A 144,179-nucleotide genomic window follows, 5' to 3' on the forward strand; every position below is an offset into this window, starting at 1 on the left:
TTATTACTTTTTTCCATCCCAAAACAGCATCATTATCTCTGGAATAACTTTGCAACAGAATAAGCAATTCGTAGAGTAGCATCAGAATTCAGAACCCACACTTCTATATTCCCTTATATGATATTCAAGTGCATTAAATCAAGCTCTGGGAAGAACTTTTTTCATCTTTAATATCTCATCAAGCCCTTTTATACCAATGGGGACTATATTAAATCATGACAGGGAGGTAAAGGTGTTGAGATTGGAATGGTGGCAAATTTGATGTAGACTGCCATAAGAAGGTGCAAACTCAGTGAGTTGTATACAGTTATACCTTTTGGAGGTCTTCAGTATTGCTCCAAAAAGTGTTTATCATAGAAATGTAGTGGGATTGTCATTCTTCATGCTTCTTATTACAGCTTTATACCACTTCTGATACGATAAGAGGAAGGGTATCCCCATGACTGAATTTATATTATTCAGTTCTGTATGATAATAAAATGTTTTGTTTTAGATTAACATACACTTCTTCCATAAAACTGATGGTAGTTTGGCTTTAAATATCACATTCTGTAATCGGGTATTGTCTTGAAATTCAGTGGTTCATCTTGGACATTTCTCTTTTTCTTCCTGTGTTTTATGTGGTCATCAGATATACACTGAAACCGGTTTTAGAACTTTTTTTTTTTGTTGTCATTTTGATTTGATATTGCTAGAGTAATTGTTTCATATTTCCTCACTTACAAAATAATATTGTTTGGTAGGTATCTGAACTCTTTTTCTTATTTGCAGCTAATCTGCGACGTGTATCCAGCTTTGAAGCTCTTCAGTCAGCAACAAAGTAGGACTTTTTCTGCCTTGAAACATTTCTTTCTAAACTTTGAGTTATTTTTCTTTTGGATCTTCAGGAATTACGTGATATCAGTCACAAATAGTTACTCCATTACTTGGTAATTTGCGTTATACAAAGGTGCCAGCTTAGCAAGTCAGTACTCTGTGTGGTAAAACCTTTAGTAATTGGAACCATCATTATAGGGTGGCAGTCCTATCAAACCTCTATTCCACGATCTGAGTGCAGACCTATCCCAGGCTGTGCTCCCACTAATTTTGGGTTGCACCCCAGCTTTTGAAGAAGATGCAGTGTGTAAATGAACAACCGAAGCCCAAGTTTGAAAACTTTTGCAAATGGGGATTTAAAGCCCTACAAACCAGATAGCTCAAGAATGAGAGAAAAATACAAAAAATAAAAAAATAAAAAAATAAAAAAAATAGTTAAAACTGTTTAAATTGAATCTCCTATTTTTTATTTTTTATTTTTTACTTGGCAAATTGGATCTCCATATTTTTTATTTTGGAATTTTTTCTCTGTTTTTATTTGGCAGTATTTTCGAAGAACTGTTTTCTTTATTTCTATGTTTTTTTGCTTCTTGTTAACTTCTATGTTGACATATGTTGCTTCAACAGGACACTTCCATCAGATTTTGTAAGATTGGATCAAGATATCTTATCACCTCTTGCTGGGAAGAAGCAGCTTTATACTTATACGACACTAGATTTCTGGGAACAGATCAAAACTCCAGGGTAGACCAATTCAATTCTTTATTTTCTGTCTGTTTTTTCTTTGTCCCTACATGAACTTTGGACCATAAAATGACCCATTTATATTTGTGTTTGAATGTGCAGAATGTCTTTGAAATGTTCTGCATTGTATCTCTCCCAATTCCGATTCACCTCTCCTCATCTTTTGGTAAATGGGGATGGCACAAAGAGTGCTACCATTACTGGTGATGTTTATGTTCATCCATCTGCAAAAGTACATCCAACTGCAAAGGTAGTCCGGTTTTATTTTGCCTCAACTTTAGTATGTGCATTTCATGGAAACGTAGTAGCTCACATGAATCCATTTTATTTCATCTGTGACAATGGCACATGTATTGTTAAAGAAATCCCACCTCCCTAGGCAATAGCCTCGTGCACCTCAAGGAGAAATTAGGGCTGTCAATGGACCAGGCTGGGCCGGGTTCAAACAGGGCTTTAAATGGGCTGGGCCTTTAAGGTCAAAAACTTGACCCGAACCCTACCCATTTAAATATTGGGCCGGGCTTAAGTAATAAAACCTTAGCCCAAGCCTGGTCTACCTATAACCCACCCACCTATATTCGGGCCACTGGTGGGCCAGATCCATTTTTAATTATTTTTTATTCTATCAAAAGCCTATCAAATAACAATAAGATAATTAAAATAACATTTTATTAGCGTATTTGACAAAATTAATTGCATTCTATACAATAAAATTTTATGGGAGTCATTATTAATTCATAAAAAAAAAAAAATTAGTATACAATACATTTTAATATAATATGGTAATGGAGCGGGCTTAGCCCGACCCAATAACCAAATGGGCTAAATTGCTACCCTCAAACTCAGTCCACGGCAAGCCAGATCAGGCAAATACCCAGCCCATTGACAGCCCTAGGCGAGATGCAGGTTTCAGCCTTTAGTCCTAAACTTAAATTGATCCAAATGAAGCTTATGCCTCACTCTATTCTTGTTGAGCCTTGAGGCGTGAGGGATTGACTTGAGCTAGTAATTAAGTGTTCTAAAAATCCGTCCTCTAATTAAGTGTTCTTTTAAAATAAAAAATTGGAAGTATAAATTTTATTGAAAAGAAAAGAAAAAGAGCCAGAGGAGTAGAAATCCTCCGGGATGCAAAGAACTAAACCAAGAAAAAACAGGTCAAGAGAGCTCTTAACTTCTTTTCTTATTTATTTCTTTATTTATATAGGTTGTTCATTTATTTAAGTTTTATACATTTTTTTTAGTCTATTTGTATCTTCCTCTGGAAAACTTTCATGCTTACGCTTTGTGCCGCTGCATGGGTTACACCTTGCCTCATTAAGGCAAAATGCCTCATTTACACCTTGCATTTTTATAGTATTACTGATACTTTTGATTGTATCTAACAAATGTGTTTTAAACATGTATTGCTATGTAATGTTTTGATCATATCTAAGATCAGATCAAAGTTATTTTTGTTACGAAAGGAAAGTGAGTGAAAATCTTGAAAGAAAATAAAATACATGTGTAATAGTGCATAAAGGTATACTCGATCACGTGAGTATATTCACACACATGAAAAGAAGAAATACTACATAGATTGCATATACTTTGACCAATCCCGGTATGGATGCAGGGTCAACAATCCTTTGATCCTGTTTATTTTTTCCCTCAACTGATCTCGTGCATTGGGTACAGATTGGTCCCAATGTCTCAATTTCTGCAAATGCTCGTATAGGTGCTGGTGCAAGGCTCATTAGTTGCATCATCCTAGATGATGTCGAGATTAAGGTATGGTACTGAGTCAAAGATTTGAAATTCATGAAGGTTTGTATGCTGACCTTGATATGAACACTGTTTTATTATCTACTGACAGGAAAATGCAGTTGTTATACATTCAATTGTTGGATGGAAATCATCAATTGGCAAATGGTCTCGAGTTCAGGCAAGTCTCTTCCTTTTTCTTCTTTTTTTTCTTTTCATTGCCACTGTTTGAGTAAAATTGGAAACAAAAAGTTTGAAGATAGCCAAAAGATCGTTTTTTATAGATAAGGGAATTAAGCTAACCAACTTAATTTTCTTTGAAACACTTTGATGCACCAATTATCCACTAAGTAATGCAATGGAGTGGCCAATCTTTCAGCTGTTCTTTTTAAGTTCATTTATAGTTTTATACTGCTATGTACATCGAAGCTGGGTTCTACTGCCTTGGCAGAACACCCCATAGGAATATCTTTCTTACTTTCAAGTGACATGTGTGAGCATTAATGCGTGCAAGGATATAATTGTTGGATTTAAAGGTGCCCGGTTACAGAAAACTTGATGTACAAGTGGATTTTTTTTTCCTTGCCTTAGCTGTGACCCACACATGACAGGGCTAGAGACTCGTCTGACTGGCAAGGCTCCCAAAGATATATTTTGTTCATCCATGGCTCAAATAATTTCAGGAGAGAATGTACCAATAAATTTCAGGAGCCTTTCTTGAGATTTATCGACCCCATTTACCCTATTAGTTTGAAATGACTAAAATGTTCAGCTTGTTAAATTGGTGAAATCTGAGTGTTGATATCATAGACCAGATTCAAAACTTGCCATCCACCTAAGTTTTTTTCTCATTAAAAATGGGCTTACCCATTGGTTAAGAGTCAGACTAGCCTGACTAACTTGGTAAAATGGTCAGGAACTCACATCTTGGCATCCAAAAATATGATCCAATGCGACAGGCTTGTAGAGGATGAGATTCTAACAAGTTTGATTTTTTATTTTGAAAATTCATTATTTTTCAGCATTTAATTTTAAGTTTTGTGAGTTTGGTAGCCATCCAATTTCAACACCCTGGATCAAGATCAAAATAAATAAATAATTGAAATTTTTTTTTTTTTTTTCTGAATCTGAGTTTTTCCATGAAATCTAGAAGTCTGTTGTGTTGGATTGCCAATGTGATTTTCTGTGTGGATCAACGATCTTACTAAGGAAAGTGTTTTTTTGGTTGGTAACACCATTTGTTTTTTGTTGGATTGCCAATGTGGTAATCCGTGTGGGCCAACGACCAACCTTACTAAGGAAATTGTTTTTTGGTTGGTAACACCATTTGGAAGGTTCGTCGTGCCTACTCGGTGAATTGGTGGTAGTCTGATTAGTAATTGTGGGGGTGTAAGAAGTCTGAAATTATGGACACCAGCATCATGTCTCTGCTAATCTCTCTGCTTTTTTTGTTTAAAAAAAAAAAACTTTTCTGCTCTGAGGCCATTACTTGTTGAAAGAAAATGCTGTGTTCTCGCTGAAGGATGTATCTTGTTTTCCGATATCCTTTCCAATTGATGGCAATTAACTTAACTGGCTCATTTTGCTCAACTGTTTCAGGCTGAAGGAGACTACAATGCAAAACTTGGGATTACTATACTCGGTCGGTACTTCACCGCTTTTTCTCATTTCTTTTTTCTACCATTTCACTTTACTTCTGGTTTAAAGAAAAATTCAATACCAACGCTCGCTAACAGTGCATAATATTTATTGGTATGTTTGGATGCAGGGGAAGCTGTGACTGTTGAAGATGAAGTGGTGGTTATTAACTGCATTATTCTTCCAAATAAGACCCTCAATGTCAGTGTACAAGATGAAATCATTCTATAATAAACCGAATGAGATCCCAGACAATGCCTACTTGTACAGAGTGCCGTCTTTTTCCCTCGTGTGTTCATTGTTCTCTCTAAATTAACAAAAGAAGAATGGGTTTCTTCTCATTTGTTCCTTTCTTGTGCATTTAGCAATGTTATATCGAACCCTTTAACATCAGATCAGTACCCCGTTGTGTAATCATATTTTGAATACGAGGGTTATGCTACTGAGTTTTGTTTAGTTCAATCTGGTAATGCAACATTAGCTTGAACGATCATGCTCTCACACCATATTTTGTACAGTATCAAATAATCTAATAAATAACCAATCAGACTTTCCAGGTAACCACAAGATTTTATTAAAAAAAGAACAAAACTGATGTCCAAAACTATCAAACCCCATGGACAGATTTTTCAATAGTTTTTCAACCAAATTTGTCAAAACCTGATTTTGAGTTTTCCATGCATTTTTTTGAGCAACCAGATTACAACTGTAAAACAGTTTCCTTCACGACCAAATCCAAATCGCAAAACCATTACAACCACCGTCCTGTAAATTCTAGACACAAGCAATAGCAACAACATTGACAAAAATTCTATCAACCCTTTGTCCCTTTTAAATTAGTTTTTTCATCCAAAATTTACACTTTCATCAGTTCACAATTTAATTTCATTTCAGAATTTCAAACGACTTTAACCTGTTAAATACCCAGTACATATGCAAAACCAAAGCATTATTAGAGGATCATAGCTATCAATAGAGGTGAAGGATCCATTTCAAACGGTTTAATCCATTTCACCTACTTTTACTAGTTCATTCATTCGGTACTACATATGAAAGGATAAAATTTTATCCAGATTGGCATACCCCATGGTACTAAAACAATACCAAGATACTAATTTTATTTATTTTTTCATTTTTCTTTAATCATAAGGTGAGACGAAAAAAATTTATGATTTAATCGAAACTTTTTGAATAAGTAAGCAAATTTGGTGAATACGTTCCCAGCACAATGACCTGTCCAAGGGGTAGAGATTTTATAATATGCATGGAGATTGATCACAACCATTGAAGTTTTAAACTTCCCGAGGAAATAGTAAAGATTGTCCCTGTTAACTAGGTCAGGAAGGATAAACTTCATAAATGCGAAGCTGTCCACTAAAATCACTAGTTTCAGCCTTAGATAACAATAAAGAAAAATTACGTAGTCCAATAATAAGAGTCCCCAGCTATATATGAATTTAATTATGATCCCGTTCAACAACAAACATTTTGACAAACATTTTGGTAAAACATTTTTCAAAACATGGGTTAGAGGTTTTGGAATGGGCTGAATTTTGGTGAGGATGATCTCTACGGTGAGGAGATCATCCTCACCAAAAATCAGCCCATTCCAAAACTTCTAGCCCCAGTTTACAAGTTGAAAAATCGTGGACCGTCCATTTTTTGTAAACCATTTTTTATGGGGTTAGACGTTTTGGAATGGGCTGATTTTTGGTGATGATGATCTTCTCACCGATCATCCTCACCAAAAATCAGCCCATTCCAAAACCTCTAACCCATGTTTTGAAAAATGTTTTGCCAAAATGTTTGTTGCTGAACATTTCCCTTCAATTATATGCATAATGGTGAAGTAAAACATAATAATCTTTAAAAAAATGAAAGAAGGCAACAATATCCACCAACTTACTGCTATTCTTAACACAAAACACACCCATTAATTATTTCACATTGCTTTGTTCAAGTTTGGGTTATTATCCAAAGAGTTTACTTTTGAGTTCAATCACAGCCACACAGTACAACTTCACAGTTTCTCTCAGATAGAAATTGAGACAAGATGAGAAGTTCAACCTGGAATATCGAGAAGACTTAAGAACTGCTAATTTAAAAAGGGTAACTTCATTTAGGGTCAGTGAAGAAACCATTGATGGATGGCATGATCTCGGGGCTTTTGTTGCGGACAAACTTCCTGAGCCTATGTTCAGCGTATTTCTCACCCTCTGAGAAGTTCTCCAACACTCCCGCAGCTCTACCCTCCTTGTTCACCCTAGAGTTTTAAGGTAAACACAAAGGGGGATAAATTGTCCGCAAGTGAACCAGGAGAGTTTTATCTCACATTCAGATTAAAATAAATTAAAAAAAGAGAGGCAACAATACCATTCATGAATGAACTTAAATTGTAGTTCTTGATAATTATATTAACAAATGAAATCAATTTTTGTAGGAAACCACATTTGGTCTCCTTAATAACAAGTAAAGCATCTAATGGAAAATGTGCTTTCCATCTCTGCTATCAGAATAGAAGAGTACGACTTTGATGCGAGCTCCTCTGATAAGAAGCTATGCAAAACGTGCAGATTCCTAAATAAAAAAGACAATTACTTCCAACTTGATTCCCCTTAGTTATAAGTATCCAAAGAAATGAATAAATAAATAAAAAAAATTCAACAAGATTAATGATAAAAACGAGATGATCTTCAACTTCAAACCATTAAGATTAACATTAGAGTTCACCAACCAATCAAAATTTCATTTGATTTCTAGCGGATGCCAAATATTTGATGTATTTAACCAATAATATAAGTCTAATAACATGGTTAACCAATCGCATTCAAGGGAATCTAGCAATTATCCTGATATGAGCACTATATCGAAAGTTGAAGGCTCGGAAAAAAAAAATTATGGAGATACTGCAGTAGATGCAGTTGAATACAAGGTTTCAAAACTTAATTGACTCATATTTTAATGAACCAAACCACATCATAACAGGATGACCATAGCCCATGACTAGGCCAGTCCCACTCGAGCAGCACAGATCCATGGTGATGGCCGGTTTAACAGAAGCCAATTACATCCCCATAGTCACTAAATTTACTAAATTTTTTCAGAAGATCGTAAAATTCTCCAAATAAGGGACTAGCCAATTAAATCAGCCTTATCAATCAATCATCGAATATAATAATGTTCTCATCCTTCACCCTCAAAATTATTTTTTTTTTTCAATATTTAAATCTCAAGAAAAAGATTCAGTTTTTTGGGAGATTAAAGATATGGGTTTTGGTAAGAAACCCAAAAAAACATCATCCATATATTCCTAAAATTTCCCCAATTTTTTTCGTTACTAAACTTTCCTGAACTAATCCATATTAACCCTAATCTGAATAATTCCCGAATTCGAACTTTGTTACAATGTATAGCCCCAATTAGATGAAATATTCAAGTTGAAGATCCTAAAAGAACATGAGTAAGATCCGAAAGAACCTAACTACGGATCGAAAAAGTGAAGCAGATATGAACTCACTTTCAATAACAAAAGACTTAGGCTCAGGACAGAACCCCAAATCTTTTCAGATAAAGGGTTTGTTTTCCTTTCATATCTAAATCAGTTATGCAGATATGGAGGTTTAATTTAATAGATTTAAACCGGTTTGGGAGAGTTTCACTTGACCGGTTCAAACAGGTTCCGACCGGTTCATCATCCAAATATGATTTACAGTAAACGAGAGAAGAAGAAAAGAGAAACAACCTGACTTCAGGGTTGAAGCAGATGTTGCGCACCAACTGGAATCCGCAAATTCCTATAGCCACCCCAACGGCCGCGAAAAGTGGATAAACCTACACACGTACACAGTATCAGAACTCATTCTTTGATCTCCCCCAAAAACAAACCCTAAATTAATCAAATTAGAAATAGTTTTGAAATCTCAAAAAAAAAAAAAGAAATTTTAAAGAAAAAAAATCTAGATCTATTTATTTTATATACCTCAGGCCTTAACCATCGACTGGCAGTGGAGGAAGCCATCGCATCGAGAAAGAAGAAACAGCGAGAAAAATAAGGTACACCGAGAAAGAGAGAACAGATGAGTAAACGAGTGGCCGACCCGTAATTTCAACTCTTCAAACTATCTAGTACTCCTACTAGTTGAATAACTAATCGAGTACCCGAAATTTTTGATACGCCACGTGGGGTACCCTGAATGTTTGGTTCAAAAGGGTTGGGATGGAGTGCCGCGTGGCTTCATATCAATGGAAGGAGTTTGGTAGCTCTCCAACACCTCGCTGAGGGTGACCCTTACCCTAAATTATATATCATACCCTAATTAAATATTAAAGCAAACCCATTCATATTGCAATTATATTTTATAATAATAAAATATAAAAGAAAAATGGCTTATATGTATAATTTTTATCCAACCCTATCTTTTTTAAGTGAAAATTACTTTATAGACCCTGTGGGTGAGGTTTCTTTCCAACCAATCCCTAACTTTTGCGCGGTAGCTTAATAGTCCATTTTGCAAAAAAATTATATAGATATGTTCCTCAACTTTATAATAGTTTTGAAATATCCAAATTACCTTCGTCTTCATTTTTATGATAGGGGTTCTAAACTTATAGGCCCGACTAGTATAAGTGAGGCAATTGATCTCTTAAAGTACCATATCTCTCGAGCACATGCAATATCCTACAAACCACACATATCAAGTAAGCAAGGAAAAATTCCTGTGAGTGGCCAAACTTTCTTTTTCCTCATCTTTTTCGCATAGGGTTTTTAGTGTGGATTGTACTCACTTTAGACATTTTTATCGTGAATGTTTTTTAATTTATTTTAAAGATTTATAATCAAAAATGACAAATGGGATTTTAAATTTTTTAAATATTTCGTTGCGCCCCTTTGAATCTTCTATCCCTTTTTTCAATTATAATATACATTTTGGATATTTGAAAAAAAGTATCCAATGCTAAAGTTAAACACAAAAAAAAAAAAAAAATTAAATCACATTTACAATGTCGAATTCAAGCCTTTTAATTGTCAAATTCATTATTTTTATTTTTATCATTCAGAATAAAAATGGTCAAACTAAAAATAAAAAATGTTGAACTGAACTCAACAATAAAAATTGCCATAAATTTAAAAACTTTATCAAACTAAATAATAAAAATATTGAACTCAACAATTAAAATATGATTAAAATTTATTTTGTTTTAGGGCTTTCATACTAAATAGGTCTTCTCAAAATACCCAAAATGCTTATATTATAATTGCAAAAAGGACATTTGAACCAAAAGTTATGACAAAATCTTCAAAAAAATTAAAATCCCAACTTCCTTCATTTTTTTGTTGTAAATTATCGAAATATATCTAAAATGTTCAAAATTATGAGTTTATCATTCTCCATTCACGACAAAAAAAAAATCTTCGAAAATTATTGAAATTGTTATTGAAAAACCTAACTATGAGAAGAAGAAAAAAAAGTGAAAAATGTAGTTTGCATACTCCAAATATATTATAAGGACAAATGAGATTGAGGGACCATTTAGATTTATTTTTATAAAAATATTTACTACATGGACTATAAAGTAGGGCTTAAAATGAGTCGGACATGAATATGTTCATATCTACATTCGAATTTTTTATCCAGATCTTGATCTAACTCAGATCCTAATAACTAAAATCATGTCTGAACCATTTTACTTTCATTAAATCCATATCTGGATTATATTCGATCCGACTAAATCAATTGATTTGGGTTGAATAATTTTAAATTGTTCAAAGTTATTTCAAATAAATTGTTAAATGGTAACTTAAACTCAATACCTCTCCATTTTTTTAAAGAGGCCTTGATCACTACATTGAACTATTGTTAGTTAATGAAAAATAACTTTAAAATTATATAAAAACACAACTTGCAAAGTAATATATCATTCGGATCTTGGCGGATATGGGGATGGATCTATATTTGACTCGAATCTTACTTTGGTCAAAGGACATCAACCAATATTTGAATCATATTTTAATTCGGATGTATTTGCAACAATCAAACTCGTTAAATTCAATTTTAGATCTCTCAGGTTTTAGATAAAATCCATCCCATTTTAAGTCCTATTATTAAACCACCATCCTAAAGTTAGGAACTATTTATAAAAAATAAAATAAAAAACCCAAAAACTTCCCACAAGATTTATCAAGTAATTTTCCCAATTTTTAATTTTTATTCTTCTTATTTTATTTTTAAAGGCATGCAACAAGGTAAAACTAATTACTCACTCCTAAACTCGTATCTCGATAATGATCTTCTTTCTGATCCATAGAAAATTCTTAGATTTAGGAGGGGTTCCTAGTCTAAATCCTCTTATGCTTAAGTTAGCCTAAATAAATAAATAAAATTGATTAAGAAAATAAAAAAAGATTAAAAAATTCAAAAAATTAGAGAACGGAGATTATCCAAATATTTCTTTACCCTTCTCAATTAGGACACCTTCTAATCTTGTCTCTTAACTTCAATATTCCTCCTAACTTTTTTCTTTTTCTATATTCTTCTTAGTTAGACTTTCTTGTAATTATACTCATAACGATCTTGTGAAGATCTTTTGTCTTTTATTTGTATCGATCTAATTAAGAGTCTCTGTGCTCTTTCTTTTACAAGGAATATCACTCGACAAATATTATCTTCAGTTTATCTTCACTTTTTAGTTAACTTAATTCTCATACATGGATAAGCCAACACGTGTATGTCGTGATTCAGTTTATTCATGCAGTCATGGCCACATGGAAGCTTCTTATCGGTCAATGTGAGTAGATGTAATATTGTACTTTTTAAAAAGTACAATATTATTTATCTAAAATAAAAAAACTAATTTTATTCAATTTCTAATTATAATCATGTTTGTAAACTATATTTTATTTTTAACCATATTCTTTTGCAGGTCTTTTTCAAATTAAAATTAAAAATTATTTGCTAAAATATAATTTAAATGTAATACAAATAAAGTTGGTGAAATAGGATCTGGGGGCATATGGATTCACTTGAGTAAATGTGGTTTATAGATGGCATATTTTTAGTCATTTTCATTAAATATAATTAAAGTAAGAAATTGAAAATATGAATCTCATGCTAGAGACCAAAATATAGGATGCATTGATCACATAGGAATTAAAAAAAATGAATAAATATTTTTTTATTTGAAACGATTAGAGTCAGATCTCTTCGAATCATAACCAATAAGGAATCGAATGGAATCGAGAACTAGAATTGTTTAAGAATTTTTTTTTGTACAATTCTCATTAATTTGAGAATCAAAATCTTAATGATTTTGATTCTGAATCCTTTAAGATTCGAATCGGAACTAAGTCATTGACACCCCAAACATCAACAATACTTCTCTCATTGTAATATTAAAGAATGCTTCCAATAAGGACTCTTTTTCTATATTTTTAATGGATTAATTCAGGAATCAAGATTACCTAAAAAGTACATGAATTTAAAAGTATATATATAGACATAGTTTAATACAAATTGATCGAGGCCACTTACTGAAGATAATGTGTGTTTTTAGGACTTATTGATGATGTTTTGGTGCGCCAACGATAATATATTTTGATAAAGAAATCCCTAACTTTTTCTAAGAAAAAAATATAGGCTATCTCATCAAAACTGTCTTGGAAAATTAATTGCTCAAGCTTTACAATTTACCCACCTATACCAAGAAATTACAATTATACTTTTTTTTTTTTTTCTACAGTTGTATCCCCGTTGACACAAGGTCCGGGGAATCGTATCTGATCTTACGTCCAATCCATAGGCCCATGGACCATGTCCGTCGGGATTAAATCCATCAAGTAGATGTAGCCAACCAGTATATCTTGATTATCATTTCATCTCTTCTCGATTCTTACCATAGTTTTCTATTATTTCTATTAATTTTTTAATTTTACTTTTTGATGCAACGAATATGATACGAACTTCGTACAAATTATAGAATTGAGTATGAAAAAATATATAAAATTATTAAAGTGCTGAATTCGATGTTTTTAATAACAGGAAAATCCAACACTAAAGAATAAGTGTCGATTGATCCAGACCCGATCCATTGACAACCCTAATCCCACCATGAACAAGTAGCATCTCATGAATGTGCCAATTGATATTGATTATACAAGGGCCCACAACATCCTAATAAAATCAATTAGATTGATGTTGACTTTGTAACCACACGCACCATAAAAGAACATTAACTCAAAATCCAACCAAACACCATAGAAGTAAGAATCATATATTGAGAGCTCATATTCCCACTTTCACAACTATCCAAAATATTCGACCTCTACATTCCACAATAAATTATTTTTATTCCACCATAATCTTTCATCCTTTCTCCCCCAAATCTTGGAGGTTTTTAAAAGATTATTTTTTAGGAATCTTGATCTCCACACTACATCAAGAATTTGCAAATCTTACTTTATTTATTTCTCTTTTTTTTTTTTTTTAAAGCTTTTTAAGGGAAGATAAAAGATGTTGACGCACACGCACCCAAATTCAACTGGTGGGCCATGGTTGATCACAAATGAACCATCTAGAGGAAATAACTCAAAAAGGACGGTTAAGATGAATGATATTGTGGGACCACATTTATATGATATATTCCAAGTCAATGATCTTTGGAGATAGAGATCATATTTTAAAACAACAATAATCTCCATCGACTTTGAAGGAATCTACAAGAGATTTTGTTACATACTTTATTAAAAGAAATTTGTCAAGCACTTTAAATATATATCATAAAGAGAATCCAAGGCATCCTTAGGGATCTATGAGGATTTGAGTCCTTTTTAAGGGTCCGATCCTATAATTGGGAAATAACTGCTTTGGGATCTAAAACAAGCAAGAAACACCACACTATTTTTATTTTTAATCCTTTAACTTGTGAGGGTAAATTCCTTTGTCATCAAACTTTTTACACTTAAATAATATTTATTAATCATAGAAAATAAGAAAAGAGAAGGCACGAAAGATATATATTTTTAGAATCAAGGTGTCTCAGCCTCTTAAAGCACCCCCACCCTCCCTCGTAATTTCTAGGGTTAGCAACAGGTGTGGGTTGGATGAAACATATATCCAGATCTTTATCCAACTCTGTATTTGAACGAACATCCATATTCAATATTTTCGATTATTTATCTAATTTTTTGAAGTATACATGTATACTACTTGTACCCAAATTTCATGCAGGTTATACGTATATTTTATTATGAATTTGTTGTACTAAACTTGAATAAATGGATATTCGGATTGGATATAATGCATATATTTGTGCTTATAGTAGGTACTCCACTCTTCAAGTGAAGATTAATCCCACAATCACATGCACCAACACCTTGAAAAGTCAGTCCTAGGTGCAATTGATTGAGTCGAGAGTCAACAAACTCTAAAGGGTAGCCCCAAGGAATTCATTGCTTCGAGACGTTTCAAGCATTTGACCTACCCTTTCTGGGGAGTTTATCAAGGCTCAACTTGCCACTAGGCCAACCCCTTAGAGTTGACGCATACTCATATTTGATCCACAAAAATTATGATAAAATAATTATAGATAAATTTACATGAATTTTTAATTGGATAAAAGAATGTACACATAACTGAATAACTCGAGTCGAATGAGTTAGGGTAAGTGGATATAATCCGATCCATTGTCAGCACTAGTAATTTTTGAATAAATCCATGAGGGTGACCCAAGACCTCTACTTTAGTCTTGATCATCTCACCAATCCTTAAGATGATTAAGACACAAAAGATTTATTAACCAGATTCATTACAATAGTGGTCTTTAGGTCATTTTGTTTTTTCTCTTTTTCTTTTAGAAGAGTATCTCTTTAAATAGAACAAAATCCACCAATCTCACAAAAGTTAAAAAAAAAAAAAAAAAAATCCCAATAACCTCTTAATTAGGATATCTTTCTATTGGAGGATAGGATTTTCTTTCAAACAAACATGACCTAATCCAAATCATAGCCTTAAAATCTATCCTTGATCTGATTTTTAAAATATGTACCAATCAACTCCTTGAGATGTGCCTTGGATAAATCAATGACTCTAAAAGTATCAATCAATTCTTTGAGATTTTAATTGAATTAAATCCAAAATATGTCATTGATGAGATACATGCTATAAGTGCCACGCGTCTGATAATTTTTTTATTTTCTACATTATCACTTATTATTAAAGTAAGATCGTGTAATCCATAGGTTGTTGAGTTCCATCTCATCTTTTAAGGCCAATTGTTAGACTCATTCACGCCCTAATCGATCCATAAATGGAAATTTTAGCCCTTAGATTTGAGGACATCATAATCCATGATAGTACTTGTGCATAAATCTCATGATGAAAAATGTCTTGGTGCGTAGTATCGTATATCCATCAAAGTGAAGGCTCAACCAACATTCATGATTCAGTGATGCCACGTGGCTAATGTCAACATCAAAGCGTGGATATCTAAATCCAATCCACCCAGTTAGAAGATATTCGTAGGGCCATCTTAATGTCGTATCCCATGCTGTACAGTATCAAATGAGAGAGAGAGAGGGGCGAATTCACATCAAAGAGACGAAATAATAAAGAAAGAAAGTTGAGATGTCGAAGTTGATGTGGTCCCAAATCTCGTCTTAAAATCCCTTCAAAGAAAGACAAAATCTCGTTTTGACGAGATCTATCGATTGTACGTTTATATCCAATCAAACCAATCGAGTGAAGATTCTCAAAGATCAAGAAAATCGAAGCAAAGTCCAAGAAAGATGGGCCCACTCAAGATTTTCTAGGGACTCCAAATCTCAATCTCTTTCTTCTCTCACTTTCTCAATTAAATTTATTTTAGAAGACTTGTTTTATATTTCCCGACAACCGGGCAAGCACTGATCGTACAGACTCGTAAAGTTGTTGTTAGAGGGATGGCTGTCACCGGCAAAAGCCGGTTTCGCTTTCTTAACCCTTGAAACACGCCGACGACTCGGCTGGCGTGTCGGTCTCTGATTACGAGTATACGAGGTCACGTCAACCTGGATTCAACGTCATGTTCTCCAATTTCTCGCGAAAAGATACGATGGATTGTAGTGGCTTAGTGGTGTATCGAAGACAAATAAAATCAAATATCGGATACGGAAACTTGGCAGATATGAAATGAGCATGTATGACGTCAGAGTATATATATTATTTTAGGGTAAATTACATTTTGACCCCGAAACATTCTGACTAAACGATGGTAAAGTTCTGACATTAATTTTACTATTTTACACTCTCAATTTATCTTATTTATTAAGAAAAATTAAAATTATAAAAATATACCTATCTAACCAATCACAAGTAACCAATTTTTCACAAGGGTTTTTTTTTTTTTTTTTTTTATAAAAATGAATAATATTTTTAAAAAATGATCTTTATAAAAATAACATTCATTTATCAATCAAAAGAATTTTCTTTTTAAGTATTTGATTAACAATTGTTGTTAGAGAAGGACAAATCCCTATGGATTACTGTTTTATATTTTTGGGTGAGGTAATCTTTTTTATTGAGGAGCCCTGCAAATGGGTTACCTATTAATAAGAAAAATCTCTCATCGTTCTCTCATGCGGTAGGTCTCTAAGTCGAACCTTGCATATCTTTGATTCTATGTGATATTTTCTGTGTTTTCACTGGCAAATAGAGAGAAAAAGAACTCGTTAGGTAATAATAAGAGAGATAAGTGATATTATCGAAACGTTTGGGTGGGGGTGTTGACGTGAAATTATACCAAATCGTAGATGGTGAAAGTTTAACTTACCCAATATTTTAACATAAATCTTACTAACAAACCAAGGCATTACGGATGAAAATACAAGACCCATAAAACATATATAAATAATTTAAAAACCATCATTTGATGTACCAATAGTGGGCCAAATAACTGTGGGTCAGTGTTTAAAAAATGAGACAAAAACGATTATTATTAGTATTTTTGATAACGAGTGTATCTAAACTTATGTTGATGAGGGGGATTGGATGAGTTAGGGCTAGAGCCAAGGTATATGGGTCCCTCCCCCGGGCATGTGCAATGCTTGCACATCACATGCACCCGGTAGATGGAAAAGATTATCACACTATAATTTATCAAATTTTATAAATAAATAAAAAAAAACTAGTGGATTCTCATGCCTACAACATAGATCATCCACTTTCATGCATGTGTTCATTCTGGAGGTGTAATATTGCCCATCTCATCAATTGAATTAGTGGTCCAACAAACTTGACATTTTCAACCTTATAATTGATTCTAACATTAAAATTTCATGTGTAACACGTTTCTTTCAAATTCACATATAAATTAATAATAGGACAATTTTTAGCTACAAATTATTTGATAATGAATCAACTAGTCAATTTTCTTATTAGTACAAATCGTGAGGTAGAAACATAATAACCACATGAACAAAGAAGTTGCTAGTTAGCTTAGTTGGTAAAATCTTTGGGTAATGATAACAAATACCTAGATTCAAATCTCACCAGCACTGAGTTACAAAACTCATTAAAAATGAGCTTATTGATAATAATAATAATAAAAATAATGAAAATTGAAATTTGAAATTAAGGTTTTAATTGATGAACCCAAAATACACCTTTACTTTAGACTCTATGTGTTCTAATGCTTGTTAGAGAAAAAAAAAAATCTCACGCATCCAATTCAAAGCTAGAAGATGTTACTCAAATTGAAAGTTAGTTTTGATTATTTATGTATCCTGAGCATAAAGTCTATAGTTCTAGCACATGAAAGTATTTTGAGTATGCCATGTTGGGGAGTAAGATTATAATGACTCTTAGAAAAATACAAATTGACTTTGGTCAAGGATTGAAGAAACCCTATCCCTTGAATTACCTTGGCATTTCCAAGGAACCAATCCAAATTTTGGCGAAAATGTAGGGTTGTGAAATAAATTTAAAATGGCATTATCTTATAACGAGGAGGGTTTATTCAAATCTGACTCCTTATATCTTTGTTTTAGTCTTCATCATTTACTCCCCCTTATTTTAGTAGGCGTTGGTCTTCTTCATCTGGCCACATTGCATCAATATGGATCAATTATTGTACTTATAACATTATCTGATGCGGCTTGAGCAGCAAATGGTGTCCTTTTTCTTTGCCTTTGAATTCACAAGTACTGGTGGAGGACCAAGAAAGCACCCAACCCCATACATCTGTAATCATCACAGATTCACAATGGTCTTGTTGCTTAAATAATCAACCCCTCTCACGATGAAATATCAAATAGTGATTATTTATACCAAAACAAATGGATATCTTGATTCGTTAAAAAATGGACAGGTAAGGAAATTTCTCATTCAATAATGTACCTACTTAAAAAACAAATCTGTAGAAGAGCTCAACGAGAATACTTCACTTCGGCTTTCAATCTAACACCTATAGACGTCAAGACTTGACGTAACAGGGCAAAGCTGTGGAACTGGAAGGGACGATGGGCTGGGAAGTCAATTGTCTTTGATGCGTGCTCTGCGTATGGCACCAGACCCGGGTCTTGAACTGACAAGGATACAGGCTTTGGTATCCGAAGTGACGAGGATATTTGTTTACGTCATGAATGATAACACTTTGATGCTGTATTCACAGGCGTTATTTTCAAATTGAATGGTTATGCTTTTTTTCCTTGTATTTCTCCTCGAAATTCCTCAATTTTATAAGTTTATTTTTCCTTTATATATCTATATATATATAAGGTTTCATTTTAAGATTATTGCAATCTCTCTCATTCCCTCTAGGTCTATCAGGCAGGAGATGAAAAAGAAGATACAAAATTTTGTGAATAATGCAAAATCAAATTTGTTGTTTCTTGGATACTAAAATATCAAATGGGATACATCAAACTTATATGTCGGTATTTGAATCGGGTTCTTATTTATATTGTGAATCTTTTAGATAAATCTCTTGAAGAATTAGAGGGTCTTGTATATTGGGATGTGTGATTTGATTAATCAATGTAATTTGTTGAAAGAGCGACTTGACCTTGAGTAATTATTCCAATCAAAATCGTTAATATTATAATAGATTAAGAAAGCGTCGGTGAAGGGAGACACAATTAGAAAAATATATAATATTTTACAATTATATTTTTATTTTATTTTTTCAATAACTTAATCATTAAATTGTCTAACAATATTTGAAAAAAGTTTTAGACCAAAAGACCAGGTTAGTGGAATCGTTAGGAATTGTGAGCGAAATCCCTCAATGAACATAATTAAGGGAGATTTTTTTTGCTCACAAACCTTTTCCTCACAAATTTCACGAACTTTCTGTTGCCTGACACGTCAAATCCAATGATGTTAGTTTTATAAATTGGGGATGCATTTCAGTACAAGTGGGTCCATGTGATTTGTCGATTCTGAATCATGTAAGATATCTGACGAAAGAAGTACGTAAGAAAAAACAAATTCTCATCATGAAAGCTGACTAAACAAGTTACACATCTGATTGGTGATTTACGGACATCACATAAATTACATCATAAATATAAAGCTGATTAAGCAGGATCGACGGTCTTGCACAGTCGACATCGTTTTATTAGGTAACTCGAGAGATATTGGTTCCGACAATTTAACCAATATATCGCGATAATTTAACGAGTTGATTCAATTATTTTTAAATAAAAAAAAAAGAATTTTTCAAATAGTATTTATTATTTTAAAATACAAGAGATGACAAGAACGAGAAATACGAGTGGATTTGCAGATCGAAAGAAAGTGGATTTCAGAATCTTGCCTTGTTTAAAAAAAGTAGATTTCGACAGAGAAATAAGATTGAGATTTGAAAGAGACAGATGGACTAAACTTCGTATTTATATATAAGGAGACCAAATCGCTCTACCAAGAAACGCAGAAAAGGATTCTTCGCCTAGATTCGATCAGAGTTTAATCGAAAAATGGCTGAAAATAGCTTTATTTCTCTACAAGAGAGGTTGGAGAGGGTTGAAGGTTTCAATTCTGATTCTTCTATTGTGGATTCTCAAGAACTCCATGTTCTTGCTGTTGATGATAGTCTCGTAGATCGAAAAGTTATAGAGCGATTGCTTAAGATCTCTTCTTGTAAAGGTTTGTTTGATAATTTTTTTTTTTTCTTCGTTTTTTGCACTTTTGTTTTGTTTTTTTTCTGAATCGATTTGGTTCAATTTTCAGTTACTGCTGTGGATAGTGGAAGAAGAGCTCTTCAATATCTCGGACTTGATGGAGAGAAAAGCTCTGTTGGATTCGATGTAAGAGAAATCGCCAAAGTTATTATTCCAGATCGATTTCCAATTAGTTGTTTTTGTTTTTCAAAACTGATCATTTTGGGGGAAATTTTAGGCTTTGAAGGTCAATATGATCATCACGGACTATTGGATGCCTGGAATGACAGGATATGAGCTTCTCAAGAAAATAAAGGTTAGAATTTTTTTTCCCCCTTCTTTTAAATAGGACTTAATTTTACAGATTTAGGAGAAAAAGGAAATAAAAAGATTAAAATTTTATTTTTTTGAACAGGAATCCTCAACATTCAGAGAGATACCAGTCGTGATCATGTCCTCTGAAAACGTATTAACTCGGATCAATAGGTACTCTTTCATGTTTCGTCTCAATTTACTTATTTTTCGTCCTCAAAACCTAATTTTGAATTTTAGTTTTAATAATTAAAATAACTGAATTAAATAAAATTAACAGGTGTTTGGAGGAAGGGGCGGAGGAATTTATAGTGAAACCAGTGAAGTTGTCTGATGTGAAACGTTTGAAAGATTCTATAACGAGAGAAGAGGGAGATTATGAACATGTTGAGAAAGGGACTCACAAGAGGAAGTTTCAAGATACAAGTGATGAACCACTCTTATCACCACCGTTGTCACCATTAAACTCTCCATCAAGAAGGCTTAAAACAATGGACGGCAGTGATTTAACCACGTTGTAGTACTTTTTTTTTTTTTTTTTCTTTCCCTGAAGTGGGCGTTTGATGCCCACTGATGATAGGCATATATTTGTTTTTCCCTTGTTGTTAACAATATACATGGCGATTGGATACTGTTCTGATCTAATTGGATGGATTCTCAACAACTTTCCCTTTATATGAATGTATGCACCAACATGATCGTTAATTTGATGGGTTAAACATCATTTTAACACCATTTGAAATATTTACAAATCCCAAGTGTTGAGAAAAACATTGATGGACACACTTGACAGATGCATCAAATTTTTTTTCTTAGATGAACACAATCCCTTTATGATTTGTGTAGCAACACATTGGATCAACTTAATCGCTTAAAATAATTATTTGAATCGAAAAACTACAACTATTTGAATTGATGGGGGGCAAGGGATTCACCATTTTTTAAGGGTTGGAATGCTACACGATTTAATCAGACAACGGGGCTGAGAGAGAAATTGTTCTTTGCATTTTTTTCCTTTGAAAATGTGGTTGTCCTAGTCTCCTCTGAATACAAATCCTTTTGTAGACAAAAAAAAAAAAAAAAAAAAAAAAAAATTGAGAGGGGGGTGGGTATTAAGTAATTGAACCTGATAGTTATGGATTGAGAGATTAGAAGGGGTTTGTTTGTTTATTTGAATTTGAATTTGAATTAAAATTTTGATTTTGATTTGATTTATGTTTGAATTTGGATTTTGGATTTGGGTGTCCATATAATTTTTGAATGTGTATAAGAAAAAGAAGATGAAAGTTATCCTTATAATTTGTAATGAAATTAAATCTTAATTGAGTATTTTACTATAACAATTACAACACTTCTGCAAAGATTTGTGAAAATTCTTTCTATGTGGTGGGGTGGATTTATATTTGTTATCAAGTTTTTAAAATCTTGCTTCAATTATGTGCTTTAATTTTTTCTAAAATTGTTTCAATTATGTGCTTTGATTTTTTCTAAAATTGAAACGATACCGAAACATTCTCAAAGCATTATATTATATATTAATATTTATAGTAGTCCTTAGATGAGACCAAAGTAAAAAGGCATGTCATTACTTAGAAAATAAGGGAAACTGAAATATTTAATCAAACTATACTCATGTTCTTAAAATGACTTTCCTCCCAAACCAAACACAGATGAGAAGAAGGAAGGAAGGAAGAAGATAGTTACGTCGTATCTCAAACTTCCGACACCCTAACCACCCATGTTTCTCTCTCTCTCTCTCTCTTCCTCTCTATGTCTCTCTTTTGCTCTAAATCTGTGGAAAAATCACCGAAAATCCTGGTAAATTATCAAAAATGTTGAGGTTTGATCAAGGTTTGGGGCTTGGGTTCCAAATGCCACAATAATGGCTTGATCTATAATGTTTTGTGTCTATTGTTATTGATGTTATTTTGAAAATGACATCTTTTTAATCAATCATGAATGGCTCCAAGGGCCTACTGATGTTTTCTCAGAGTACTGGAATTATTTTTTTAATGATGAACACTCATCCTCTTTATTTGTCCCTATCCTTGGTTTTAATCGAGTAAGACTGAAAAACCAAGTTTTTATTATTGGAATTTAGAATCCCCAAAAATTCATTTAATTTGATTATTTTGAGGTGTCGTAGAAACAAAATTGGTGTGAATGATAAATTATGTTACTTGTCCTAGGAGTCAGAGCTCTGGGATTCAAAGATTGGTCCACTGAGCTTGGCCCACGAGTCTTGGGAAGGAATTAGGGGTAGTTTGTAAAACATAGTTTTTAAACTGTTGAGTTATTCGACTCAGTTGGATTTTGAGTGACTCGCTTCGACTTGATGGAACCATCTCTCTGAGTCAAGTTGACAAATCATCAAATCAATTTATCAACTTGTCCCGGGTCGTCATGTTTAGGGCTGGCAATGGGTCCGGTAAGGCCTCTACTGACTCCATACCCGAATTTAAATACACACACTCATACCTTATTCGGGTAGTTTTAGATAGATGGCCATACCTGATTCTTGGGTCACCTAAAATTTTACCTTCTGATTTTTTTTTTTTTTTTTTAAATTTTAATAATAAAAATTATATGATTAAAACTCTAATTATTTACATATAAGATATGAAATTATAATTTTGTCCTTGGGTAAATGGGTAATCAAATAAGATATGACATATTCATATTTGACCCTACAAAACTTTTGAGTAAGCGGTTACTGGGTAATATTAACCAAATTCTTAATTGGGAAAAAAATCTTACCCATATCAAATTTATTCGGGTCGGATGAATCGCGTATTATTTGACCCATTGCTAGTCCTATTCATGCTGCCCTTTTCTCCAGGATTGTGTGTCAACTTTCACTTTGTTATCCTTCTTGGGCTCTAAGGGCATGTTCATTTGGATTTTTAGAATTGGTTTTTTATTTTTTATTTTTTGCTTTTAAGCCCAAAAAGTTAAAAGAATGATACTTGTTTGGGTTTTTTTTGCTCCAATAGATTTCAAATGAAGTTCAAAAAACTCTTAATGGAAATTGTCAAAGAGATGTTTCTTCAAATGGCTTTTGCACGAAGTTAAAAACGTAAAACGACTTAAGTGTAGTTGTTAAAATACCCTTCATCTTTAATCAAATTTCTATTAAAACTTAACCTTAAAAAATAAAAGAAGATCATCAAAATGTCCTTAATCTTTAATTAAATTTTCAACCAAATTTAATCTTAAAAAATAAAAAAGAATTATTAAAATACCCTTCATCTTTACCAAAATACCTTTTATCTTTAATTAAATTTTCAACCAAACTTAACTTTAAAAAATAAAAGAGAATTACTAAATACCTTTCATCTTCCAAAAAGGGATTACTATCAAAATACCCTTCATCTTTACTAGTAAGATTAAAAGCAATTCATCATTATTATTTTATTATCAAAATACCCTTTATCTTTATGTGGATGTTGGATTGTGTATTATGTAGGTATTTTCTTTATCAGAAAATTTTCATATATCTATTTTTTAGAGGAGATATTATCGAAGTTTTGATAGAATTATAAAATTTATAAATTTATTTAAATTAAAATAATTATTTTTATAAATTTTTTAATATAAATTTTATATATATATATATATATATATATATAATATATATATATATATATATATATATACTTATTAAGGTATCTTGGTTATTTTTGGTGCCTTATCGACGTTAAGGACATTCTGGTCATTTTACCAAAATTTAACAATAAAAAACCGTTAAAACAAAATCAATTTCTAGTTTATGTGCTTCTATTAACAAACATGTTTCTACTAGATATAGCTTTTCAAACTTTAAGCTTTTACTTCTTCCAGAAGACAGCTTTTGGAGTTGGAGTTGGTTTTGTAAAGAACAGACCCTAAGTCTCCTATTTTCATTGACATCCTCGCTCATGTCCTCTTTGTGGTGACTTTCACTTTAGTACCTCAAAAAGGGTTATTGCCACTAATATATGCTTTCAGTAAATTGGTTGGATTGTATCAAATCTTAACATAAATTACGTCGCCCAGTAAATTAACGTATCCCTTGCAAGGGAAATAAGAATTTTTGGCAAGAGTTTGAAGACAAGGGTATTTCGATCACTTCCACCATTGATTTGAAAAGATAGGGTGGGTTTTGTATTTTTCCTACTCCAATAAAACATACAATCATCTGCCAAGTACTGTCCATCACCTCAATTATTCCTTTGTACACAAGATCATGACCAAAGTAAATGGGCTTTATGAGATGGGCCCACTATTTTTCTATGGTTACCATACATTCATCAACCCCGGTCGGCTCATCAATAACTAAATTGCCTATCTCTGATAGATTCAAGAACGTAAAATAAACCAATTACCTACTAATCGTCGACTAATCAATTAAATAAGAGACAGTTTGTTGTCACGGCTTAATTGTCGCGATATGGCTCAAAATTATTCCAAGCAAACTCATTTTTCAGTTACTAGTTTTGGGCATAAGTTGGACGAAATATTCTAAAGAAGTGAGGGAAGATCCAAAACAAGGTGGGGACTGAGAGTTGAGACAGTGATAGGGAATACACGACCACATCTTTGCTATCATAATGAGAGAAGGCGGAGTAGAAATCGACATCAAATTTTACATTTAAATTCCATAAAATCAAGGTCATCTTGGTAAAATAGAGGGAAAAAAATTCCCTAGTTTTGAAAATTTAACAGACCCTATTGGATCCATGGTTTTAAATCTCATCTGCCAATGAGACGAAATTAAGCATAAAAAGTCTCAGTATCATCCACCAACAAGATGGATAGACAACAAGATTTAAAACCATTGTTCAATTTTCTCAAAGTCCAACGATACAACTCAAATGTATCAGAAAACTCGTTCGAGATGTCAAAACGAATTTTAAAACCATGATTGGATCTGCAAACCCCATTTCCAGTTCTGAATTTATTTCTTAGTTGATGGAGTAATCAAGGTTTAAGTAGATCCAGCAAAGAAATATTTTATTTGGATCCTAAGTAGATGTCAATGGGCCGGGTACGATCCGGATCTAGGTAGTTTCATAACCTCAGTGTCCCCTAAGGATGTTAATGGGTACCCCATTTAACTGAAACCGGAACTGCAAATCCTGGTTCCAGATCTCTTTTTATAGGAACCGATTAGAGCCAAGTCTAAAATGGAATCAAACCGATGGGTACCGAAACTGAACCGCAGGTACCCAAAACCCATTTATTTTCGTACTATAGAAGATTTAAGGTATTTTTTATTTCAAAATAAATGCATGTTATATACAATTCTTCAATTTTTCATATAAACTATCAATTGAAGCTTAAAATGAGTTATTCTTCTAAAAATTTATTACTTTTAACAAAGATAAATTTTTTATTTTTGAAAAAATTCATTAATTTGTATATTTAATATAACAAATTATAATTAAGTAAATGCTTTTGTTGATAATATATTAATTTTTTGAAGGAAATTTTTTGTTATAATGATTTGAAATACTTTTTTTTTTCTCATTTAATTCTTAAGAACTGAAACTGAAGGATACCCGGGATTTTTGACGGTTCCAATTTCAATTCCATTTATTTTAAAACTGAATCCGGAATCGATAAGAGCCAGAAACGAACTAATATTAATGGTTATGGTTCCTTAGGAACCGAACCGAAACCAACCCATTGACCCCCCTAGTGCCCACACCCCCACTGAGAGGTCACTCCAGGTTTACTCATAAAAGAATATCAAGCTAGGGACCAACAAAACTCTCTTTCAGCCCACAACACAATAAAAGTAGTTGGGCCACGACATGGCCCAATGATATTTTGTCCATTAAATATTGATGTTCTGAATAGGACCCACCACTCACTGGGTTCATCGATCATTCGTGTCAACGAAGGTTTCAATGTTGCCAGCAGCTACCAACTCGTTAAACACGTGTGCGACAAATACATGGTAGGACAAGTCTAAGAGTAACTGTTACGATACGTATTTTACAGGAAACAGATCGCATTTAACTGGAAAAAAAAAAAAAATCGGCCCGAAATGCAAAATAAACTCAGATGGCGAAGAACCTTATATGACAAGAAAAACTAAAACCTCTGTTATTCTTCCCTTCCACCATATACCAACCAAAGATGTTGGCGCGCAAAATTGATCCCAACGGATGAACAAGAAGAAAAAAAAGTCTTTTAAGAGACAAACTAAAAAAAAAAAATCAGGAAAAAGAACAAAATAATGAATCTTCCTCTTCTGACTCTGTTCCTAGTCTTTAATTCTATACAAGATGTGAAAGAATCCTCATCAAACAAAAAATAATCAAAGAAAAAGAATGGCTTAAACTGCTCACAACTAAGAAGACAAAGAGACGGTTCTCTGTTCTTGTTTGTGATGCAAGAAGAGATCATAAGGTGCCCAAAGATGATCAAGTGGGCATGGCGTCCCCGCATCAAGTCTTGCCCATGGCTTCCCTTTACCGCTCCAATGCAGCAAACTCACAGGTCCCGGATGCAACGATCTACAACTCCCCAACACATTATCCCCACCAAGCCCATGTTGGTTCCATCTATGATCAATCCCCTCAACATATCCACCAAAAACAAGTAAAAATGGTGGAAGCGAACCCAATTCGTAAATCCTTCTCTGTTTTTGAACTTCCATCCAACCCTCAATCCTCCTCCTGTAATTCCCTTCTCTCCATCTCTCCAAATCCATCACCATCACACCTGTATTAAAGTAACACGGATCCCTCCCCAAAAAAACCCTAGACATCACTGGATCAAACCAGAACCTGTCGGTGAAATACTTGGTGAAATTCGCGTGGCAGTATTCAGGAGCCCCAATGATTCTCGACCCAGAAAGCTTAATCTTCCAAAGCTTTTCAATGTCGTCCACAACTAGAATATCAGAATCAAGATATATCACACGATCAACACAAGCTTCAAGTATATCAGCTAAATAGGTTCTCGCGTAGTTTAATGGGTTCTCGAGAGCTTCTCGAATCGAAGAAGAAATCAGATTCTTAACGAGATCTTTTCTAAAGAGATAAACCTTGAAATTAAGAGAAGTAAATGTGGATCGAACGAGTTGAGTGAGGGTACTTGGATTGGCCGAGTCGGAATCGGCAGATATGAAATGGAAGAAAACGTTTTCTGGGCAAGAAGCATGTTTCAGAACAGAGTGAACCGCAGCCATGGAACCTCTAAGATACTCTGAATCGAGAGTCATTGCGATATGTACATGAGACCAATCACAAGATGACACGCAACCTTTTAAATACGAAACAGGACATTGAGCTCCGTTTCGGTAATCTGGCGCTTCTGCGAATCTCGGTGATAAGTTCGTAATCGTATCTACATATTTGATCGGGAAAGATCGAATCGCATCCAACGGTGAAGAGAAAGCGAGTAAGAAGATGACGATGGTGATGACGGCGAGGGTTTGAAGAGGAGACATTTTAACGGAAATGAAAACGAACGAAGAAGAAGAAAGAAAGATGGAGAAGACGTGTTTGGACGGAAAACAAGAAGTGGTCAAGACGAAAGAAAATGAAAAGCGGTTTCTGGTTTTCTGTGTTTGTGGTTTTTATCGGAGAAGAAGAGAGAACTTTGGAAATATAAAAATGGAAAAACTATTTTCACTCTGTTTGTGAATGTGTGGTGTGTGCTGGGTGCAGCAGAACAACAGAATTTGGTATTATTTTATTTTTAAAATAAATTTTATAAAAATATTAATGTTAGAACAACTGGAAAATAAATACAGCCAGCTGTGATTGATTTTGACGGACACTGATCAGTCTGGCGGAGCGCAGGACCTCATTGGGGACACTTAGTCACTAAGGACAAATATTAATCCTATACGACGGGTAGTGAGTAGCTATCCTCCTCCCAGTATTTTTTGGGATGATACGTAATAAACTCTCATAGCTGATTACTTGATAATTTTTACCATAATTTATTCATTTTCACAAAAAGTTAAGAAAAAAATATTATTATGACTGCCTTAGACATTGAGTGGATATGGAAGTGTGCACAAAATCATAAATATTTTTCCTCGAGATATAAATGAAAATCAACGATTTATTGTGCACCACCACATCAGCATAGTGCATAATACAATGTTTTGCAGTCACTCCAACACGACTCAAAAGTTAATCCAGAATTTCATAAAATCCCAAATGTCTTATATGCCATCGAAGATGTGTGTATATATATACTTTAAGATTGGACTTCACATCGCACACCTTGATGTGAAAGTGGAGAGGAACCATATAAGCTTTTCACTCATATCTCGACGAAATATCTATGGTTCTCATACACTTTCATTCTGGGATGTGCGATGTGAGGTCTGATCTTGAGGTCACTTCAACATTATTCATATATTTATACGTTGGGAATGTCTTTAATACTTTTGATATTCTATGATTAATCAATCTGAATTCTACCAAATTTTGAATTAACTATTATGTGCACCAAGTATTGACTTGTATTAAAGACTTGTATTTGCATAACATCTTTCTTTAGTATTTGTATATAAATCATTCTAGAATCTTAGGAAAGTCACTTCTTCTTTTAGAACGTCCTCATGTTACACCCTTCCTCTTGTTTGTGTGATAGATCTGTTTTATATTTAAGCTCCTTTGCATTTACTATTCTTGATATTAGGTGAAAATTCGACAAATCATCAACACGATCATAATTTTTTTGTTGTGAATTCAAATATTCATATATGGGTCACTAAGAAATTTTCGAATCGCATATTCCTTTGAAAGATTGGAAAACTAAAGTATAACTTTCTTCAGCCCAATTATATATATATTACGAGAAAGCATGCTTATAAATTCTTCAACCTTATAGTGAATGAAAACTTAGAAAAAGAGAAGAAAACCTCAACTCAATGGTTGAAACTTCAAAATCTTAATGAGTAAAAAAGTTTGGTTGAAGTTAGTGGACCTGCAAAAAGTAAGCCATAAACAGTCAAAGTAGACAAGGAGTTATGTAACAAGCCTACTCTCCAGAGTAGTGAAGCAGAGTTATATTGGTGGATAGTAATGAGGTGATGGTATTAATATATATATTTTTAATATCCAATAGTAAGAAAACAAAAATTAAATATATTTTACAATAAAATTAAATATTTAGTATTTTATTTTAATATAAAAATATTGCATTTTGAAATATGTTGGGAATATGGCAAGTGGAAGTGGGAGAGGAACAAGGTTTGGTGCAATAATTGGGTATAATTTTTATGTGGTAAGACACCAAAGCTGCTTTAGTGATTCGGACAGCTATGCCAGTTTGGTGACGAGAAGTGGGGACACAAAGCAAAAGCTGTGTTAGGTGGTCTTGTCATCAAGACCATGTAATAGTGGGACCCGTCCAATTAATCAAAGCTTATTTTTGGCCAATTGACCATGTTCTTAATGTTAATCCAAGGATGGTGCATTTAATCCAACAAGTGGGGTCGAAGGTCAAAGCTACTCGGATAGACTCTTCCCGAGCTTAGTTTGGGACAAGACAAGAATGAATCGAGCATCTTATTCTCTAATTGACACTCAAACTTACAAAATGGTTAATGAAATAAAAAAAGAAGAATTGACGATTACGTTTTGGAGTTGGTCGAAATTCTAAATTGGTACAAATCAAATATTGAGAATCGTAGTAACCGTATCTCACCAAAGTCGAAGTCAGGATTTTTAGTCAATGTCGACTAAGTATTAATGATGGTTGATCAATAATTTTTAATTTGTTTTATGTCAATGTTGGATTTGTTATTGCAAACATTAAAAATATCATAAAATTTATAAAGAAAAAGAAAAAGAATATATTTTTTTCTTTGATTTCATAAGAAAGAGAATAAAAAATCTCCAATACAATGATGGATTTTTGAAAAAAATAAAGCAAGGGTTTTTGGTTAAGATATTTGAAGCTAATATTTTTTATAGAAAAAAAAAAAGTTTTGAATAGAAATTGAAGACAAGGTCTTACCCTTTAGGTTTGAAGGTTGAAGAAGATGAAATTTTTATTAAAATCATGGAATCGTATTTTGTGGTAGATAAGAGTTGAAAACATTTTTCTTACTCAGTTAATAAGGAAAGTTTCTTCATGCACCACCTTGTAACATCTGAAAACATGTGACATAGGGATTTAGAGGACGAAATTCTAAGAATTTTGAAGAAAAATAAAATAAAATAAAAAAATCATTTTTCAACATTGAACTTTAATTTTATATTTGGGAGTTCAATATCCATCTATTTTCAAACTCAAAGATGATTTATTTTTTAATTTCTATTTTGAATATGAATTTTTCCATGAAATCTAGAATCCGTGGTATTCAATTGTCAAAGTGGTAATCCATGTGACCCAATGACTCTTTGTAAGATTTGAATCTTACTAAGTTAGTCGAGTTAAGTTTGGCTCTAAGGAGTTTTGGTTACAGTGGCAGCTGAAGAGTGAGATAAGATCATATATGTCATTTAATGTTATTTTTTTCAATCAAACCTTATAGTAAAGGGGGCATGCCATTACTTTGAACACAAGGTTGTATCTCTAATACTGACCAAAATGGGTTCAATGCCTAAATTACCCAACTTTTTTTAAAACTTTATTAGGGGTCGTAGCCCCCACTCACCCCTACTTACAATAAAGGGTGCATGCCATTAATTTGAACAGAGGGTTGTATCTCTTATATCAACTAAAACGTGGGGGGTGATGCCAAAATTACCCTACTTTTTTAAAACTTCCGTGGGAAGCTATAATCCCCACTTGCCCCTACTTCCCAGAATCAACAAGTGCTTGGTATGCACAAAGACAGGTTCAAAAAACAACACTAGACAAACATGAATCAAATTGAAAAAAATGAATACACAATTACTGCAAACCAACTAGCTTGAGCGCAATAACTAAGGCATCCCTCCAAAAAGGAAGAGATTTTGAGTTCAAACCCCCTTGTTAGTCATCACAAAGATTTTTCCCTTCTTACTTAACATTTGTGATTTATGGTGTCTTGCATGTACCCGGGGGATTTGAGAGAGATATGATGTTCTAAGAGGCCAGTTACCTTATCCCTGTTAGACAGGTTTTTGGGTCCGGAACCCTGTCATTAAAAACATATATATGGATTAGAATCCGTATACATATAAAGCTACAACGTGTTTTGTCTTATATGGGCAAAAATGTTTGGAATGGGCTGATTTTTTGTGAGGATGATCTCTATGGTAAGGAGATCATCCTTGCCAAAAATCAGCCCATTATGAAACTTCTAGCCCCATGTTTACAAGTTGAAAAATTTTAGACCGTTCAATTTTTGTAAATCACTTTTGATGAGGTTAAAAATTTTGGAATGGAATGATTTTTTGCAAAGATGATCCCCTCACAACAGAGATCATCCTAACAAAAAATCAGCCCATTCCGAACATTTTTAACCATATAAGACGAAAACGTTGTAGCTTTATGTGTCTACGGAACCCGACTCTATATATATACTTAGAATCAATACAACAATAATCCAAATATTTCAATTGATGAACAATTTTTCAGAATTGGTTATGTGAAAAGCAATTGTGATAAAATTATTATTTGCAAAATGTTCACCCAACAATTAACAATTAAATAGTCCTTTAAATTAAAAATAACATTGGATTCACTCATATTTAGTATTTTGGAGATATTGCAATTATAGTTAGATTGGAGTTGTCAATGGAAAACTATTTTTAATTAAGATAAATTATTTTTTGGATTTTTTTTAACGTGTGCCCTTGAGATGGATTAAATACACCTCCAAATTATTTTTTTACAAAAAATACCCTTTAACACTTATTTTCAAGGCGAATTTAATGCAACAAAAAATAACCAAACACTGAATAAAATTTATAGCAATTTACAGAGGCTCAGGTTCAACCAAGCATTCAAATTCGAAGACATAAATTTTTATTTTTTTTTGACAAACAAAGCTCAAATGAAAGTCAGGTTGTTGTTAAAGAGGGTAATAAAAGGCTGGAAGTTGTTGGCTTCGTCAGTAGTTTTTAAATAAATATAAGCTCGTTTACTCCCAAGATCTCGTTTGGTGGAGCATTAAAGTTCCCAAAAGATGAATGTTGTTGTGGTTTAATGTCAACGTGGACAAAGAATAATCATGATGCATCAGTTTTTATCCTGACCGTCGATTAAGTGATCCTCTATTCCTCATAAACATCTAACATCGTCTATCATAAATGTAGTGTCGGGTGTGAACAACAAGTGGGTCACTTTAAATTTCTTTAAAAAAGAAAAAACTTAAAAAAGTTGATTTTGAAATTCGGATATAATTTAAAGATAAGAGATACTGTTACCACACCAACTTTTACCTATGCCACTTGATGTGGATTAGTAAAAATTGGTGTAGCAATAGCAACTCTCTTTAAGGATACCGTGCGACAGGTTGTACAGTATAAAATAGACTATCTTTCGAAACTTGTGTGCGTTTACATTGGATTCTCTGACGAATGTTAATAGCCATACCTCCATCAATTATTCAATTGGACGGTGACAGTTGTCCAATTCTAGATATTTTACATCTCACGTGTCAGTCAATATGGGAAGGACACATTGAACAACTTTCCTCATATCTAACTGTAATCCAATAGAAAGTGGCCACGTGGTTATGTTTAACAGGGACGTTTTTCTTTGCAAAAGTTTTCGAATGATAGTGGTGTAAAACGAATCCCAAGTTTTCTTTGACGTAAAACAGGGGCCACCACGTGGATCAAATATATGTGTATACGACAAAACAGTTAAATGGACCACCAACTAAGACATTATGTGACGTAGAATTATCCACGTGGCAAGATATAGCCATTTTTATCTAAATAGCTTGTGCCTTACTGCAACTTCAGCAGGTTCAAACCGAAAACGAACCAAATTTATAGTTTTATGCTGGTTTGATTCGGTTTGGAATAAATTACGGCTTGACTCTAAGTTAAGAAAATGAAGGAATGATAAGTTTGATTCGATTCTTGATTCTTGATTCTTAAATCTTGATTCAAGACTTATATAGGATCGAACCAAATTGAGAATCTCTCTCTATAAATATACTAATGGGTCCTACACGTGCAGGTTGTATGATCTAAAATTCAAACAGAAAAATAATGAATAAAATAATATATTTAGTAGGACGAGAACATACATGAATTAGACAATCTTGATTTTAATTTAAATAAGTAATATTGGATTTGGAGATTAAATCTAATACTTTCTTTATTTTATATCCTTAACTTCACAAATACATAAGTGTAGAGCCATTCATTTTTTAAAGTATGACAATCAAAGTCACTCACCAAATACTCATTGGATGGGTCAAGAAAATCTACAAGGAGTCCAAGACTTGAGAAACTTGAGATATAAATACAACTCCTACAACTATAGTACATCATAGTCAACTCTTGAATTTATTTTATCATACAACCATACCTCAACATGAGCATCAATCTATAAAACCACAAGGGCTTCAAGAAAAAAACCAATTAACATTTTTTAGAACAAATATAAGACAAAAATTAAAATTTTCAAAATATAAGAAAACCTATAAAGAGTCTTGGAATTGAAAAAATTGAGATAAAAACATAACTTCTACAACCATAATGCATCATAGTCAACTCTTGAACCCATATCATCATATAACTATGTCTCAACATGAGCATCAATCTACAAAATCACAAGGAATTTTAAGAAAGAAGTCAATCAACATTTGTTTGACATATTGTAATTTTTTAATCATTTAACTTAACTTAAGTCATTTGATCCTAAGGCGAGTTAGAGCCTCGATTTTAGGAATTAACAAGTTTGATTAAATCATTGAGTGAAGTTATGATAATTTAACCAAAGTTTAGGGAAGATTTAACAATAAGAAAGTACAACTCCTATGTTTGTTATATGATACGACAATTTCAAGTTTTTTCAGTTATATTTTCTCTCTCCACCATTCTTATCTTTATGTCTCTGAAACTTGAGATAATTACATATTTTAATGTCTTCCTTCATTATTTTCTTATGAATTCAATCTGGGATTTTTATTACTCCTCCAACCAGTCTCTTCTTTCTATAGCAATCATTAACATTTTTCTTTGTTCTTTTTAGTTCTAATTAGATTTTATTTATTTTCAAAAAATTACCAATAAATCTGATTTTCTTTGTTTCTCTCCAAACTCTTTTATTGCATTGAGTCCTACTTGGATTTTCTATGAAAAAAAGTTCTCTTAAAGTCTATATTCAATTCCCATGAATTCATTAGGGAGGAGTTTCATTCTCCATGGATCTCAAACTTTCCCTCCCATTACAACCCGACAACATTCGATCTATCAAACGCCTTCGCCCTCTCCCGACACCAGTTCAACCTACCTTCTGATGGGTAGCTTGGGATGTCATATATGTATTTTTGAAAAAGCCTGGAAGAAATGAATAAGGAGGATCTCTTTGTATACCTTGAGGTATCTATATTGCATATTGGCCCTCAAAAAGTAGTTTAAAGTGAATGTAACTCGATGCTTTTTAATGCTAGAAGGTTGACTTTTTGAGGAGGTGCCACACTTTGTTGTCATGAAATCCAAAACAAAATAGCATTAAATTCCTACATAATTATTTTATCTAAATTCATCAGTCCAATGAAGTTTTTGCACATCTCTTAGTGGTCTTATGACACTTCTTTTGTGCTTCATAAATATTTCAACTTTCCTTTCAATTGGAGTCTCTGTTATGATTGCTACCCACTTTTCTCAATATTTGGTGTTAAAATTCTACACGCTTATGATGTTTTAGGTCAATATTGTGTTCTTGAATTTGTTGCAACCTCTTTTTTCTTTTTGTTTTATATTAAATCTTTAAGCATCAATGGAAAATACAAAAAATTCTACATTTAAAAACATTTGCTTCATGCTATCCAAATAAAAGAAAAATATATAAGTGGATATTTAATTTAGGCCAAAGAATATTATGGTTAAGAATCACTATAAGTAGATATTTAATTTACTTGTAATGAAATTGAAATTTTTGAATGCAAAATAGAATTTTCTTAAGTTCATGAAAGAATATTATGTAAATAGTACCTCCCTATGGGTTTACCCAAGAATCACTCAAGTTTTTAATGACTAATAAACACACCCTCTCTTTCACTCCCCCCCCCCCCCCCCCCCTCTCAAAAAAAATATATATATATATATATATATATCAATTACTCTCATCAGAACATTAGAGACTAATTTACATCTAACACAAGAAAAAATAGACAATAGGCTGCTAAACCTTACAAAACAAGAGGGATGAGCCGAATACCCATCGAATTACATACCATTGATATAATAGCTTACTAACACAATCCAAAGATAAAATACTTTAATATAAAATATATTATATTAGCCTTTTGTCCCTTCATCTGAATAACGTTTGTTTTAAAAAACATAAGATCAACAGTTTTCTTATTCTAACATAAGAATTGGGGTATGTTAAGTAAAAGTTGGGATGCCAATAACAACTCTCTTTAATTAAGAAAATAAATGATTTTATACTGAATTAAAGGAGGGATAAGGCTCATTCATCTACAAGACTTATTATTTTATTATTTGGTTCATCTTGATATAATGTCTTATATTTGTGCCTTCTATCTGTTGATAGTATCATATTGGCAGTAGGGACTGTGTACCAAGAAGAGATACCATGGGTCTAATTCTGCTATAAGTTTCGGGTTGTTAAGTGGTTCACCTCGATCCAATTTTTTATTTATTTAGGGAATTTATTTTATTCTATTTCATAATTATATTATTTATCTTTGGATTAATTTCATCTTTATATTAGTTATATTTATGTTTTCATAGTAAATCCAAGTTTTGTAAGGGATTTTTAACTTTTCGAAGAGAAAGAGAGATAGAGTGGTTAATGATTATGGCTCTAATTTTCACGATAATGATGAAAGGACATCATTATCATCTCTGAATGTAGAAAATTTTACCAAATCACATATAAAAAATCTTGGTCTTTTATTTTTGTTTTTTAATTTCTATTTTGATGATTGGCATTCTCAATTCTCGAACTGGTTTTTCTAAGTAATGTTCAATGTTTTACTATTCAAAAGGAAGAAAAAAAAATTACAAATTTAAGTTTAGGGTATTTTATTTTTTAAATTCAAAGAAAAATGATGTATATACTTTAAGAGTAATAAATAGAAGAAAAAAAACTCTTATCTTTTTGGAAGGTATTGATAGAGAGAATTTAATCAATAACAAAACATAGCCAAGAAATTATATAAACAATGCCATTTAAGAGATTGATTTTTCTAACACCATCCACTACTTGAGGACCTATATAACAATAAATATTGTGTAAAATCTATCATAAGTTAGATAATAACTTTCATGAAGAGAAGATTCTTTTGAGAGAGAATGGAGTCGAGATTAGCTTTCAATCAAGCACATACTTTAAATCTGGCAGATCGAACCACATTTCAAAATCATCTATAAAATGTTGTTTCCAATTAGGATCACTAAATCGATATCTGGATTTACCTCTACTTTACTATGCTACTGCATTGCCTCCACCTACCCAATTATGTCTATTTTAATTAGATTGACCATGCATCAACAAAAAATTTGTCGTAAATAAAATAACAAGAACAAATAATAAAAAACATGAAAAGCTCGACACCCCCAAAAGGTAGAGAAAGGGAGCACTTAAACCAGTATGGTTCAAAAAATTTACACACAAATGAAACAGATACAAAATTAAACAATAGAATCCAAGAGGAGACTGGATTGATGTGTGTGTGTGTGAGAGAGAGAGAGAATCATGATTTTTCTACTTGATATCTCATACATGTGTGGTTACAAAATGCTTATCATAACTTGACCTACTCATTCCATATATATATATATATAGGGAAATGTTCAGCAACAAACATTTTTCAAAACATGGGTTAGAGGTTTTGGAATGGACTGATTTTTGGTGAGGATGATCTCCTCACCGTAGAGATCATCCTCACCAAAAATCAGCCCATTCCAAAACCTCTAACCCATGTTTTGAAAAATGTTTTGCCAAAATGTTTGTTGCTGAACGGGACCTATATATATATATATATAAGGTCCCGTTCGACACAAAACATTTTGACAAACATTTTTTCGTGCGTTAGATAACAACGAAATGGGCGATCGAGATTCAAACAACGGGTGATCGGGTTTAAGTGAAGGATTTTACAGCGCCATCCCTCAAAATTTTGTATATTAGTGCGTCCTCCTTGTCGATTTAAAAAAAAAAAAAAAAAACAGAGAATGAGAACTCTCTCATTTCCTTTCTCGACAGAACCAAGTAGAAACCCCTCTTGCTCTCACTCTCTCATTCCTTAATTCTCTCATGAAACCCTCTTGCTCAAACTCTCTCATTCTCGCTCTTGCAACTACCTCAACAGAACCATCTCTCTCGTGCGACGATTCTCTGATTTTCTCACAAAACACGAACGGCTAACCTTCATCGACGAAGCACAAACAGCTGCAACTTCGACCTCTCTGCAACTCCATCGACGAAGCACGAACGCCTAGAACTTCGACCTCTCTGCAACTCCATCGACGAAAGAGAATGAGAGAGTAAGAGTGAGACCGAGAGCGAGTCAGAGACCGAGCGAGAACGAGAGAGAGACCAAGAGAGAATGAGAGAGTTCGCGCGCGCGCGCGCGAGAGAGAGAGAGAGAGAGAGAGAGAGAGGGTCGTTTGAACACGAGAGAGACGATGGAGAGAGAGTTCGACAGAAATAACAAAACCTTATTTTGTTCGATCGATTTGAAAGAGGAGAGGGACGTCGCACTAATTATGCTAAAAATGAGGGACGGTGCTGTAATTAGTTTATAATTTTATAAAACAGTCAAATTGAATCTGATCCGTTCATTTGCGTTAAATCTGACGGCTTAAAAATGTTTGTCAAAATGTTTTGCGCCGAACGCCTCCTATATATATATATATATATATATATATATATATAGGGTCCTGTTCAACAACAAACATTTTGGCAAAACATTTTTCAAAACATGGGTTAGAGGTCTTGGAATTGGCTGATTTTTGGTGAGGATGATCTCTACGAAGAGATCATCCTCACAAAAAATCAGCCCATTCCAAAACTTCTAGCCCTAGTTTACAAGTTGAAAAATCGTGGACCGTCCATTTTTTGTAAACCATTTTTTATGGGGTTAGAAGTTTTGGAATGGGCTGATTTTTGGTGATGGTGATCTCCTCACCGTTGAGATCATCCTCACAAAAAATCAGCCCGTTCCAAAACCTCTCTAACCCATGTTTTGAAAAATGTTTTGCCAAAATGTTTGTTGCTGAACATTTCCCATATATATATATATATATGTATATATATTTTCTTGCTTTTTTCATATGTCAAGAATAAGATAATTTACAATGACAGACAGCGCCTAGTTGTTTAAACTGTTAGTAAGTCTAGCCTTACTAACTTAATAAGATTTCAAATCTTAGTAAGGGGTCTTAATTTCACTATTTGGCATTCAAAAACAAGATCTGATGCCACATGATGTAGAGGACAATATTCCATAAACTAAAAAAAATCTTAAAAATACTTATTTTTAATTTTTAATTTTTAATTTGAGAGTTCAGTACCCATCCATTTTCAAAATTTGGATTAAAGCCTTAAAAAAATTATCAATTTTTTTTTTTGCCATCAGAGTTTTTCTGTGAAATCTAGAAGTCTCTGATGTTGGATTTGCCAATTTGGTAATTCATTTGAGCTCACTGAGCATTACTATCATTAGAAATTTTATTAAATTAGTGAGTAAAGTGTTTCTGTTATATAAGTGCAAAAATCTCCGGATTTGGTATTGTAAGAGTAAGTCTAGTCTTACTACCTTATCAAGATTTCAAATCTTACCTAGGATAGTTGAATTTATCTTTTGACAAACAAAAACATGATCCAATGCCATGTGGGTGTAAATGACAATATTCTATGGACTTTAAGAGGGAAAAAACTTTGATAGAGGATAGCTATCACCGTTAAATTCTAATTAAATTTGAGATTTCAATGGGAGATGAGTAGCTGTTAAATATTTTCATATATTTGATTTTTCCAAAGAAATCTAGGAGTCCGTGTTGTTGGATGGCGAAATTGGTTGACCTCAACTCCCTTAGTAAGATTTCAAATCTTACTAAGGAAAAAAACAAAAAACTCACCGTGTAATGAGGAGTGAGGAGTAATTAGTTTTGAAACGATGTAAAAGTGTAACTTCACCTTTTTGATGATGTGTATCAGGTCGGAATCACAAAATAAATTGTTAATATAATAATTATTAAAATTTTAACTTTTAATTAATTTAAAAAAAAAATACGAAAATTAATTTGCTTTTTAGGAGGTAGAGGATATGTTGAATTATTATGAATTATTTTAAGAGTTAAGATATGTGTTAATGTTTTTTTTTAGGATAAAGACTTTTTTTAATGGAAAGATTAGTTACTTATTATACGAATTGTGAAATTTTATTTTTATCTTTCCATTAAAAATACATTGCAACTTTATATGAAATTGGCAACCCATGGAATCGAACCAAACCAACCTTAGTTCAGTTTGCTTTGGTTTGGTTCTAATGGCAATTAGGTATGATTCTAAATTAGTTCAGTTTGATTTGATTATGAGAGGAAGAGTGTTTCTTGAGATGACGACAGAAGGTCACATCTTCTCGAGATGGGATAATTGTAGAGGGTTAATTAAGTAAAGCATCTAGACCTTACACGTGTCTAGATATTAAACTAGTGGGAGGCTATAACCAATTGATTTCCTCCCAAGTGGTACCTAGGGCATCCAGTTTATTTAAAAGGTAGAGCTCGAAAGTCAGCTCTAGTCAATATATAAATCGAGAAGGGTAGACTTCTAAGTGGACTCCAAATCAAGTCAAATCTCATATTTTTAGGGAAGATCCCAAGAATCAAGGGAGTGGATAATGGAGTCTAAATAATCTTTCCCTTCTCAATATCCTCTCTTAAAGGTAAGGAATCTTTGTTGGAGATCTCTTATTCGAAGAAATCTCTTAGAGAAAGTTATAAATAGAAAAGGAGACTAAAAAGGGAGGGGGTTCAGAAAAAAATAAAAATAAATCAGATAGTCCATTACAGATTAACTACGTAACTGACTTTATCATCAGGATCCCTTGTTCTTATTAGAAGATGATGAAGTAAGAGATTTGATTGATCCGCTTAACAAGCTTCTCCTTTGAGCATAATCAAAAAGAATGTCAACAATTGGAAGATGTTTACTTGAATTTGTCCTCGTTTTTCGGAGTGTAAGAAGGGAGGATGGGCCTCAGCTCAGGGTTATAGAGCCAATCAACACTTCTTACAGTTCTATCACTTGGAGCCCCTAATAGGGAAGAGAGAGACCTACTAGCAAATGTAGGAGGGTACTTACCGGAAGGTTAGGAAACTACTTAATAATAGAGAGACAAACTCTTAGAAGGGAGAAGGCCCAGTCATAACAAGGAGATGAATCACTCAATTCCTCTATTAGATAGGAGAGAGAGGGTCGATGTAATTGAGTCGTTTATGCAATATTTTATTTACTAAGGTTTGTTCATATTCTTGCCCTTAAGACCACTGACATAAGATACACAACCGATTCTATTACAAAATCAGTTGTTGGCTACGAGGTGCAGCTAGAGATTTTTTGACAAGTACCACATCGGTATCACCATCGTAGGTTGAAAGGAACAGGGGACATGAGACGAATAAAAGGAGTTGAATTGTAAGAGGTAACATGAAATCGCCTTTACAGAGATCAAGGAAAAACTTATATGGAAGATTAAGTCCCACAAGAGATCATAGAACAATTTATATGGGCAGATTAGGTCTTTTATAAACATCTTAAAATTATTATCTATACATATATGTATGTATATATGTAGAAGGTTCCACTTAGCTAAGTGGTAAGGTTTGAGGAGAATTGATCCCATGACCTAAGTTCAAATCACGTTGAACCCATCTTTACCTCCATTAACCACTAATCCCTTACTTGCTTAGCACACAAAAAAAAAAAAAGTATGTACGTATAAGTTGAGTGTGAAGAGTAGATGCCAACTAACTTAGTTGGTAAAGTCTTTAGTTGATGATATTAGAGATCTGGGTTCAAATTCTATCAACACCGAATTACTAAACTCGATAACCACATGCGTACTGATAAAAAAAAAGTTGAGCATGAAGGAAAGTCCTTCAAATGAGAAGGAAAAGAAAGACATTTCCTAAGTATCAGTAATAAGGAGTTTGATGTATGCCATGGCTGGACATACCACATGGTTAGGGTTCAAGAAAAGCAATATGAACTGAATGCTCGTCCGAGCCAAAAAATTGACTATTCGTCTATTTAGACAGCTCTAATCTGGAGTCCCAACAAGTATGCTCGAGCAGATTTAGGCTGTATGTAGACACTCAACAAGTACTCCCATGTCTCTTTTGCAGTCTTAAACTTCGCTAACTCAAAACCAAGTACATTCCTCCTTGTACATTTCTACTCCGGTTTATATGCCTACATTAATTTCTTCATGTATATATACAAATTTCTTCATGATATATCAGATTAAATATCATAAATACATCATCATCCAAAATGTTGCAAAAGAATTAGTTTTTTCTACCTTATTAGCCATATGAAAGTTTGTCTGAACCAAATACTAATTAGTCATTTAGATTTGTTTTTTAAATTTCAAAATATTTTACGAATCTATCTATTTAGGGAGCTTTATCTTCCACCAATGAGGGGCACATAATGACCCACCAATCAACCAGAGATTCCGGATTGATATTTAGGTAAAGGCACGTAATGATTGAGATTCTGCTCTAAATAAGCAAATAGAAGCCCTACATTATCAAAGGTTTTGTTTTCGAGAGCTGTTATTGCCACACCAACTTTTAAGATTGCCACACCAATTCCTATGTATATCACCTAAGAACTGGACATAGTTGGTCTGGAATTAGTAGCTCTCTTTGTCTTCCCTTTGAATGATAAGAGATGACTCCAAGGCATAATTGAATTGGTTAATACAAAATTTTATTTGTGAAAAAAATAAATTTTGATTTGAAAATAATTTGTGGATCAAATGAATAAATAAGAAAACATTTGTTTCAACTATTTAATCCAATAATTCAACAAAAATAATTGCAATTTATATAGCGGGACGAATTACATTGATGAAATCTAAATAAACCGTATGGGGTCTATTATTCTCCCTTGATTGATCCCGCTCTCGTTACTGATGCTCACTTCCTGGGGTGGGTGTCCAACGGAAGACATGCATCCCACAAAAATAAAATTTCATTATAAAATCTTGGGAGGATTACTTAATGGACCATGTGGGAGGGGTTTCTTTCTAAATAATCCCCAATTTTTTGGGTGGTAGCCTGACAGTCTATGTAGTAAACTTTTTATATGTAAATAGTCCTTTAATGTCATCTCTCTTTATTGCATGTTCTTCACATATTTATATTTTTCAATATTGAGTACAATCATTCCTAACGATATTTTTACCGTGAGTGACAAATGGAGAGTGATGATATATTCTCAATTTGGACATTTAGATGTATTATTCATTTTATTTCAATGATTTATTATAAATAAATTACAAATGAAGTGGAGATTCTAAATTTTTTGAAGATTTTATCGTAGTTATTGATTTCTGTGTTCGATTCTTAATTATTATTATATATATATTTTGAGTATTTGAAGAAGATCTATCCATTATTGAAGTTGAAAAAAATGAACAAACAAAAAAAATTAGATCACATCGACAGAGAATGCAAAATCTAGCTCTTTGGTGTGGGGGATTTTGTTTAATTTTGTGAAATTTAAACATCATCGTATCATGGTGACCCAATCGATTTGAATCGAAGCGCTCCAATATTGGTGACTTGGAATTGCTCGATGGACCTGAAAGAGTGTACCACGTGGAGTGCAAAGGAAACTTCCTGGTGTACAATTGGAAGTGCAACTTCAAGGAAATTCTCTAAGACGCCCAAAGTCAGTCAATGAAAGTGTAATTACCCAAACACCCCTGGATGATTCACACAGTTAGTGATCTAAGAATAAAGAGACCAATTCTCCACAAGGGAAGTCATTGTAATTGGCACTTGACCCAAGTCACCTACCTTCCTCACTTCATCACCCCCTCTGATTTCAATTGCAAATTGTGAAGAAAGCCAAGGAGAGAAAATAATGGAGAGAAGAAACCTTGGTGTGAGAGTAGGTCTGAATGATTATCTCATAAACAAAGCTTGCTCCCTTGCCATGGCAGCTCACACAGACCCGACTTCCTCCTTTCGTCTCGACGAACCTCATAATTCTTCCCATGTCATCTTTGCCTTTCCAGGCTCATGGTCTGTTAACTATTGGTTTGGTCGAAACTCTCCTCGAGATTCAAAGATCGATCGCAATCTCTTCCCGTCTCTCAAAAGTATAGGAAATGATGAAACTGCGATTGTTAACGAATCATTTCTTGAGCAATTCGAGATAGTTTTAAGGAATTCGGGACTCCCTTCCAAGGTATAAGATATTATTATTCTTCGCGATCATTAATACCTACCACATAATTGGAATCAAAAGCCATCTTTGTAGAAATAGTATCCAAATTTATTATGATGGATTGCTATTTGAAATTTGAATTTTCAGGTGAATAAAGCTGTGGGTGAGAACAAGCGGATAGTGTTCACAGGGCACTCATCAGGTGGCCCAATCGCAATCCTTGCGACCGTTTGGCTCTTAGAACAACATCGAAAATTGAACAACCATAACCGAATTCCACCTATTTGTGCCACTTTCGGATCTCCCCTTATTGGAGATCACATCTTCGGCCATGCTCTCCAACGAGAGAATTGGTCTCGTCATTTCATACACTTCGTCACGAGATATGACATTGTTCCTCAAATCTTACTATCACCACTTTCATCCATCGAGCGAGAATTACAAGTAATTCTCCATTTCTTCAATCCAAAATCTACCTACTTTAGACAAGATTCAATTGGAAGATCTCAGGAAGTATCGGGTTTTTTTAGTATAGTAATGAGGAATGCGTCGTCTGTTGCAAGTCATGCAGCTTGTTTATCGATGGGGTGCACCAATTTGTTGTTGAAAGCTGTAACAAGTTTCGTTGAACTTAGCCCTTATAGACCTTTTGGAACCTATATCTTCTGTGCTGGAAATGGGAAACTGGTCACAGTGAAGAACTCAGATGCTGTTCTTCAGTTATTGTTCTATTGTCTTCAATTGGGTCCTGAACAAGAATTAGCAGAGGTTTCTTATAGAAGTCTGCAAGATCATCTTGTTTACGAGTCCGAATTGCAAGTAAGTTTGCAGATGCAAGACATAGTCTACTTAGATAAACCAGAAGAAATTCCTCTTTCGGCCGATGGTGTTAATAGTGATGAGATGAGATTTATCCACATTGCCTTGAATGATCTTGGGTTGGTGAGTTTCCTTAGTTCTCTCCCTTCTTATAGCTTTTATCTGTCATAGTAACAAATTCTGTGTTTGTGTTTGTGTTTGGGACCTTGTTCAGAGCACGAAAGCTAGGATTTGTCTTCGTGCGGCTGGAGAGTTGGAAAACCAAAAACTGAGAAACCAGGCCAAGATTGATGCCAACTTCAGCAAGATCGACGAAGCGCTGCAGAGACTTCATGCCTACCGAGATACGTGCGAGGATCGTGAGGTGGGCTACTATGACGCCTTCAAGTTCCAAAAGGAAAATGAAGATTTCCAGGCCAATGTCAAGAGGTTAGAGTTAGCGGGGTTGTGGGATGAGATCGTCGAACTGCTGAAGAGGTATGAACTACCGGATGGTTTCGAGTGTCGAACAGAATGGGTAGAATTGGGAACTAATTACCGACATCTTGTTGAGCCTCTAGACATTGCGAATTACTATCGACACAGCAAGAACGATGACACCGGACCCTACCTTACAAAGGGTAGGCCCAAGCGTTATCGATACACTCAGAGATGGTTGGAGCACATAGGAAGGAAGGAGGCCGGATTCCACTTGGAATCTTGTTTCTGGGCCAAGGTTGAGGAACTGTGTGTTGATGCTGGTAATAAGAAATCTTTCGAAGAGGTGAAGGAGAAGGTGTTGGGACTGGAGGGAGAAGTTATAAAATGGATTGGTTTAGGGGTGCTTGGAAGAGATGTGTTCTTGGAGGAGTCCACTTTTGTTCAGTGGTGGAAGAAACTACCTTACCAACATAGAGATGGATCTCGTATCGCAAGAATTATGAATGGGGAAGGAAGAAACCTTCCTCTCTGAGTTTCACACATTTAAGACTCATACATCAAATAATAGGCATGAAGGCTTGCTAACTGTTCAAGCTGTAGACGTGATTGTTCTTCTCAAATATATAGATTGTAGTATCGTTATATTTGTATCTCTAGTCTTTGTAAAAGAAATTTCAAATCTCCAACAAATGAAGATCCATGACAGTAACAAATAGAAAGGGTAAAGGATTTATAACGAAATCATGCTCTGTAGGATTCAAACCCATGACATCTTTAGGAAGCTAATCGACCTCAAAATTAGGACGCTAGACCTCACATCCTCACCTACATTGCTGGTGCAGTGAGGCATCTGTCTTTCAGAAGATAAAATCCAAAGTTTGAAGGTTACAATGGTCAAGCTCATGAACCCAACTCTTAAATTTGTTCAACCATCCAATCATATGAAGTTTCCAAGCTGTGAGAGCGCATTATCTGGATGGTGTTTGTAGCAATCGTGTTTTATTCTGATAGAAGATGTTGAACCAGGATATAAATGCCATGTACGAGTGTAAATAATATATGTCCACCTCTAAGCCTCACGTCTATATCGAAGTTACATGGTTAATCTGGTTTTCAAATGCAGCATGTCCCGTGGTGCATGGTCTGACTAGCATGTCTACAAGTAACAGATCATTAAAATTACTACTGACCATGGGCAATGGTTGATGTTGTTCGTGTTGCTTAGTCCATCAAATTTGTGTAAAAGTCCATACAGATACTTGGCACACATCTGACTGCCAACACATGAAGGCTTCTAAGAACAAACAGTCCCTCAAACCGAGCCGAAAACAGTTTACATATGGGCTCAAAATATTCTCCAAGATTACCACAAAAGATAAACCTTTTCAGATCTAAAAACACATCTAGCCTACACTGGGGGAAAAGAATATCCACTTCAGAATCAATAGATGGTGGCCTACCATTCAATGGCACTTCAAATTCAAAAAATGCATTTTTATTTTTTTTATGGGACTATGTTTATATTGGACAAAAATACCACAACTTATCAGTACAGAACAGTAATAAAAACATGAAACTTCCAGATTCCAGAAAAAGTCCACAAACTGTAAACCTTGTCGAACTGGTTGCTTCATGAATTACTATAAGTACTATCTCACACATAGAACACTACCATAAGCCATAGATTGTACAGACAAAGAGACTGTTAGTGCTACCTCCCCACATGTTGCGTCAAAGCAATTGTTAGTATTATAGGAAATAAATTAAGACCAAGAATATTCAAGATTGGGGACTATTGTATCTCACAATTACCACAAAACTCAGTAGTAGCCCCTCGATCAGTTCAAGTAAACTACTTGAATGTGTTAAAAACGACAGAGAGCAGCTTAAAACATGGAAGTCCCAAGAGTTACAGAACAGATTACCAGTTCAATAAATTAAATGACGGAATACTGCTTATCATAAATCTCTCTGTGCTAAACTGAAATAATGCAGAAGTACTGATGCTACATTGGTTAATCCATCAAACAATCCACTGTTCAACATGATTCAACCTAAAATAGCACAAGAAACATAAAGAAGCAAGAAGTATATCCTACAAAATCCTATAATTGTCAGAAAAAATTCAGTATAGATTAGACATACTAATAACACCCTTTTCATTAGTGATTTAACAAAACTCACCAACTAAACTAAAAGCCAGCTCAGGCAAATTGCACCCTAGAGCAGCAATATGTGCACGACAAACACTTACCAAATACAATCTTGTTATCATGGGTATTAGATAGAATGAACGGAAAAATAAACATATATTACTAATTGGTGTTGGTGTTACCTCCCCCTCCAGTAGCAAAAACCTGAATCATGAATTTCTTACAGAACACAAAAGTATGAAGGTGAACAATTGGCTTCAACAGTACATAGAAAACGAAGAATGAGTAAACAAAACAGAGACTCAAAATCCACTTCTGTTGCACCTAGGGAAATGCCAGGTTGGGTCCTTCATTCGGCTTTGTGGGAACTATCTTCCAGCATGTTCATGGATGGTACAAAATATAGGTGGAGAGTAGAAATAATACAGCGCAACTCAGTTTGTAAACACATCATTAGGTCAAACTGACAACAAATAGAGGAAACTAAAAACCCGCATTGTGAAATAGGGGATCAATTGTTACCTTGTGTATCACTCCTCTTTTAGAATTTAGGTGCTAGCAATGCTAGGGATGTTCACCTTGATGTATGGATCATCTATCAACACAATCAAGTACTACAGTGATTTCAAACATAGTTACCGTGTAGAAGGATCGTATGAAGCTCAAGTTCATACAAGAATATACGCAAAGAAAGGCAATGCAAATATATTGTACTAGATTTTGATATATTCAGTATCTATACCCCCATTTATCTATTCACATACCCACATAAATCATCCACAACAGCACATGCACCATACAGGTAAGAATAGACTCATAAGAGGTCCAATTCCCGGTGTGCTTCAATTCCTATCCCTATATTCACATCCTTCTCAACAAAATCAGAGCTCTAACAGTTACAAGAACACACAACACACACGAAACAAAGAGAACCCCACATTACATTTCAAGATAAAAGAGAGACTCTTCTAAGACTCTGTATGCATGCTAAAAGAACGAGCAAAACAGTATGGCAGGGCTCCTCCATTTACACCTGTGTCCCGATTAATGGGATCGTACCGTTTTCTGCAGCCTGGACAACGCTCATCCGCCTCAAGAATCCTCTTGTGGCAGAAAAGACAGATCCGGAAACCACACGAACAGGGAAGAAAGCTTGAGTCTGTAAGATCCAGATCTTCGTAACAGATGGGACAGGAAGATGGCTGAGAAATGATACTACGGCGGGCCCAGGTGTTGGCTCCACGACCACAGTGACGCTCTGCATTCATCGGAAAGCTATACTGTTTCGAAAGATTGGGTAGACTCTGGGGACGGGAAGCATCATCGGGCCTCCATGCACAATTATTTGCCGCAACCCTGGGAACTGTCCCCTTGCATTCTGATTCTAAAAATCCTACTCCACAAGCCTTGTTCAGTAATTCAGGAGGGGCATCGGATCCTATCAGGGTTTCTGGTTGGATTAGAGTTTCCGAATTTTTGCATTGTAGCTTGTCATCAGCAGTCAAGGCATCAGCGACCACCTCCCAATCATCCAGACACCCATCATCGTCTTCTCCCTCACTGAAACTTCCAGAGCACTGACTACTGTTACTGCCGTTGCTACTGCCACTACTACTCCCAGGACGATCCTTTCCTGAATCATTATCCCCCAAAAAGCTGCTGGACAGACTATTCGACAGGGACTCCAAATCGCTGGAGTGTCGGCTTGATCCCTCGCTCCCCTCCCCTCTTGACCTCATTCCTGGATTCCCCAATGACATGTTTGGTTCTTCAGTCAGAGGCAAGGACGATGGAGGTGAGCCAACCCCAACTTTCGCTTCCTGCATGCATCCCTTGTTCTTGGCTGCATTAAACTCACACCCGTTCAGAATTGATTAAAAAACAAATAAAGACAAGACAAATAGACAATTTGGATATGAAGACCATTTTTGAAATGTTTACATGAGCTCTCCCTTTTTTCCTTCTTCTTTTCTGATACAAAGATGGTGACCATTGTTGTCAAATGTGACCCTGTATGCAATTTCTGGGCACATCATAGTCACATATGCCATCATGACATCTGTGATTAGGTCATTATTCCACAGTATACATAAGCAATGTTTTCAGATGCTTAAGATTGGGCAGGCACTTAGCTAGACAATGCCGTGTGGTGTACGCCTCGAGGTGTAAAGTGTAAGCTTCACATTCAAATATTTTCAAATAAATAATGTAACATTTAAAATAATTAATATTAAAAAATAAAATTAGGGTAGCAATAACATATTTTCAAATTTCAAATCCACATAATTGAATTCCAAGTTTTTATCCATTACAATAAATGATAATATACTTTAGCAAAAAAAGAAATATTTTGCATTTGAATAGTTGAAAGTTTCTACAATAAATAGTTACTTTATATTTATGGTGAAATTATAGATATTATTTCATCCATAACTTACTCTGGATAATATTAAATATTGCAAAAAATTATATATAACCCAACTCAATGATGTTATTTGCATATATGACTATCGTGTATTCAAATCTATGTTACTAGGTTCACAAATATAATAGTGAATCGCGAACTGGTATATACCGAACCAGTTCAAGGTTTGGTTCATATTGGGTTCGTCAAAAACAGCGAACCTAACGACCCCCCCCCATTGCTGGTGAATTTTAGAGATGCCCCCATGGTTTGGTCGATGTTAATAACCCTTATTTTAGAAATCCCAAGATTTTAACAGTATTAAAGACACTCCTTTGTTTTTAAACTGACGACTAGAAGGTGGCATGTGCAAAGGCACGTGTACTAGAAAGGCTTATTTCTAATTTAAATATCAATTAGAGAGGTTTTTTAATATTATACAGTAAAAAAGGATCTTTTTATAATTCTGTAAACTAACAGGATTACAAGGCCGTGAGATTCAATTTTCTTGGTTTTTGACCAAAATGACCCTAATTGTATTTAATCTAAATATAAAAGTGAGGGCATTTATGGCCACTCAAATTTTGATGTCGTACCACTTCTACTTCTCTCATTATAATAGTAAAGATATGCCTTGTGACCTAAGTCTTCTTCTATGAGATCAGCATATGACTTAAATATCTGGCACGAACTACCTCTACGAATCGGGTTCGTTCAAGAGTGGTGAACCGTGAATCCGAATTCAAATTGAGCCAACCAGGTAACATAGATTCAAATTCATTACCAGTTTTTTAATTATATTCCATGCTAAAGAAATAAATATAAAAAAAGAAAGTACTTTACAAAATCTTGCCAAGTCAAGCAATACAAAAAGAAAGTAAAGAAAGAAAGGAAGAAATATATTATTTATAAAATGAAAAATTAATGTGAGGCGTACCCTCAGTCAAAAGGTGTATGCCTCCGAGGCGTAAGCCTTAACAGTTTTTATTTTCAACCTTACACCTCAAGGCATTTATCTATATATATATATATATATATATATATATATATATTATATATATATATATATATATATATATATATATATATATATATGGTGGCGTTCGGAGGCCCTAAAGTGAGCCAAACATTGTGCCAAACATTTTTCAATGTATGGGTTAGAAGTTTTGGAATGGGCTGATTTTTTCTGAGGATGGTCTCTATGATGAGATCATCCTCAGAAAAAATCAGCCCATTCCAACACTTCTAACCCCATCAAAAGTGATTTACAAAAATGGGACGGTCCACGATTCTTCAACTTGTAAACTAGGGTTAGAAGTTTTGGAATGAGCTGATTTTTGGTGATAATGATCTCTTCACAATAGAAATCATCCTCACAAAAAATCAGCCCATTCCGAAGTTTCTAACCCATGTTTTGAAAAATGTTTGGCTCTCTTTAGGGCCTCCGAACGCTCCCCAATATATATATACGACTATTTGGCCAACACGTTTTGTCGCACATAGGTTAGAATTTTTAGATTGGGCTGATTTTTGGTGAGGATGATCTCTATGGCCAAAATGTTTTGTCCTTGCCAAAAATCAGCCCATTCCAAACTTCTAACCCATGTAGGACAAAACTTATTGGCCAAAAAGTTGGCTAAATAGTTGGCCCTTGAACATGACCCTATATATATAGGGTCCCGTTCGGCACCCTACGCTTTACCCTACGTGTTTTGTCCTACATGGGTTATAAGTTTTGGAATAGGCTGGTTTTTGGTGAGGATAATCTTTATGGTGAGGAGATCATCCTCACCAAAAACCAGCCCATTCCAAAACTTCTAACCCCATCAAAAATGGTTTACAAAAAATGGACGGTCCAAGATTTTTCAACTTGTAAACATGGGGCTAGAAATTTCGGAATGGGCCGATTTTTGGTGAGAAGGATCTTTTAACCATAGAGATCATCCTCACAAAAAATCAGCCCATTCCAAAACTTCTAAGCCATGTAGGACAAAACACGTAGGGTAAAGTGTAGGGTGCCGAACATTTCCCATATATATATATACTGTCAAGGTGTTTTTAATAAGTCTCATCCCGAAGCGCAACTCGAGGCATAAACCTCACGCCTCAAAAAACACTTCACATAAGTATCTGATGGCATATGCATATTTGCCCAAACACCATTCCTACAACACACTAAACCATTTCTATTCTCATTTTAACTCAATTTTGCTCTCGTTTTAGCTCCCTTGTAAGTTCTATTTTTTTTTTATAACAATCCTATGATACTCTCTACGTCTTCTACTCCTTATATCATCTGCATCGAGCTCAAGAAGAAAGATTCAGGATTCAAAAAGCAAGATTGATTTTTTTTTTTTTTTTTTGCAATATTCAAGAACAAGATTTCAATTTTATTTTTTTTCAATTTATTAAAAAAGAAACAAAAAAATCGCATATGCGTCCAGCATATGCTGATCACATATCATCCCATATACTATTTTACAACATTGATGGCGATCCAAACTACCCCTAAAATTTTAATAAAATTTTCCGAAAACCAAACAAGATAAGAGATATAAGATAATTAAATGTCTATATGGATTCAAAAATCCATCACAAACCTTGAGAAAGCCATTGCTCCCGCCTCGCATCGAGCTTGCACTGCTTCAATTTTGCTAACCTGTTCGTCTGAAAAAAAAACCAAAAAAAAAAATCAAATTACAAGATAAGACGACATGCAGGATAGCAAAATTGAAAATAAACACAAAAAATTAATTAATTTCTTACCCTCTTTTTCTTCCCGAAATCCTTCGAGAAAGCAGGAACAGAACCGCTCAGGATCGAATTAGAACCCATGGTTTCGAGTTTCGACTTCTTTTGTAGAAAAAAGAAGATTTCAGAAACCCTAAATTTGAAGAGACAGAGAGAGAAAGATAAAACCTCAGAAATTTCAACGGACACCCAACGACAAGAGAGAGTGTGTCTGTGTGGATAACGAAAGCCTCTGCTATCGCTCGCTATTCTTCCCCTTAGTCCTCGTTGCTCACAACATTGCTCTCCCTTCCATTAAATAGTTCTAAGTTACTATAATACCCTTGATATACAGTAATTTAACATGTCCACCTAGTAATAATCGCGATACCACGTGCTCGTTGATTGGGCAAAAACGGAAATTTTAGAAAAGCGAGTGCTTTTTACTTTTTTTTCATTTTTTCTTTTAAATTTTATTGAAATATCTTACTTGTCACACTTGTTGTTACAAGTGCCCTAAATGACAAAATTAAAGAAGTGAGTTATTTGATTAATGAAATGAGGTGGTTTTCCCCTAAATCCTAATGAATAATACCACTAAGATGAAATATTTTTTCGATATATGATGAAATGATATGACGATGACACATAATGATATAATTTTCATGTGCACTTAAGGATTTAAAAGTTTTGATCTTGAGAAGGGCTCATTCCCAAGGTTTATGATTGGGATCGTGATACCTAATAAACTCAATTTAGTGGTGGTGAATCTAAAATCACATGAGAAATATGAAAATGTATCTCTTAGTCGTTCTCAAAAAAGGTGAAGAGGATATGGATGATTTTTAGTCCATGATCTTTTGCGTGTCAATTCATTTGACGAGTTTATGTGTATGTACAAGTTTCATGACTTCATCTCTTCTGACTAAAAAAACATACTCAACTGACATGTACACAAAAACATAGATTTTTTTTTTCCGAAAAAATTACTTAATGGTCCCTGACGCTAATGTTTTTTTTTTTCCTAATTAGTCATTGACTTTTAGGGGTGAGTTACATGGTCAATCCATTTAGTAAATCCCTCTTTTCTAATCAGTCCTTCAATCTCAGAGTTATAATATTTTTGAAATATTCAAATTACCATTTTTTCGATATCTTCGCATTCTTAGGTTTTCCAATGGTGATTCCAATCATTTTTGATGATTTTTGATCATGAACGACTAATGAAAATAATACACTTCTCATTTTGAATTTTTAAATATATTTTTTAATTATTTATTTTGATGATTTATAACCAAAAATAAAGTTGGGGTTTTTCAATTCTTTTACTTCTTTTTTGGATCAAAATTGATCAAGGATGGCTCTTTTGGTTTGAAATCAATTTGAAAAAACGAAATTGGATAAATTTTACAGCATCGAAGTCGGATTTTTTTTTAAGTTAAATATTTTAATTATTGAGGTCGACAATAAAAATATTGAACTTACAATAAAAATTGCCGACCTCAACACCATAAAATATACTGATTTCGTTTTTACAACTAAAATACATGGAAATATCAACTTAAAACTTGACATAATGACTTGTGTGATGATTTGAAACCAAAAGAACCATCTTTGATTGATTTTAATCAAAAAATGAAGTAAATATATGTACAAAATCTTAGTTTTTTTTATATATATCTTCAAAATGCTTGAAAATGACTTTTTCTTCATTCTCAAATCCTTTTCATTGGAATGGATTCTCCAAAACTCAATCGGGGTGCAAGTAATCTAATTTTTTTGGATGAAAATAGTGAGTTGGAATAGTTAGGAAAATTTCGACATTTCAATCATGAGAAATATGTAGAGTGGGGTTCGGGGATTAGTTAGAAAATAGAGATTTACTAAATAGACCATTTAGCTCACCCCTAAAAGTCAAGGACTAATCAGAAAGAAAAGTTAGCACCAAGGACTGTTAAGTAATATTCCTTTTTTTTTAATCTCAAGATACACAAGGATGAAGATTTTATGGTTTAGTGTTCCGTGTCAATTGAGTATCTTTGTTTTTGGCCAGTTTATCGTTATTCTTCTATTAATACCATAATCTTGAAATTTAAACCAAATATTTATCTTGTTGTTCCTTGAAATTTTGACTTGAACCTATTTTTACAAAAAATAATATTCTTGTTACCCAAGATCAAAATGGGAACCCAATATGATATTTGCTCCAACAAACAACATACTTGCAACAAACGAATACCATCAACTACCCACAACATTTATATAAAGAGATAAAGATTCATAAAAGATGAGAAGAAGAACAAGTGACATAAGGATTTATTGATGAGATTCATTATAAATCCGACATATAATACATGATCCTTAGGCCTTTTCTATTGGGAAAATAGACGCTTAAAAAAATAAAGAAAATAGAATTTTGGAATTGTGAAGCTTGAAAAGATTGTTTTCTTTAAGAATTTATTTGTCCACTCTCATAAAAGAGTTTGTTGAAGGGTACAACAAAGTTCCATGATACAACAAAGCTATGGTTACATATTCTTACAAATAGCTTTATTGTATCCTGGAGGCTATTTTGTAAGTAAGAATTTGTAAGCAACAATCTTGAAAATTCTCCTATAAAACAATATGGTTTCTTTTACCATAGCTTTGTTGTATGGTAGAGGCTATTTTGTCGGTAAGAATTTGTAAGCAACAATCTTGAGAATTCTCCTATAAAACAATATGGTTTCTTTTACCATAGCTTTGTTGTATGGTGGAGGTTATTTTGTCGGTAAGAATTTGTAAGCAACAATCTTGAGAATTCTCGTTCAAAACAATATGTTTTCTCTAACCATAACATTGTTGTATCTTGGAGACTATTTTCTCAATAAGAATTTGTAAGCAACAATGTTGAGAATTCTCCTACAAAACAATATGTTTTATCTTACTATAGCTTTGTTGTATCTTGTAGATTATTTTGTCGATAAGAATTTGTAAGCAACAATCTTGAGAATTCTCCTACAAAACAATATGTTTTTTCTTACCATAATTTTGTTGTATCTTGGAGGCTATTTTGTAAGTAAGAATTTGTAAGCAACAATCTTGAAAATTCTCCTATAAAACAATATGGTTTCTTTTACCATAGCTTTGTTGTATGGTAGAGGCTATTTTGTCGGTAAGAATTTGTAAGCAACAATCTTGAGAATTCTCCTATAAAACAATATGGTTTCTTTTACCATAGCTTTGTTGTATGGTGGAGGTTATTTTGTCGGTAAGAATTTGTAAGCAACAATCTTGAGAATTCTCGTTCAAAACAATATGTTTTCTCTAACCATAACATTGTTGTATCTTGGAGACTATTTTCTCAATAAGAATTTGTAAGCAACAATGTTGAGAATTCTCCTACAAAACAATATGTTTTATCTTACTATAGCTTTGTTGTATCTTGTAGATTATTTTGTCGATAAGAATTTGTAAGCAACAATCTTGAGAATTCTCCTACAAAACAATATGTTTTTTCTTACCATAATTTTGTTGTATCTTGGAGGCTATTTTGTCGGTAAGAATTTGTAAGCAACAATCTTGAGAATTCTCCTACAAAATAATATGTTTTCTTTAGCTTAATAATTTGATAAAACTAAAACACTCCATCGAGTTGTTGAAAAATTCCGACCCTTTCTCTCCTCAACGTCACCCAATTCATATATCTCCGCGTGTTTTGGCCCAATCTGGCCTACATGTGTGGGGTCATGTTGAGTTTAGTCCCACATCGGACACACAAAATTGCCTTGTCTCTCTCCTTATAAGATCTTGAGCCTCTCAACTCATTGCCAATTGATTTTGAGTTTGATCCCCATATTTATCATGGTATTAGAGTAGACTTTTCTCTTCTCCACATCACCCAATTCATATATTCACATGCTTTGGCCTAATTTAGCCCACAAATGTAGGGGCATGTTGAGTTTAGTCCTACATCAAACACAAATTGCCTTGTCTCTCTCCTTGTAAAATCTTGGGCCTCTCCACTCATTGCCAATTGATTTTGAGTTGGACCCCCAAATTTATCAGAATCTTTCCACCCTTATGGGTGAGGGGGAATGTTGAGTGTATATTTTCCTCCACTCTTAGGTGAGTCATACCCTAGTTAAGCTATGTGGCCCTCTTATATTCATATTATCCCCTTCTCCAATAGATCAATCTTTTGGAGAATGGGAGAATTATAAACATAAGGGGGTCACGGGACTTAACTGGGGTACGACTTTCTCCCCCTCACCCATAAGGGTGGAAAGATTTGAACATGTGACCTATATGAATTAGCACTTTGATACTACGATAAATTTAAGGGTCCAACTCAAAATCAATTGACAATGAGTGGAGAGACCCAAGATCTTATAAGGAGAAAGACAAAACAATTTGTGTTTGATGTAAGACTAAACTCAACAAGTTGAATTCTAGAAAACATGAGTTGAATTCTCAAAAAAACAAGAGTGATTTGGCCTAAAGATTTATCATATTTATTATAGAATAAAGGAACTCTTAAGTGTCTCTCCATAAAGACACATAAGCAAATAGATGTGTTTATTCATGAAAAGCCAATATGCATGTCCATTCATGAATAACCAAAATGTGTATCCGTTCATGGGAACCCAAAGAATGTATCCATTCATGAAAGAAAAGAGGTGTCCACTCATGGATAACCAAAAAAGCATTACTTTTTAGAAACATCCATTGCACCTTGTGAAAAATTTATTTAATAAAAAACATATTTATAAAAATAAAATCCCAACATTTTCCTCAACCCTTTTTACCCGAATCATGGTCGTGGAATGACTTAATCTTCATAATTAATGGATCATATCTACTTTTACAATTTAAGGGATTTGATGAGATATTTTCTCTAGTTAGATAATATTTGATTTAATTTGTAGATTAACTTTCATGCTAGTAAATTAAATAAAATTTATCTACATCACAAACTGTGGGTACATGCAAATTTTCATCGGGATACATGTTGAACCATATATATGGGTGGTGTTCAATGGCCAACTTTTTGGCAAAACATTTTTCAAAACACGAGTTAGAAGTTTTGAAATGGGCTGATTTTTGGTGAGGATGATCTCTACGGTGAGGAGATCATCATCACCAAAAATCAGCCCATTCCAAAACTTCTAACCCCATCAAAAATAGTTTACAAAAAATAGATGGTCCACGATTTTTCAACTTGTAAACATGGGTTAGAAGTTTTGGAATGGGTTAGTAAGTATATGTATTTTTGTAATCAAGGTATCCAGGTTTCTTAGAGCACCGACTAATCATTGGGACACATGTATTTGCCCCCCCTCCCCCCTGCTCCATGTTATTTTTGGGATAAATACCTGAGGGTGGCTCTTGGGTAGATTCAAACTCAAGACCTTCGCTTCTTGGGGCGTGGTCTTGACCATCTCACCAACCCTTAGATGGTTCATTTAATCATTTTTGGTGTATGCATTGGACCATCCTCTGGAATATATATTTTATCCTCATGATACTTACTAAATCATCAATGCCTTAGAATCCATAAAGATATGCATTTTTAATATCACATGTCTAATCTAAATTAAATGCAATTTTAAATGCTTCTTGAAAAATACATTTCAAATGGTACAAATCTAGTTCAAATAGAGTACAATATACAACACCTTAAAAGCCCTAAGGACATACTCTAATTTTAACTTATTGAAAATAATTTCCCCTTTAAAATTTTATTCCTCATATTAAAATGTTCCGTTAATAGTTTTTGGAAGGCATTGATGACATTTTAGTAAAACTGTGACATTTTGGTGAGATTACCAAATCAAATTACTTAATTTTTATTTCAAAAAAAGAGAAAAAAAAATGCAACTAATAGTTTTATAATAGAAAGAGTCGTGTTGAGGTGACACATGATTTACTGTGATTCTCACAATTCTGACGTGGACATGCATACATAACTATAGATCATTTTTACTCGTATCTCGATGAAACACATCTATGGTTATGTGCACATCCCGCGTCAGACTTGTGAGATTCGCAATAATTTTTTTTTTATAATTTCAACATTTTCCTAATAGAAAAGGAGTTTAAGTGCGCATTCAATGATGAGAAGGGAACCACCAAGTTTAACCAAGTAACAATGGCCTACAAAAACTCAAAGCGCTTAGTCAATGTTCAATGATCATGATGGATTTTAATTTTTCTAATTTAATTCTAATTAACAAATAAATCATTTAATAATCGAAATCTACCAAAAATCTTAATATATTAAATTACATTATTCTCGATCTTTGTTGCACATGGAAAGGGCTGATATTTGGTCTTTAGGTTGAGATGGAAAATATCATGCCACGTGGCAATATTTGGAGTAGAGAACAGGGATAAGTAATTTTATCCTTGCTGTAAAACTCACAAAATAAAGAAATGTTTAGAAGGGACAAGGGCTAACTTTTTAAATAAATAAAAAAAGTGAAAATAAATATTAATTCTCGAATGAAGGATGCGAGTGGTACGAAATAGATTATAATTATTAAATTAGATATTTATAATTGGAAAAGCGTGAAAGGCAAGTTTTTGATTGTGAACAAGACGTGTCAATGAAAAAGGAGCTTTAACGTTTATTTGACCAAGAGCCCTTGAATATATAATATTATCTGAAAACCCCATACTTCCAGAATCTTCTAATTGGCCATGTGTTAGTCTCATGTTATCACGGGTGAGAAGGTGATCTGGCATTACTATCCGCAGAATTAAAATGGGAAAATTACTTAAAAGGAGTCTCGTGGAAGGATTTCTTCCTAAATAGTCCTTAAGTTTTACACGGTATTTGGCATGACATTAAATAACCCTTTTCTTTCTTAATGGTCTCTTGTACTTTCAAATTTCCAATTTTTAATGACGAACTCACCATTATATAGTATGGAAGTTTTTATTTACTGTTGAACTCATACTTTTTAATTGTTGTCGAGTTCACTATATTTTTAAATAAAAAACAGTAAACTCGACACTGGTAAATCCCACTCATTTTTAATTTTCAAGTTTTTCCAACTAAAATATGTGGAAAGATTGATTAAAAAATTGAGATAACGACTTGTTTAAATGATTTCAATCTAAAAGATCCATTCTTGATCAATTTTCATCTAAAAATTTTAAAAAACAAAAAAAAAAAAATCTTATTTTTTTTCATACATCTTCAAAATATTTGAAAAAAAAATCATTGAAAATGATTTTTTATTCTTTCTTTCATCCTTTCTAATATAATAGAATCTCCGAAATTCGATTGAGATGTCAAAAATTTAATTTTTTGATGAAAATAATGAGTTTGAACAATTAAGGTATCAATGGTGAGAAATGTGAAAGATGAGGTCCAGGGACCATTTAGAAAGAAAAAGTTTAGTAAATGTTTTGTCAAGTAACCACTGAAAACTTAGGGATTATTTAGAAAAAAAAAATCCTTTAATCAGGGTCTTTTAAGTAATTTTTTCAATTAAAATAATGTCGTGGCATTTTTCCATGTACAAGTACAACCAAACACCAACAAAAATTTCATGAGAAATTTTATTTTCTTAAGATTATTTTATATGGAAATTGATTTTTGAGAAATATTTTCTTTGCAATCATATACACATTTGGATTTCAACCCTATTATAGTTGTTTGTGCATGTAATCGTTCTAGAGTACAGATGAATCATATAAAAATTGATGATCTCTTTCTACTCTTTTAAGGTAACATTTGAAAATATGGTTAGAAAGGTTTTTCTTTTTTTCCACCTTTTGACCAAATAATAAAACAAATTATAAAAATATGTTTGTTTGCATACTATAAATAAATCTATTTAAAAAAAAACCCTTAAAGTGAATATCAAATTCAAATCATCCTTATAATGAAAAAAAAAATTATATTTAACAATCAAATTCAAACTTGATACACAAATCCAATAATAAAACATTATATATTTTAAATGAAATCAGAATCATATGCTAAGGTTTTTATGCTATGCCCATGATATCGTAAGAAAATGATTACCACTACTAGGAAGAATTTGGTGTGATGTACAATAGGGGTGCTATTTGATTCAGTTTGCGGTCAAATTGAAACCGAACCAACATAAGTCAGCTCCACTAAATAAGAATCATAACTGAACCAAATTCTATTGGAATCGAACCAATCCAAACCGAATTAAAGTCGGTTTGCTTCGGTTCGGTTCAATGGATTACCAATATTCTATAAATTGTAAGTAATATTTTTTTAATGAAAATACAAACATAAAATTTCATACAAATAAATCACAAATCCATCCATAAAAAGTTATTAGTTTATTCATAAAAAGATTACTAATCTATGTCCTAACTTAAAAAATAATTCATAATAATTTTTATACACACATATATTTATTTATTGCATAGGGGTTCAATTCTTTGTTTGATTTGGTTCTATACAAGTTTGATTCGAAAATCGAATCAAATTGACCAGTTCTCCATTTCCATAATCCGGAATCGAACTGCAACTTGTTCCAAACCAAATCAAACCACCCCAAAATTATCGATTTGGTTCGGTTCTCGGTTTGAATTGGACCAAGTTGCACCCCTAATGTACAACATGCTTTTAAGTAGTAGGATTGCACTTATATCCAAAACATTATAATTTAACAATCAAATTGAGGTTGATGTGACGAAGGCCCGGATCACATGATGTGGTCAATAGGGAGCTAGAGAGTGCAAATATAATATTGAGTCATGATACTCTGACTCCCCCACCTTAATGTGTGCAATTGTGTATCTCGATGAGTAAAGATTTATAGTTCTAACACATACCACGTCAAGAGAGTATTTTGAGTATGCCACATGGGGGAGTGAGAAAATAGTTACTCTAATATTTTTCATGACCAGCACGTGGGACATGTACTCAAGGTTTTCCTTCAAAGTAATACATCTCAACTTGAAATTACAAAAGTATCATTGTTTTGTAGATGTCAACTTGAAATTAAGAAATCTCTTATGGGCCAAAGGAGGGCTCAATATGTGTGTGCTCATCCCTGATGAGGGAGAATATTTCACTAAAGAAATGGTGGTCAGCAATTCCTTTTTTAATGCAATTTGTCGAGCTTCAAATGAGCATGAGGTTTCTATCAAAAATACAGTTGTGATAGGAGAAGCAACATAGGTTTTCTAAAGTTCAATATTTGTTTCTTAGGAATAGTACAAACTTCTAGAGCTCCATTTTTTTGGGAATCTCTACCAACCATTAATTTGTTTAATGGACAATCTCAAATTTGAGGTTGGTATTTTTCATTTTAATAATTTTAAACATTCATATAAGTATCTCATTTTATTTGGTCGTTAAACATTGATTAGCTAGTTGGAATTGTGATTAACTTTTTGTCCCCTTTTTATTTGGTTTGAATTGTGATAATCTGACTTACCGACATACTCAATCGACACCTATGATGTGACAGGTTCGGGAACTCTAAATCTGCTCTTCTCGGGATACAAAACTATAGCTCCCCATAAAAAGCTGTAGTTTTGTATCCCAAAGAGAGCAGATCTAAGATTCCCGAGCCATTCATATTAGGGATGTCGATTGAGTATGCCATGTGGTTAAGTCAGATTATCACGACTCATTTAGTTTATCTTCTGTGAAGGTGACACTTTGTTAAGCTGGTTAAAGTCAATGAGTGTTGATACCACTACCTACCTTCAAGATCCGCCTTTACCTACTAATTACTTACCACTATAGCAAAAAATGTTATATGCAATTGTTGTAGGTGGTTCACATTAATATTGAATGATAAATATTTTAAAGAGATTTTTATTATGGAAGTTATATTGACATGCCATGAGACTCTAAGGAAGGGGGCCAAAGTTTATTTATTATTATTTTTTTTGAGAGCACTCCTCCTCGCTCTCCTTCGATTCTACTCCTTGTTTGAGTTGTTGGAATCGTTGGAGGGTGACAAGAGTGCCCATAATTTTTTTTCATTTTTAATTTTTCAATTTTTAAGGGTTCCCCTAAAAATTAGAGGTCCCTTAGAGTTCCATTGCATGTCAATAAAAATTCCCTTTTTATTATTAAGGTTTAATTAAGTATGGTGGATGAACACTTCCAAATTCTTAAATGAGGTTCATATACAAACCAAACTAGATGGAGTATTTTATAAGGCATCGACAAGAAAAACCGTAGCTTCATCTTAAAGAAGGTGTCTATGGAATGATTATATCAATGATGATATTAAGAAAAATTGTGGTAATACTGCACAAGACAAATAGATTGTGTAACGTCATGGGGTATCAAAATATCCTCGACAAAAGATAGAAAAATTGATTGTGATGCTTTGGGTATGGTTCATAAACTGATAGCGACGTAGTAAAAGAAAATTTCAAAATACGACAAATTCTAAAAAGACGCAAAGAATATAAAAATAACACAAATGAGGATATTAACGCGACTAAATTATGACACAAAAGAATGTTTGTTGTGCGGAAGCGTAACAAGATTAAAGAAAAATCATAAAACAAACGCACAAGATTTATGTGGGTAAATTGCCTATGTCCACAGAGGAGAGGGAGAAAAATTCACTATCAACGACAAAGATTACAAACTCTCTATTCACAACTGCAAGAAACCTCAAAGAGCAAAAACATAAAGAAACCTCACTCGAAAATGAAATGTGTCACAACAGTGTACAAGATTATATCCAAGGTGCTAGCGAGGCGGTTGAAACAAGTTCTCCCTAATCTGATAGGTGATGAGCAAGAGGCTTTCATTAGGGGTAGACAAATATTAGATGGAGTGTTGATGGCTAATGAATGTCTTGATTCTAGGATTAAAAATAAGGAAAGGGGTATGATAGGAAAAATTGACTTGCAAAAGGCTTATGATCACGTGAATTAGGATTTTTTAGAGTACATGATGGGGATGATGGATTTTGGAGAGAAGTGGATCAGGTGGATAATGAAATGTGTCACAACGGTGTCTTATTTGATTCTTGTCAACGGTAGTCCGGCTAGTTTCTTTAGGAGTTCGACAGGATTGAGGCAAGGGGATCCATTATCTTCGTTTTTATTTCTTATTATAGCTGAAGCCTTGGGTATATTGTTTACAAGAGTGGTAGATTTAGGCAAGCTTTCGGGTTTTGGAGTGAAAGATGGACCTCTGATTTCTCACATATATTTGCAGACGATGCACTAGTTTTTCTGGAGCATTGGAGGGATCAAGTGAGAGCACTTTGTGTTTTACTCGGCTGCTTTGAGGCTATGTCAGGTTTACATATTAATCTGTAGAAGAGTAATCTCTTTGGGGTAGGAGAGGTGACAGATGTTCATTTGATGGCTCCAGCGTTGGGCTGTGGGTATGATACCCTGTTCACGACATATTTGGGATTACCGTTGGGAGCACCATATAATAGTATCAAAATTTGGGATGGGGTGCTTGAGAGAATGAAGAAAAGATTGAGCACTTGGAAGGCCAATTATTTGTCGAAAGGAGGGAAGGTTACTTTGATCAAAAGTACGTTATCGACTATTCCAATTTATTTCCTTTAGGTCCGTCGAAATTAGGATGGATAGCCTGATGAGGGATTTTCTGTGGAATGACAAGAAGGGTAGGAAAAAGTATCATTTAGTCAGATGAAAAGTTATTTGCACGCCCAAAAAGAGCGGGGGGCTGGGTATAAGGGGGCTTAGATTAGCAAATAAAGTCCTATTATGGAAGTGGCTTTGGAGATTCAATGAGGAGAGGAGTAGTTTGTGGAGGAAGGTGATAAAGGCCAAGTACAGGGAGAGGAGGTTAGGCTGGTATAGTGGTGAGTCCAAAGATCCGTATAGGTGTAATGTCTGGAAAGAGGTTTTTAAAGGGATGGATGAGTTCGAGAGAAGGATTAGATTCAAAGCAGGTGTGGGAGATAGAATTAGATTTTGGGAGGATAGCTGGTGCAGCACATCGCCTCTAGCAATCCAATTTTCGTCTTTGTATGTCTGTTCTATTAAGAAGAATCGCTCTATCCAGTAGTATTAGTGTTTGGTATGCAATGAGGTTGGTCCTACTTGGGATTTGGGGTTCAGGAGAAACTTTAATGATTGGGAGCTAACTGAGGTGACATCTTTCCCATTTCAGCTCAATGACAGCGAACATGATAAGTGGGAATGAACAATGACTAAGGATTTGAGATTCTCTGTTAGGTTTTTCTATAAGTGGCTTACTTCCGATGCAGAGCGATCCTTATCAGGATTAATCAGTTGGTCCAAGTTAGTTCTTTCTAAAATATCATTTTTTATTTAGTTGGTTTCCTTTGGAAGGATTCTTACGTTGGATAATTTGATTGTGCGGGGATGAATCATTCCTAATTGTTGTCCCCTTTGCTTGAGTGACGGGGAATCTGTTGATCATATTCTAGTCCACTGTTGTTATTCTTATAAGATTTGAAAAACTTTTCTTGGTCTTTTCGGTATTAACTGGGTCCTTCCTTGTAAGTTCTCCTCGCTGTTGGTAGAATGGACCAGTAACGCCTTTCATACCAGAAAAATGATCTTTTGGACTATGCTTCCCTCAACTATTGCTTGGGGGGTTTGGAACGAGAAAAACAACAGAGTATTCAATAATAAGAGTAGTAGTTCTCATGCAGGTTTCTTGGAGATCTTGAGTTTGTTATATCTCTGGTCAAAGCAGACTATAGAATTCGCGGGGATTATTTTTGATGATTTTATTTTTAGATGGGATTCTTTATGTAATCATTGACGTTGTTTTCTTTTCTTTGTTGCTCTTGAGGCTATCTCGGCCTCTTTATTTCTTGTTTCCCTTCTTTGATTAATATATTATACTTTTCAAAAAAAAAAATACAATATATACTCAAAAAAATTTGCCTCAGGGATGCTACCCCCGAACCCCCGCGTGGGTCCAATCGAGTAATCTGACATGAGGATATGCGATAGGAGATACAATCTTAAGGTCACTCCAACATGATTCTTTTTCTTTTCTCTTCTCCAGGAAATCTGTGTATTTCTCCTTATATCAGCCATATGTTTCATGGAGAATTAACCTCATAAGTGCGACAGCATAAAAAAGAAGATATTCTTAGAGATACTTAGCGTGGATCCCTAAGAAGAAACGGTTTGCTTCCACATGTCACCATCTCATTAAATCGATTTACATTATCCACACGAATAACAGGCGAGAGAAGAGCTCGAGCTCCCGCCATGCAGATACTTTCTCCATTTTCATCTCTTTCAGATGTTTATCCCTTTCTTACTTTCCTCTCCAGACAAAAATTTTCTCTGTTTCTTCGTCCGAACTCTAATTATTTAAAACTAGGGTTTTGTTTACCCGAAACAGTTCGCACATCAAAGAAAAACTCATATAGTTCTCCAATCTCTGAGGATTCTCCAAGACCCATTCTTCCATTAGAGAGACAACTCTCAGACGCTGAAGAAGACGAAGATGAAGACGACCTAGCTGCGGAAGAATACGAAGAACTCGTTGTGGACGATTTTGATGCTGATGAAGAAAGCGAAGACGACGAGATTGATACGGACACGCCCGCACAGTCGCCTCGGTTCGAGGAGCATAGATGGCAGAGAATCCAGAGACTTCGATCCATAGTCAAAGAGTTCGGTGAGGGAGTTATCGATTTTGATGAACTCGTATCTTTTTACGACTTTCGGATCGATAAATTTCAGGTTTGTTTGATTACTCTCGTTTGAATCCCCCTGTTTTAGATAAAAATTCGAAATTTTGATTCTTTTTTTTGTTTATTTTTCCCAAATCGTTATGTATTTTGATTACCGTTTTAGAAGGAAATTCAAAATTTTTATTCTTCTTTTGTTTGTTTTTTTGTCGAAATTGTTGTGTATTTGGATTACTGTTTTAGAAGCAAATTCAAAATTGTGATTCTTCTTTGATTTTTCCAAATTGTTGTGTATTTTGACCACTGTTCAGAAGGAAATTCAAAATTGTGATTATTCTTTTGTTTGTTTTTTGTCCAAATTGTTGTATATTTGTTGCAGCGGTTGGCTATACAGGCCTTCCTTAGAGGATCATCGGTTGTGGTTTCTGCGCCTACAAGTAGTGGAAAGACTTTGATAGCGGAAGCTGCAGCAATAGCCACACTAGCGAGGGGAAGGCGCATCTTCTACACAACTCCATTGAAGGCCTTGTCCAATCAGAAATACCGAGACTTCCGGTATATTTTGAATTTTCTTACAATGGAGCCATTTGGAGAAATTCTGGAATGCATTTGTGCGGTTAATGTGAGATGAAACAAGAATTTGTGGTGTGTTTCTGTTTTATTGTTTTTTCAGAGAGATATTTGGTGAAAGCAATGTTGGCCTGCTTACTGGTGATTCTGTAGCTAATAAGGATGCTCAGATTTTAATCATGACTACAGAGATCCTGCGCAATATGCTGTATCAGAGGTACCCTTTCCTCTACAATGAGGCTTTCTCTTTCAGTGTAAACTTCTGGATGTTATTGTACGAAATTAGCATATGAATCTGCACAAGTTTTCTTTCATAAAAATGGGCATTGCCAATAATCCTCATTTCTACCTTTATCATATAGATAAGGTGCATGATCAAGACTGCGACATAATGATACCCATAGTTTGCTTTACGAATCAATACATACATATGGATTCATTCAAAGAACTGCCAATATAATTTCCCTTGGCCATACAAAATTTTCTTTATTCTTTCACTTAATGGATTTTCCATGAAGAGAAGACCTCCCCTGCCCAATGATATTTGTTTATCTTCATTTGCAAATTACTAAAATGCTAGCAAAGGATTCAGTTGTTTCTCGCATTTACCTCACGATGCAATTTTTCCAATGAAAATGCTTCATAACTCTCTTTCTATATGTATGTATGTGTGTATGTATTAGATTATAGATTTAAATTATATATGGTTGCTTACTACTGCTTCTTGTTTAGTGTTGGAATGGCTTCTTCAGGAAGTGGATTGTTTCATGTTGATGTCATTATTTTGGATGAAGTACACTACCTCAGCGACATATCCCGTGGTACAGTTTGGGAAGAAATAGTATGTCTTTTATTTATCATGAGGTGTGTTTTGTTTATCACTTTTGTAGATAGCATTCTAATTATCATTTAAAATACTTCAGGTGATTTATTGTCCAAAAGAAGTTCAACTTATATGTCTTTCGGCAACAATTGCAAATGCTGACGAGCTGGCAGGTTGGATTGGCAAGGTTTGAATTGTTCTTTTACCTTGGCCACAAACTTACTCCAATATTTTATTAATGTTTGCATAATATGATTTTGTTTGTTTTGGTCAATCCCACACAATGTAGTGAAGCAATGCTTCAAGCAAAAGACATGATGTCATCTAGTAAATTGTTTAGTAACAAATATTTTCCTTCTCGTTTCATGGAATAGTTTGTTGCAATATTTTAAATGTTGAAGGGTTTTCTAAAAAATTAGAAGAAATATTTAAGTTGAAGGTTTTAAAAGAGCGAAACCCAAAAGAATGCGGATGGAGACACTGAATGTAGACATGAACTTGCTCACAATTACAAAAGACTTGGCTTTGGATAAAGTGGAATTGGGGAACATGATTCGTTTAGACAATAAGGCTTTGTTGTTGTTGTTGTTACCATTTATATTATACCAGAGTAGGGAAAGAGAGGAAATAAACAAAATCTTTGAAGATTGCAATAGGCATTTCACAGAGGGTTGGAGGCAATTGGGTACTTACTGATATGGTGGGCATTAATTTTGAAATAACTTGGAGGCATAGAGTTACAAAAATCTCTCATCTTATAGATCTAGTCTAAGATCGTCAACGGCTTAGTTGGGAGAAAGAGACCCACTAGCCTTTATATTAAGAGAATAACCAAATTACATAAATACCCTTTACATCAGCTAAACTAAATACAAACCACACATACATCCCAATAGTTTCTAGGGAAGCTATTCCACCTTGTAAGTTTTTATTTAGTTCTAGTAAAATTTTATATTACTGGCAAGTAAGCAGCATGGAACATGAATGGGTATAGGTGCAAGAGTAGGACACAGGAACATTAACTTAAAAAAATTCCTTTGTTACATATGCATGCACATTTGAACTCCATAAGCTTTTTGACTCGGCTCAAACATTTTCTTGTGTTATCAAAGAAAAATAGTGGAGTGAAGTAACTCTCAATATCAATTATACATGAGGATCAATAATTTTCTTTACTAAAGTGAACGAAAAAGAGAAAAATGTAAATATTACAAAAATAGATATCTTTTTTGTAACTCAAATTTTATTTGTAAGAGGACAAGGCGTCCTCAAAGCAAAAGCAAGGAAACAAACCTACAATCTCCCGCTACAAACATTATTTACAAAAATAGATAAATAAGTAACTCTTAATGGATCAGAAAATTTTTCGTGTAATTTTCCAACATCAAACTTCATGTTGGTTACTTTGGAAACATGATCTGATAGCATCTTCCAAAGACATAATTTAAAACTATTTTTTATAGGACAAATTTTAGTAGCTCACCTAAAGAACATGGTATCCTATCAGGTGGAACAAAGTTATTAGAACTTTATATTTCATTAAAAGAGAAAGAAAAAAAAAAAAAACTACATTGTACCCTTATTTGATTGGCACTACAAACGTAAGTCTCTTTATTACATTTTTTTCTTGATAAAATTTCTATAGTTAAAAATAATATTGAGAGTGGATGTCAAAACCGGGAACATGTTCCAACATATGGAACCACAATTTAGTTACAGATGAGTCTCAAACTGCAACTCTGCTTTTGAGTGGGAAATTGTAGATAAAACTAACGGTTCCAATTACTAAGTTTTTGGTCAAACGAAAAAAATAATTTATTTGATAAATCCATAGCTATAGGATTTGCAAGCTGTGCTTGAGGATGAATGAGATGACTTTCTTATAATTAAAAACTCCATCTTTTTCTAAAGCCTATACTTTCTATGTGGCTTAAGCTCTAAGACAGTTAAAGTATTTTTTTATTAAACTTGTCCATAGGCATTGGATGTTGTCTGTCATTAGTGGAACTTCATTACCATACTGGAAACAACATGAGTCAGTGCTATCTATACATGTTAATGAAATAGCTCGTATATTGATGCTTATGGCATTGTATTCGAATTCATTTCTAACTAGAGACCTCTTGTAGCTAATGGGTTTGAGATCCTCTTTACTTGAGTCCTATAAGCGGAATTGATTTTTCCAGAGAAATTTTGCCTCTTGCAAAGAAACTTTCGCCATTCTCGTTTGCTTCATCCCAAAGCATTAGATGACAAAAGGTTCTCTAGAAGAAGTAGAACTTTCTCGGGATTTTTTTATATTATAAATAAATTGATGCTCTTTTTTTTTTCTTCCCCCTTTTAAGTAGCTGGTAACTTTTCTTATGTTGTCATACGGTCCAAGTCCATCCCCAACTTTACTATTGCTGTTATTGTTCTTAGTATTTCTTTTCTAGCTTTTTGATATCAATTCATAATCATGCCATTAGCCCTAATTATCTAATGTTGTGCACTATCTTTTCAAATAAATTATCAAAATTTAATCATGTGAGGGCATCTATCTGAATGTTATGTTTCTAGGGTCTTTTTTTGTGTGTATAAATTTAAGCGAAAAAACAAACAGTTCTGCTCTATGGGGGATCAAAAGGAGCTTAAGAAACTCAGCGTGACATTTATATGTTTCTATATTGTGTTCAGTTGCCTCTGCTTGGGAATGTCAAAATTGCAAATTAAATTATAGTAACGAGGGATCAATCGGACATCTGAAGGCAAGTTTGGTTAATTTATTTGTTAATTTCTTTATACTCTCTTTTTGTTTTGGTTTAGATTCATGGTACAACAGAGTTGGTATCGTCGACGAAACGTCCAGTTCCATTAACTTGGCATTTTTCTACGAAGAATTCTATGTTACCACTTCTTAATGAGAAAGGAACAAGCATGAATAGGTATCTTTCCATTTATCCTTTCAAGGTTTTTTTTCTTTCTTTTGGTGTGGATACTTCTTTATTTCTGCAATGTGCGTCAAACATAAAATTCTACTTTGATCTTGGGTCCTAGGATATTAAGAAAATAATCATCTCTTCCTTTTTTTTTCCTTTGATTGTTAGTCTTGACCATGTGTCAATTTTTGGTTCTTATGGCTAATGATTCTAATTGAATACATGAGGTTTCATAACGCATCAAAATGTACCCTAGCTCCTTGTACAGAATTTTATCATTCTTGTTTGTTATTTATTTAAATGCCATTAGTAAATAATTTTTCTTAAGAAAAGCAAGGAAATTTTTTTACATTAGCTTATTTAGAGCACCAGTGAGCATAAGTGTGAATGCAATTCTTTCTATATGTGGTTGTAGGGTAGCTTAATTGTATTAAACATCACATGCCTAGGTTATTTGGCTTCAAACTTAGATTAGAGTAATTCATCAATGAGTATAATAGCATATTGAACCCTTCCAGTATATATTTTATGTATTGATGATACATATAAAGATACTGTCATTTTTTTTTTCTCTTTCAGTTCACTGACCTTCTCAATGATATTATAATTTTCAACTATAGTCCTATCTTTTAAGCCTGTGGTACTTGGATTATGAAATGGTGTGGTTGTTTATCACAATTATAAATATTCTTCTATAATGGATCTATATCACTTGTATCCAGTGTTGTGTATAGGTATATGGTATAATGATATGTTACATGAGATATCAGCCAAGAAAAAAAAATGAAATTTTGCATAAGATAGCCAGTATTTTATATTTTGGGGCTGTATGTAAAATTACACATAGGTATAACATAAGTTCTATTATGTATTGTTGGGCAATCTTGGTGGTGGGATGGAGTGACACTTCACTAAATATCAGTTATTAGTTTTTTATCTTTCAATCCAAAAATATTCATCACACAGTGCCACCATTCCAAGAATCTCCCAAGACATGAGATAGGATTTTTAGGTCAACAGGATGCTTCAAAAAGAGCTGTATATGGTCTTGCAACAACTGTCACTAATTAAGGGATTCAAGATTCTAAGTTGGGATGTAGCTAGATTTGATTTTTTATTTTTATTTTTTTTATGTCAAAAATGGTTTTCATGTTTACTATTTTCAATTAGAGTGGGTACATTTTAAATATAGGCGTTGATGCTGCTAACTCATACTAGTTGGATCTGACTATTGATTTTCTTATATCTTGTGCCAGGTTCTATTTCCTTTTTCCTGGAGCCTATGGGTTGAAATTCATTAAATGTTGTGTTGAAACAGGAAGCTATCACTCAATTATTTACAGCTTTCTACTTCTGGAGTTAAAGCTTACAAGGAAGATGGATCCAGAAGAAGAAATTCCAGAAAACGAGAAAATGATCAGAGCTACAATAGTGATACTTATATGTCTGGACAACCACTATCAAAGAATGACATCAATACAATCCGCCGTTCACAAGTATGGACTTATGTTTAGTACATTGCTTTCTTCTTTGACTATCAGTTCATTTCAAATTGCTAATGTGGATTTATTTTGAAAAGTTCGACATTTTTTTAATTATAGACAACAGGTATTTCTATTCTCCACCATCATATTTGTAACCTACCTTAAGAATGACAGATTGGTTGCCCACCCACCATAAGTTTTTTTTCTTTTCCCAGATTCCTCAGGTTAGAGATACATTATGGCACCTTAAGGCAAGGGATATTCTACCGGCTATTTGGTTTATTTTTAGCAGGAAAGGATGTGATGCAGCTGTTCAGTATCTTGAAGATTGCAAGCTTTTAGACAAGTGCGAAGTGGTTGAAGTTGAATTAGCCTTGAAGAGATTCCGCATTAAGTATCCTGATGCTGTCAGAGAGTCTGCTATAAAAGGCCTTCTACAAGGGGTTGCAGCACATCATGCTGGTTGCCTACCTTTATGGAAATCATTTATTGAAGAGCTGTTTCAGCGAGGACTTCTTAAGGTTGTCTTTGCCACAGAAACACTTGCCGCTGGAATCAACATGCCTGCTAGGACAGCTGTCATTGCATCTCTTAGTAAAAGGAGTGAAACTGGTCGTATTAATTTAAGCCCAAATGAACTGCTTCAAATGGCTGGACGAGCTGGACGTAGGGGTATTGATGATAGGGGTCATGTAGTTCTTGTTCAGACTCCCTTTGAAGGAGCTGAAGAATGCTGCAAGCTTCTCTTTGCTGGAGTAGAGCCTCTTGTTTCACAATTTACTGCCTCATATGGAATGGTGCTGAATCTCCTTGCTGTATGTGCCATCACCTATTTTGAGTTCACTGTGACTTTAATAAGATTGATGTACTTCAGTAAATGACAGTGTGTTGCTGCTATACAGGGTGCAAAGGCTACCCGCAAATTAAAGGAAACAGATGAGTTGAAAGTTTCTCAAGCAGGAAGAACATTGGAAGAAGCTAGAGAACTAGTTGAGCAAAGCTTCGGGAACTATGTTGGAAGCAATGTTATGCTTGCTGCCAGAGAGGAGCTTACTAAAATACAGAAAGAGATTGAATTGATGACTTTAGAAGTTAGTGATGATGCTGTTGATAGAAAGAGCAGGAACCAGTTATCTGAGAGAACATACAAGGAGATTTCTGATTTGCAGGAAGAATTACGGGTATCCCCATTATGCATATTCATTTTATTGCTTGCCTTGATAACTGTAAGCTTGTTGAGTTGTCTATCCTTCGTATTTGGTAATATAAATGTGCTTTCCTTGCTTTGTTCTTGATTTAGGTGATGTGACTTATACTTCTGCTGTGAGAATTGAGGAATTAATGTTTGGTTTCTTTCGTATCGAAAGTTCTGGAAGTTTAGGGCAATTTTCTTGGTGTATCTTTTAGGTGTATAGGGGATCAATTTGGACTAATAGATTCTACTCTAGTCCACAAACTCACATATATATTTTTTTTTATTCACTGTGGAATTTGTAGAATGGAGAACTATTTTTCAAATCCAAGTATGATGCTACCCTGGACAACTTTCTTTGATGTGTGTCGGGTATCCATTATTTCTTTATAGACAGGGATCGGTTTCACATAAAGCTTTCTCCACAGGGATGAAGTTGAACTCTTTCCTTTCTACGCTCTGATGGCATCATAAATCACTTTCATTATTGACTCTATCACCTTATCCCCATTTTACTTTTTGCACATTTAAGCTCATTCTCGATACCATTTAAATGTGTCAACCAACTTTATTTCCACCATATACCTATAGAACAATCTTTTGACTTTTGAGGACAGTTGCATTTTTTCTCAGGCAGAGAAACGACTGCGGACTGAACTGCGACGGAGGATGGAATTTACGAGAATGGCTGCATTGAAACCTATATTAAAGGAGTTGGAAGATGCACAATTACCCTTTTTGTGTTTGCAGTATAAAGATAATGAAGTTCTACATTCAGTCCCTGTTGTTTGTTTGGGGAAGGTTGATTCTCACCCTGGTTCAAAAATAAAGAACATGGTGAGCATTACATGTTTCGTACTCCTTTAATTTTGATTTTTACGACTATGAACAATAAACTTTTTGACAATATTCTTGGAATTGAAGCTTTCAGTCGATGTCATCATATGATTACCATTTTTTTGATCTAGAGGAAAAAAAGTAGGACTGAAGACTCCCTTATTGATATAAATCCATTAGAAAGAAGCCTAATTCATACTAGCCATAAGCAATAGGTTGCATACCTTCTTGATGTTTACGTGTTTCATCATTTACTAATAATAGCATTATGCAAAGGTAAGGTCCTTCTAAGAATCCTAATTCACAGAAATTGCATTGTTGGCCAGCCAATCTTATATCTGAATGATATTGGGTAGTTTTTTGGAAGTTAATACCAAACAGTAAGTGGATTTTTGTCGAAATGTTCTTGAGAGGGGGGATATGAATTTTCCGAATTTGGAAATATGAAAGATACCATCTTTTAAGCTCCCTTTCTTGCAGTATGGAAGAACATTTATAGGACAGATTGGAACAATTAATATTTAATCTGATTATTATTTGTGGTCCTTGTATTTGAAATATGACATGATAATATAATGTCGCTTTTGACTGTGCACCTGATAGCCCACCAACAGATTCAGTGTACCACTTGACGATACAATCTTTAAATATTTAAAACTATTTTCTTTTGAATTTTAGCAACCAGTGATGTATTCTGCCTAGTACTTGGCCAAAATATTTTGATTTCAGCCACTTGTTCTCATGCTGTCTCTCTTCACTTTACCCTCACCCCCTCTCTCTTGCTTAAACAGAACCATCCGATAGATCATCTTTATTTATGCTTTATCTCAAGTATTGCAGTTGGCAACATGAATCCTGTTTCTGTATTCAAGCGGTTGAACCACCGTTACATAGAATAGATGCTGACAGAAACCAGATTTCAGATCAGCAATAGCGAAGCGAATGTTTTTTGGTCTGGGAAAAGATTAGACCACCCATCAAATATTGAATTATTCAAGCACACAGAACCTTAGATCTGGAATTTGTAGCAACTAGTAAGATAGAAATATTCTTGAACTATATTAAAAATAACTCATCATTAATCGTCAATTCAAGTTGTAGAGAAGCTTTTTCTGTATTTTTGTTTGTAGAAACCTGGACGACAAGAAGAGATGGATGATATTGTGGGTTTACGGGATGATCCATGGTATACTGCTGGAAATCTTAATGTGATTAGATTCTCTAAAAGATTCTGCTAATTGTTTTTTTTTTTCTTGCCTCCATTTAAATCTAGTTTACTAAGCTTCTCCATTTTATACGCATCCAATGGTTATATAATTTAATGTTTCCATGCATTGTTTGACTACTATCTTTATTTCTTTATCAGTTGTATTATGCATATGGTTCATTCATTGAAAGAACATGATGTTAATCTTTGATCAGTAGTTCAAACCCAAGTTTTTTCTATTGTGACATTTGGTATGTTCTTCTTTATAATTGTAGTTCACTTTATTGCTTTATCCATTGTATTATGTATATGTTTGATTTTAGTTTACTGAAAGGACATTAGTCCTTGATCTTCAGTTCAAACCAAAGTTTTTTCTATTGTGACATTTGATATGATCTTCAATATAATTCTAGTTTGTCTTTCCTTTTTCCTTTTCTCACATTTTGTTCTTATACTTCATCTGATCATCCTACTCTTAAACGTTTCTTTTAGTGCCCTTGTGGTTAATAACTCAGTTTAAAAGATTTTATCATTCTCTTAACAGACTTATACAGATGGGTCTTTTGGACTAGATATCATTGGAGCAGAGTTGGATCATGGAGAGAGTGAAGGACAATTTGATGTCAAACCCTCTTATTATGTAGCTCTTGGTTCAGATAATTCTTGGTATCTCTTCACAGAGAAGTGGATTAAAACAGTTTACCTGACAGGCTTGCCAAATGTCCCTTTAGCTCAAGGTGATGCACTGCCTCGGGAAATTATGAGGGTGCTCCTTGATAAGGAACAGATACAGTGGGAGAAGCTTGCTGATTCTGAATTTGGAGGTCTCTGGTGCATGGAAGGAGCCCTCGATACATGGTCTTGGAGTTTAAATGTGCCAGTCTTAAGTAGCCTTTCAGAAGATAATGAGGTAAATCAATATATGTTTGAGAAATTCCCTTCCCTGTTTTTCTGTTATGTCAACTTCGAGCTATATTACATTGTTTTTTCGCAATTTGCTTCGTTATTGAGACATCAACATCCTTGAGTTAAAAGAGTGTGGCTTACTGTCAGGTGCTTCTAACGTCACAAACATACCATGATGCTGTGGGGTGTTACAAAGAGCAAAGGAGTAAGGTTTCTCGTTTGAAGAAAAAATTTGCACGCACTCAAGGATTTAAGGAATATAAGAAGATAATAGATATGACAAACTTCACCAAAGAAAAGATTGAACGATTCAAGGCTAGATCAAATCGTTTATTAAGTCGAATAGAGCGAATTGAGCCATCTGGTTGGAAGGAATTTCTGCAGGTATTATTAGCATATCAAATTCTCTTGCAATGACATCCAGATATCTCTTCTGTCCAACAGCTGTACTTCCATTTATGAGTGCACATTTCATTATTATATTTGAATAACTTTTCTTTTTCAACTGCTACACTTCCAAGTATTTTCTTCTTCACATCTTATCCCAGGAGTCCATCGGCTGTTTGCTTCAGTTATAGATGGAGTAATTTCAAATATCTAAGAGCACAATTTTGAAGGTGCCAGCTTGCTAAGTTGGTTAAAGTCTGTGAGTGAGATACCACGACCTGGGTTCAAGACTTGCCTTCGCCTCTTACTGACCACTAATCTCCCTTGCCTAGCAAAAAAAATCTAGAATATTGCCCTTCTTGTATTATATATATTGATATGTAAATGCAAGATACATTAAGTGTGGTCGAGATGACCAACAAGAAAGAGTACAGAATAAGACACAGAAAGGTACAAGAGACATCCAAAAGACAATTAAGTCAAACTACAGACCCACTCCCATCTCCCCATGAAGTCCTCAAAGAAGACTCTTTTGAACTCTACAAACACTTTACATAAAAAAATAAAAATCAAACCTTTGATGGACACTATAATGCTCTCAAAGGAAGCCTCCTTTCCTTCAAACACACGACGATTCCTTTCTTTCCAAACTCCCCAACATATGGCAAAACGTGTAATTGATGCAGGACGATTAGGGTAGAAGATAAACTACTGGGATAGGGGAAATATGGTTTGAGATTGTGGGTAAAGATTTGGGCTACAATAGGATAAACCTAAAAGGATTTGGATTGTAGGGTCAATTTTGACGTTTTGCAATTATGACCACAATCCTACTAGCCATATGTTTTTTTTTTGGTAAGTGTAAAATTTTATTGAGAAAAATGGTGAAGGTGGCCAATGGTACAAGAAAAAAGAAAAGAAAGGGTAAAAAGAAAATAAAGAAACTACAAACTCAAAACAAGCTAAACATGGCACAAAGCATCCCATTTAAAAAAGAATTCCTCAAAGAAAACCCCCTCAATGGCCATATGTTGATAGGTAAATATGCAAAATTTTACAATTACAATATTTTCAATAGGGTGGAGGAAAGGGTTAAGGTTAAGATTTGTAGGGTAAGGATTAAAGGTTAAAAGAATGGGCAAAGGATTAAGGGTTGATTTTTCTAACTGTTTTCATGAATATTTTATTTTTTTAAATGGCATGCTTTTAGGATGATTTAGGTCCCCAATTTTTGGTGAATAGTTGAGATATATACCTATGTTTTCGAACTATCACTACTACTACTACTACAACAACAACAACATCTGATCTTATTTTGCAATCTTTCTGTGCCAACAAGATCAGCGATGTCATATATGAAGCTAAAGCACCAATAATATGACGCACCTAAAACTATGTGCTTGGCATAGGATTTGTATTTTTCTAATTTTGCTAACATTCTGTGCTCCAGATCTGCAATGTAATACATGAAGCTAGAGCATTGGATATCAATACACACATGATATTTCCTCTAGGGGAAACAGCAGCAGCAACCCGAGGAGAAAATGAACTCTGGCTTGCAATGGTGCTTCGGAATAAAATTTTATTAGATTTAAAGCCGGCACAACTTGCAGCAGTATGTGGAAGTTTAGTTTCGGAAGGAATCAAAATTCGTCCCTCAAAAAATAACAGGTATCATCGTTATTTAGACGCCAAGTATTTTTTGTTTCTGCTTCCAGTTTTCTTAAGAGAAATCACTTGAGCACTTCAAATTTAAAACAATACCAGTGTTCATTTTCATAATGGTTAACATGGAGTGCAAGATAATCATGGTCTTGTGATGGTTAGTATGGTCATTTTCAATTTCTCTCTCTTATACTAGCATAGTATTGCTTATGAGAAGTATTGGTTGAACTGTGAAGTAACCTTCACTTAGCTCAATCAGCTGGCATTCTGCACCACAGCCATGAGTTTGCATGTTTCTTTCCTTGCTATTACAATCGGACTGAAACCCAACCTTTCTAAACTAATGGGTGCTGGATCAATTTCATCTCCTACGTGTTGAATTTTTCTTGGAACTAGACTACTAACATGCCAAAGCCTAGCTGATGCTACTGTTGTTTGAATCATGAGAGAAACATTACTCTCAAAGTTGGATCTAAGTTTTTTCCTTGTAAGGAGAGTTTAAGGACCTATTTAGCTGCAGCTTTTAATGCTTTGTAATTCTTTTTAATGTGTAAAATGTGCTATAATGATAATAATGGAGATGCTTCAAGTTCGTAAAGTCTATGAATGGTAATAACACGAACCTGCGTTCATGGTCACCCATTTTGCCTACCAAAAAAATTAGAATGGATCTTGAGAGTGTTTGGCTCCCATGCTTCTCTCAACCTTGCGGTTGTGACTTATAACTAGTTAATTAAAACGACCCAAGACAGGGTCTGGCCAAACTAACAATTCTCCCCATCTTACCCAAAGGCCTTTCAACTAACAATGATGACGATGATGTCAAAGAGATGAGTGGGACTCTCTATTTTCATTATATTAAGGTGTACAAAATGTGCTTAGTTTAAAAGATAACCTTGAATCTCTTCTCTAGTTGTTGTCCTACAAATTTCTCTTAAGACACTTTAATCTCAACTTTTTCCATCTAAACTCCTAAAATCCATGGATGCAACTTTCCAAAACTATCCACGTTTATGAACCTTGAGTTCCAATTAGCACCTTTCTATACATTCCAGTAAGTTCCCATAGCAGATGCAGTATTATTAATTTTTTTTTTTTTTTTTTTGGTGCAAAGCGAGTAGACGTAGTATTCATAATATCTATGGTTCTCTAAGAAGAATTTTGTTCTAACATGTTCTAACACATTAATAACATGAATAACATGTTGGGCTTAGACCCATAGCTCAGTTGGTTTAACACATTGCGAAACAACTGAGTTCTTGGGTTCAAGTCCAGGTTACCCATAAAAACACACACATTAGTAACATGTTATGAATTGACAGATTTTATAACCTGTTGTCATCTTATCTAAAAGTGGCATCCAAACAGGCCTTAAATCATTAAATTATCATAAGCTTTTTCTGTCACATGCATATTATGTTTACTATTCATTGTTCATATCGAGTATGAGATACTGACCATATTAAGAAATAGTATTGTTAAGGATGTGGGTGGATTTAATATTGTCTTTTAGGTGGATTACCTTGATTGGTGTTTGAATTGAGTCGAGATTTAATTTTATATATGCAGCTATATATATGAGCCTTCCACTACAGTAATCAATTTCATCAAGTTGTTGGATGAGCAAAGGAGCTCCATTTTGCAACTCCAAGAAAAACATGCAGTCAAGGTGAGTCATTTGGAATAAAAAGGAGCAATATCTCATTCTTGTTGCTTTTGATTCAAATTTAAATTTATTCTACCTGGATATTTATGCTCTCATTTTACAGATTTCCTGTGACTTGGATAGTCAATTTTCTGGCATGGTTGAAGCGTGGGCCTCTGGCCTAACATGGCGGGAAATTATGATGGATTGTGCAATGGATGAGGGTGATTTAGCTCGCCTCTTACGTCGAACAATTGATTTATTGGCTCAGGTATGCACCATTATATCAATAAGTTGGTTAATTTACTTTCTGTATTTTGGGCAATGAGAAACTTGTAAATAGATTGAGTTTAGCAGAGATGGGATGCTATGATCGATGAGTGGAAAAACTAGGAAATATAAATTAGAAATTAATACACGAAGATATAGTAGCCCAAAGGTAATAAACTTAGGGAAAGTCAATTGAGATGGTTTGGTCCTGTACAATGAAGGCCTATTACAACAGTCAAATGGAAGAAATGTGTAAGTTGAACGTTCTAAAAGAACAAGATGAAGACCAGAAAGGAATGTGAATTGAGGTGGTGAGTGGATATAATCACATTAGAATGAATAGAAACGTTGCTTTAGACAGGATCAGGATTAGTTCAAGCAACCCCAAGGATAAGACTTTGATGATGATGATGAGTTTCCTACTTCAAGGTGTGGCTTGAGTATTCATTCACACTTTTGCAGTGGTTCTTGATGGAACTATAGAATAGAATACTGACTTGTGTGGGTTGTTGTTCTTTAGGTTTTAACATTCTTGCCCAACTGGTATTTTGGTTACAGATTCCTAAATTGCCATATATTGATCCAGTTCTGCAAAATAATGCGAAGATTGCATCCAATATCATGGATCGTCCACCAATAAGTGAGCTTTCTGGATGAATGTGTAAATCATGATGAAGGTATGTAAATTATTATTTGTTCCCGAAAAAGGATGAAAAGCCTTTCATAGCTGTGTAATGTATTCTCATTATATTTTGCCCTATTGAAAAAATTATGAGCCATTGTCCTTTTACTGCCATTAAACGAAGGTGTTTGATATATAGTAACTTAGCAATAGAGGCTCTGATTTAGTGGACACAATCAATATATTAGTGCTAATGTTAGAAGTTGTGGACATGAAGTTGACTTTTTCATGAGAGACAAACAAACCAACCCAAGTTTCTTCACTGATTGTCAAGGGACTGTATCACAACTTCGTAAATCCTTGTAAGGTGTTTCTGGATTGAGTGCTACTTTTGCTCTTCTGATTTCTAAATTTTGTGTGCTGATGACACTTAATGGCATTGCAAGATGTGCCTTGGCTATGCAATTGCAATATCATGCCAGTATTCCTTCAAGGTGCGTACCCTGCTGCGTACAGACCGAGTGAAAAGGCCCTTTACATTGGTACAAGTTTCCTGGTAAGAACATTGTGATCCATTTAACTATTTTTAGTAACATGTAATATACAACATGATTAAAAAGAAAAAAACCCTTTTTTTTAAAATCAATTTTTTATTTTTTTATTTTTATGAAATGGGTAATTGATGAAAATTCAAATAAGTAATGTAATGTTAATGCAAGAAGCACATGGGGTTTTTGGTACGTAGGTCAACATAAAGTGCGGCTTCGTATTCATAGTCATTTAGTTTAATATAGTGGCACATTGCATTTTGATGATAAATTTTTTATTCATGGGGAAACATTTTTATAAATCATAATTGTTTAAACATTCAAATCCCAATATAGACGACTATTTGGATTAAAATTCAATCACTTTAAACGAATTTAAATGATCAAGCTGACAGTCGAAAGCACATCGAAATTAATTTCAAAGGAAGTCGTACTTATAGAATGTTTTGAATCATCACCCAATCAAACTAATTTTTTGCCAATGTGTTCTCTCACATTGGATCTAGTAGTGACCCAATTATTCAAATTAGCATAGCTATGCATGATAAGGACCATATCTTCAAGGCCGAAAATGATTGAAATCTTCAATTAAGTCTGGATGTAGGCAGAAAAGAATCGATACCTACAAAGAAATGGAAACATATTTCCAAGGCAATGAGAGAAATGTTTGGCCTTAAAATCAAATAGACAAGAACAAGAATGCAAATATACCTCTTTATTGACTTCGGTGATAGACTTGTTCTCCTTTCGATACCCGTTCAGTATATTTAAGAATCTCATGTACACCACAAGATTATTTGCGAATCGTATCTGTAGTTACAAAATCAGTTAACTTTAAGTGCATGAAAATAAAATCGCTAATTCAAAATAAGGGTATCAATGGGTACCCAATTACCCGATGTACACATAACCGATTAGTCAATTTTGAGTCTACCTTCATGAACCCAATCACTTTTCGGTTCAATTTTTAATTACCCTCTTAGAGGCCCAATAAGAATTGGGTCTCCTTTGGGTTCTGGATTATGAGATGAAGTAGTTTACCTTTATTTTGTTTATGAACTCCAAGGCTTCAAAAATATTAGGCTGCTTTCGTGGAGGCCTATGGGTCCCAAGCTGAACGATGATCTTGTAACCTTCAGGCAAGAATTTATTGAAATCCAGAATAAGGTTTGGATGCCCTTCGAACAATTCTTTTATCCTTGATACAACATCAATTGTGCCAATTCTACAAGCAATATAAAAGAGGAACCCAAGTTATTGTTGTGTTTGGAAAATAACCCAAATGTATTTGATGGAAACTCCAAATAAATCGAGCGAATCATCATTGAACCTTAGGGCCATGAAATCCTTCAAGATTTCAAGGAATTTGATGTATTTCTCATGTTCATCTCGAAATGTGTCCTTTACACTCTGGATATAATCTAGGGCCTCAGATATTGATCTTCTATGGACTTGTTGCCTAGAAAAAATTCACCGACCAAAAAACAGAATTTTAAAATTTCAGTTAGTCCTGCCATATGGGGAAAACTACAGTTAAGGGGCTGGCTATTTGCACACACCGAAATGGCTCATTTAACCTACTTTCTTGCGATACCCACATTAACTTTAAAATAACTATTTACATGCACCTATTAAATATTCTTTAACCTAAATTATTTTTTCATCCACCTACAAGCACTGAATTTTCAATGAGGGTTTTAAGCTTTGATCTTACTTTTTTTTTTTTACCCTAAACACTTCCAATCAAGTCGAAGCTATTCACATGAGAAAGTTTTGTTTGGTAGGTACATTCTGAATATGTTTTGTCAATAGGTACCTACCGAATCTGTTTAGTAATATTTGATAAATATTTATCAAATTTATTAAAACAAGTTCAGTCTGAACTTATTGAACAAAACTGTCATAAAATCTTCAATTCAAAATTGTCGTTTTAAGGTTTTAATGTTGATTTTCCATCCTCCTTCATGAATAAATGCAAAAAAGTAAAAAAAATAAGATAATTTGAAAAAAAAAAAAAAAAAACCTTAAACCCCAATTTCTATTGATTCAACATCACACAGAACTCAAAACGAGATGAATATGAAGAAGAAGAAGAAGAGAAGAAGGAAGGAGGAAGGAAAAAGAAAGTGGGTTTCGAGTTTTTGTTTAGTAGGTGGTTGGGTGCAATAAGCTAAATCGAAAGGTGAAATGATAAGCATTGAACCATTTCGGTGTGTGCAAATAGCTGCCCCCTACAGTTAATGGTAAGGTTGAAGAACTTGAAAATAAATCATTTTGAAAAGAAAATTCAAAGGTTTTTTGTTAGAGGTTAAAGAAAAGGGCATTTAATCATTTCTCATTAGTTTAGAGAAAAGGACTAATTGAAGGGGCAATGCTATCTTAAATATCCACCAAAACACCTGTCAGTATTTTTTTATAAGAAGCTGAAAATGAAGGTACCTAGGTCTTTTTGTGTGTGTTATTTAAGTCATCTTTTTGTTAGCTTAGAAAATAAAGATAAAAATAAAGGTCAAAGGGGGCATATGTAGTGTGGGGTACCTCAAATGTTCACCAAAATGTAAAGGAGTATCTAATCACCCAAAAATCGAGGATGGAGGCAAAAATTAGAGGGAAGGGAGAAAATCAGGATATGGGGGCATGCTAATAATTGAAAAACAGGGTATCTTAAACTAAAACAAGAATGCAAGGATGTCTAAAGAGTCGTGATAATCTGACTTAGGCCCCGTGACATACTCAATTGAGTTACATGACATGAGAGGCTCGAAAATCGTAGATGTGCTCTCCTTAAAAAACAAAACTGTACTTTTTTTTTATGGGAAACCATAGTTCTATATCTTGAGGAGAGCACATCTATAGTTTCCGAGCTTGTCACGTCAGGTAAGTCGATTGAGTTGCCATGTGACTAAGTCAGATTATCGGTACTCATATCTAAAATCACCTAAAAAAAAAGCCCTCTAACCCCTTGTTGGCTCCGCCTTGAGAAGAACTATAATTTTAAAACTCAGTATTTCATCTCATCTTAAATGAGATTAACTATTTAATTGGATTTACAATTATTTTTCTTTTATATATACATGCAAATAGTATATTTTTTATTAGGTGATTTAGAATGTGGACTGTCGATTTTTTGTCAATAATTTGTAAATCACTTTTGATGGATTTAGAAGTTTCAGATTAAGCTGATTTTTTGTGAGGATGATTTTCTCATCACAGTGACCATCTTCGCAAAAAATCAACTCAATCCAAAATCTCTAACCCATATTTTGAAAAACCATTATTTTTACATGTGTCCCATGAACCGCCCCTTATATATATATATATATAGAGAGAGAGAGGACTTACTTTTGACCTCGAGAAGAGCTAACGGGTGTGAGTTGAAAGCCCATGCGTACCGTTTGAATCAAACTAAAAGATTATTAGATCAAACAAAAAAGAATATTAGATTACATGACGAGAAACAATGTGATGTGAGACGAGAAACAATGTGATGTGAGACGAGAAACAATGTGATGTCAGACAGTAATGTTTCTAGAAAAACACCTGTGAAGAAACTTTGGGGCGACGAAGTCTTATATTACAGAATGTTGAAGGATTGAGAAAGGGTTACGATCTTATATATATATATATAAGATCTCGAATTCTTTTTATTACGATACTTAAAGATCCGATATTACCTTGATTTACTTTTTAAGTCTTATCTTTAGAAACTATTTCTCTATAAATAAGGCAAAATATTTTATAGGAAACTCGAATGTGGAACGCATGTCTGTGAAAGGCTTATTTTAATAAATTAATTAAAGGGTGATTTTGAAGATTCTGTATCAAAAATGATGTTTTTGTAATTTTAAAAACCTACCAATCATTGTGAGATTGCAATTTTCTTAGTTTTTCACCAAAATCACCCTCATTATATTAAGTTTAAAAGTCATGACAATATGATGCCCCCCACCCTCATCACAGAACTGTAAATCATTTGCCTAGAGATACATAATAAAACATTTATGATTATGTGTATCCCAAGGCAAATGAACTGCGGTTTTATGAAGGGGGGCGTGTAAAAAGGAGGGGGGGGGGGGGGGTTTTCAAAAAATCATCATTATAGTAAATTTAATCGTTAAGGTGTCGAACCACTTCTACTCCACCTTCTCTCATTATAATACTATATAAGATTTTGTCATTTCCCCATGGAGAAGATATAGGATTTTTCAAATAGGATTGCAACTTGGTTCGATTTAGAGTTAAATCAGAATTGAAACAACATAAGTCGATTCTATTGAATAAGAATCAGAGCTGAATCGAATTTCCCATAGAACCGAGCTGAACAACGTTTGATTTGATTCATGTCAATTTTATGATTACCAATATGTTATAAAACTCCTAGGAAGCAACATATTTTTAATTAAAAAATAATAATGAGCATGAAATTTCATATCATAAGTCATAAATTTATGTCCAAGCTCCAAAGAAGTGGAAAGTCATTAAGGACTCAATTCTTTGAATCTATATACAGCCTTGACCCGAGAATTGAACCTAGTTGATCGGTTCACCATTTTCTCAACTCAGAAAACCAAATCAGTCCAAAGCTATTGGTTTAGTTCTCGCTTTGAACCAGACCATTGGCTTTGCACAAATAATTGCCTCCAAGACAATTTACTCTCCTAGGCCACTTTTATTTATTATTTTTCCCTTTCTTTATTCAAAATATTTTCATGAGAAAATGTAGTTTAAAAAAAAAAAAATATTTTTTCCCTCTTTTAAAATTATTTTGAAAATAATAAAATATATTGTATGTAAATCCACCCAATTTGTTTTTCAGAAAATTAATGTATTTTCCAATTATGGATCTTGTGTTATTGTTTGGTTTGGCCTTTTTTATGTTTTCTTTGGAAAATTAATGTACGTTCATCATGAGTATGTCAGGCAAAACCCCACCTAAAAGTAGAATTAGAGTGAGAGCTCGGAGGAATTTCTTGGAAGCATTCCTTTGTTAACCACATTTATAGCTTACTATCCCTAACTCCCATAATCTTAAAAAGGCTCATTAGGATAAAATTATCTAAATGAACTAGGCACACTTGATGAACATTTATGATTAGCCCATATGTGCTATACACCCATTGGACCGGAAAAACTCTTTCCATTGGATTACATGTGGCATTTTCAAGGAGGTGTTTACAATTTTGTGGATATGTAGGGGCATGAAATAAATTCAAAATGGCGTGTATCTTGTGACGAAGAGGGTTCCTTCAAAATTTGAAGCGAGCTGCCCGCTTCAAAGTTGGACTCAGGCGATAGAACTGATCAAGCTCAATTTTAAGACCCATTAGGAAAATTAACAAGGGATTTTTTAACAAACGACGACTGTAGACATGAGATATTCATCGTAAAATCTCAATGCTACGTTATTTGGAATCGTCACTATTCTTTTTTGAAAATGGGTGTAAATGGACGCTCGAAATAATTTTGAAATTGATTTTATTATTGTAGTGATTCTCATACATAGAAAAGACATGGTCTACCTAAAATCTAAATAAGGAGGTCCAATTAGACGATGGAGGAGATGTTAAGCACTCCATCCTCCCCATCAAAGGTGGTTTACCTTGAAACTTGTCCAATTTTTTGAAGAACTTAAGAAAATAAGAAAATTGTATGAACATGTATGTTAAATGTGATATATGCAATAAGTGAAAATGTTTTCTTAAAAAAGGGGTTTTGATGTCAATGTGAGATTGGGAACATCTTATAGAAAAAGATGACTCATGTATCTACATTATTTTATATAAGTAAGAATGTTGATTTAGGACTTTTTAGAGACTTGATGATGGAATTTCCTTAATGTCGTAATATTAATGCATGTATGCAAGACTAAAAACTTAATGTTTTAACCCCAACAAGAGGGTGACACATTTCTTCATCATGGCCAAACATATGTGAGTGGGTACATTTTGTACAACATGATGCATAAGATATATATTAAAGGGAAAGAATGCTTCAACCCCCACTCTTTCGACCAAACTTAAGTCCAACCTATCGAAGGTGGGAAAGGGTGTGCATTAATTCCTTAAAGATTTCTAAAGTATAAAGTAAATGGGGGTTAAAAGTAGAAAATGCAAATGCTTGAAAGTGAAAATCTAATCTAGCCCACTTTGTTCCTTGATTTTCTTGAATGAGCTTGAGTTTTGAGATGAACTTGAAGGTTAAGTGATTTAGTTAAAGGTAGATGATTAGAGATGATAGAAATTGTTAGTTGAAGGTTGAGAAATGGGTGAGAATTCTTCAATTGAAAGTTAGATTAAAAGAATGTTAGAGAAATAGAGTAGGGATTTTAGTAGAGTTTTAAGTTGAAAGATAAGGGCTTGAAAGCATGGATTGCTTATAGGAAATATAACTATTTATAAAGTTTTTGAATAACTTTTGGGGATAAAGTAGTCCAAGCCTAAAAATAAAGAGAATGAACATGAGATTTAAGTTATTTCTTTTTGAAATTTTCATTTTTATGAAAGTAAATGTGAAATTTGTGAGAAAAAAAATCTTAAAAGCATTTTTTATCTTTGATTTTTTGATAAATAGAGATGAAAAAACAAAAATACTTTTGAAAATGTGAATAGGGGAGTGACATGTGTAAAGGTGAAGTAATAGGTAAAAAGTAGACATTGATTTATTTGTAAATAACTCATAAAGCAATGGTAAATGTATATTTTTTAAATGGGCTAATAAGAGAGTTCTATATATGTACTTGAAGATTCTCATATTTTAAGGATAAGATTGAAAATTCTCCAAACTTTATGAATTTTTAGTTTGACCACATTTTTTGATAATAGTATTCTTGGGTTTTCACAAAGGGGAGTTAACTCTCCAATTAGGTTAGAGCATTGGGCATTAGGGATTTGTTAGAAATTAACATGTTTTCTTTTGGGAGTATAAGAGAATGGGCTTAGCAATGGATTTTGGTAAATAGCGCTTAAAAGACTTGGGTTATGGACTTAAGATGACATGAGATGACTTGGTTTGAAAATGAGTTTAGTTTGGAATTAGGGTATGGATTATGGAGAGTGAATATGAAGTTGAGTCAACCCATGATTAGGAAGGTAGGTTAGAGGAACGGGTATGAAATTGGATAAGATTAGAGATAAGGTATGGGCATGTAAAACAATATGAGATAACGCATGTATGTATGAAAATGAAGTCAACTGGCAATGCGGACTTGTTGAAGGACTTAAACTCTTAATTAAAATCAATTTGAAAAAACTTAGATTTTTCTAATAGGTTTGTGTAAATTGGGGTGTCTACAGTGACTAAATCATGATTTTAATAATTATCAATTAAATTACAATTTTTTTTACATTTCTTAAGTAAATGCATAGAATGGACACCCGATGAACCAATGGGCCTGAAAATGATCAAAATTATGGTGAGAAATCATGTGTCACATGACCTCAAAGTTGCATTGTAATGCATCAAGCGAGCTATGGAGACGTTTAATATTGCATTAAAAAAAAACCTATTGAAAACAGAACAGTAAAAATATGGTACCAAGACTAATTCAAAATTTAATAAACTGGAAATAATTCATACAAAATAAAAAAAAAAGTTGTAAACATAGGCCTCTCGGGTTACACACATCACGGATCACAATTATTAAATGATTCGTGCTGGAGTTACCTCAAGTATTCTTATTAAATATTAAGAGCCGGTCAGCTCGAAATTACAATAAAAAGAAGATGTAAATCACTAAATTAATGACTTCATGAAACATCAGGTTGCTATTTGGCTACTTGGAATGAGAAAAGTAATTGAAAGTGAGCCCCACCTTCTCAAAAGTTTTTTGTGTTACAGCACCAATCCTCCATATTTTTCAGTGATGCCTCATAGAGGAGAGGGCAGAGATCCAAATACCATTTACATTGGTTTCTTGGATTTAAGTGGGTTTCTTGGATTTAAGTGGGTGTGAACTGCAAATTAAATAAATGGTGTAACTTTCGGTAATCCACTTTCATAAAACCTAAGTAATGATATCGACGCCACAGAAATAAACATCCAACCTATAACAACGGTAAAGAAGCAATGGTTTCAGTTATACAACGAAAAGGGAAGTAATCATATTTACCTTCAGTGTAATCCAAGGCACATTAGGAGGGCAGATAGGAATCTGTTGAGTTGCTGTACTCTTGGATCATATGCCGATTTAAGGATGTAAGTGCGGTCTTGGCATAAAGAGCTACTCCTATGCGTCTTTCTCCGCTTCCTCCATGAGCAAAAAAATTAGTCTTCTGTGTCCAAAAACATAGGAGACCTGCCCACACACAATTCTTGCATAATGGACTTGAAAGGCAACATATTTTTAGCTTCATATACTAAAACCAATGGCCTAGTGGCAAGCGGAGCCTTGATAAGCTCCTTAGGAAGGGTAGGTCTAGTGTTTGAAACCCCACGAAGCAATGAATTCCTTGGGGCTACCCTCCAGGGTCCGGTTGACCCTCAACTTAACCAGTTGCACATAGGACTTTCTGAGGGGGCGGTGTGTGTGACCGTGGGATTAGTCTCACCCGAAGGGTGGGGGGATACCAACGATAAGCAAAAATAATAATAATAATAATACCTTGGATGAATTGCAATGGATCTTAAACTTGGGACCATCGACTACTCAGACTCCCTCCATGGCTTTGAATGTAGCAAACAAATTCATCCCCACAGAAATATTTGCATTTGTTTCTGCAATGTCAACAATCAATATTAATAAACCATAGCCTATTAATTAATAATAGATAAATACAGTTTACACAATGTGATATGTCATATTTTTTACCTTCCAAGGAAGAAACCATGCATCACCTTCCTGTCAGGTACTGATAGGAAGTCGTCGTGCAGATAAGCTTCAAAAATAGGGTCCAAGGAAAAAGCAGTCACTTCAGGCTTTACATGACCCTAGTCCATGAGTTGTATAGTCATACAGGTCGGACATGATGACTGGGAAAAAAAAAGAAGAAAATCCATATATTTAATGCACCTTCATTCCAATCAGACAAAATAACAGAACACCAGTGATAAGGACTTACAGATTGAAAACAATAGATGCTCTCATCGTGAATAAGAGCTCGCATTTTTGTGATAAACTAAATCAACAAATTTCCGAGGTTGCCATGATTTTTCATAAGCATTCAGTTGAAGAAACTTACTGCCCATTTCGTCTGTTGCAATGGTTTGAAGCTGTAACAAAATACCGTAATAAGAATCTTTGGTCAATCAAAAGAAACAAAAACAAATGAAGAAACAAAAAGAACCAAAATGGATATACATGCTTGATAATTTTATTTTATAAATCAATTTGTCGAATGTAAATAACACATATGACAAAGTTCCAATAATAGCACAGCAATTATCCTCAAACTTTGTATTGTCAGCAGAACCATCAAGTAATTTGTATAGTGCACTCATAAATCTGCACATCCCATAAAAATCACAAATTAGTATGCATTTGAGCATTTTTACGTCAAGAATTACGGGATGTGATACTAAACCACCTGGTATAGAGATCGGGACTGGTATCATTTGAAGATCTGCATTTCCTTTCAGCGGAGTACGAATTCATTTTGGCTGATAGTATTCTCTCATAACAGCATCTGCCAAAGAAGATAATAATGAAATAAAAAAAAAAAAAAATTACAAGAAACTCAAAAAAAATTTACATGGAACTCAAAAATATAAAAATAAACACCTTACTTGATGAAGCCTGGAAAGCAGATAGGAGGAGTCGTTTCCATAAAATATTCAAGAATCATTCTTTTCTTTGTTACGTAATGATGAAGAGACATGTTGTGCAAGAGGCTTCACTGTGAGTAGAAAATATTCTGAAAATGGAACTAACAAGCTTTCTCCATTGTGTGCATCAACCATATCTTCAGCCTCACCTTCGCTTTCATCTTTAACATCACGATCTACATCTTCCTCCTCTTCCTCATGATCTTTATTGGAACACTCTTCACAAGTACCAGACTCGCTCACTAAAACATCTTCACCAACCTCAGAAGCATTTTCGCTATCCCCTGTTGACCTTTGTTCAGCATCTCCATCATCCTTTGCTCTAGGCACAAAATCTGTCCCAGCATCTCTATAGACTACAAATTTATCTTCTTCGAGATACTCATCGGGTGATAGTTCGCCCTCTTCTCTTTCAATTTCCAAGTGCCCAGTAGAGCCCTCATAATATCTGTGAACTTTAATGCCTTCTGTCATCACCCCATCTACCGGTTTTGTTCCATCACCCCACTATGGTACATTAGAGAAACAGATAAACATAAATTAGGAAGTAAAATGTGCAAAAGATCATAATGATCCAATGTGCTAAGCAGGTTAAAGTCTGCGAATGTTGATTCCATGACCTGGGTTCGAATGATCCAATGTCCTTCACCTACTAATTGTTAACCACTAACGCCTTTAATTATTAAAAAAAAAAAGAGTAAATGAACCAGAACAAAATAAGAAAAATGAAGGAAAATTACTTTATCTGAATCAGGCCGCAATCGAGGCAGATATTCCATTATTTCATGAAAAATTATACGACAAGGTTACTCCACAAAGACTTGTTTTTTAACTGTAATTAAATTATGACAAAGGGAGTTGACGGCTTGCAATATGAAGTCAAATACTTACCTACAAAGAGAGAGGGAGGGGGGCGGGGGGGGGGGGGGGGAAGGAAAAAGACGAGCATAATGAAAACCAGAGCTTCTACCACAGGTCCACAGTACAAACCAAGATGGATTTCCTGTTGTTTAATGAGTCAATGGATCCCAACCACTTGGAAATCAGTAGGTCTCTCTTCTAGTTGGCATAATTTAATATCAAAAACACCGTGCAAATTCATACTTTGGATGAACGTACACTTTCAAGCCCACCCTCTTCAGCAGCATGATCGGGTCTGGGAAGTGTTATGTGCCCTAGCAAAAAAGAAAAAGTTTCTACCCAAGTCATGATTCAAAGTCCAGGACAAGAACCAAAAATCATAGAGATAACAAACTGTCAAAATCCTTCAAATAAAAAAAAAAAAGTCAAGGAATGGAAATTCATTAGTTCCAGACAAATATACTTACCTGATGTAATTTCCATGCTGGTCCTACCAAGATATTATTCTGCTCTAATCACAAGTCGGTCATTCAAATCAGTTAGCCTTTTATTTAAATTAGTTTGTCTGTTGACTCCTGATGTTTCCTCATCAGTGTCCTCTGTACCCTGCGGCCTAGGAGGAACACCCAGCATGGGCTCCAAGAAGGCTGTCCAGATCGACATAACTTTATCCAACTGTTCCGTAGTTGTGCATACCTCCCCACATGAGTATTTGATGAGATGATATAAATCTTCATGAATATCAGAATCAGGGTAATTAAATTCCATATTTGGAATTATAGGTCATGTGTCACCAGCACCAAGTGCAAGTAGCTAGTCATAATCCTTACCCTTATTCTCATTGATTTCTTAAATCTCAGCTAATAAAGCTGTACAATGAAAGGTGTGAAAAGCGAGTCATGAGAATTGAAAGAGTAAAGACAGAAAGAAAGCAAAAGAACATACAAAAATAAATGAAAAACTAAAATGGTAGTAGATTAGTAAATCCATACACTAATGTGACCAATCAAGGCTATGCTGAAAAAGCAAGTATGAGCTATTAGTTTTGAGAAAATTAAAAAGGTCAGGTCCAGGGGAACAATACATCCCTTCATTCCACATTTGAGTCAATTCACAAGGACAACATCCCATTTCAGTACCTGTAGATCACTACAAGAATGCACTATCACGGTGGATTTTTTCAGCAACTTAGTCGTGCAGAGACATTTCTCCATTTATACATAGGAAGGTTAAACTTTAAAGAACATATGGAAGATTTTTTTTCTTGATAGGTGAAGATAAAGATTTATCAAGAAAAGAGAGAGCAGGAAGTCAAGGAGGCCACCCAAACAAGCATACAAAGAAGAAAAACAAGAAAAAGAATCTATACAAAAGCTCAAGCATCACATAAAAAGGTTCCACTTAAACATGGAGTCTTCAAAAAAAGGATCCACTATTCCTTGAAGATCTTGCTCCAAGAGAAGATAAACTCTGCTGTATATAAAAGGACCTCGGTCAATGAACGCTCCTTTTCTTCAAAAACCTTGTTCCACGCCATCTAGATTCCCCAACAAATGGAAAACGAGGTTAGCGACCATAGGATTCTTTGTTTTTGAGAGGAATTGCAATTAGGTGCCAACTTTGAAACAACACAAAGACTGAAGGAGGAACACACCAAGATATTGGACTATGAAACCATAGCATCCTAGAGAATGAACAATGAATTAGAAGATGACTGACCGATTCTCTCATGATTCATATAAATAGCAGAAATTGGAAAACATATGGAAGATTTTCATTCTCTCATATAAGAGTTTAATCACATACGACAACAATGTAACCATACATGTAAATTGATAACGTTACTCGGTACACCAGTGTATCCTTGATAAAGATACAAAATAATGATATTTACTCTATTTATGATGATTATGTAACATTAATTTGATGATTTTGGTCTGATTAGTTTAATTTTTATTTTTGTAGGTGTTGAAGGTTCAAAGCATGAGAAAAAGGCTAGAGATGGATTTTTAGTGAAGAAAAGTTGGAAAAAGAGGAAAAAGCAATCATTGGCCAAATACAAGGAAGGATTAAATTCACACCTTCCTTGTGAATCGACCTCGGACTCCCGAGATTTTATTACTTTGCTACATGTCCTGCACTTAGGATTTTTAAATCTACACTATTTTAGTTGTACCAATGTTACTTGTTATAAACTTACAAACTTATTACAAAGGAATCCAATTTTCATAGCAATATTCTTAATTATCCAGTAAATTACTATCAAGTACAAAAAAGTATAACTGAATTGTACTGGCTTTAACTAATCTCCCTCAACTGTCAATTGTTCTAATAGAAATTAACATTCAAAAGCTGACTTCTCAATTGTCAAATATTCTATTTTCTATATGCAGTTCAGTTCATTACTGCAAACAAGCACAATTGAATGATACAAATTGAAGATCAATGATACGATAGACCTAGTCACAAAGTAGTTAATTTACAGATGGTATGCAAACTGTTGTGTTGGGAGAATTCGAATTCATAGCCCACCAAACCAGTGTCAAGGATTCTCAGCATAAGTAAATTATCATGCTAGTGGGGTTACATATCGGTAGCCATAACTATAAGGACCTCGGATGTTGGGTAAATGAATCAGGTAAAGTCTTATGTTCCAGATTCCTATTTATTCTATTACCTTTCTTACTTCTCTAAAGGAACAGAGAAAATCAATCGATTCATTATTTTCAATTTGACTGTCTCCTTACTGTTTTAATTTCTATATCATTGATTCAATCTTTCCTAGAAGAAGAGGGTAATGAGCATTTCACTTTAGCAAGAAGACTCAATTATAAGATAATATTGTCCAGTGCAGACATTCTTCTGTCATGTGTCTATTTAAGAGAACTAATCCTAGAGAAAAAGCATATTACTAAAAATAATGCCCCATACCCCAAATAATAAATCTAAGTGGGGCTAAGCGAATAGTGAAGAATTCTCGCTTAAAATGCAATAGACGGAAATATGCCATAATACTTGGAGAAAAGAATTTCATGCACCCATCACATGAAGAATAGGAGATAATATATAGAACTTGAGTCCAACAAGTACACAACAAACAAAGAATTGAGATGGAAATGATAAATGAGGGAGCATAGTGAAATTGAAGTTCATATCGTTTACTACTAACCATTATGCTTAAATCTACGATGTGAAGTTTAAACATACCTTTTGTGCTCAAGCTCTATGTGTCCTGCTGCTTGAAATAGAAACTACGGTGATCAAGCAATTTATGATGGTTCTTCGCATAAACTTCAGCCCAAATCTTATTGAAATCTGAACGACACCTTGACCATTCCTCTTGTTTCTGCTTTAGGCGAGTTAATATAACAGGCAATGCAACAATGGCATTCTTATGTAATAAATCTATTACGTCCATCCCATGATTACCATACAAGCGTTCGATGCACCTTAGATTTAGAGCTACAAGGAAAAAAACAAGAGAAGTGAGAAGTACTCAGTAACAACACCTATACATGAGCTTAAAATAGCTTGAAACAATAAGATTTCATCAAACAATAATTTGATTATATGTACAAACCTGTAAAGTGGTCCTCAATACAAAATGTACTGTCTAGTTCGATTTCATTAACGTTGATCTTGTCTGACAATACCTCTACATGCTTTGTTGTCACATTCACTGACTCTAGTAACATGTCCAGTTCAAACCTGATATTATGAAATATACCAACATATTATTACAGATTGGAAAATCAATATGTCATGTAAACCAAAATATTTGAAACTATTTTAAGTAATCAATATGACTTAAGAAGAAGAAAAAGAGAACAGAAACAGATAAAAGGGGAACAGTCTTTTCCATTTATGGACATGAAACAACATAGAAACATAACTCTCCTTTTCTTCTCCCTTGCACTCTAATCAAGTGTGCAGTCAATGTTAATAGGTGACAGTGAAACATATAACGTTAAAAAAGGTATGAGTTTTACTAATTATACAAAATCTCATGGGTACAAGGAAAACATCATTGTGGTGAACATCTCTAATAAGATTTTTACCTATCATCTTCGCATCTAAACAGGCTTTCTTCATATTGGTTTTTACGCATGTTCTTGAATGAGTAATCCTCACTTCCTGAAGTCACTGATACCCAACAATCATTCAGTACTTCATCACCAAGTTCTGTCCTATGGCTTGCTGAAGGTGTTTGATACTGAAATTTGATAAGAACAAATGAGCATCCATATAACTACACAATTTGGAATGATCATAATAGTTTTTTTTTTTTTTTAAAAGAGGTTGGGGGGGGGGGGGGGGGGGGCAGCAAAGGCAAATATTGCATTACATTCTCTGGCAAAAGCCGGTAACTGGGACTACAACGCTTGCAGTTAGAGAGATCAAGCTCTGAAATGGATTTAGCCATCTCTTTATCTTTGTTTGGAGATGACAACTTCTGATGAGCCGAATTTCTTTCGGTTCTTTCCCTTTCTCTATCACTCTCCCCTTCACAGTCTCTGTCATCCCTTTTAAGCCCCCCATCTTTATCCCAGTCTTCTACCTTCACTTGGCTAGATAAATGTCCTTCACCCAAAAAGGGTTCTGCATTTAACCAAAATAAATTCAAAGACTTAAAATATCCCAGGAAATTGAATGACCAATCAAATGGTGTATTTGAAAATATGCTGAATTTAATGGATCAATCTTTAGAATTCTCAATCAATGAAGTAATGTTGCGTTTAACAATACGCTTCCCAAGGAATGCATAAAACTTCTAAGAGGACCCCTCTATCTTTATAATAAATAAAAGTGAAGAAAATATATTCTTTTATCTACCTTCATTCATAACAGTGGCAAGAAATCCATCTGCAGGGAAGGTTTCAGCTAGAACAACATAACCAAAAGAAAAATTCATGGAGAAGACAACTGTAACATAGCTAAACTATTGATAAATTGGATGTTGATTACATATCCCATTGGGTTTATATAGATTCAAAATATCCATGAATATGGAAAGATAATCAATCAATTCAATGTGATATATCTAAATTGAACCTAATTGATGCATGAGATACACCATAGCATTGATATAGTGTGTCTCATGCACATTATTATGCAATTGATTACATAAAATATTAGCCTGCAAATCCATGGTACTTTAAAGAGAGACTATGCAAGTGATTACATAAAATATTAGCACTTGATCCCATAAAGAAGTTGGTGATGGATAGGCGCAAAGGTCCAATCATGTTTGATGGTGGTCACTGCATATCTGTGAAGTCCATTATTGTTACATTCTGCTCATTTTTGAGTTTGTCGGAGTCAGTGGCCCACTAGATCAAGTTTGTCATGATCTCTCCCATAAGCATACAAATAAGGATCGTGCGGTTTAAGTACAAGAACTCACATTAAGAATATTTTAGATAAATGAAAATTGAGATCGTGAAGCATTAACTTGTGAAGTAGGGAAGTTTGTGGAAACATAGAGAAAGGTTAGATTTTTATTGAAACAAAAAAATTAAATAGTAGTAAAGAGAACAAAATGATTTAGGTTTGAACGACACATCAAGAACGTGTTCTCAGTAAAGCTTAGGCTCTGATACCCTTCTAAACAACTAAATTATTGATAAATTATTGGATGTTGATTATATATCCCATTGGGTCTATATAGATACAAAATATCTATGAATAGGGAAAGATAATCTATCAATTCAAGATAATATACCTAATTGATGCAAATCTAAGATTTGCAAGATATGTGACGAGATGCACCATAGCATTGATATAGTGTATCTCGTGCACATAATACACCTTACCTCTATCAACAACCTTTTACAAATTGAACATTTCATCACTTACCAATCTTGTCACCATGCGACAAAAATTCATTGAAACCATCCATAAGATCTGGATATTTTCCTAGTAAATCACCCACCTGAAAGGACCAACAGTTGTAATATTACAACAATAAATATTTTCATGAGTTACTTAAAATAATAAGTGGAATATAAAGCTATAAGAATAACATCATAGATACTGCACAAGGTATTGAATACAAGCTCACGTTGACATTGGAAAGATATGTCCATCCAGACTCCTGGATTTGACAAATTAAAATGTAAAATAATTTTCCATTTCAATGGGACTCCGTGAACCATCTTCATTGTAGAGTCGAGGAGGAGTCATTTCCTAGGTTTGATTGGGTGTTTCCCATTTTCCATTCGTTCCTTGTTTAAATTATGGATGTCGTTGGTCTATGCATTTCTAAGTGCCAAGAGGATGCTGTGGAGACTTCTACCCTTTGCAGTCTGATAGGGTTTTGGAAGGAGCAAAATGGGTGTGTTCTCAAAGGAAATGAGAGATCTTTTCAGGATATCCTAATCTCAATTTTGTGTTCCTGTTCTCTTGGTGTACAACTTTCTACGAGTTCAATTTTTTTTTTTTTTTTTGAGAACTTCTTAGGAAGATGGGAGTGGGTCTGTTGTATTGCCATGGCAAAGCAGCACGACTATGGGGTGTTGGGTTTTATGTTGTGTAATCTGTATATTTTGTTGGTCATCTCGACCAACTCCTACTTTCAATAATATTCATACTTCTAAAAGCAGTTTTATAAAGGATCATTGCTGCTTCCCACTACATAGCACCATGAGAGACAAGAACATCAAAGGGATTAGTACTTGAGACAAATTGTGGTCTCTAAGAAAATTACAATCAAAAATGTAATTCCAAGAGAAATGTCTCTGACGTCAGAGGATTCCCATGCCACCAGATGCAAACTCAACATACACTTCAAACCAGTTGAACAAAGATTAGTAACTTCTCTATGAACATTAGAACCATGTGCTGCAAAATTGTTACATATTAATCTTTTTAGTATATATATATATATATATATATATAGGGTTTGTGCATTAAGATGGCTAAAATGAAGAAACATTCCACTAGCAAGATGGTACCCATAAGCCATGTTTCTGAGATTTGAGTCATTAGGTATGTGGTATTCCAGTTTTTCACTGGTAAGAGGGTGCTTCATTCTTTAAGAGAAACAATTGTACAAATGTGTGGGCCCAGTTACCAGGAAGTATTACAAAGAGGATGAAAACAGTTATAGGAGACTTTCACCCTTACAATAAAAACAGTTATGGAAGAAATACAAATCTTCTATCATGATTGTTCATATTTAGAATTTGGATCATAGGCTTCATGTGTAATACATGATAAACTAATCCATAAGTCAAAAGTTTGACAAAATGTTTTATGTTGTCATGAAAAACAACCGAGTTTATTTCAAAAGAAAGATGAAAATTTTAAAGAAAGTTAGTAGTTTACAAGACAGTAATACTTGACAAGAAAAGTTCTAAAGGTGATACCTTCTAATGCTAGGATAGAAGCAACTACGTCATATAGCATAATCTGATTCCAACAACTGGATCAAAACTTGATGATCACTACAGTCTTTTTGAATGATCGGTGATTTATAATAGATGTTGCAACATTCAATATTTTTATATAACAGAATACACATACGATAGCAGAACATGCGTACAAGAAATCCAACTTATCAGTAGAGACAAAAAAACCAATACAGTTACAAAAATATCATGGGTAGTTCTGGAGGAAATGAGAAATAATGAACAGTGTAAAGCATACCAAGGAATGCAATTCAGATCTTGAAATAATTTCTCTTCTATAAATATGTACGCATCTCAAGAATTCCTGATAAGCATAAGAATCGCATAACTTCTCCTTGACTTTCTCACAGAAAATGAATTCTTGGTTGTACACACCTGCAATATTATGGAACAAACACGATTTCAGGGACCAAAAAAGACTACGGTCTTCAAAGTTAACTGATAAACAAAATAATTTGGTAACACTGTAACAGTCTCACTGAACTAGTAAAAACTTGTTACTCCATCTAAAGCATAACTCTCATAGCTACCACACATGAAAACAATAGAAGAGAATGATAGATGACTTACATTTCAAGGCACTTTTATCATCAAATGATAATGAAATGGGATGCATTGCTAATTCATCGGCAGCATCCCCAACTTCTTGTAACTGCTCACTAACACTGTCTTTGACCCTCCGAGCAGATTTCCTTTCTTTGTGAGAAAGATGTTGCATGCTATTAAAGTCCTTATTTTTGTTGTGCTCTAGATTCTTAACATCCCGATCATGACCTTCCTTCTTCTCTTTCCATTGATCCTTAAGGGAATGTACCTTGTGCATAGCAGAGCTTCTCCCATCTTGATTGAGAAAAGATGAGTCCCTGCCTGATGGAGTATGTTGTGTAGGAACCGTTGCAGAAGAAGGCGGCAAGAAATGTTTGAACTCCTCGAGTAAGTCTTTATGGAGGCAGAAAAGGTTGGATACCTACAAAGAAATAGCACATATGTTCAAGATAATGAAAGAACTTCTTAGAAGAATGTTCACCCTTAAGATCAAATATACAAGAACAAGATGCAAAACACATAAATAACATAAAATGCAAAACCAAGACATATAATGCAAATATACCTCTTTATAGACCTCGAAGATGGACTTGTTCTTCTCTCGATACATATTCAATATATATAAGAATTTTTTGTACACACCATCATCGTTTTTGAACCGTATCTGTAGGTACAAAAAGAGTTCAAGTATAAGCACCAGAAAGTAAAACCACCCGCTCAAAATCCAATTTTGAGATGAAATACCTTACCTTTATGTTGTTTATGAAATTGACAGCCTCATTCAATTCAACAGGCTTCTTTGGTGGAAAAGTGATCTTGAAACCTCTGGGCAAGAAATTATTGAAACCCAGAATAAGGTCTTGATGCCCTTGGAACAATTCTTTTATCCTTGATATAACACCAGCGGTGTCAACTCTACAAGCAATATAAAAGAGAAAAAAGGAGGAATGCAATTACTGTGTTTCTAGAATATCTCAAAAGCATTAGCTGGGAACTCCAAATAAAGTTAATGATCATTAAACCTTTGGGCTTTGAAATCCTTCATGACTTCAAGGAATTCTACGTATTTCTCCCTTTCACCCGAAAGCACGTTCTTTACGTTCTTGAGATATCCTTGGGCATTAGGGATTGTTAGAACAGGTGTCCCTCCTCCAGAGAGTTGGGGTTGCCTACTGCTTCATTAACCAACAAAAATGAAAAATTCAGTTAGTGGGATAGATTACAAAACCCAGACTAACTATTTCACAACTAGAAGAACTAGACAAATTTTCCCATAGTGGAAGCAATGAGATTGATAAAATTCTCAATTTTTCTCTGATTAGATGAAACCTTTAATAAAAGTCAAAAGAATAGCTTTACTGAAGATCTTCTCTCTGTATTTTCATAAAATTCTCCCAAGAACCACAAATAAATAAAAACCATCAATTTCATGCACAAACTATAATTTAGGAAACACACACACACACACACACAAGTAGAGATCAAAATTAGCAGTCAATATATTTTTTTTAAACATTTTTTTCTAAAAAAGAAAAGAAAAATGAAGTTAAAATAAGGGATAAAATGTTAATTTTTAAAACATGGTGGAAGTCAATAACTAAGGGTCAAGGCGGGTTTAATCCCCGATTCAAATAATATTAAACGATGAACATAAATGATAAACGACATCCAAATGAAAGAAAAGAACAAAGGACACAAGATATTTTACAAAATCGCAGACTATGTCCCCCCGACTCATGAGCCAATCCACTAAGGTTCCAATTGCAAATCTCTTCATTTATCCTCTGATTACATATTTCTCCAATCTCCCCATCATCTACATCCAATTTTCCATCTCCTATTCCTTCGTTCTTTTTCCACCCCCTAACCTTTATATGTTGTCTTCCTCTTTAAATAGAGCTCCGAATCCCTCCTAGAAAGAGTCTTAAAATGAAAACTCTCAAATCCTTCATTCTTCCTATACAGGAATACTTCCTAATAAGATAGATCTAAATCTTTCTTAATGCCACAATGCCGAGCAAAATACAACAAGAATTTTTGCCACCCCCACATAAAGTATAAAGTCCCCTTATTGATTAAAAAAATAAATATTCAAACATAGCTCAAAACAGCATGAAATAGCAACAGAAAATCACCAACGACATGATCAAAAAGTTGTAATGACCCAAAGAAATAAGAGCCTTACTTTCCGCACCATTATCATCCAAGTATTTTTGTTATATTGGATAGGTTATTATCAAATGATAATCAAAAGCCACACATTTCCGGTCCCAAAAAGAGGCTACCAGAGTGAAAGCCACCACAGAGTAGGCTGCTACAGATGTCAACTGCAAAGCATGGTGGTACAACCCAAGAGATAAGGGCTCGATTTTCCACATTACAATCGCCTAGGTGTGTTTGACATATTGAATGGTGTTAGAATCAATACCATGTCTCAGGTTTGAACCCTTGAAGAGGTGCCCACTAAAAAGAGCTACATGGGGGACCAAAAAAAGAAGTGTACCAGAGTGAAAGCGGCCACAAAAAGTAGTGGTTTGTTACCACTTCAAGACATAAGGGCTTCACTCTCCACACTATTATTTCCTAAGTGTGTTCCGTGTATCGGATGGTATCAATGTCAGTACCATGTCTTGGGTTTGAGCACCAAAAGAGGTGCCCACGGAAAAGGGCTACCGGGGAAAGAAGGGTACTAGAGTGAAAGCGGCCGAAAACAGTTGTGGTTTATTATCACTTTAAGACATAAGGACTAAACATTCTCCATTCCCTCATGTTTGATCCTGGAAGAGGCACCCACGGAAAAGGGCTACCTAGAACCCAAAAAAAAGAAGGGTACCTCACCAATTCAAGTCACAAAGACTTAAACTTTCTGCATCATTATTGTTTAGTTGCTTTTGTTGTATTGGTTAGGTTCTTATCACAAGTTTCATCTAATCTCATATCAAAGAAAACAAAACAGAAAAATCAAAGCTACATAAGGCAGACTTACGTTTCATCTCGAGGAGACATAACAGTAGGTTTGAGTTGAAAGACCATGCAAACGTCTACTCTAGATCCTTTAATCTCCACAGGAACACCTCTTCAAGAAAACTTGCTTCAAAAAAACAAAACACACAAACCACATTAATCTCGAAACCAGAAAAAAAAATTCAAAATTTTTCTCTATTGAAAATCTTCAGCTAAAACCGAGAAAAATATACCAGATCAAATCCAGAAAGAAATCAATTTCGAGTCTACCAAAGCACATAACCAAATCTACAAACAAAAACAAAACCAAACAAAAAAAGTAGATTAGATTACTTGACAATAAAGGAACAATCGAGAAAATGTAACCAACAGAGCTTCTAAGAAAAACACATCAAAATTTAAAATGGAATGAAGATCTCTCTGTTTCAGAAAATCCATGTTTCTTCAATAAGATTTTCAGAGACGAAAGATCATAATATATTACCAGAAGAAGAAATCCCGAATCTAAATGAAAAAAACTTTGCGAGCGAGCAAAGTCCGATAAATTAATGAGCGATATTTGTTTTCCGTTACACAAAAATATATATAGGAGACGAAGTGAATACGTATAGGCAAGTAAAAGCCACTCTGTATAGTGTATACTATAAAGAATGAGTAATTGCCGGTAATTTTGATATCTTTTTCCGGTCACCTTCTTTTTTTTAAAATATATATACTATGCTGTCAAACAGTCCAACCGGTCACCAATCGCATTCTTTTTTTCAAGTACAATCTGAATCTTCTTAGCTCTTGGTCACTTGGACTTAGGGTTAAGTCAGTGGGGGCCACTCGGCTCTTTTTAAAGACTTTTCTAGCCTCAACCGTCGATTGAGACTCTACATGAAACAGACGGCTGAGATTAGAGGATAAATGTAGATTTAGATTTCCTAGAAGAATTATAGTATTCTTGGGATTTGGTGTGGTATAATTTTCTAGGAAATCTCTATCATCTCAACCGTCTCTTTAATGGAGAACCTTTCCTTCTTTCTTTTAAATCTTGGACCGTTGGATTTCGCGATCAAATCAGTGACTTATCTTTCATCACGTGCTCATAGGCTCTCCAGTATTAGTCAAGCCAAGCCTAACAAATAAGGGTAATTTTGTAAATTGCTATGTCATCCAATACACGGGGGATGATCTGATTGGTGGATTTGGATTCTGTGGGTACTGTTAACAAAATTCGGTGTGTAAAAATATTTTCTTGGGTAACGTAGAAATACTGGAGTCTTTGAGATACTCCTTCCTGTCTTTTGAAATAGATAACATGTCTGGTGACTTTGGTCTTTTCTGATAGACTAATAAAATTACCCAAATATCCTCATCTTCAAACATTCGCCAAACCAACCTTAAACTTATTGAGTAAAATTTTATTTATCATCTTCTTCAACCTTTGATTCTGTCTAGGTCAAACTTCGACTCTCAAGGCAAGGTAGAATTTGAGATTACTTGTACATCACCAAGAGTCCATATTACCCAATCTTAAAAATAAAAATAAAAATCAATGGTTATGTGCCCTTGCCATGTCAAATTGAGTGAAAATACTCGAGTTAGAAAATCTTTAGCCAAAAGAAAAATTCTTAGTTAATGTTGGAGTACTGATTTTCTAACTCAATATGGCAACATAACTCAAAAACTCACAAAGACATAGCTTCTGCAAGAACCATAGATTTTTTCCCTCAGGATACACAACTACACATGTTTATGGGGATGTGTAGTTGTGTATCTCGAGGGAAAAAACCTACGATTCTTGCACATGCTATGTTAGTATACAATTGTGTATCCCAAGAAAAAAATCTATTGTTCTTGCACATGCCACGTCAGTGAGTTTTTAAGTTATTCTATAAGAGTTGAGTTAGAAAATCATTACACTAATTTTACTGACAAAGCTCACAGAAATATGGGATCCACCAATCACATTATCCCCGTGTATCATCCCTAATTTACAAAAGTACCATTGTCATTTATGAAACTACTATATGCTTTGACGTGACAATCATTGAGTATTATGTGAGCCAAAAAAACCACTCTTACAAAAGTTATCCTAATCAAAGCAAAACACACAGTTGCTTACTTTACAATTTCACGAATGTTGACGTGGGTTGGGCACATAACTGTAGATGTGTTTCCTCGTGATACGAGTAAAAACCATTTATAATTATGTGCACATCTCCACGTTAGAATTGTGAGAATCGCAGTAAATCCTGTTTCACTCCAACACGACTCTTACAATTTTCATATAATCTTATTGAGTCATGCTAGGGTTTAGGGAAGAATGAATTATTAGGATTTCTATGTTCAATCGACAAGAATGGTAATGGGATTAACATCTATAATTTATGATTTATCTTTTACTGATTGTTATATCCCTTTCATCCTTCATTGTCTTATTTGATTTATATCATTCATTCTCCAGATATTTTTTTCTTGAAATTTTATCCAGATCTCTTTGAACTGCTAATTATTTATATTTTACTTCAATTTTCACATAGCCAATAAAAGTTAAAAAAAAAAAAAAAAGGGTGAATTACTATTTCTTAGGTTGAAAATGAGTTATTTACGATTCTGGTCACTTTTCATTTTAATTATCAAAATGTGAACAATTACGTTTTCGTTAAAAAAAATTTTCAAAACAAAGTGACTATTTTGCAAGTTTAAAATGAAACTGTCACTTCAAACCTGTGAAATAGTCACTTTAAAAACCTCCGAATTTGTTATCGTTCACATTTTGATAATTAATATTAACAATGAGCCGGAATCGTAAATTTCTTCAATAGTTAATCACTTTTTCATAAATATCACAAAGTAATATGATTACTTAAAATATCCATTTAGTTACTTTTAATAAATTTACTATTGCTTTATTAATGAAGCTCTATGATCAGTCAAGAACATATTGTCAAGCTGTCTGAGCAATGCCACTACTTAACAAATTATGCATTGCTACTAAAAATAGTATCGTAAGTTGAGGATTAAGTTCAAAAAATCCTAGGGGAACTATGTTTTTCACTGTGTTTCACACTGTATTGATGTGATGACCATATATGTGTTTCCTTGATATACGAGTGAAAAGCATATATGGTTATGTGCACAACTCTATAAGTTCCTTTTTGTCTTTCCTTCTAAAAAATTGGTAAATGGTTTGATTTCATTAGTGGATTTGATTTTGTTTAGTACCCTAAAAATGCCAAAATAAAAAAATAAAAAACTAAAAATCCAGGATTTTGCTATTTCAGAGGTGATGGTTTGCAATTCCCCATAAATAAAGAGTCACAATATGCCCACTCGAAAATTTTCACTCGGTCAACGTGGCAAGTGCACAAAACCATAGATCTTTTTCTTCGGGATAACAAGAAAAAAGATCTGCGACTTTGTGCATTTGCCACATCAACCAAGCCCGAGTGAATTTTTGAGTTAGATTATCATTAGTCATAAATAAATTATCATAAAATCTCGTACAAAGATATGATTTTTTGCAAGAAAAAAGGCTGAAATTTTTTTTTTAATTTTTAATTATATAAGAAAACATAAGATAAAAGCTAAAATGCAACAAAGACTTGGGACACAACTTATCAATCACTCTCACAAACAAGAATCACATAAATATATTAGGAAGATTTGAAATAAATCTTATGAAAGAATAAATGGGTCATGTAACCTAATGAAAGATTTGTCACCCACCTATCACAAAAAAAAAAAAAGATTTATAACGTTTAAATCTTCAAGTCACTAACACAGCCCCTGTGGTATAGGAGCAATCTCAGCATGGGCTCCAAGAAATATTACCAATTAAATTAAATTATAACTTTATCCAACTTTCCTATAATTGCACCAACCTCGCCTCACAAGTCTTCATGAATATCTAAATCAGTTAAAGGTTGTTGGTTTCCTGTAGAAACTTTAATAAGCACATCCTCGTCCTTTCCATCGTTCTAGTTGATTTCTTTTATCATAATTTCATCCAATTGTCGTACATCCTCATCCTTTCCATCGTTCTCGTTGATTTCTTTGATCATAACTTCATCCAATTGTCGCACATCATCATTCTCATTGATTTCTTTGACCTCGGCCAGTGAATCTATATGAAAAAAAAAAAAACGAGAATAATCCATTAGTTTTGAAAAAAAAAAAAGTTGACAATGTCAATTAAGGACATTTCCCTTTATCCCCATAAATTAAATAATGCTAACTAAGCTATTCCCATTGTCTATATTGTTATTTTCTAATTCGCTCGTTGGATCCTTTGAAATTACTTAATCGTCGTTTAAGTTTAAAAAGCATATCAAAGACTTCTTACCGATTTTCACATCATTAGTTCAATTATTCATAAAAGACAAGGGTACTAAGTATTTCACTTTTTAAATTTTAAAATAAAATAATGAAAAACATCAACTAAAATATATATTTGTCTCATGTACATGTTCTGTTTTCATAGAGGTCAATTTAAGTGAAACTATGTCTCAAATGATACAATCTATATGAGTAAGATAATAATGAAAAATTTTAACTTAAAATGCAATGAACAGAAATATATCCTAATGTTTGACTAACCATTAGTACTTGATCTCTTTGTGTCCTGTTGCGTGAAATTGGAGCTATGGAGATCAAGTGCTTTGGAATTGTACTTAGCGTAAACTTCTTTCCAAACCTTATCACAATCTGAATGAAACCTTGAACATTCCTCTATTTTTTGCTTTAAGCGAGGTAATATGACATTCAAGGTAGAAGTGACATTCTCGCGTAATATATCAATTACATCCAGCCCATAGTCACCATACAAACGTTCAATGCACTTTAGAATTGGAGCTAAAGAAATAGAAGCAAAAATTAGTCAGTAACAACACTTATGTCTGAGCTTAAATAGCAAAGTGTGAGTTGAAATATATTTATATATGTACGAACCTTTCAAGTGACGCTCAATACAAAATTGATTATCTAATACGACCATATTATTATTGATCTTTCCCAACAATTTCACTACCTTATTTTGTGTCTTTTTCAACAAATTTAATAACATGTCCAGCTCAAACCTGACATTAATAACAACATATAAGTGAAAACTGGTTTTCCTTCTATGAACAAGAAACAACATAAAAACATAAGAAAGTATCCTAAACTTTTCCCCCTTCATTAGTTATATAGAAGAGAATTAAATAGCACTATTAATCATTGGCAATTAATAGATAAAACATAATATGAAAAAATATTTATCATTTTAATAATCTCGTATAATTAAATCTCAAAGGCAGAAGAAAAAACATCATTATGGGACATCTCTAGTAATATATTTACTTATCATCTTCATATGTAAACAGGTTTTCTTCTTGTTCACTTATGGCCCTCTGCTTGAAATTGAAATCATTTCTTCTTGCCATAGTACTTGAACTTGAAGTCACCAGTAACAAAGAAACGTTCAATACTTCATCACCAATAGTATTCTGATGGCTTGGTTTAGATATTGGACACTACAATGTGCAATACGCATGAATGAGCAACCATATGACTACACAAAGGCTAAAAGATCATTAAGAAAAAACTACAAGCCAAAGGTGAAGATTGCATTACATTGTTTGGCTGAAAACGATAACTGGGGTTACAGTCCTGGTGTTCAATGGGGTCAAGTACCGTATGCGTAGGAGAAGTTCTTCTATCACAACGCAGAAATGACGAGTTCCTATTTGATGGAACTTGTTCCATTAAGGATGGTGGTGAAGGATCAGGTAGGAAAAGTTTGAACTCATCGACTAAGTCTTGATGGTCAGAGAGAAGGCCACACACCTGCAAAGAAATAGAAACAGATTATCAAAACAATGCAAGAGATTCCAAGAAGAATATTTACGATTTTTCTAACATGTGTTATAAAAGTACTTTGAATTCTCCAAATTCCAATCTTAATGAATATCCTATTATAACTTATACTAGGAAATAAAAGAGTTTTATTATTTATCAGTTTCCTTGATTTTGTCATGAAACATATTGGCCATCTCTCCAAAATTTTGGCCATCAGTTTCATCTATGTATAAACCCTTTAGAAATAAAGTTAAGAGAGAGGAGAATTGATGGTTGCATTCGTTATTTGATCGGAAAATTTCAATGATTAAGGATGGATTTAGCATCGTTCAAGGTAAGTAATACTTGTGATTGATTTATTGTCACGCCCCAAAAACTCAACCCGAATCCTCATGATTCCCAAGTTGAATCCCGAGGCATGATATAAAACCCGTATCATGATAATCAATTCATAAACGTAAACGACAAAAATATAACTATATGTCATACCTGATCATTTCTCAACAGAACAGACACGTATCCTCAAACATCAAAAACACTTGACATATATACATAAAACAGTAATGACATACTATAGTGTTCATAATTACATAACCAAAAACGATAGCTAAAGACTTAAACCTAACTCTAGTTTAAGACTTATAACTAGTAATACCCATGCTCCACTCCTGGAAGCTTGGACTGATCATCTATAAGGCCCTGGCACTGAGCCTCCTCGGAAGGATCACCTAAACCAGGTGCGCCTGAAATTTGATGTCGTAGGGGTGAGTAACAGGGGAGTTACCCAATAGGGGAATCTTACAATTCTAAATAACAGCATCCTATATGCAGTTTAAACATTCTAAGAATTCATAAATCATGCATATTTGATATTCAACACAATTAAAAATAATTGAACACCGATGTCATAAAACTTAGTAGGAAATTAGAACACTTAAAAATCTGAAGAAAACAATTGTTCATAATATAACATCAAATAATAGAGTACTATAATAGAGAGTTGAGGGTCACGACTGATGTGAACATCTCAGTCAAAATACGATTATTCCAATACTTCACCAGTGTGGAACCCCACCGTTAGTTCCTGATTCTATGGCCAGCCTCTGCCATAATTTGGGTAACTGTTTTCCGGCTCAGGTTGGCCGTTGACCAAGGCCTTAAGAAACGGGCCAAATCAAGTAGGTCATTCTTTCTTGACTACTCTAGACTATTAATGATCATTAACTAGCCATCTTCATCTATGCCAATCTGGCGTGCATGTGATCCTCGATATTCTCTATCAATTATACAACTATCTACATCTTGTTCTCTATTAAAGATAGAAAAGAAACTCCCGGATTCCTGTTGTGATGTTGTGTTCTTATGCATCCCATAATACATAAGAACTCAAACAACGCAACTGTTATCCTAGAATAACACGTCATTCCGGAAATATCACAACATGTTATTCTTTATAGGTTTTCACAATCTCTTTAATAAATCACTAAAATACTACATATAAGTATTTATTTTCTTTTCAAAATGTAATGAAAAATAAAACATACACGTGTTTTAAATACCCAGTCCACTCTTAAATGTACCGTCTTATCTCTCTTTTCTTTTTCTTTCTTTCGTGTCTTACACGACCCTTAGTCGAAGCATTTCACTCATTCGTGTCTTACACAGTCTATGACTGAAGCATCACTTCATATTTTCTCTCCTTTTCGTGTCTTATACGGCATACGCCGAAGCATCTCACTAACTGGATATTTTAAAAGCACGACATTCAATTGAGAACTCGTTCTCATATTTATTTTAATAAATTACTTTTCTACCCAACTTTTAATTAGAAAAATTTCTTGAAAATCCATCACTAAAATTATTAAAGTAAACTGTCCACCAGTTTACTTATTAAAAATCATTTGTATTTATAAAATTGTGAACAAAATATATATTGTATAAAAAAAAAAACAGCAACTTATATAGTTGCTGTATTTTCTTTTTGACAAGTACAAAAATACGTATAAAATACGTATAAAGTACTTATAAAATACGTATAAAGTAACCAATATTTTGAGCATTCATTTAAAGTATATATAGTAAAATTTTATATAAAAACAGCAACTTTCATAGTTGCTGTATTTTATTTTTAATACGTATAAATACGTATAACGTACGTATAAAACACGTATAACGTACGTATAAAGCAACCATTTTTTTTTTATCCTATCTAGCATACATATTGTCAACTTAATACAAAAAAAACAGCAACTTTCATAGTTGCTGTATTTTGTTTTTAGCATGTATATTTACGTATAAAACATGTATAAATCAATTATAAACATGTAATAATTCCTTTTAAACAAAATACCAAATACTAGTATGCTTTAAAAATCATAAAAACAATAATATAAATATGTATAAATAATATGCATGTTGTTAAAAGTTTACAAAACAATTTTAACTTTAAAATTTCTAAATCAAAATTATTTTTAAAAACAAAACAAATCCAATTTTTTTTACAACTATAAAATCAGCATTACATATATATATATATATATATATACTAAAACTATTATATATAATTGCAAGGGCCTACCTTTTTCTTTATTTCTCTTTCTTTTCCTTTCCTTCTTTCTTTCCCTTCCTTCTTTTCTTTCTCTTCTTTCTTTGTGAAAAATGAAACAATCAAACAAAAATTCAGCTAATATCTCATTTGATATTTTCAAAACAAAATATCTAGATATTTTAAATATCTAGATATTACAAAAATTCTAATTCTTTTAGAATTTCTTAAAATATCTTAGTCAATTTGACTTAGTCAAAGTTGTTTGACTAGTCAACAATAATTGACTTGACTTGACTTGAGTCAACATTAGTTGACTTGACTTGAGTCAACCTTAGTTGACTTAGTCAACATTTTTTTTTTTTTTTTTTTTTTTTTTTTTTTTTTTTTTTAAACATTACATTTATTGTTTCACATGAATGTATAGATGAAATTTAACAAATATTCACCATATGACTAAAGATAAAGAAATGGAAAGTACATAAAGAACACAAAAGACAAAGTCAGGTAAAGATATATAAAGCAAATGTACCTTTTCATAGACATCCTTGATGGACAACTTCTTCTCCTCTACATTCAGATTTAGTGTATTTAAGAATCGTAAGTACACACGTTGGTCATTTTGGAACCGTGTCTGTAGATACAAAACATATTAAATATAAGCGATTGAAAGCTAAACCACCACAGCTCAATATTCAAAATTCAACTATGAGGTGAAATACTTTACCTTTATTTTGTATATAAATTTAAATGTTTCGTCGTGATCAACTGATTTCTTTAGTGAAGGCACATTGGCCTCATGTGGTAACATGATCTTGAAACTTTCGGGCATGAAAACATTGAAACCCAAAATAAGGTTTCGATGTCCTCTGAACAATTCTTTCAGCTGTGCCATAACATTTGTTGGATCAAGTCTGCAAGCAATATAAAATGGGAAAAGAGGAAAAAATAATTATTGTTGTGTTTCTAATATTTCAAATGCATTGCTTGGGAACTTGAAATGAGAAGTAATGATCTTAAACCTTTCAGCCTTGAAATCTTTTATGACTTGAAGGAATTCTAAATATTTGTCCATTTCATCTTGAAATATACCCTTTATGGTCTTGAGATAGGATAGCGTATCGTTCATTGTTAGAGCTTGAGTTCCTTCTTCTCTTATTTCTCCAGAGACTGGGGGTTGTCCAGAGCTTCATTAACCAACAAAAATATCAAAAAAATACAATTCAGTAATTCTCACTAGAAGGAAAACTAGACAAAACTATTCTAGACAATTAGCAATGAAACTGAGATAAAATTTCATTTTTTCTTTGATTAGGTGAAACCTTCAATACAATACAAGTTAACAGAATACTTCGGTAAAAACGTGTTCTATGTATTTTCAAAAAATTCTCTTAGGAACCATAAACAGTGAAAACTAATAAACCCACCATACAATTTCCATGTATAAACTATTATTTATTACAAATAAAATCTCAAACAAATCAAATCACAGGTAGAAATCAAATTAAATGTTCATAATTTTTTCTTGAAAAAAAAAAAAAACAATCATACAAATTAACACGAGGGTTACATAAGCATGGATCCCTAGATATATGTATGCGATGAACAATCAAGACACATAAGATTTGCGTGGTTTAGTAAGGACTATATATATACCACTACAAGAAAAAAAAATGGGGGGTTTAAATTGGACGCCAAGGTCTGTAGAATTTGGTTGAATTTGCTTGGATTTAACCAAATTCAAAGAACATTGGGGTCGAATTTACCCCATTTTTCATGTATCCATGAATGAGAGATGAGAGCGTTTATCTATGTTTGAAAATGAATATAGTCATGACTTATGAAATTTTGGCTTACTAATCCAAAACAAACTCTCCCTAAACAAAAAATATCATATTAGCTGCTCTTAAATTAAATATCCCCCCTAATATTTGATGAACATTGAACAATACCCACCCGAACCTAAATTCAAGATATATAAACTAACAAATAATATTGATAATTTTCAAGAAAAAAACAAAAAAAAAACAAAACTCAATAATTAAGAACAAACCCTATATTGATTGGACAAATTCAAATATAGCTCAAATCACCATGAAATAATAGAAAAACACCAACAACATGATTAACAAGCTGTTAGGATTCCAAGAAGGTGCCAACTTCCTAAGTTGGTTAAGTATGTCACAACATGAAAAAAAAAACCTATATTTGACGGCCCAAGACCATCGAATTTCATAAATTTTGACAGACCAAGGCATCAAATTTTTTATTGTCAATTTTTTTTTTCGATGGACCGAAACCATTAAATTAAAGGGGGAAGGGAGAAATTTGATGGCTCTAAGCCGTCGAATTGGGGATCATACAAAATTTCAACGGGCGCCGTCAAAATTTGTGGGCTTTGGCCCGCCAAAATTTCTTGTCAAAATTTTCAGTTTTCACCTAGTGTCTGATTGTTGATACCATGACCAGGGTCAACATCTTACCTACCTATAAAGTCTTCACTCGATCTAAACTCGGCTCGGCTGACGTGGCAAGGTCACAAAACCATAGATCTTTTTTACTCGGGATACAACTGCACATATTGCCATGTCAGCCGAGTATAGACGGAGTGAAGATTTTCTTTTTTAGAAAATCAGGACTCAAAGAAGATTGTTACTCTAAGAAAACAAGGTGCCAATCTTTTTGGTTCTTTAATGAGATCAGTAAGATGGTGATGGTGGGAATTGAACCGAGGTATTTTACACGGATAAAGGTTTTATAGTTAAAGTACTAAAGGAAATATTATTATAATAATAATAATAATAAAACTTCAAATCAAAAGTTACAGAAAGGGAGAGGGTACTTACGCTTCACCTTGAGAAGACGTAACAGACAGTTTGAATTGAGGGTCATCGTCAAATTCTTCTGTACACCTTTTCATCTCCAGAAGAACACCTCCTCTTCAACAAATCACGCTTCACCTTCACCTTCACCTTCACCTTCACGGGAACAACAATGAAAAAATCATATTAAACTCAAAATCAGAAAAATCTACAACAAAAAACGAGAATAATTAACAAACCCTAACCAAAAAAGAAACAAAAAACGAGAAAATTTACATAGACGAAATAACGTACTCTGATAGAACCAGAAGAGAAATCCCTTAAACGAACAGAGTCCAAAGGCTTAACTTGAAGGATTGAGGGAGAGAGTTCCCCTTAAATATATACACGAATATGAAATACTAGTCATTAATACAATTCTTCAGTACAATCCGAATCGGACTCGACTTGTATTTGCGCTACGAGAATAATTTCTTCAGTACAATCCGAATCGGACTCGACTTGTATTTGCGCTACAAGAATAAACGCATTGATTGCAAGTCGGATGAACTACATGCTTCTTAGTTAAGATGCTGGAAGAACAATCCTCGCTGTGAATTTATTGTTTTAAACTGGTATAAATGGATATTCGGGTCGGATACGGTGCATTTATCCGGTGTAAATGACCAAAAACGTTAGTAAAAGTTGGTGTGGCAATAGTAAGTCTTTAAAATAATTATAGGTAATTAATTTTACACTACCTTTGTTCATGACAATTGTCTATTGACTTGAGTCATCTCTAATAGACTTATGAAAATGACCCAAATATCCTCACTTTCAGAAGTAAAAAACAGTGCATTTTTTAGACCTCCTACTGGTTCTTATTTCTTGCTAATAGACTCAATAATACAAAGTGAACAAGTTCTTTATCATCCGCATTATCCAAGAATGAGAACCAGTAGGAAGTAAAATAATTAATTCTAATTTCATGATTTCATCCTTCATGATTGAACTGAAAATTAGATATGACAATTAACGGAAGTACAAGCTCTCTGCAACATGCAAGCAGAGAAAGAGGGTGTGTGGACAAGAAGATTTCAAGTAGAGAGAGCATGGTTTTAAAACTTGATTTAATGTCTCATCTCTTTCATGCCTGATACGGAGTCGTCTCAAACAAATTTTATGATATGTTTAAGATGTCTCGTCCAAAATTTTTAAAAATGAACGTGAGGTGTTAAATCTCATTTTAAAATTTGACTTGTGCGTCTTAATTTGACTTGTGCGTCTTATTCGTTCATGCCTGATATCGAGACGACTCGGGCGATACGTCTCGATCTCGAACAAGTTTTGAAACCATGAGAGAGGGGTAGATGGAGTTCCTGACTAGGGTGTTTACGTTCCAAACTGAGAGTAAGAGAGAGAGAGAGACATGAGTTTCGTTATCCATGTCATCAAAGCTTCAGCATCTCGACGGAAAAGGAGGGAAAGGGTTATTGTTATTGAGGTTTTGGAAAAGTGTTTAATCTTAAAAATAAAAAATAAAATAAAATAAAATAAAAACGTATCAAGTAGACACCGTACACAGCTCTCAATGGTAACTCTGGTTTTTTTTTTTTTTTTTTTTTTTTTGATGCTTCTAGGTTGAGTTCCTATAGGAACCAACCCAAAACCAATCTGTGTTCCCTAGGGGAAACCCTGCATATATATTTTTTCAATCCAGAAGACTTGATATGAAATTTCATTGATATAAAGATTTACATACCATGAATCGAAGATTGCTGTCCAACCATCCTCCTGGCACTGCTAGAATCATAATACTGGAAAAGTTCTGAAAGAATCTAAAAGATTTTAAGATACACCCATAAGAATTACTTGTAGTCTAATATTTTAAATAAAAATGTTCTAGAGTAGATGTATAATAATTCTATATTTATGTTGGGAAGATTATAAAAAATCATTTAATAATGAAATTTTCTAGAGAGCCCTTCCAAGTCTATATATTGAGAAGTTTTCATCCGTGGGCATCCCTTTGGAATCATCAAAGTGAGTTAAGCCGTAAAACTTCAAGAGTACATACGCAAGTGTGTACGTTCTTGAGTTACACAAGTGCCAACCTTCTTCACGAAGTAATTGTGGGTTACACCCGCGCGCGAGTGGCACATGTATCTTGCACCAGATCACACCATGCGAGCCAGAAGTACCTAAAGTTAGTTCGGTTCAAAATCAAGAGTAACCAAAACCACATACATCCAAGTTTCAATCACAATCCTCATATTTCGGGCACATATTTTCATTTTCAACGTATTTGGGACATATTATTCATGCATTCGAGCATCACCCAATGCTGGAAGATGATGAAAAATAAAGGGAAAAGTAAAAGGTTACATTCTACTAAGAGAAAACAAAAAACAATTCAAGATTGCAGGGCCATAACCATAACAGAAACTCCCTCACTGGCTTTGATCTTGAGATACTTCCTTGTCAATTTTCTGTTAAAAAAATATGCAAATATAAGTTAGACAGCCACCCAGAGATTGTGGAACAACAGCAATACTGGAAGGCTAGTCACCAAAAGTCCAAAACAACTAAAACATGATAGAATAGAGCAAGAATTACCTTAATTAAGAAAAGAAACAAAAAAAAAACTTAGCAGTTCAAAAACTCTTACAGTGTGATATGAAACATATAATTAGAGATCCCAAATTAAGGAATGAAATACTAAAAATGCCATGGAAAGCAAGGGCCATAGCTTAACAACAACAAAATGCATGGGCAGGAAAACAGGTCTGAACTCTGAACCAAGTCACCAGCATTTAAAAAGCAAAGAAAGCCACCTTCGTGGGAAAGAGCGGAACCAAAGCCTTACAGTCCTTCCAGTATTGAAGCTTTATAGAGTCACACAATTATTATTTTTTTCCCAACAGTTCTCCACAAAATGAGAAAACATCACTTAGGATACAGACATTGATACAGAGAACAAGGATACAACTCTATATTTTCCCAAAATTCGGGACATAGGGATACTGGTAACCCATCCTTTAAGTTGGTACTATGCTAGCATGCTTTACTTTTAGCTATTTTAAGCTATGCACTTTTTTTTTCAAGGTAAAATTTGTTACAATATGCACAGAAACAAACAAGAAATTTGTCATAAATTAACCAGATAACATTAATCTTGGACTACGCATAGATCGTCAAGTACAAATACATAGGGTACAAGCTCAATGTTTTGGATGTATTACTCCAAGGATGGATATTTTCAAAACAAATTGAAGTATATTCGTACACAATACCCCACAGGTCAGTTAACCGGGTTTCCATTTTTACCACTGAACTAGATTTCAATCTTGCTAAAGTTTTAGCTAGAAAACATACACATAACCCACAGATAGCTTAAGGAGGGTTGGTGTATATCTGATAAGGATATAAATTTATTGATAGAGGAAATCATTAAACGACAACAATCAATCAATCCTAATCTATAAAGTAATCTATTCCAATCATAATTCTAATGTCAAAGATATCCTTATCTTAATGAAATATGATTCAGTGCAAAAAAATATACACCTTATTACATTGCATCTTATATAATACTCTAATACATTCCATCAAACTTAAGATGTCAGTGACCATCCTGAATTTGCTAAAATCAATAATCTTCAAGAACGTGATCATTGATGAACCACCGTTTATTGCCAAATGTGCAGTGCTTATGAAATCCCTCATAATCATATGGCATGAAAGAAACAATATTGAAGATCAACTCAAACTGGATGTGGCAACCTTGAAATGAAAATAACTAAATGGTTTTATAGGAGCATAAATAGGCTCCATTGTGGGATAGATGGTTGCCTTGCCAATTGCCTCTTTTGGGTCTTAGATGATCTCCATGTAGCTTCATCACGACTCTTAAATCACTGGCCTCAACTTGGGAATTTAGTAACCCACACAAAAAATTAAATGGACTGAACCAAATGAATTTGAGTCAATTTTACCTGAACTCAAAGTTTTGGGAAAAAAAGGGGCCATAATATGTGAGCTTGTAGTTATGGGTCAAGGATTAGCAAATGAACTAGGTTTGGGATTAAAGGGCTTGGTTTTGCGGTTATGGGTAGGTGATTCTAAGGGATTAACACTTTAAGAGGGTAACATGGTGTTACAGGAGTACTTCACTTAATTTCGTCTGCAGTACCAAAATGTTCCATTTCTTTCCACTGCTCCTTTTTTCTGATTTGGATGATAGAAGGAAAGAAACAAAACCAATAATGTCATAACTAATGGTAGAGGTGGACAGGTGTTCATGGGATTTGTACTCTCGTGCAAACTGATGTCAGTGGGATTGATAACAAATTGTCTCGGATGTTTATCTTCTGGTTACAACCCAAAGTTGCTCAGTGCTACTATTCCAACATCATCATGGGAGTCATCTATCGGAACCACAAAGGTATCTCAATCGAAGAAGATCAACGACAAAGGAGCAATACATGCGATGAGGAATAGACAGTTGCGGTGGTAAAACAAAGGAACAGAAATAGTATAGTTGCTCATTACGGAAATGGAAACTAAAGGAAAAGTCTCAGAAACGATGGTGAAAGCCATATATTTGGTGGGTCAAGCATTTTTTTTTTTGGTCTGACTTCAATAGTGGTGATGGTGAGATTGTCGCAGGCAGTGAAGGTGTGCTTGAAGGGGCTTTGGCATTGTGGTGACCACATGACAAATCTAGGAAAGTGGGTGGAGATTTCGTCACGATAGAGTAAGTATATGAACGATCTGTGCAACAAAATGCTACTAAGAAATAACATATGCAAAGGTGTGTAAATCAATAAGCGGAGAACGGCTGCCAACAGAACAACAGTGTACCAAGATCTTGCACCCAGTACCATTATAGGCGAAATAAATATAACCAAATAGTTACAATAAACTTAAAAATGTTTTCAATATAGAAAAATATTGAAAGAAAAACAATCAAAAACAATTCTAAATTATAAACTAAATCTATCATAATCACAATCCTAATCTAATGAAAATCATACAACAATGTACACCTTTATCTCTATGCATCCTATATAATACTTTCAAATCTGTTAAAATCCAAGAACAAAGTCACAAGAAAACAAGGGCTATAATCAGAATAAATTAAAAGAATTAAGAAGAAGGAATAGGTGGGAGTACCGATTGGGCGTTGTGCCAAGAGAGACCTCTGTAGACATTAACAGAGAAAGTAGCAGTCAGATATATGGTGGCAACACCTAGCCCCGCTGTGAACGCCTTAAATGCCAAATCTCCTATCTTACTCCCTACTCCACTCATCATTTTTCAATTTTAATCTCCACTTTCAATCTCTCCTTACAACTCTCTCTAAGTTCTCTCAACAACAACAAAAGCAAGCACCAGATGATGTTGTTCTCTTAGATAGACTGCAAATTTTACAAAGGCGTAAAAGAGGGGTTTAGCTTAAAAAGGTTATGATAGTTCCACGAATTTCGCAAATCTCGAGGACTAGTATCAATGGTTTGGATATTGGGCCACGTTCCCACCTTAGTGACCTGGTATCTTCCCCACTGATCGAGAGTTAATTGGTTTGAGTCGTCTCGAACGACTCACACTTAAACTCGAATTATTATATTTTTGATTCGAGTGTCCCTTTTGAAATTATAATAATTAATAAATGCATTTTCGGTATTTTGGAAATATATCTATCTAGCATCAAGTTAGAATAATCACAATAATTTGGATCCACGATCTAAATTTTTCAATATTTTTTTTCCAAATTTTTGAGCTTGACGGTCGACATTGCATATTTTCTGAAATACCCAAAAGGCAAATTTTACAATGGCGAAATGGACATTTAGATCAAACATTAGGACTTGGGATCTTCAAAATTATGAGTATGTTGTTATCTATTCTTTATTCGTTATCACATATCATCGACATAGATCAAAAGTTACATTAAAATTTAGTGAGTCAAACCACGTCATCCATCAATAATGTTAGATTGAGTGAACATCTATCACCCGGATTTAGAACCATAATTTTGTTTGACACATTGCAAAACAACTTTGAGGTCATGAGGTCAAGTCCGGCTTGTCTATAAAAAAAAAGTCGCAATTAAGAACGGTGTCCTATTCCTATAACAATATAAGATGTCTACGTGCCATGTTTTAGTAGGAGTTTAAAAGGGAATTAATAATAATAATAATAATAATAATATTTGTTAAATTGATATCAAACCTCTAAGATTCATTGAATCTTTTAAAATCTATGCATTTTGATGCTCTGTTGATCATTTTTTGAAAAAAAAACAAATTTTATGTGGTGGTGTTGGGTCAATGGGATATAATTACTGTCATGTTCAATTTTCATTTTCCGTCATACTTAATGCATGTTTTATTCATTAATACCATGATAGAGGACCACTGAACCAAGTTTCCTCTTAGGACCACCTGATGAGATCACCAGTTTGAGGTTTTGTAGTCATTATTAGTATAAATTTTTTTATTATTTTTAGTTTCATAGGATATGGTGCTGCAAGCAAAGAGTTAACTCAAGAGAGTGGTTGGCATCCACAAAATAGGAATAAAATTTAGGTAGATGGCACCAATTTGATTCTCAATACAGAATCTGTGCACCTCAAATAGGCAACGGGAGCCATTTTGAACGATACCCAGCTTGCCAAATTCCAAAAATAAAGATTTCAGTTACACAATTTGCGGCACAGTCTGTGTACCATTGCCACACGTAACTTCAACCTCGATAATATTTCTGCAAGAAAGCTTTACAATCTACACCTTGATTAGAATCACAAACTGATACCCAGAGACTTCAAAATGGATGATATATCTGTAATGTATACTCCCAATTAGCTCTGTTTCCTAGTCATAACTGAGTATCATAGATCACAAACCATGCATCCAGGTTAGACAAGAAAAAAAAGACAAACTTGTAGCCAATCTGTGCAAAAATTACAGGTGAAATAACTTATAGGTGACAAAAAGGAAGTACAAATATCTGACAGTTTTACAAAGGGGTAAAAAAAAAGACAATAATTATCATAACTTATTGCATATAATGTAACTAAATAATTACTCAAGAACCCAAAGCTCTCTCTCCACAAGAAGTCGTCCGTCATCAAGGTTCTTAGAAGAAACACCTTCCGGAAACTTACACCTCAAAGGGAAGATTCTCCAACTCTCTTGTAATTGACAGCAAGGAACAGCCAATTCTATTGCCACCATCTCTTCTCAGATAAAGATATGAGCTGTGCAAATCCAAGATAGCAATCAGGGAAAAGTTTAACCACTTGTAAACCACGAACACCCCAAAAACATGAAACAAAAGATAAAATGATCATATTTCTAGATCAAATTTATGTATAACATCTAAATCAAGAACCCCGTAGGGTAGGCTCAACCGTTTTACATTGGCATAGATGAACATAAAGTGCACATGCAGGAAAGGGACCATCATTTGATAAGAAAATGTTCCACACTAATGGATTCAGTCCAAAATCATAGGTTTCAATGCACGAGATCTTGTCGTACCTACCAATGAGGCCCTATCAGTTGGTATTACACAAAAAGAGTTTCACCTGGACGATCTCCTATGCCAAAATTGACCCAATCTGTTAATCATTACCATCTAATGCAAGTGTTTCCTTTTTTTTATTTTATTTTAATGTTTGCCACATTTTTGGACAAGTCAAAAAATATCGCCGTTTTTTTTATAGATTAGATAATATTATATTAGGTTTCTTGATTAAAATAATTTCTATCTATGGCTCTAGTAAGGGTTTATATAAGGTATTAGGAAAAATGTAATCATTCAGTTTAGTAAAATTCCGATACCATATTAGAAAGGAAACTTGGTTAAATTGACACCAATGAGAGGATTATACATACCATTACAGTTATAGATAGTGATGCTTAACAAGAAACGTAATTTCATCATCATCTGAGCCCAATTCCAAAAATTTGAGATCAGCACATTCAATTCTATCCAAAGTCACGTTTTCTGTTAATTGAAGTTTGTTTGTATTTGCTTCCCATACTTCGATCCACATTCTTTTTGGTCTTTCTCCCTTGTTTTAAGTACTAGAAGTTTATGCCTTTCTAACGTGGGATGTTATAGGTCATTGTTGCACACTTGCACTTGACCAAACCATCTCAATCGAAGCATATTTAGGGTTAATCGTCGATTTTTTATTTATAGGTAAACTAAACATTTAATTGATTGGGACCTTGTGAAATATGTGATGAGATACACCTTGATATTGATAAAGTGCATCTCACACATTTTATTACAATGGATCGCTTTCCCATGTGTTGACTATTGACAATTGATCACACAGCGACCTCAGATTGCCCTATTGAGAAACTAAACCAAAAAAACCTAGCAATTCATCTTAATACCAAACACAGAGAAAGAAATAACAGAGAGGAAAATTCCACTAACCTGACGAGCAACCTGCACCAATCTCCGACTATCCCGTGAGGACTCCATTATCAAGCTAGATTTCTGTGGCTCTGGAACACTAGTTTTGTTCTCGCCTGAACTCTTTTTTGCAATGTTCTTATTTCCGAGAGATGTGTCTTCTTCAGCACAGCTCAAGGATTCCTTCTTTCTCTTCCTCCTAAACGTATACTTGAGAACCCTATCATTCACAGCTTGACTAAGCACTTCATTAGTCATTCCACCCGCTTTTTCATCTTTGGAATCAGATTTTGTTGACTCAAGGTTCAGTTTACAATCGGGAACCCCAAAACTGTCTGCAACTTCGCTATCATGTCTGGTCAATTCTGATTTATCTACCAAAGCTGTATCCTCATTTGCAGCATTTTCAACACTTGCTGCTTTAATAACCTCAGTATCAGTTCCAATGCCATTCCCATCAGTTGTATTCAACGATACGGAAGCCAACTGGAAGTCTGAGTTTTTCTCAAGCTCTTCATCAATTATCCTAGACGGGTCTTCACCTTCACGAGCTTTCAAGACTTTGTTAGTGCACGAAGTAAGTTTTACATTCCTGTATCTACCTCTTCTTTTTCTCAAAGATCTGGAGAACTTTACAGCTTGACCTTTGTCACAACTGCTATCTACCTGCAGCAATTCTTCCAACCCAGTCGCTTTCTTCTCCACTGAACCCATATCGCCATCCATGGGACTTAAAGGACACGTTACTTCGGCTGTTTCATTCTCTCTCATGGTTGATTCGTTCTTTATGTTTGAGCACTGATCATCTGTTTGATTGGGGAGCGGCAATTTATCATCAAGTAGATTCCTTTCGAATGCACGAATCCTCTGAGTGCACCCATTTCTGTAGAGCTCAGGTTCTTTGCTTCTCATTATAATTGAAGCTATATCAGGGTTACCCGCGTAATACTTCTCTTCGGGAACATCGCCCAAGGGTTCCGTATGTGTTGTTGCATTTTCTGACATAAAACAGCAGTTGTCTACGTTTCTCTGAATCGAAAGCGTTTCCTTCATTTTGGATGTTGATATGGATGTGGGCCCAGAATCCAAAGGCGGCAATAAAATGTGCTCAGAAGTATGTAGTTTTTCCGCATGAGATGTATCTTCATGAGAAGCCGCACTCACCTTTACAATTTGGTCATCCAAACTATGCCCTTGGTTATTTTTCACCTTCTCTAGTTCATCCTGCGCTACTTTCAACTCTCCTCTAAGGTCTGTTACCATATCTTCTGCTTCATTGAGCTGTGCTTCAAGCTCTTCAATTCTTTTTCTTTGACTCAGGGATGTAATTTCCACTTCAGCAACCTGTATAGATGGTAACACTGATTAATGTTGACTAGATCTGTTACAAGCCTTCCAATAAAACAAGTGGGAATCCTCTCCATGTATCGGAGCCTTGGACAAATTATGAATTGTATTTAACAATTAACATATATAATAAAGGTAGTGAGGTACTCTTTTTTGCTATTAAAATAAATATGGGAATCAGAGCACCAATTTGAAATAACAAAACAACTGGCAATGTACTTCAGTCTGGCATTTTAAGCACCAGTGAATGATAGAAAATTTCACGTGGAAGCAGCTTTTCCAAAATTTGGCTATTTTTCAAATTCCCTGGACCTGGTTTCTAGTCTTGCTGCATTCATCTGTGATTAAAATGTCCAGCAAATGAATGCAGTTAACGGATGGTCTCCCAACCCCCACCTCCCTCCCCTCTCCCCAACCCAACAGGCACTTTGCCACACTTCAGTCACCCTTTCCTTGAATTGTGATCATGACACACTGGATTGTCACAGAAATTTTCTTTGGGGCATTTGACATTGTACTTGCCAAGAATACATCAAGCACTAAAATAGGCAGTTAGAATCATATTACTAAATAAAAAATTAATCTTGCTAAAGTTCTTACAAATATGGAAATATGTTTGTGGCAGATTTCAGAGGATACAAAACAAATGTCAGAAATTACATAAGTTTTTTTTTAAGAGTAGAAAGGAAGTGATTAACATCAACTAATCAGCATTTGTAGCTTGAATTACCCTGATAACAAGGTGTAAAGGGAAGAAAGAAAGGGGGAGAGGTCATTTTACAAACTTTCTTGTAGTAATCGTGGACCAGGAAATACCACCCAAGTGGTGGAGCAGTGTTGAATGACTTGCATGTTCTCCCCAAGGTCGTGAGATCGAGTCTCCCCCCCCCCCCCCCCCCCGGCTCACATGCAATTTTTTAAGGGTAGATGTTATGACCTTGGCATACCCTGGCCGTATCACTGACACACCTGGGCAACATTCATTTATGTTTTAAAAAATTTGCCTTCATCAAGGGACTGATAGAGAATTTTAGTACGAAGCAAATTTGCAAAAATGCTTTGATGGTGATAACTGAGATTCATTTTCTATAAAAATGAATCATAACACTCCTCACCACCACCAAAAAGGAACAAAAAAAAAATATTTCCAATTAGGCGCATGCAATTTATTCTTTATTTACGCCCATGGTCCCACTTGCTAAAGGCCTAAAATGATCTCCAGATTTTTGATTTGTAATCTCCTTGATTTGGAATGAAGAAGAAAAGTATTGGAAAATTTAGTAAGGATGGGGGGGGGGGGGGAGCACTTTTATGATTTGTAATCTCCTTGTATTAGAAAAGAAACAGGAAATACAAACATTGAGTATTCTTCTATTTTGATAGCAAAAAATTTGGGATCAGACTTTGATGATGCTAACAGCCAAAATGCCTACATGTTCAATCAGTTTCCAGGTTAGTCCTTACAACTCTTTATCTTCATTTGACATGATTCCAAAGCATGAGTCTTTAACCTACACTTCAGAAAGTTTTATAGGGGAGGATCTAAAAGCTATTTGAGATTTAGAATCAGCTTTCTATCAAGTCACCTTGGAAGGCGGAAACCATTAAAAGCATTGACGGGCCAGATTCCCAAACAACAATTTTTTGCTCAATCAATAAACTTAAAAAACCCATAACAATGGAGAACAAGAACCAGATTTTTGAGTTTAGATAACAAAAGAAGCTGTATCAAAATATGCACCTGAGTAACTAACACTAGAAAGATTGTTCATCTCCAATCATGAAATGTGCAAATGTGCAAGAACGGGATTCTAGTTAAACATGTAAATCAAGTTACAGAAATTATCTATGGCCCGCAATAGGTAGATAGTACATAGCTAAACAGGAAAATAACAGAAGATGATAAGTAAACAACACATGAATGAAATCTCTCTTATTTCCTATGTCCAAACACATCCCAACTCAACTCAGAAACTAGATTTGGAGAAAATCTCAACGAAATGTACAGTTATTTAAGTCAATAGTGTGGTAAAGTCTGTGAGTGGTAACACCACAGAGCTGGGATCATAACCCCTCCTTCACTTGCTTACCTATCCAAAAACATTGCTCTAACGAATCCATCATCTAGTTTTTGAAGATTGAATCCAAACTATGAATATCTTGTGAAGCTAATTTCAGACATGGACAGCTTCACTTAAAATTGCTCCAACAAAACCTTGCTTTCTCAGTGGAACTTCCTGTTCACATGTTGTGTTACAATGTGGTGTTGTTGATTTCTACCAATAGTGACAAATTGATTCAAACTATCATCATCCAGTGGGCGAAGAAAGCTGACTAATAGTCTACTTTGCTTTAGTATTTAATTCGATCATGAAAAAACTGAATAATCAGCCATGTGTGGACACTAAATTGACATTGTTAAGGGCATCTGGGGAGCAATAACTAGTGTAGGAACAGTTGGGAGTGAGACAAATGAGTTTCCATTTACAATGAATTTGCACCAGAGATAGCCCTGAGTACATTTATCAGATAGTTAATAAAATTTTATTTGAACCAAAAGAAAAGTACAGCAAGGTGGTCGAGAAGACCAACCAACTAAATAAGCTCAAGAAAACAATAGAAATGAGAAGCAGCCCTTAGTTTTAAAAATAGGAAAATGCTGAAGTAAGTTCAATTTTAAAGTTGATTCTCACATTGCTGACGTGGATGTATGTATGGAACCATAGATGTTTTTCATCGAGATACAAGTGAAAAGCATCAATGGCTATGTGTGCACCTCCACATCAGCAATGTGAGAATTGACATTTTAACGTTACTCCAGCACGACTCCTAAAAATAAGTATGAGCAAGACATAATAGATGCAACTTTAGTAAGGAGTAAAGCCAAGAGAAAGGGCGAAGTGTAAGTTAAGATTGATGGGAAGAAAAACATAAAACGGCCATATTCAAATTTCCATAGAGAAAGGCAAGCTATTGGAAATTTGAGTGGCTAAAAGGAAAATTTTACAAGACAACACAAACCATTTATGCTTCATAAAGATGAATATTGGGCAATCAAGAACAGCTCATTCTAAGAATGAATTTAATAGAGACGATGAAGTTTGAGAAGGATGATAGGAAAAGATTAGGAAAGACAATAGTAAAAAACGAGCACACTTGATTGAATTAATCTAGAAGAAACATCAATAGGGGAAGAAATATAAGAAAGGCTATTAAGATGGTTTGGTATGTACATGGGAGACCAATATAAGGCATTAAGGAGAAGATTATATTATGAAGTTAAAGGCTTTAAAAGGGTGAGAGATGGCCAAAAATACTTGTATTAAGGAAGTTAAAAATAAAAATAAAAAATGAAAAAAATGGCCTTAGCAAAGCATATAACTCTAGATAGAACTGACAGATTAATCTACATTCTTGCTGTTGGGCCAAATTATTGCGATAAGGCATTTTCAACTATGATAATGAAATTGATACGTGGCACTAAACCACCTCAATCCACAAGGAAGGTTTAAGCAACACAAAACATTATATGTTTAAGCCACACAACATTTTGTACCCATGGTTTTAAAACTTGTTTTTACATCTTGTCTCGGACGAGTTTTCCAATACATTTGAGTCATCTCGTTCAACAATGAAAAAAATGAACTATGATTTTAAGTCTCGTTTGATACGTTTGACTTGTCTATCCATCTCGTTGGTGGACAACATAACGGATGAGTCGTCTCGGTCTCGAACAAGAGTTAAAACTATGTTTGTACCTAAAACATTGTGCAACGCCAAGGATATGATGCATTAATGAATCTGGAAGGGAGATTATGAAAAGAGACTCATTTAACCATTTGCAGACCAAAAAACATTTTAGAGTTATAAAAACCTTCCATATTTTGAATCCTTAATGCATGACCTAACAAGCATTTACATCCCTAACATGCAAAACAAACCCAATTCCAAAAACCACTCCTTTCCTCGACAATTAACCACGTAAATCCGCAAAATCCAAAATGAAGAATATTTCATTATAATTCAGGGGAAGATAAACCACACATTTCTAATTGATTTGGAAACCAAGTTAAAACAAAATCATAAAACATAGATTTTCAAACCGACCTAAATTCACAAAATCAAATAAAATAGAAAAAGAAACCAACATAAATCTATCTAAGAACATTACAACCCATAATCAATGAGCCAAAAAAAATATCACCCATTTTCTAATTCTTAACCCAAAAGAAAAAAATTTACCTTAGAATCCATCATGTTTTTAAGTCTAAGAAACATATTAAGAGCTTCTTCTTTGGTGGCTGAAAGTTGTTGTTGGAAGCTAAGAGCTTTGTGCTCCGAAACCATAATCCTTTGAGCAGCCTCTTTCGCCGTATTAAGGATTATATCAGCATAAACCTTCTTTAGGGCCGCCATTTTCTACAAAATAATACTCCAAACATCAAACTAAGAATGGTGATCAAAACTACATAGATGATAATCGGGATAAAATAAAACCAGGATTGAAAGTAATCCCCATTCTTGGAACGAAAACAGACCCAAAAAACTGTTTAACGAAATTCATGATTAAATCTTTGTTAGAAGGACAAGAAGCTATTATGATGGTCGTCAAGACGGATGTTTGGTGGTTAGGTTTTTCTTACCTCCGCTTCCTCCATCCTTGATCGGCGTATTTCGGTTCAGACCACGCTCTCGTAACGGAGGTGGTTTTTCTATTCTATGTACTTTGTTGAGTCTGTTATGAACTGAAAGTTCAGCCGAATTACGAAAATAGGCCTTAATCAGACTTAAAATAACGGAATTGCCACGACAATTGGCGTTCGGTTTCTTATTCTAGAAGTAGCGTATTAGCATGGCCCATTAATGAACTTTTGATGTCGTGGACTTACATGGACCGTCGATCTTGTTGATGAAAACCCATTAGTATGGGCAAAGTGTTAAAGTGCTAGTCAATGAGATGGATGGCCATGATTTTGGCACAGCAGAGTGTTGTGAAATGGTTTTAGATGTCAAATCCGTCATTTAATACTTTTTAAGCTGGAGGGCTTCATCTCTGCTTGAAGAAAACGTGGACCACTTGGGATTTGATCGATGAACATGCCTTGCAACCGTTGGATCAAAAATAAAATTAGCACACTAAGGATTTTATAATAAAATTGATTCTAGTAATGGACCATTGGTGTGAAAATAAAAGAATATGATTTAAGAAAAAGTATTCAGATTTTTAATTTTTTTTCTTTAAATAAATGGATCGAGTAATTAATTGAATCCGGGTTCAATTATGGTCGAATCAATTTGATAAAAAAATTTGGTCTTCGTCATAAGTGCTATTGAGATGGGAAGAAAAATACAAGTTTCTTAGGGTTTTATGTGTATTTCTTAGATTCTCTTTTTCTGATGATCTCGTCCACATCTTTCCATCTTTGAAGGACTTTAAGATCTGACGTTAACCATTGATGTCTTTATACAATATTTTCTAATTTCAACCAAATTTACAAGGATCCTTTATCATTGTTGTCATGATTGCAACCGTCATCTATCCTAGTTCACAACCCTCTAAGAGCAACTCCAAAGTACGCGGACTCTCGCTTTGTATCCTCTTCCAATTGTTGTTATACCGAGCCATCCAAAAGAGTTCCAACGCACTTGGACTCTTCATTTTGAAATTTTCTGAAGAAAGTAAAAGTGCAAACGGTAAAAGAAGAGAGTGAATTTATCTTTTTCTACCTGTTAACAGTAAAAAATGATGACAATTGTGCACATCTTACTATAATTGAATTTGTGGAAAGTGATTTTTGCGAATACGATTGAAGTGAAGACCACTTGAATAGACAAAAGGACTCTCTGCGATAAAGTGTCTAGCAGAGACGCCTCGCAAATATGGTTATTTACGTTGGAGTTGCTCTAACACTCTCATCTCCTATTTATGGATTTTCTTTAATTATTCTTTAGAATGACTATGGTTGGAAGTTAATCCAAAGAAAGTGTTAAGGTCCATCATGACGTAATTAATATATCCTTTATAACATTGAAAAAACCTTTTTTTGGCTTTGAGTTGCCAAAAAAACAATGTTTTGGTACAACTTAGTATATTCGTTTCTTAATGTATCGATATCGAGCTGGAGAAATAATGTTCAACATTCTAAGAATACTCGATTTAAGACATGGATAAGCAATTTTAATTTTGGGAAGATTAATCCCTCCACAAAGTCTAATGGGTCTAAATCTTGATCGACAATACAATTGGATGCTAGTTATTGAGAACCAGATCATTCTCAATTTCTGATCCAATTGTTGTGAAATTGTCCTTTTTTAGTCAATGTCACCCACAAATGAATGGTCAAAATGTTGATATGTTGGCAAATGATAATATTTTTGCAAAGTTTTACTATATGTCTGGCAGAAGGGTTTCTTTCTAAATAGTCCCTAAGTTTTGAGTAGTGTCTAATCAGTCCATCTTTAATAAAAAAAAATATATTTTTTTCTAAATGGTCTCATTCCCCACATTTCTTATTATTGAAATGTCAAAATTTTCCTAATCGTACAAACTTGTCATTTTCATCCAAAAAATTGGATTTTTAACATTTTTATCGAATTGTGGAGATTCCATTCCGACAGAAAGAATTAGAGAAGGAAAAAAGACATTAAATATTTTTGAAGACATAAAAAATTAAAAAAAATTCAATTTTATTTTACTTTATTTTTTTGAATGAAAATCTATTAAGGATGGTTCTTTTGATTTGACATCATCTAAATAGGTCGTTATGTCAAGTTTTTAACTAATCTTTTCATGTATCTTAGTCGAAAAATAAAAATAGGTGAATTTTATCAACGTCTAGTTCCCCACATTTATTGTTGAGTTCGACATTTTTTTTTTAAAATGATCAAATTTAATAATAAAAAAATATAGACCTCAACAATAAAAAATGGTCTGCACCACATTGACAATAGAAATGTTGACCTCGACACTAAATTAAAAAGTGGTGGGCTCAACAATAATGAGGAAGCATTAAGAAATAATAAAAAATTACTAAATGGATTATCAAGCTACACCCAAAACTTAGGGACTATTTGGAAAGAAATCCCTATGTTAGGGTGTTTGAAGTAATTTTCCCTAAAAGAATCTCTAGGACCGAGTGACAAGATGTGAGGGTGTTTTAGACATTTCCAAGCTAAGAAAATATATGTATATATAAAGCAGTGTTGGACTTGGACTTGGAATGAAAATATGAGCTTACTTGATGGTCATTTTAGTAATTTAATGAAATAATTTAAGCAGGGTAACCCTACCTACGCTTTTCCACTTAACTGAAAGGGCTGGTAAACAATTATAATAAGGTGAAGACTTGAACCGGTTGCCACCAGTCAAAGTAGCTTGGTAGCGAAGTCTCTTCGCTTTAGTTGTACCCGTACGACCGGTTGGATGGAAGTTCGTTGGTGGTTATGTCAACCATAGTTACAACGTGCAACTGGAAACCCAAGGAACAGGTAACTGCTATATTAAGACCTAAATTGACAAAAATCAATAATTTAAGACATAATTGACTGTGGAGATGAAGTCATTTAGGAAACCTCAAGTCTTCGGTAAAGATGACAAAAAGATGCATAGATGTTCATAAAATAGTGTTTAAAGCATTATTGTTGGAATGGTCAATTACTTGACATTTTAACAATAATAAATGTATGAGTGTCATAAATTAGTAAAGAGTTTGGATCGTATGCACCTAGGATGGAAGATTGAATCCTTTTCGACAATTTAATACACGTCACGTAAGTCATAATCCAAGGAATTAGTGTCTAAAATATTTTCTTGGATTATGGCTTTTGTGGTGTGTATTGCAGTCTGGGAGGAGGGTTTCAATCCTCTACTCTGGGTGCATATGATCCACATTCATCAACAAAACATACGTGATTTGTACAAGACTGACGTGGTAAGGTCATAGAACCAAAGATCTTTTTCTTCGAGATACACAAGGAAAAGATCAACGGTTTTGTGCTCTTGCCACGTACATGCCATGTATGTTTGGCCGCGTCAAATTATCATTAGTCTAAATGTATTTTACATTTAAAAGTAAGAGAGATTTATCGGCCGAACCTATCAATTGCAATTTTATTACAGAAAATCCCTAACTTTATCAAGTGTGTTACTTAACAAACCTTCTCTATGAATCAACTAGCATGACTAACTTAGTATGATTTTAAATTTTACTAAGAGTCATTGGTCCCCACATGGATTATCAAATTGGAAATCCAACAACATAGTCTTTTAGATTTCATGAAAAATTCAGATTTTAAATAAATAACTAATTGTTAGATTTGGATTGAAGTTGTTGAAAATGGATGACTACCTAACTCTCAAATTTAAAATTAAAATTCAAAAGTAAATAAATAAATAAATATTTTTTTCAAAGCTCTTAGAGTTTCGTCCTTTATAATCATGTAGCATTAGATTGTGTTTTTGGATGGCACAAATTGATGCAGTTAGGCTCCACATCCAAGGTATATTAAATAATAAATTAACCGCATCAATTTGAATTTTCTAGCGTGGATCTCCACTTAATGGTTTGCTTAGTAACATATTGGAAAAAGTAAGGTTTGGTGCGTAAACAAACCTCCACATCCAATCGTATGTTAAATAATATTTAATTTGTATCAGACTCTTCTTCGTACCTTTACATATATGGATAAGCATTGTCAATGATCTTGATACGGTTGCAGAGCTCTTTATAATGGCAACCTCTTTATAATGATAGCATTCTATAAAAAAATATTTATGTTTAATTTTTTTAATTTTTATTCTTATGTTAAAATCTAAAAAAAAAAGATTGATTTTTTATTATTATCTTAGAACCTTTATTATTTCAAACAATAAATAGCCATTCATAATCATCCCATTTTTATAAAATCCATCCTTAAAATTACCCTTAAAGGAAAGAGATAGGGTAAAGTCATTTAAGTAGAATAATGATTTTTTGACACCCCCTCTAACCTATGCCCCCATCATAGAATCATAGATAATTTCCTCGAGATATGCAAAATAATAAATATTTTTCTTGTGTATCCTGAGACAAATGATCTATGATTCTATGATAGAGGCATAGGTCAGAGGGGGTGTTAGATTATCACGACTCATTTCCCTATGAGTCAAGATTTTCTAATTCCCTTCAAACTCTCTCCATATGGTTGTGCAGAGAATCATAGATGAGTCATGATTTTTTAATTCCCTCCAAATTCTCTCCACGTGATTGTGTAAAGAATCATAGAAATTTTCTCGGGATACACAATCGTGCCTCTCCCTAAATACTTACAATTGTGTATAAAGAGGAAAAAAAAATCTATGATTCTATGAACAATCACGAGGAGAGAGTTTGTCATAGGTGATATCAATTTATCATTATTCTTTCCGTATTTTTACTGGTAAATTTTTAGAAAAAAAATATTTTCCTAATTAACTTGATAAAGATGTGAGTTTTACTTAAAGATCTTTTGTTCAAATGGATTACCACTTCTACAATCCAACATCAAAGCTCTCTAAGTTATTTTGAAAAATTTTAAAAATAAAAAAATAATGAAAAATAATTATTTTACTTGATCTAAGATTTTGAAAATGGATAGTTATCAAACTTCTACGTTTAATATTATTAAACGTAAAATTGAAATTCAACGATAAAAATTAATATTTTTATTTTTAAAATTTATAAAATTTTACCTTCTACAACCTTAAGGATTGAATCATGATTTTGGATGCCGGTGAAATCCCTACTAACGAAGTACGGCTGGTCGGAGTCAAACATTTATGTTAAAAGAGAATCTAATAGTTAATTTATTGTCTTAAACTGAATTTAGAGAATCTCACCCTAAATTCTCTTCACTTCGAAAACATTCACGCCAACATCTCTCTCACTTATCCACAACCCTCGAAACGCCACGTGTTACCCTTGAACGCCTAATTCAAGAACTCGTCTTCTTCTTCTTCCTTCCATTTTATCACAGTAAACAATCGATTACATCCGAACAAATTATAAATACAGTAGAGAGAGTGATTCCAAAGCTCATGCGAGTCCAAACATACAAATGACCTTTATGTCCTCTCTCTCCATCTCTAACCCAACAATCTCTGCAATAATACTCAGAATCTCCTCACATGGCGAACAAACCAAACTCAAACCTCACTCTTATCCCTTTCCCGCCAAACCCTCCAAATATCCCGCCAATCGTAGACTCCTCTCCAATTCGACAAAAACCAGAGCAAAACCCAAAGAACTAATCCTCGGTAATCCATCTGTCACAGTAGAGAAAGGCAAGTACAGTTACGACGTCGAAACCCTAATTAACAAACTCAGTAGCTTACCCCCTCGAGGCAGCATCGCTAGATGTCTTGACGTCTTCAAGAACAAACTCTCTCTCAACGATTTCGCCTTAGTTTTCAAAGAATTCGCCCAACGTGGTGATTGGCAGAGATCGCTTCGCCTCTTCAAGTACATGCAACGTCAGATCTGGTGCAAACCTAACGAACACATCTACACAATCATGATTGGTGTTCTTGGCCGAGAAGGATTACTCGACAAATGTGCAGAGATATTCGAAGAAATGCCAACTCACGGAGTCGCCCGCAGCGTCTTCTCCTTCACGTCTCTGATTAACGCTTATGGTCGTAACGGTGAGTATCGGATTTCGCTTGAACTTCTTGATCGAATGAAGGAAGAACGAATTTTACCAAGTATTTTAACTTATAATACCGTAATTAATTCGTGCGCTAGGGGTGGATTCGAATGGGAGGGATTATTAGGTTTATTTGCACAGATGCGGCACGATGGAATTCAGCCGGATCTTGTAACTTATAATACATTACTTGGTGCTTGTGCTAGTAGAGGACTTGGCGAGGAGGCCGAGATGGTGTTTAGGAGCATGAACGAGGCCGGAATTGTTCCGGATGTTAATACCCATACTTATATAGTTGAGACATTTGGGAAATTGGGTAAGCTTGAGAAGGTATCAGAGCTTCTTAAGGAGATGGAATTGGAGGGGAATTTACCGGATATCACGTCGTATAATGTATTACTAGAGGCTTATGCACGATCAGGATCAATGAAAGAGGCTATGGGTGTGTTTAGGCAAATGCAGGCGGCGGGGTGCATGCCGAATGCGGCAACTTATAGTATTTTGTTGAATTTGTATGGAAGGCATGGCCGGTATGATGATGTTCGAGAGTTGTTTCTTGAGATGAAAGTAAGTAATACAGAGCCAGACGCGGCTACTTATAACATTCTTATAGAGGTTTTTGGCGAGGGTGGTTATTTCAAGGAAGTTGTCACTTTGTTCAATGATATGGTGGAGGAGAATGTTGAGCCAAATATGGAAACATACGAGGGGTTGATATTTGCTTGTGGAAAGGGCGGGCTCCATGAAGAAGCTAAGAGGATTCTCTTGCACATGAGTGAGAAAGGAGTGGTACCGAGTTCTAAGGCTTATACTGGAGTTGTTGAAGCATTTGGACAAGCTGCATTGTACGAGGAGGCTCTTGTTGCGTTCAACACGATGCATGAGGTGGGGAGCAAGGCCACAGTCGAGACTTATAATTCTTTGATACAAATGTTTGGGAGGGGTGGCCTTTACAAGGAATGTGAGGCTATATTATGGAGAATGGGTGAAACGGGTGTTGCACGGAACACATATTCATTTAATGGATTGATTGAAGGTTTTGGACAAGGAGGCCAGTTTGAAGAAGCTTTGAAAGCTTATGTTGAGATGGAGAGGGCAAGATGTAGTCCTGATGAATGGACACTTGAGGCAGTTTTGAGTGTTTACTGCTCTGCTGGTCTGGTTGATGAGAGTAAGGAGCAGTTCCGGGAAATTAAAGATTTGGGAATCATGCCAAGTGTCATCTGCTACTGTATGTTGCTATCGGTTTACGCAAAGAATGACAGGTCAGAGCTCTAATATTTTTTCCTTACTCTTCTTTAGCTTATTTTAATTTTAGTAGTCTTAGTTCTTATATTTGTTTCTCCTGGGATCTGTCTTTAGTTCACTATCCATGGTTTGAATTTCTGAAACTAAAACAAAACGATAAGAAACGTTTATATCATAATAAACTATTTATAATGATTTTTCTAATTTTATTTTTAAAAAGCCTTAGTTTTTCTATGGGCTTGTCAACTTGTGTGTGTTTGTGGTGGAGAAAGGATAACAGAAAAAAAACTCTACAGAGAGGCAAAGTATCTGAGGGTTACCCTTCTTCATGAGATCATCAAATAAATCTTTGCTCAAGGAAATTGGTGGTTTACTTATACTGTATTTCTTCTCTGTACTTGTGTGTTCCTCTCCATTCAATCCCATTAGCTGTCATCTCTGTTAGATTTCTCCCGTGAGGTTTGAGATCCTCCATAGAGTTTTACCTATCCCTGTCAGTTCTTCCATAACCAGCTTTGAGTCTCCTATGAAAATTATCTCTTTGAATCCACAAATGAGCCATGGGTTGGACTCCTCATAGCATAGGTCACTGCATTCTGCTACTGTAAGGGCAGATATGCCACAGTTAAGAGCCACACCGGTGATCTTATCTTCCGTGCTTGTTCCCCTCATCACGCATCCTGCCGTTGCTCTTTTTCTTTGAACTGATCCATTGAAGTTGATTTTGACATTGTTATCTTCAGGTGGTTTCCATGAGCTAGCGTATGTGCTTCAGTCCAGGCCTTTTATCCCATATTAGTGTTTGCCCGTGCCTACGGCTTGTGCATCCTCCTTGGGTTAAAGACGTAAAAGATGAAAAACAATAAAATGGGTTAAAGGGGTTAAAGAGGAAATATAGTAAAGTTAGAGGAGATGAAGAGTAAAAGCAATAAAGTAGGCCCCACAAAATTGTAGTTGGATGGGACGTTTGTCTAATACAAAATTGTAACAAAGTGGGCCTTATAGTTGTGTTTTTATTATAGAGATGTGTTCTTCAATTTTATGCTCCTCTTAGAACCTCTCTTCTTTTTTTGTATCCTCTCACCAAACCTCGAGGTTTGCACTGGGGCTCACTCCTTCCGGCATTTAGCTGGGGTGAATGTAGGCAATTTTCCATATCTCTGTTGCACTGGGACAGTGCAGTAGGCTATGTAACAATGACACTGTAATTTTGGGGAATTTTTTCATGTTGGATGTGTATCAACTCATGGACATACCCCAGCCCACATCCCAACACACAATATAGCTACATAATTTATTTGAATGATTTCCTACAAAATGCAAGTTATGAAAGAGGGGTGATTTAAGCCATCCACTATTTATTAAGTTGTTAAACACACCCATGGGTTGATATTAGAAACATACTTTATTCAATAAATGGTGTATAGAAATGTTTCTTTTACTTTTCATGAACTTATCTACTTTTTTCTTAATAAAAATTTAGAAACACCTGAGTTAAGTATAGCTAAAATATTTTATTATAGCATATTTATACAGTGTCAGAGTTTCCCCCTTCTCAAAGGCATCGTGTCAGACATCTCATAACTGTCCTCGTATTTGGGCAGAAGGCAGTGATCACTGCTTTCTATTTCATTGTTGTACCTTGGAAATACTAGTTCAACCATTATCTTAATTTTGATCAATAGTTCTCAAGCATATATTCCCATTTGGATTGAAAGCCAAACGAAGACCCTCATCTTTTTCAGGCAATTAAGAGACCAAGATCTTGATATTATAGCACTATTCTCTGGATGAGCAGTGATGTAATTTGCGTATATTCTAGTGGCTGATTTTTCAGTGTGAAATTCCCATATGATTCTGGTTCCCAGACTATGTTGTCTTGTATGTTTTGAGAGGTAACAGGAACGAAGCAATCCTATGAATAGTATCTATTATGTGTTGTGGGAGAGGTAGCTTGATTAATTCTGTTTTTCATCTTAGCTCTTTGAAGTCAATCAGGTTCCCCACTGTCATATATGGATCAACATGAGTTTGTTTGCTTGCGATGACAGATTTGATTATAATTGGTCGTTTGTTTCCAATTATTGAACCTAAGATTACGTCTGTCCCAGTCCTATGCACCATATGGATCCATCTTTAGGATAGTCCTGCCCTTGGGATTCCTCCTTATGCAAGGGAAGCCTGATTGGGTGGTCTAACATTCATAAAGTTTTCTCCGTTGAAATAGTTATTTTTGACTGCATTGACCCAAACCGTTTGTTTGCTTTATCAGAGTATATGATGTATTGTAATAAGGTGCATAGTTATACACTGAATTATCTTCTCCTGAAGATTAGCTTAAATTAAATTGGATTAAAATTAGATCAGAACAATTAGAATTTACTTCTAATTATAATCCTTTCCATTATTTTTTGTATAAACCCTCTGGGGCGTCCAGATGCTCAGCTTTTTCTCAATTTTGTATATCCTATCCTTTTGGTGATGGTAGTCATCTGAATTCTTTCTCTTTTTTTGTTTTTTTTGTTTTTTTGTTTTTGGTATTTTTGTCTCTACATGTCAACCATAATTCCATTGAATTTTGTTCCCAAAAGAATTATCCCCGATTAAGCAAATTCTCTAGCTCTCGGAGGATCATTTTTTTTTTTCGCCAAGAGATTTCTCAGAAGAATATGAGACAAGGATGGATGGGAAAAAAGAAACAGAAAGCAGAAGCCACCCAAACAAAATGAACCATTATTTAACAATTAATTCATATTTTTGAAATAAAATAAGGAAAGAAATGTACGAATAGTAAAATAAAACATTTTATATACCATTACTAAACAAAAGATTTCTAATATCAAACCAAGGCTGTGTTTAGCAACCAAGTAAATTAGTATGTGGAGGATGCATTGCACCAATCCTTTCTCAAGTCTTAGAGAAAATAAAATTTTCTCAAGTCTTAGGATGTGAAAGCTACTCAAATATAGATGCATCTGATAACACTTGTAATTGGCATCCAATGCTCAACAAGATAATAATCGCATTATTTTGTACGTTCCAAGGGATTTGGATGAAGCTGACGGCTTGGCTATCAAGTTGTTTGATTTGTGTTTTCCTTGTATAACATATTTATCCTTAAGTATCTAAGAATTGTGTTGCACAGCTGCTAAATGTGTTATGGGGTTTGCTTTCTATCTTGTGCTTTTAGATTTTAATTTGGCACTTTGCATTTTCTACTCATCTTTCTTGTAAATTCTTACGTGATCCATTCATTCTTAGGTGGGACGACACCAATGAGTTGCTGGAAGAGATGATTACAAATAGGGTATCCAATGTTCATCAAGTGATTGGAAAAATGATAAAGGGGGAATATGATGATGACTCTAACTGGCAAATGGTAGAGTATGTCTTCGATAAATTTAACTCTGAAGGCTGTGGCTTGGGATTGAGATTATACAATGCACTTCTAGAGGCACTTTGGTGGTTGGGCCAAAAGGCGAGAGCTACAAGAGTCCTCCATGAAGCAACAATACGTGGGTTATTTCCTGAAATGTTTCGTAAAAGCAAGCTTGTGTGGTCTGTAGATGTTCACAGGTATGTATGATGTTCAATTACTTTCCATCCATTACCCCTTTGAATCTCTCTTAAAATATTGATTTTTCCTTTTTCTCCCTTTGTCAGGATGTCGGTTGGTGGTGCTCTTACAGCAATATCTCTGTGGCTCAATAATATGCATGACATGTTCACAAATGGGGAAGATCTTCCACATGTAGCATCAATCGTAGTAGTGTAAGCCCTTCTTCTTTTCCTTTTTTTTGTAAAAATATCGAAAAGCTCGTTATTTTCAGACCATAAATACAATCTTTAAACAACCATCTGTGCCGATGGCAAACAAACAAAGATTATGAAGTCCCACCATTCTTGTGCCATGATCACAACCCTCCAACCCTATTTCACTTTTTTGGATTACTCAGAAAAAAAAATAGGTTGCATGGTGTAGATATAGACCTAAATTTTCGTCTTTAGATATCTCAATAGAATCCTTACCAATGGTATTCTTCTCTATTAATCAGACGTGGGGAAATGGAGAGAAGCTCAATAACACGGGAATTTCCTATTTCAAAGGCAGTATATTCATTTCTGAAGGATAATGTGTCGTCATCCTTCTGTTTTCCTGGATGGAACAAGGGCCGAATCATCTGCCAACGACCCCAGCTGAAAAAGATTCTATCAGGTTCTGAACCATCCTCAGATAGGTCTACAAAGGAGAAACTGGTTACAATTAATAACTCTGCCTTTTCAATTCACGGGACAAGAATACTCACGAATGATGTCAATGGTAACCATCATGTTAAGGATGACTCTGAAGCAGGCATTAAAAGAAGATCGAAGCTTATGGCAACCACAGTCTAAAAGGAAGAGCTTCCACTGAACAGTTTTCTGGGGCTTGTGACACCCTCATCCCTTTTCTAGGTAAATTAATATAAATGGAGACCTGTTAGGGACAAGAAAAGTTGATATGGGTCTCTTGGAACCAAAATTGATGCATTTTTTGCTAAATGTGGCAAGGATACACATCAGCTGTGAAATTGTTACAGAACGACCCACCAAATTGGGAAGGTGAAGGAAAAAAGAAGGATATTTGGTTAATGTTTATAAGTGAAGATGAGCAGCTCTGTATCCAATATGTATCTGTACATTATGTTTATCAGTATCTTCTTTAGTTATTGAATGAAATGAAGGGTAGGCTAACATTAAAGGTCCATTTTCATCAAATTCTACTCTTTATCAGTTATCCCAACTTGTTTGATGGTTCAAAGGTTTAGTATAAACTTTCTTGCATATGATCTACAGCTTTTGATCCATTCTCTTACAAAAGAACTTGTAACACACAACACCATTCTCAATCCATCAATTACTTGTATGTCAAAGAATGAATTAGTTCAGTTAATCCTCTTACACCATAAGTTAAGGTTTTTTCATAAAAATTATAAATGTAATTATAATTATAATTATATTTTATTAATTTTTTTTATATATATAGAAATTGGATTTGAATGGTGTATGGGGGAACACGATCATTTCCCCGTTCAAAGATAATAAGTAAGGGTGGCAATGGGTCGGGTCGTGTTGAGGTAAGGGTATTATGAAAATTTATTAAACCCAAACCCGATACATAATAATCGGGTCCAAAAATTAACCCCAAACCCAACCCATTTATATCCATAAATAAGAGAAGATTGAGGTCAATGGACATGTCATCAGCATCGGTGTCAATTGGGTCTGTTAGCCTGCTAGCCCGACCTGGCCTGCCAGAGAAAACAAATGTTACAGCCTTCCTATTGAACCCGGAAAGCTAGGGTTAGGTTCAATAATTTTCAGCCCATTAAATCCGGGTTTGGCTAGGGCCTTGTCGTGGCCAACCCGACCCAGCATGGCCCACTATTAAATCTTATAGAAATACTCATAACATATTTAATTAAATGAATATGTTTCTATTAAAAATAAAATGTATTGTCCACTTAGAATGTAACTATGATAAATAAATTTAATAGATTAACAAGACATTAATTTCAAATTCGATTGGATAATATTCAAATTTGAAAAATACGTTTTTTATTTTTCATAAGAAATGATGAAATTTAGTCATCTTATTTAGCTCGAACCCATTAAGGCCAGGATAGGGCTTAGTCGGCTTAGCCCGATATTGATATAGGACTAGTCTTGGTAAAACCCGCTTTTTTAGGTTTGGGTTAGGGCTCAATCAAGCCTGGCCTGAACCCACCCATTGACTCCCCCTCCTCATCGGTTGTGAAACACCACTATCGGCATATAAGATGGCGGGCCGACGAAGACAACTTTCTATGACTTCGAGTGTTTCCATCCTTGTTCCGGGACCTAACAATGTTCGGTTCGTCACATGAACGCGAGCTTTCACTTCCTCTCCCAGCAAGAGTAGGCCGTAACAAGAACATGACGGAACTCCACTTAGAAAATAGGGGCCGAACAACCGTTATGGGAAATAAATGGTTTCTTCAAAGTTTTTGAAGGATATTTTCAAATAATACTTCAAAAGAACCTTCTTAAAATGGAACAGAGATTTGCCGTTTTAAAATTTATGTGAGCTGATGATATCATGGCATGACACCACGTGTATTTAAAAAAAAAAAGAAAGTAAATTTTCTCTCCACTAATCAATCACTTTTTTCTTTCTTTCTAATACATGGGATCATGCCATTGGTTCAACAGCTTAACACAAATTTTTTAAAACAACAAATCTTTGGACTTTGTTCTTTAAAATGATTTTTTTAAAGTGGGTCTCAAAGTATCGATAAATTCTATCGAAGAGGTTGATCTTATTTCTCAACAAGATAAAATGCCGTTCTCTTCAACATTTTAAATATAATAAGTAGAGAAATCCTATGGTTCTTTTACACTATTATTATATTTAGAATTTTTCTAAAATCTATTTTATTCTCTTACCCTCTTTTCTTTCATGTTGTTGAGTTTTGTACCACATTAGACACTCATTGCTTTGTATATTTTCTTATAAGTTTTTGGGCCTCTCCCCGCAATGCCAATTAATTTTGAGTTGGATCCCGGGATTTATCATGGTATCAAAACGGGTCTTTCTTTCCTCCATGTCACTTAAGTCATATCTTCACGTACTTTGCCCAGTCGGCCCACACGTGCGGGGCATGTTGAGTTTAATATCACGTTCGACACTTATTGCCTTGTCTCTCACCTCATAAGCTCTTGGGCCTCTCCTCACAATGCCAATTAGTTTTGAGTTGGACTTAAGATTTATTACATGTCTCCTAAGACAAGTATTATTATTACAATTCAAATCATGTCATCAATTGGTCATGTTGTGTCAACTCGAGGAGGAATATCAAGTGGGTAATTAATTTGTAAAATTCATTCAAATTTCTAATATTTTCTTATGTTTTGATTTAAATTTTCACTTTTCAGTAATGTCCATTGCACTATTGCAAAATGCATTATCGTGGTTACTCTTTAATATATATACTGCAAGAAACAGGGACCCTACTCCAATTCAAGAGACTTCAAAAGATCTCGCTAAAAAAATCAAATGATTACAGGGCCTCCGCAAATAATCGGTGGGTTCCTTGATTCCACCTCTCATCAGTAGGGGTGTCAATGGGTCGGTTTCGATTTGGTTCCTAAGGAACTTAGAACTCATAATCATTATATTTTATTTGGTTTTGAGTCTGATTTCAAAATAAATGGAATTGGAATCAAAATCACCAAAAAAACAAGAGTATCCATTGATTCCGATTCTTAAGAATCGAATGAGAAAAAAAGTATTTCAAATCATTATAAATAAATAAATAAAAAATCCTTTCAAAAAATTAACATACTATCAACAAAATTATTAACTTAATTATAATTTGCTATACTAAAAATACAAATTAATGAATTTTATCAATATATATATATATATATATATATATAATATATATATATATATATATATATGTTAAAAGTAATAAATTCTTAGAAGAGTAACTCATTTTAAGATCTAATCTATAATTTATATGAAAAATTGAAGAATTTTATATAACATACACTTATTTTGAAATAAAAAAAATACCTTAAAAAATCAATAGTATGGAAAGAAATGAGAAAATAAATCGGTTCTAGGGTATCCATTGGATGGAACCTAATGGTTTTGATTCCAATCGCTTTAGTTTAGACTCTGCTCTAATCAATTCCAATAAAAAGGGTTCCAGAATTGGGGTTTTTGATTCTAGTTCCGATTTGGTTTTAGTTTAATGGTTACCCATGGACACTCCTACAATCGTCCGGGATATTTTGCACACGTGCGCGAAAGAGAAGATTTGAGTGATCGCAGTCAAAATGTTACTATTCTCTTAAACAACTTATTCCAATGACTCTTTCTTTGAGTAGTAAAGACAAATAGCCAATGCTTGAACATCCTTCTTCGAGATTGAGAATGCTTGGAATCCATTGGAGGCCTTCAAAGTTTAAACATCGAGAGCATCAAGAATTGAAATCCTGAAACCCTAACCTTAATCTTCACCCTAAATTCAGCAAAAATAAAATAAAATTTGATCTCGACTTGCCTTCATCATGAACAAATCCAAATTTCATATCTTTAATCTTCTCCATAGTTGTTATCTTCTTCGTCTTTGTTGTTGTCTTTATAGAGGACGACATCAAATGTCTCCAAGGCTTGAAAAACACTCTCAAGAATCCTTAAATGAAGCTCAGTTCATGGAGCTTCTTCAAGACAACAATTGGTTTCTTCTACAAATTTATTAGCGTCTCATGTTGGAATGTGCAGAATCTTATTGATCTGACTCTTGAATCCATGCAGCTTTCTAGTGAAATTATCGATTTTTTGCAGTTTTGTTATAGCTTCAAACGCTCAATCTCTCTGAAAACGCTCTCTTTGGTACAATCCTCTCTTGAATTTGCGAATGGATACTGTGGAGGATATTTCTTGCTAAGTACCAAGGGGCAACACATGGCACATAGGGATTCGAGTTAGGCATGAAGATCCGAGTCAACTTATTTGAAGGGTAAGCTCGATGGCTCGATCACAAACCAACCATGGGTTCAAGTCTCGATTGGTCGGGAAAATATCGAGTCAATGACGCATGGTAGAGCCGTTTAAGTAGCCCAAATCCCTAAAAAACAGGAATTAGATCAA

The 144,179-nt window shown here is 34.1% G+C and overlaps 11 protein-coding genes and 1 pseudogene across 22 annotated transcripts in view; 5 read left to right on the forward strand and 7 right to left on the reverse strand.

The window, feature by feature from the left end:
- Nucleotides 1-5,400, forward strand: part of LOC147401147 (uncharacterized) — an 8,547-nt gene extending 3,147 nt beyond the window's left edge. The window contains exons 9-15 of the mRNA XM_086442314.1: nt 772-820; nt 1,444-1,560; nt 1,663-1,810; nt 3,235-3,327; nt 3,413-3,481; nt 4,900-4,942; nt 5,069-5,400. Coding sequence (XP_086298440.1) covers nt 772-820; nt 1,444-1,560; nt 1,663-1,810; nt 3,235-3,327; nt 3,413-3,481; nt 4,900-4,942; nt 5,069-5,169 — 620 coding nt within the window. The 3' untranslated portion in view covers nt 5,170-5,400. The remainder of the gene's footprint in view (nt 1-771; nt 821-1,443; nt 1,561-1,662; nt 1,811-3,234; nt 3,328-3,412; nt 3,482-4,899; nt 4,943-5,068) is intronic.
- A 1,449-nt stretch (nt 5,401-6,849) lies between these two features.
- On the reverse strand, nt 6,850-9,071 carry LOC147401148 (uncharacterized). The gene is made up of 3 exons (XM_086442315.1): nt 8,918-9,071; nt 8,681-8,769; nt 6,850-7,201 (listed from the first exon to the last, which is right to left on the reverse strand). The coding sequence occupies exons 1-3, from the start codon at nt 8,954-8,956 to the stop codon at nt 7,054-7,056; spliced, it is 276 nt and encodes a 91-aa protein (XP_086298441.1). The 5' UTR covers nt 8,957-9,071; the 3' UTR covers nt 6,850-7,053.
- Nucleotides 9,072-19,696: 10,625 nt separating this feature from the next.
- On the forward strand, nt 19,697-21,124 carry LOC147401149 (two-component response regulator ARR5-like). Its single transcript, XM_086442316.1, has 5 exons — nt 19,697-20,054; nt 20,139-20,215; nt 20,307-20,384; nt 20,484-20,554; nt 20,661-21,124. The coding sequence occupies exons 1-5, from the start codon at nt 19,886-19,888 to the stop codon at nt 20,899-20,901; spliced, it is 636 nt and encodes a 211-aa protein (XP_086298442.1). The 5' UTR covers nt 19,697-19,885; the 3' UTR covers nt 20,902-21,124.
- Nucleotides 21,125-26,533: 5,409 nt separating this feature from the next.
- LOC147401150 (putative galacturonosyltransferase-like 9) lies at nt 26,534-28,042 on the reverse strand. The gene has a single exon (XM_086442317.1). It carries the CDS (start codon nt 27,819-27,821, stop codon nt 26,718-26,720), a length of 1,104 nt encoding a protein of 367 aa, XP_086298443.1. The 5' UTR covers nt 27,822-28,042; the 3' UTR covers nt 26,534-26,717.
- A 15,487-nt stretch (nt 28,043-43,529) lies between these two features.
- LOC147401151 (protein EDS1L-like) lies at nt 43,530-46,166 on the forward strand. The gene is made up of 3 exons (XM_086442318.1): nt 43,530-43,909; nt 44,036-44,830; nt 44,922-46,166. Exons 1-3 carry the CDS (start codon nt 43,583-43,585, stop codon nt 45,657-45,659), a joined length of 1,860 nt encoding a protein of 619 aa, XP_086298444.1. The 5' UTR covers nt 43,530-43,582; the 3' UTR covers nt 45,660-46,166.
- A 1,795-nt stretch (nt 46,167-47,961) lies between these two features.
- On the reverse strand, nt 47,962-52,718 carry LOC147401152 (uncharacterized). Its single transcript, XM_086442319.1, has 3 exons — nt 52,451-52,718; nt 52,285-52,351; nt 47,962-49,123 (listed from the first exon to the last, which is right to left on the reverse strand). The coding sequence occupies exons 1-3, from the start codon at nt 52,517-52,519 to the stop codon at nt 48,249-48,251; spliced, it is 1,011 nt and encodes a 336-aa protein (XP_086298445.1). The 5' UTR covers nt 52,520-52,718; the 3' UTR covers nt 47,962-48,248.
- A 12,831-nt stretch (nt 52,719-65,549) lies between these two features.
- On the forward strand, nt 65,550-81,237 carry LOC147401153 (DExH-box ATP-dependent RNA helicase DExH15 chloroplastic-like). Of its 3 annotated transcripts, XM_086442321.1 has the most exons (17): nt 65,550-66,076; nt 66,404-66,579; nt 66,698-66,811; nt 67,327-67,435; nt 67,518-67,604; nt 70,223-70,341; nt 71,654-71,831; nt 72,035-72,634; nt 72,722-73,000; nt 73,645-73,848; nt 75,600-75,965; nt 76,109-76,345; nt 77,799-78,019; nt 79,583-79,682; nt 79,783-79,929; nt 80,487-80,605; nt 80,997-81,237. In XM_086442321.1, the coding sequence occupies exons 1-16, from the start codon at nt 65,597-65,599 to the stop codon at nt 80,583-80,585; spliced, it is 3,516 nt and encodes a 1,171-aa protein (XP_086298447.1). In that variant the 5' UTR covers nt 65,550-65,596; the 3' UTR covers nt 80,586-80,605; nt 80,997-81,237. The 3 variants fall into 3 exon arrangements, with proteins under 3 accessions (XP_086298447.1, XP_086298448.1, XP_086298446.1); XM_086442322.1 differs by lacking the exon at nt 80,997-81,237 and having other exon boundaries at nt 71,592-71,831; nt 72,112-72,634; nt 80,487-80,786; XM_086442320.1 differs by lacking the exon at nt 80,997-81,237 and having other exon boundaries at nt 80,487-80,786.
- Nucleotides 81,238-81,388: 151 nt separating this feature from the next.
- On the reverse strand, nt 81,389-84,538 carry LOC147401154 (paired amphipathic helix protein Sin3-like 4). The gene is made up of 5 exons (XM_086442324.1): nt 84,441-84,538; nt 82,429-82,557; nt 82,140-82,323; nt 81,810-81,908; nt 81,389-81,720 (listed from the first exon to the last, which is right to left on the reverse strand). The coding sequence occupies exons 1-5, from the start codon at nt 84,482-84,484 to the stop codon at nt 81,658-81,660; spliced, it is 519 nt and encodes a 172-aa protein (XP_086298450.1). The 5' UTR covers nt 84,485-84,538; the 3' UTR covers nt 81,389-81,657.
- A 4,090-nt stretch (nt 84,539-88,628) lies between these two features.
- Nucleotides 88,629-103,238, reverse strand: LOC147401155 (paired amphipathic helix protein Sin3-like 4; annotated as a pseudogene). The gene is made up of 24 exons (XR_015178255.1): nt 103,122-103,238; nt 102,871-102,925; nt 102,660-102,764; nt 100,696-100,848; nt 100,423-100,588; nt 100,239-100,337; nt 99,698-100,094; nt 99,366-99,502; nt 97,575-97,650; nt 96,552-96,581; nt 96,064-96,317; nt 95,777-95,931; nt 95,299-95,426; nt 94,944-95,180; nt 92,324-92,449; nt 91,977-92,032; nt 90,814-91,364; nt 90,620-90,718; nt 90,394-90,537; nt 90,155-90,305; nt 89,905-90,065; nt 89,698-89,810; nt 89,206-89,391; nt 88,629-89,050 (listed from the first exon to the last, which is right to left on the reverse strand). The product of XR_015178255.1 is annotated as a paired amphipathic helix protein Sin3-like 4 (transcript).
- A 3,017-nt stretch (nt 103,239-106,255) lies between these two features.
- Nucleotides 106,256-116,264, reverse strand: LOC147401156 (paired amphipathic helix protein Sin3-like 5). 8 transcript variants are annotated; one of them, XM_086442328.1, is made up of 11 exons: nt 115,924-116,264; nt 115,572-115,637; nt 113,855-113,986; nt 112,031-112,195; nt 111,736-111,922; nt 111,541-111,642; nt 108,239-108,451; nt 107,966-108,138; nt 107,576-107,703; nt 107,225-107,479; nt 106,256-106,751 (listed from the first exon to the last, which is right to left on the reverse strand). In XM_086442328.1, exons 3-11 carry the CDS (start codon nt 113,926-113,928, stop codon nt 106,606-106,608), a joined length of 1,443 nt encoding a protein of 480 aa, XP_086298454.1. In that variant the 5' UTR covers nt 113,929-113,986; nt 115,572-115,637; nt 115,924-116,264; the 3' UTR covers nt 106,256-106,605. The 8 variants fall into 8 exon arrangements, with proteins under 8 accessions (XP_086298454.1, XP_086298453.1, XP_086298457.1 ...); XM_086442327.1 differs by having other exon boundaries at nt 115,572-115,647; XM_086442331.1 differs by having other exon boundaries at nt 112,101-112,195; nt 113,862-113,986; nt 115,572-116,264.
- Nucleotides 116,265-120,764: 4,500 nt separating this feature from the next.
- Nucleotides 120,765-128,391, reverse strand: LOC147401157 (uncharacterized). Its single transcript, XM_086442334.1, has 4 exons — nt 128,233-128,391; nt 127,832-128,008; nt 122,264-123,586; nt 120,765-121,070 (listed from the first exon to the last, which is right to left on the reverse strand). Exons 1-4 carry the CDS (start codon nt 128,245-128,247, stop codon nt 121,035-121,037), a joined length of 1,551 nt encoding a protein of 516 aa, XP_086298460.1. The 5' UTR covers nt 128,248-128,391; the 3' UTR covers nt 120,765-121,034.
- A 5,052-nt stretch (nt 128,392-133,443) lies between these two features.
- Nucleotides 133,444-140,257, forward strand: PTAC2 (plastid transcriptionally active 2). 2 transcript variants are annotated; one of them, XM_086442336.1, is made up of 5 exons: nt 134,110-134,249; nt 134,350-135,516; nt 138,761-139,075; nt 139,163-139,270; nt 139,555-140,257. In XM_086442336.1, the coding sequence occupies exons 2-5, from the start codon at nt 134,393-134,395 to the stop codon at nt 139,892-139,894; spliced, it is 1,887 nt and encodes a 628-aa protein (XP_086298462.1). In that variant the 5' UTR covers nt 134,110-134,249; nt 134,350-134,392; the 3' UTR covers nt 139,895-140,257. The 2 variants fall into 2 exon arrangements, with proteins under 2 accessions (XP_086298461.1, XP_086298462.1); XM_086442335.1 differs by having other exon boundaries at nt 133,444-135,516.
- The last annotated feature ends 3,922 nt before the right edge of the window (nt 140,258-144,179 follow it).

The sequence above is a fragment of the Akebia trifoliata genome, chromosome 5, assembly GCF_017979445.1.
Source record: "Akebia trifoliata isolate Shusen 1 chromosome 5, ASM1797944v1, whole genome shotgun sequence".
Lineage (NCBI taxonomy): Eukaryota > Viridiplantae > Streptophyta > Magnoliopsida > Ranunculales > Lardizabalaceae > Akebia > Akebia trifoliata.

Bases quoted from the DNA above. Each gene is read 5' to 3' on its own strand.
- LOC147401148 (XM_086442315.1), bottom strand. From the start codon at position 8,956: ATGGCTTCCTCCACTGCCAGTCGATGGTTAAGGCCTGAG. The intron at 8,770-8,917 runs GTATATAAAATA...GTACGTGTGTAG, and splicing joins GTCGATGGTTAAGGCCTGAG to GTTTATCCACTTTTCGCGGC. The intron at 7,202-8,680 runs GTTGTTTCTCTT...TTAAAACTCTAG, and splicing joins TGCTTCAACCCTGAAGTCAG to GGTGAACAAGGAGGGTAGAG.
- LOC147401149 (XM_086442316.1), top strand. From the start codon at position 19,886: ATGGCTGAAAATAGCTTTATTTCTCTACAAGAGAGGTTGGAGAGGGTT. The intron at 20,216-20,306 runs GTAAGAGAAATC...GGGAAATTTTAG, and splicing joins AAAGCTCTGTTGGATTCGAT to GCTTTGAAGGTCAATATGAT. The intron at 20,385-20,483 runs GTTAGAATTTTT...TTTTTTGAACAG, and splicing joins AGCTTCTCAAGAAAATAAAG to GAATCCTCAACATTCAGAGA.
- LOC147401150 (XM_086442317.1), bottom strand. From the start codon at position 27,821: ATGTCTCCTCTTCAAACCCTCGCCGTCATCACCATCGTCATCTTCTTA.
- LOC147401151 (XM_086442318.1), top strand. From the start codon at position 43,583: ATGGAGAGAAGAAACCTTGGTGTGAGAGTAGGTCTGAATGATTATCTC. The intron at 43,910-44,035 runs GTATAAGATATT...TTGAATTTTCAG, and splicing joins ATTCGGGACTCCCTTCCAAG to GTGAATAAAGCTGTGGGTGA. The intron at 44,831-44,921 runs GTGAGTTTCCTT...GACCTTGTTCAG, and splicing joins CCTTGAATGATCTTGGGTTG to AGCACGAAAGCTAGGATTTG.
- LOC147401152 (XM_086442319.1), bottom strand. From the start codon at position 52,519: ATGGGTTCTAATTCGATCCTGAGCGGTTCTGTTCCTGCTTTCTCGAAG. The intron at 52,352-52,450 runs GTAAGAAATTAA...TTTTTTTTTCAG, and splicing joins ATTTCGGGAAGAAAAAGAGG to ACGAACAGGTTAGCAAAATT. The intron at 49,124-52,284 runs GTTTGTGATGGA...AGTTTAATGCAG, and splicing joins GGAGCAATGGCTTTCTCAAG to CCAAGAACAAGGGATGCATG.
- LOC147401153 (XM_086442321.1), top strand. From the start codon at position 65,597: ATGCAGATACTTTCTCCATTTTCATCTCTTTCAGATGTTTATCCCTTT. The intron at 70,342-71,653 runs GTATCTTTCCAT...GTGTTGAAACAG, and splicing joins AAAGGAACAAGCATGAATAG to GAAGCTATCACTCAATTATT. The intron at 78,020-79,582 runs GTATCATCGTTA...TTATATATGCAG, and splicing joins CGTCCCTCAAAAAATAACAG to CTATATATATGAGCCTTCCA.
- LOC147401154 (XM_086442324.1), bottom strand. From the start codon at position 84,484: ATGGGCTTTCAACTCACACCCGTTAGCTCTTCTCGAGGTCAAAA. The intron at 81,909-82,139 runs GTAAACTACTTC...TTGTAACTACAG, and splicing joins AGTTCATAAACAAAATAAAG to ATACGATTCGCAAATAATCT. The intron at 81,721-81,809 runs GTATATTTGCAT...ATTTCTTTGTAG, and splicing joins TCACCGAAGTCAATAAAGAG to GTATCGATTCTTTTCTGCCT.
- LOC147401156 (XM_086442328.1), bottom strand. From the start codon at position 113,928: ATGAAAAGGTGTACAGAAGAATTTGACGATGACCCTCAATTCAAACTG. The intron at 112,196-113,854 runs GTAAGTACCCTC...TGGTTAATGAAG, and splicing joins ACGTCTTCTCAAGGTGAAGC to CTCTGGACAACCCCCAGTCT. The intron at 111,923-112,030 runs GTTTAAGATCAT...TATTGCTTGCAG, and splicing joins AAAGATTTCAAGGCTGAAAG to ACTTGATCCAACAAATGTTA.
- LOC147401157 (XM_086442334.1), bottom strand. The intron at 123,587-127,831 runs GTAAATTTTTTT...CCATCTATACAG, and splicing joins AAAACATGATGGATTCTAAG to GTTGCTGAAGTGGAAATTAC. The intron at 121,071-122,263 runs GTTAGTGGAATT...GGATTTGCACAG, and splicing joins TGGTGCAGGTTGCTCGTCAG to CTCATATCTTTATCTGAGAA.
- PTAC2 (XM_086442335.1), top strand. From the start codon at position 133,664: ATGACCTTTATGTCCTCTCTCTCCATCTCTAACCCAACAATCTCTGCA. The intron at 135,517-138,760 runs GTCAGAGCTCTA...ATTCATTCTTAG, and splicing joins GTTTACGCAAAGAATGACAG to GTGGGACGACACCAATGAGT. The intron at 139,076-139,162 runs GTATGTATGATG...TCCCTTTGTCAG, and splicing joins TGGTCTGTAGATGTTCACAG to GATGTCGGTTGGTGGTGCTC.